The sequence below is a fragment of the Girardinichthys multiradiatus genome, chromosome 21 (assembly GCF_021462225.1).
Source record: "Girardinichthys multiradiatus isolate DD_20200921_A chromosome 21, DD_fGirMul_XY1, whole genome shotgun sequence".
Classification (NCBI taxonomy): Eukaryota; Metazoa; Chordata; class Actinopteri; order Cyprinodontiformes; family Goodeidae; genus Girardinichthys; species Girardinichthys multiradiatus.
In genome coordinates, this window is record NC_061813.1 from 27,884,860 (window position 1) to 27,995,978 (window position 111,119).

At 39.2% G+C, this 111,119-nt stretch overlaps 4 protein-coding genes across 5 annotated transcripts; 2 read left to right on the forward strand and 2 right to left on the reverse strand.

Annotated features, from left to right (window-relative positions):
* Positions 1–13,507: 13,507 nt before the first annotated feature.
* rnf32 (ring finger protein 32) lies at positions 13,508–27,068 on the forward strand. The gene is given in 6 exon segments (XM_047350589.1): positions 13,508–13,532; positions 14,148–14,290; positions 15,512–15,669; positions 19,206–19,305; positions 24,942–25,109; positions 26,838–27,068. Coding segments are annotated over 6 exon segments (825 nt in total).
* A 3,106-nt stretch (positions 27,069–30,174) lies between these two features.
* Positions 30,175–81,258, reverse strand: lmbr1 (limb development membrane protein 1). 2 transcript variants are annotated; one of them, XM_047349776.1, is made up of 17 exons: positions 81,043–81,257; positions 74,384–74,456; positions 72,926–72,965; positions 72,067–72,206; positions 71,134–71,237; positions 57,067–57,193; positions 55,962–56,030; positions 55,777–55,841; positions 55,456–55,528; positions 49,125–49,214; positions 46,287–46,363; positions 45,741–45,818; positions 40,365–40,438; positions 40,037–40,127; positions 39,388–39,454; positions 34,825–34,986; positions 30,175–32,739 (listed from the first exon to the last, which is right to left on the reverse strand). In XM_047349776.1, the coding sequence occupies exons 1-17, from the start codon at positions 81,103–81,105 to the stop codon at positions 32,654–32,656; spliced, it is 1,479 nt and encodes a 492-aa protein (XP_047205732.1). In that variant the 5' UTR covers positions 81,106–81,257; the 3' UTR covers positions 30,175–32,653. The 2 variants fall into 2 exon arrangements, with proteins under 2 accessions (XP_047205732.1, XP_047205733.1); XM_047349777.1 differs by lacking the exons at positions 40,037–40,127; positions 40,365–40,438 and having other exon boundaries at positions 81,043–81,258.
* Positions 81,259–84,737: 3,479 nt separating this feature from the next.
* nom1 (nucleolar protein with MIF4G domain 1) lies at positions 84,738–97,255 on the forward strand. The gene is made up of 11 exons (XM_047348931.1): positions 84,738–85,830; positions 85,916–86,028; positions 87,660–87,855; positions 89,576–89,899; positions 90,051–90,161; positions 90,669–90,839; positions 92,461–92,582; positions 92,729–92,861; positions 95,061–95,192; positions 95,280–95,389; positions 96,243–97,255. Exons 1-11 carry the CDS (start codon positions 84,928–84,930, stop codon positions 96,418–96,420), a joined length of 2,493 nt encoding a protein of 830 aa, XP_047204887.1. The 5' UTR covers positions 84,738–84,927; the 3' UTR covers positions 96,421–97,255.
* Positions 97,256–99,862: 2,607 nt separating this feature from the next.
* On the reverse strand, positions 99,863–106,583 carry mnx1 (motor neuron and pancreas homeobox 1). The gene is made up of 3 exons (XM_047350291.1): positions 105,986–106,583; positions 105,052–105,212; positions 99,863–100,632 (listed from the first exon to the last, which is right to left on the reverse strand). The coding sequence occupies exons 1-3, from the start codon at positions 106,488–106,490 to the stop codon at positions 100,342–100,344; spliced, it is 957 nt and encodes a 318-aa protein (XP_047206247.1). The 5' UTR covers positions 106,491–106,583; the 3' UTR covers positions 99,863–100,341.
* Positions 106,584–111,119: the final 4,536 nt, after the last annotated feature.

The window sequence follows — 111,119 nt, forward strand, 5'->3', positions numbered from 1 at the left end:
CACAGGCTTTTGCTGCCAAGAAGTTCATATCCTCTTTATGCAGAGAATACAATTTGTCCTCTTCTTCTGCGTTTAACCCAGTTTCTCTCCTAGACAAAACAACTGAAGGAGCTATTGCTGAGAATGCAGGTATTGTTTTTCATCCTATAGATTTTACAACTGGCTCAGAGTTTATAAGTTTAGCTATTTTGCTCTCCAAGATAAAGCCACTGAAGGAGCTGCTGTGTTTTTTGTGTGTTGTCTCTGTCTTCTTGGACCCCCAATCAGTCGAAGGAGATGGTCGTTTATACTGAGACATGTTTTGCGGGTGTTTTCTTCCTGTTAAAGGGGAGATTTCCTTTCCACTGTCACTACATGCATACTCAGTATGAGGGATTGCTGCAAGGTTAACGACTCAGTGCAACCAATGGTCCACTGGAACTATGTGTTCATTCAAGAGGAGTGATTGCTGCAAGTCAGTGGATGATTTTTATTTTTTTGCAAAGTGCCTCAAATGACATTTGTTGTGAACAAACCGGACTTAATTTAAATGAATTGCAACAATTCAAGGGGCTATGAACACTGTTACACTGCACTGTTTGATGAGCAACACACTACATTATACATCGGCTTGTTAAAATATTCATACCTCTTGAACTTTTACACATATTGTCACAATACAACCACAAACATAAACATATTTTATTGGAATTGGTTTACAATTCTGAAGTGGAAAGAAAATTATACACGATTTCTTTTTTTTTTTTTTACAAATAAAAAACTGAAAAGGACATTGTGCAAAAGTATTCAGGCCCCCTGAATCAATACTTCGTGGAACCACTTTTTGCAGCAATTACAGCTTCAAGTCTTTCAGGGTATGTCTCTACCAGCTTTGCACATTTAGTGACTGAAATGTTTGCCCATTCTTTTTTGCAAGCTCAAGCTCAGTCAGATTAGATGGAGGGCATTTGTGTACAGCAGTTTTCAGATCTTGCTACATATTCTCGATTGGGTTAAGGTCTGGACTTTGACTGGGCCATTCTAACACATGAATATGTTTTGTTTTAAACCATTCCATTGTAACCCTGGCTTTATGTTTAGGGTCGTTGTCCTACTGTAAGGTGAACCTTCACCCCAGTCTTAAGTCTTTTGCAGACTCCAACTGGTTTTCTTCCAGGATTGCCCTGTGTTTGGCTCCGTCCATCTTCTCATCAACTCTGACCATCTTCCCTGTCCCTGCTGAAAAAAAGCATACCAAGAGCATGATGCTGCTGCCACCATAGGTGACGGTGGGGATGGTGTGTTCAGAGTGATGTGCAGTGTTAGTTCTCCGCCGCACGTAGCCTTTTGCATTTTGGCCAAAAAGTTCAATTTTGGTCTCGTCTGACCAAAGCACCTTCTTCCACACGTTTGCTGTGTTCCAATATGGCTTCAGGCAAACTGCAAACAGGACTCCTTATGGTTTTCTTTTAACAATGGCTTTCTTCTTGCCACTCTTCCAAAAAGGCCACATTTGTGCAGTGCACGACTAATAGTTGTGCTGCGAACAGATTCCCCCACCTGAGCTGTGGATCTTTGAAGTTCATCCAGAGTCACCATGGCCCTCTTAGCTGCATCTCTGATCAGTGCTCTCCTTGTTCGTCCTGTAAGTGTAGGTGGACGACCTTGTCTTGGTAGGTTTACAGTTGTGTCATACTCTTTCCATTTCCAGATAAAGGATTGAACAGTGCTCTGTGAGATGTTCAAAACTTCTCCACAACTTTATCCCTGACCTGTCTGGTTTGTTCCTTGGACTTTATGATGCTGTTTGCTCCCCAATATTCTCTTAACCAACATCTGAGGCCGTCACAGTGCAACTGTATTTATATTGAGATTAGATTAAACACAGGTGGACTTGATTTAGTTATTAGCAATCATCAGGCAACTTCTGAAGGCAATTGGTTGCACTCAGCTAAAGGGGGATGAATACTTTTCAGTTTTTTATTTGTAAAAAAGGTTTTAAATCATGTATAATTTTCTTTTCACTTCACAATTGTAAACCACTTTGTGTTGGTGTTTCACATAGAATTCAAATAAAATATATTTATATTTGTGGTTGTAATGTGACAATATGTGTAAAAGTTCAAGGAATACTTGATACTTTTACAAGCCACTGTATGTTACAATTAAACACTCCTTTAAAGAAGCATTAGAAAATTTAGACAAGTCATTCTGTCACCAAATGTTGTATTATGCTGAAGATGTTTAAATTAAAGACAGCCATAGCTGTCCTTCTTTCTGATGTTCTTCCAGAGTTACAAAACTGATAACTGTGAACAAGTGGAGGAAAAAAGAAGAGTAAGGTCTAAAAACACGCTTTAGCAGGTGAACTGTACCTGAATGTCATGTCTTTAAAAAAAATATAGGGAAAACATGGCAAAGATCTGACACAGGACATGGGACATTTTGAATGCTACGTTTTCAGTGTAGAGTAGTTTGGGAATCACTTTTTTAGTGCTAAAAGACATAACATAACCAGAAGGGATTAAATACAGTGCTCATGTATATATATATATCTTGATATGAATCCATTTTGGTGCGTATAAAGTAGCCGGGAGGAGACAGTGGGGAAAGTCCCCAATTATGTGGTAAATCTAGAGAGAGGTTGTGATATTTATTCTTATTGCTCAAAAGAGCTTGGCATTTACGAGACTCACCACAAACACATTCCCCACAGCAGCACAGGCAAACTTCCAAGCTCTGTGCACCAGCTCAGTCAGATGAAATAGCTGCTGCTTGTGATTTATGGTGTAGTTTTTGAAAAAAATAATTAACAAAAGTCTCCAGTGGCCCTCCTTATTTAATTCAGGTGCTCCTTTAAAAAAAGAAAATGAAATAATTTAAGTATGTTTACAGTTGCTACCCTTTGACAAAGAGGTTGATGAATGGGTCTCAAATGTTCCACAGCTGGGAGCTGCTAAGAACACTGCTCTGTGTTTCCAGTTCATTGAGTACACACTTTAATGTGTAGATGTTAGGAATATTATCAAAAAACTATTAATGGACCATAACATTATATTGGGCAACTGCTGAGTTTTCCACTTATAACCTTCTTTCCTCCAGAATTACAGGCATGCGTTGCACCATTAAGGATCCATAAAAGTCAGGTGATTGTCTTGTGAGCTTCAAGGGTATGATTTGACTCAACTGTGTGTGCATTGTATGTAATCAGCATGGTGTCAAATGTAAGGACAAAAAAGGAATGGACAGATGCAATGCCTCACAGGCACAACGGGGGTGATTGGATTCTCAGTACCCTCACAGGCCACAATTTATGGCCATTATGGTGGTCTATTTCCAGCTATAGTGATGGATTCTGCTCAATTATTGTCCATTATGGAGAAAGATGGCCGCACAGCCATGCCAGAAATAACTGATTCCTGCAGCAGCACATTACGTTAAAATCATCTCTGTTTGTTGAGCTCAGCCAAAACTAAAGCAAAATTATACTATTTTGTTTTTGGGGTCATTAAGTAAGTAATTCTCAACTCTCTCTTTGCCAGCAATCTCTGATAATTATAGGGATACTTTTAACTTCCATTGTATCAATTTAGGTTGTGTGTACATAAGTGTGTGTAATGTTTGGCTTTTAAAGTATTTTCAATGGCATTGCCCTTAAGAAAATGGTAAAAAGTTTGACCTACTACCAAAATACAGTGTTGTAAAAAGTATTTGCCCCTTAAAGATTTATTCTGTTCCTGCTTTGTTTGTTTATTTGTTTATAAAAGAAATTTTAATATTAGACAAAGATATCCTCAGTACATAAAAAAGCAGTTTTTGTGATTTAATTTATTAAAAATTAATTCAAACCAAGCTGTTTCTATGTGAAATGTTGTTGCCGAACCTTGAAGTAACTGTGATAAATTTTATTTTTTGTGAGAATTTTTACTTGCCAAACCCAGGCCTGATTAGTCCCATATCAATAGAATCAATAAATAACTTAAATAGAACCTGTCTGATGACATGAAGTAGGCTGAACAATTTCAAAAAGTAACACATCCTGTCCTGATCTAAAGAAATTTAATGACAGAACCTTCCCTGGTATTGTCGGACTACCAACATTACCCCAAGCACGCATTAACAACTCACCCAGGAGGTCAGAAAACAACAACAACAACAACACTGCAGGCATCCCTTGCATCAGTTAGGTAAGTGAAACCGGGGAAAAAAACAGCATCCACGCAATGTTGCCAAGCACACTTTTTATAAGCAACTTTGGGCTTGTTTTTCTCTAAAGTCGCTTGCAAATCTTGTGACTCGGGGGTTGTGGGCTTGGCTTTCTTTTCGAGTGACAACCCTTGATTATCTCCCAGCTCCCCACAATAAAGCAAAATATGAGTGGTAGGTAGTTTGTCCTTTGTCCTTATCACACCCGCCTGAGTTGACTCTGCACACCCCAAACACACTCACGCCAGAGCCCAGAGTGACAGAGAAATAAGTGGCGAGACAGCGTGAGAATGAGTTGCAGTATGTGGGGAAAATATTGGAAAAATGTAAAATGTATTTCTTTTCTTTTAAACATAGTTTAAAGAAAGTTTTTTGTTGACTGTGTTTACTGTAATTTTGCTGTTATGTATGCAAAATGCACTTTTCTTTTTCATCAGCGTTTAAAAGTATTCAAGTTAGTCAAAGGATTTAAGTTATTAAAAAATTGTAACAATTACTTTAGCAATGCTTATGTATAATGCCATAATAAATGTATACATTTATACAACACTGCATCCATGTTAGAGGACCAGGGTCAAAACTTTTGCCTTCCAAAAAGAACACAAAGGCGGCCACAAAATTGCTAAAAGAAAAAATCTTAATGATCCCCAAAACGTTTGGAAAAATATTCTGTGGACTGATGAGACAAAAGTGGAAATTTTTGGAAGGTGTTTGTCCCATTACATTTTGTAAAGGTTAGGAGCTGTTTTGCTGCGTCAGGACCCTGACACCTTGATCTAACTGAAGGAACCATTACTTCTGCTTTCTAGGAGAAAATCCCAAATGGGCCAAAACTCGTCCTCAGTGCTGTAAAAGACTGAATGACACTTATCACAAACACCTGATGGCAGTTGACACTGCCAAGGGTGGCACAGTCACTTATAAGGTTTAGAAGCAGGTACTATTTCACACTTTGGATAAATATTTGTTGGATAAATATTAGTTGGATGATCTGAAACATTTAAGTATTACAAAAAAGGTAAAACATAAGAACTATTTAAAGCAACAAATACATTTTTACCAGTATACAGTCTCTTTTAAATAGTAATAAATGACTTCCTGTGTCTCTGGAGTATAAATCTGACATAATACAGATTTCCCTTTTCTCTTAGCTGCTTAACTTCAAATAGGAAAGACAAGAAAACATGTTCATGTAAGGTGTGCAAGAAAATAGCTACTCTTCTAAAACTGCTCATATCTACAGTCAGGGCAATAAATAAAACATTCAAAGCAATTGTGTGACAAAGAGATCTGAACAAGGACCAAAGTTTATCTTTCCAAACACATATAGTGACGGTAATGTCTAGGTGGGTTAATGAAATCTCCTAAGCTCACTTTTAGAGAATTGCAGCAAAGAGGGGCATCTTGAGGTCAACAAGTCTCTATAACAACCATTAGATGTCATCTACATATAAACCAGTTGTTTGTGCAGTTTGCCAGGAGAAGGATTTTCTGTCCAGCATCACAAACATAAACACGCAGAGTTTGCTAAACACTACTGGGACTTTCACTGGAATGTTGTGCTAACATGGGATGAGAGTCAGCTTTTCCGCAACAATATCTCCATATTGTTCTAACAATTAACTATGGATGAGTGGTGGAAAGGCTCATCATGGCCACTCTTAATTATTGTGAAGGATCTGTGATGCTGTGAGTCTGTTTCTCATCCAAACGCCCTGGGAATCTTTTTAGAGGTATGGCATCAAACACTCCACTAGGACATTTATATAAAATATCTATTAGTTTCTTCTACCGCTAAACTGAAAATTATTGGCATTATTTGGGACAGTTGCCCAAAACATGCTGTATAGCCAGATCAACACAGAAATTGTTTGCCGCCAGACACTAAAAGAACTTTTATCCATGGCCATCTCAGCCTCCAGGCCTGAGTCAAACCGCAGTGATACTTCTTAGGGGTGCCAGATTGTCCAACTTTGCTGCAGTAATCTAACTCTACTGGTTGGTTTCCTTTTACTTACTCTGTGTCTCCTTGTGTATGGGTCACAGAATCTACCACCATGACACAGAAAAGGCAGATCAGCTCAAAGACCTGCTCAGAAAACTTTCTGGATGTTAATCTGATTTAAATTTTATGGCAAAATAAAAATAAAAATAACTAGGTAAATGACAAGATTCCATTTTTGCAAAGCTGACCTGTCAGCTATAAAGCAAGAATGCTGGAACCTGTTGCTCAAGATGAACCTTTGTTGTTTATTAGTGAAGTCTGTACTTCAAAGAATTCAAGGTGTCATAAAAGTTTGAGGATTGGCAAAAAATACTAATTGTGATTCTCTTTGGTTCAAGATCCAGAATTATTTCTTCAGTTTCGAGTGATTCCGTGATGTTTCCTCTACATGATAAATGAAAAAAATGACAACAATGTCATTTATTTGTTTGGTACATTTTATCAAGCCAGATGGTTTAGCTATTAAATAAAATGTAGTGATTCCATACTTTTTGCCAGGGGTTGTACTATTTCAAGTAAATTTGCCAACTTATAAACCTACAATTATCCAACATATTTCCTTCTTGGTCCTGAGCCACACCGTAAACATTTTTCTTAATTCCTTCACTTCTCTGCTTTAGACATATTTATGCCTAAATAATACACAAGAGTCTAGAAATGGGAAGAGTTGCTGTTTTTCCGGGCATCAGGGCACTGCAGTGCTGTAGCATTGCCAGAGCCCAGGCTGGCAGTCAGCATAAACTGCAGGTAATTGAGCAGCCAGTTGAACAGGGGGAGCCTCAATGGGCCTCTGAATGCCACAAGTGGACAGTAATCAAAATCTTCGATCAATAACTTCTCAAGTGCTAATAAGCACTGGCACATCTAGTGATATGTGAGCCCCTTTATCATTTCAACCACCTGGAGATTTATAGGAAATCCATTGTTAGGTCCAAAGTATGAGGTAATGTAGCACTTAGTAAATGAAGTAAAACCAAAAGCCTGGGGTGATTTGTATTTCATTTACAAAGGACATGTCTAATCATTAGAAGTTCCATCTCCCCAAGAAGCAACCATATGGCTATAATGATGGCTGTGTTCTTTTATAGCTTACTTACTCAGCAATGATGCAGGACATGACAGCAAGATAGTAAAGCCTTGCTGTCCCCCTCTAACTGGTCCGCTCCCAGATGGCCATGGGGGACTCCTGTGCACCACAGAGTGATTAAAGTCATGTTAGGGAAGCATTACGGGTCAAGCCATAAAATAATTTGATTTCCGTTCCCCTCTACTGTCTTCTATCAAAGTGATTGGTCTCCTGGTCATCTCACTGGCTGACATAATTGTTAATTAAGCATTGTGGGCTGCCCTTTCTCATCTATATCTCACGGCAATCATTCATTTGACAACAATGCAATGTATAGAAAATGTACAATATAAGGACACAGAGCAGTTTTCTGCAGTGTGATTTGACTTGATACAGTAAATTTGTGATCAGTAATTGAATTTTAAAGACTTGCAGTGGCCACCTCAACCCGTTGAACTATTTATTTTATTTGGTATTTTCTCATTTTAAAGTGAAACGAGAGACACTTTTTCTTTGACAAAAATCATAAACATGTCGTGCATTTGCATACTTTTAATACTTTGTAGGAAGCACATTTTGTTTTTTGTGGGTCTCTATCAGCTGTTCATATCTAGAGCCTTGTTGGGATCCACAGCCATGGATTTCAACATTAAACTCCAGTACGAACTCTTCTGGAACTTTTCAAAATAAACTGCATTAACCTACTTCCGGCACAACTTAGGAATCGGGGGTAACAGCGGACTTCCCATGATGCCTCTGTCTGAATAAGAGCACCCCTCTCCAACAAGCCGACCTCTTTCCACACCCGGAAATTTGTGTGGAAAGTCCCTCTAGTGGGACCGGTCAGGGGAGGCCTAGCGCGCTGATGTCTCTTTGCTGGCAAACAGACATAAACTCTTCTAACTGGATCCAAGAGTATCATCGATCATATGCAAAGATAAGTACGAATGAAATACTGTCTGTGTATCTGGTATTTTCATTCATGAACAGGGGTAATTAAGGTACAAGCATTGCTTGACTTTCTCTCCGAGCCCTGTAGGAGCGGACAGGATGGGCCGCTCAGCTACAGCTCCAGAGCTAACCCTTTTGTTCAGTGCGAAGCTACCGAGCTAACCGCTTGTTGACTGTGGATAATTTCTTCAAACTTCGCCCTTGGACAATGTTTCCTCACCACGGTTCATGAGGTTAAGTGTTTTGGGCAGAGACAGATTTAAGATGAAATGATCTGAACGTTTGTCATTTTATGAAGTTTGGTTTGTTTGTGTGAAACTTGGCTATCTTGGTGCTAGCAGGCTATCTGCAGCACACGTGTTCAGGTTGTGTTCTTTGTGTGTTTTTAAAGTTAAGACAAACTTTACTTGAAGGGTGATTTTAAACAGAAGATTGATCATAACGCGCCGTCCGCGCTTATGCATTTTAACCCTTTTATTAATGGTATTTTAAAGGTATGTGTTGATTCTGGTGCTAAGCTATTAGCTTCTTTTGTTAGCTCAACTGCTAACCGGTAAGAACACGTGCTTGCTACTAAAGAATATTTAACAGAAAGGTTGTTAGTTTTCAAGCTAGTGAATAATAGTCCCTGAACATCATTTACTAGATTTGATAACTAAGTAAACACCATTAAGCCCCATTTTTCCCTTAAAGATATGTCTCTTTTCCAAAATATTCCCTTAATAATATTTCTTAAAATATTATTTCAATAAATAAAGGCAGCTAATTAGACACTTTTGAGAAATGGTCATCCAGAAGGTTGGTTTTATTCAGCAGATCATTATTTAAAACATAATTTTATTAAAATAATACTTTATCTGATCTTGCATTGTGAATGGTTGTCTAAACGTTTGCTGATTATTGCCTAAGTTAGTTCCAAGACTAACTTAACTTCATTTCCAGATCCTTCAAGATAATCCTTGGTTCTCAAACATAAACATTGCATGGTAATGTTGCATCACTCTTTTGGTCATAATTTCCAATCATCTTTAATCAACTTGTTAATATTGTACATAGCCTATTAGTCTTCCCTATTCTTTAATTCTGCTTGGTAGTTTAGTTGGATTGTTTTAGCATAGTAAAGAGTTTGTTGATTGAAATATGTTTGACTTGAGTTGACTTATTTTTGTTAATAAATTCTTGTATTTTAAGAAATTGTGTGAATTCATTCCATGTGTGTGCAGAGTTTATGCTGTTCAATAATGTCAGAGCTCGTCTCACACCTTTCTATTTTGTCCTAATACCATCGCCTTACTGGGCTGGTATTCACAGGACAACCCTTAACAGACTGAAATAGTATTTGATAAAATATTAAAATATTAATATTAAATAATATCCTTAGATTCATAATTCCAACAGCCTGAATGATTAGAGCATTTTCTTTGCAAAATAGCTGAAATAGTTCAATAGGTAGGTGAACTTTTACTCTTCTCTTTTGCAGTTTTAAACAGGTTGTCTTCCAGGACGGCCCTACATTTAACTTAATCCATTTTACACTAAAATGTTGGCTATTTCCACCACAGGGCTTGTGGCAAACTGCAAATAGGACTTATGATGCCTGTCATTCAACAGTGGCTTCTTTCATTAAGGTCAGATTTTTGAAATGCTAATAGTGGCTAAATGTTGTAATCTTAACAGATTCTCCCACCTTAGACCTAGACCTAACCCTGCTTAGACTTAAACCTAACACTGCTTTATACTTCCCCATAACTTTATCCCCGACCTGTCTGGTGTGTTCCTTGATGCTGTTTGATCTCTAATACTGTCTAAAAAATCTCCAACCATTCACAGAAAAGCTCTATTTCTACTGAGATTACATTTACACATACAGGGATTGGACAATGAAACTGAAACACCTGTCATTTTAGTGTGGGAAGTTTCATGGCTAAATTGGACCAGCCTGGTAGCCAGTCTTCATTGATTGCATATTGCACCAGTAAGAGCAGAGTGTGAAGGTTCAGTTAGCAGGATAAGAGCACAGTTTTGCTGAAAATATTGAAATGCAAACATTATGGGTGACATACCAGAGTTCAAAAGAGGACAATTTGTTGGTGCACGTCTTGCTAAAGACAGCAAGTCTTTGTGATGTATCAAGAGCCACGGTATCCAAGGTAATGTCAGCATACCACCAAGAAGGACGAACCACATCCAACAGGATTAACTGTGGACGCAAGAGGAAGCTGCCTGAAAGGGATGTTCGGGTGCTAACCCGGATTGTATCCAAAAAACATACAACCACGGCTGCCCAAATCACGGCAGAATTAAATGTGCACCTCAACTCTCCTGTTTCCACCAGAACTGTCTGTCGGGAGCTCCACAGGGTCAATATACACGGCCGGGCTGCTATAGCCAAACCTTTGGTCACTCATGCCAATGCCAAACGTCGGTTTCAATGGTGCAAGGAGCGCAAATCTTGGGCTGTGGACAATGTGAAACATGTATTGTTCTCTGATGAGTCCACCTTTACTGTTTTCCCCACATCCGGTAGAGTTACGGTGTGGAGAAGCCCAAAAGAAGCGTACCACCAAGACTGTTGCATGCCCAGAGTGAAGCATGGGGGTAGCAACATTTATGCTAGATGGGCGCGTCACTGCCAAGGACTACCGAACCATTCTTGAGGACCATGTGCATCCAATGGTTCAAACATTGTATCCTGAAGGCGGTGCACCAATACACACAGCAAGACTGGTGAAAGATTGGTTTGATGAACATGAAAGTGAAGTTGAACATCTCCCATGGCCTGCACAGTCACCAGATCTAAATATTATTGAGCCACTTTGGGGTGTTTTGGAGGAGCGAGTCAGGAAACATTTTCCTCCACCAGTATCACATGGTTACCTGGCCACTATCCTGCAACAAGAATGGATTAAAATCCCTGGGACCACTGTGCAGGACTTGTATATGTCATTCCCAAGACGAATTGATGCTGTATTGGCAGCAAAAGGAGGCCCTACACCATACTAATAAATTAATGTGGTCTAAAACCAGGTGTTTCAGTTTCATTGTCCAACCCCTGTAGGTGCCCTATGTACTGATTAGGTGACTTCTGACTTCGGAGTTTCAGATTTTGTTTCTGAAGAAACATGAAAAAACATGTATCCTTTTCATTCCACTTCATGGTTATGCAGTACTTGCTCTTCGTCTATCAAATAAAATCCCTATAAGATATAGTGAAGTTTAAGGTGTTTACATGCATGCTCAGTATGAGGGATTGCTGCTAAGTCAATGCAAGCGACTGTCTGCTGTCTCTACATGCTCATCCAGGAGGAGTGAATGCTGCAAGTCACTGACTCAATGCAATCTGCTTGGTTTCCTTAGATAGAAAACCTTTTAACCACTTTGAATAATAAACTAAATTCGACGGCACTGTTTGATAGTTAGGATTTATTGGAATGTATGTATATTGACTTGAAATCTGAATGATTCGATTGAATTGACGACATGTGTTGTGAATTGGCGCTATATAAATTAAACTGAATTGAATTGAATTATACAATGTGAAGAAGTTCAAGGCAGTGACCTCTGTGCATATTTGGCAGGTAACTTCCCCTTACACATTTAACTTGAAATCCTGGCTCAGCTCACCAGTTTTTTGCATGTTAAAGTTAGTTGTCATTTCAAAAATACCACTGAAAGGGTAAAGAGGTGTGGGGGGAAGAAAGTTAAATAAAAAGCTCTTTAAAACATTACTCCCAGACAAAAAGACAAACAATGTCCCTAAAATCCATTCTGATGACAGTTGAAAGAATGTGGGCTTTCTGGTGGACTTGAGCCCCATCTTTGCCATATCTTTTAAGCGTGATTATTTACTTTAAAACAACAAACCAAAGCTCCAGGTCTGGTAATGTGGATCACGGACCTTTGATTGAGCCCTGAGCTTGAATTCTTAGCTAATAAATTGCTCCAATCTTTTGTTTGGGGCTTTAACGGCAGTGGTCTGCATTTTTCTAGCCCTAATCTCAAGAATGCCGCAGCCTCTTGAGAAGCTCAGGAGTTTCCTACTCTCCCAGAGCTTGGTCTTCCCTTTGTTTTCTTAGAAGACTCAACAGATTGACAGGCCTCACTGTTAGCCCTCTCCTTGGCTATCTGTTTACGCAGATTCTGACTGATCCCATCAAAGTCAATCATGGCTGCAGAACATTTAAAAAGTCATTCACACAACCAAACTAAATGTGAGAAACAAAGTTAACTTTCATCAGGTACACAAATTTTGTATTGTATTCTTATCTGTGTGGCTTTTTGTCTAAGGGCAACCTGGGAGGGATCCCTTAGCTCACTGCACAGGTATGAGCAGCTTCGCTTTGTTCAGTGCCTGCTCTGACGACAGCTCAGTGAGTCATCTGGGCACACAGACTATAGCAGCTTGCAAAAGTATTCATCCCCTTGGCTTTTTACCTATTTTTCTCCATTCCAACTTGTCATTTGAATGTTGTTAATGTTATTTTATGTGTTGGATCTGCACAAAATAGTCTAATTTGGTGAAGTGAAATGAAAATTAATAAAAAGAAGAAACTGATATTGACGTGTGAATATGTATCCACCCCCTTTGCTATGAAGCCCCTTAAAAGTTCTTGTACGACCAATTACCTTCAAAAGTTTCATAATTAGTGAAATGAAGTCCACCTGTGTGCAATCTAAATGTCACGTGATTTGTCAGTATAAACACCATGTCTGAAAGGCACCAGAGGCTGCAACACCACTAAGCTGGTGGCATCACACCACGAAGACCAAGGAGCTCTTCAAACAAGTCAGGCAGGAGTTGTAAAAAAATATCCAAATCCCAAAAGTAAGTTAGAAGAAGTAGAAAGAGCAATGTCTTTAAAATTATGAATTGAACAAGCATAAAAATAGAAAAAAATAAATATTATTGTTTGCTATTGTTTCTGTTTATTATAAGACTAAAGATTATGGTTGAAATTATATAATTCTTAGGCCTATTACTACTGTTTTGTTTTTATACTATGAAATTATATTACTTTTAAAAACAACACCCCGACCTTTCACCTCAGCTAATCAGAAGCAGTTACGTCAGATCTAGGTGACGGCGATTTTGTATCGTCTTATACTATGGAGAAACAGAACTCACGAATAATTTGTGATATATTTGCTGGCTCCTAAAACACCTGGCATGCATATGATAAAGGACGATATATGGTTTAATAACGTTTTATGGAAACCACTAAATATATATTATTCGACGTTTTTATGTTGAAACGCGACAACCTCACGTCTCAGCTCAGCCAATCAGAAGCAGTGCCACCATGTCTACTGGCGGTGACGCAGTAGGTAACCTAGTAACCACCGAAATATTTAATATGGAGATACAAGAGGTTTGGAACTAATTTTGTCTACATTTTGTTAATTAACTCTCTGAGTAAGCAGGTTTGATATAATTAACTGTTAATAATGTGTTTGGTGTTAATTTGAGTTCTTTGTCAGATGCTTCTAACCATGGACGTAACTGTCCTATCTCTGTGTTATTTAATTGGTTAGATAGAAAACACCCGTTAACTCTACAGTTTTCCGGAAAAAACATATAGAAATGTTAATAGTAAGACAATATATATGTATCAATATACCTTAACTGTGTAAAATGAGTTTAGGTTTGCCAACATTATTGAAAGACATGACTGCTCTTAATGTCAGTACTGAAAAAGGACGTATTTGACACAGTACATGCGTTCTTTACATCACAACCACACACTTCAGTGTATTTCATTGGGGGTTTATCTGATAGAGCAGTGCAAAGTTGCACATAACATGACACAATGTGGAAAACTTGAAGGGGTGGGAATACTTTTGCAAGGTGCTAAATGTACTGAAATGTTAAAATATATTTATAATGTCTCATCTTTATGTGATTAATGAATGCATAATCAGAAATTTTCTAATTGTTTATAGCTCAGAAGTTGGGTTTGGTGGCCTCACCTGCAGAAAGATTGACAGAGGATGAATGGACCCAGGTTAAGATGAGGTCTATACTGCAGGAGGAATCAGCTAAGCCATGTGCAATATGCAGGGAGGACTTTCGCCTTCAGGCTCAGGTATTCTCCAACACAGTAGCTTCTGATAAATCTTTTATTTTACCCCTTTATTTTCTGCGTCTGTTTTCAGGGAAAGCTGTGTTTCTTTGCGCACAAACAGCAACACACACAAGAGTTTTCCTTAGTCACCCTCTCCCCCACTGTTCTTGTATGTTCTAATCTGTGTGGACAACTGTACAAATTTACCCATATTGCCTTGGAACTCAACTGTGACACAATGATGTTGCAATCAGTGTGTTACTGTCAGGGTCATTCTGTCTTTTACACCTTTCTGATCCCCTTTTAAAGATGCCAATCTCCTCAAGAATGTGGGACGAGAATAGCCAGCCTCACAAAGCACAGTTGCCATAGATGCACATGTAAATATTAGTTTGACTCAGGGCAAAAAAGAAGTAAATTAGAGCCTGCTAACAAGGGAAAGTGACAAGAGAGAATCTTGAGTTGGCATTTTCCTGCAAGCCTTTAAACTGTGACAATGCAATTGTGTTACAGTCTTACACTTCACTGATGTGATTGTTAAAACTGCTTACAATAGCAGTTGTTATGAATCAGGGTCACAGGCTAGGATATTCACCAAGTTATCAACTTTCTTTGTTTCAACACATAATAAAAAAAAACATAGTTTTTGCAATAAAGATATTGGATTAAAATTAGAGGGTATTTTTTCATTACTTATTTTTATATGCTTAATATCTAAGTGAAACTCCTTTTTACAGCAAGAGAGACTCAACATTTCTCCATAATTTAATGGCTTGTCGAAGGGTCTTGGAAATTGTGCACAACGGGGAGCCCTTTCACTGGTGATAGAGTGTGTTGGTCAGGCCAAAAACAATGGGAAATCAATATGCCTCCCCTTTGCACTCAAGAGGTCTGAGTAAACTGGTTTGTGTACCAAGCTCCATGGCTTTGGCCGTCTCCTTTCAGGCGATTAAAAGGCTCTCTCTCAAAGGTATGAGGAGGCGATAGTCTGGGTCCTATGTGGCCCACAGGGGGTCATACTGACTCCTTCAGTCTTATTGGCCTGTAGCACTGAAGGCTAGAGACAGACATCATATCGGTACAAGCATTTATGTGTGTGTGCTGTGCTGAGGGTTTTCCTTGCACAAAATCTTTACAACTAAACAAGCCTCCTCTTGTCAGTTGAATAATTGTAAAATTTGGGAGCCGTTGCACTGTTTCTTCTTAATTTTTACTGCACATGTCTTTTCTGTCCTCGACCAGGTGTTGCTGTCTTGCTCCCATGTTTTCCACAGAAAATGTCTGCAGGCCTTTGAGAGGTACTCTGGAAGGAAGAGTTGTCCGATGTGCAGAAGGGAGCATTATGAAACGTGTTTAATTCATGATGCTGCTCAACTTTTCAGACATCAATGTGCTTCCAGGTAAACACGATACATACCAATATAATTATTGATACCATATCAGCGACCGCAGGGACAGGACTTTATCTAGTGCTCAGTACTAATACCTGTTAAACTCGTCCACATTTTTCACATTACAGTTGTATTTTATTGGAATCTTATATGATCCACAAATTAGAAAGTAGCACATAATTGTGAAATGTAAGGTAGATTATACTTCAACTAGGATAATCCTGGAAGAAAACCAATAAGAGTTAATAAAAGACTTGACACTGAGGTAGAGGTTAACCTACAGCTGTTGCCCAACTCCAGTCTTTGAGAGCAACTATCCTGGAATGTTTAGGCGATCACTTCTCCAAAACACCTGAATCAAATGAATGACCTACCAGCCCTCTGCAGAGCCGAATAACATGCTGAGGATTTAATTCAGCCATTTGATTCAGGTGTGTTTGAGAAGGAATGCTGAAGGAAAGTTGAAGAACGGGAGTCCTCTGGACATGGGCATCTCCGACCTACAGTCAGAGCTACAACGGAATGATTTTGATTTAAGCATATCCATGTGTATGAATAGCCCAGTCAAATCCAACCTAATCGGTCTACTCGTTTTCTGTCTGGTCTTTGTATCCTGCATTGATCCATACATGGAACAAAAACAAATGTTTTTGCCTCGTTGAAAAAGAAGGTAATCATTCATATGAGGGAGGCTCCTTGGTTTAATTTAGATCTGCATACTTTAAAGCACAATGTTAGTAAATTGGAGAGAAAATGGCGCTCTACACACCTAGAGGATTCCTACTTAATCTGGAAAAATAGCCTACTGTTGTATAAAAAGACACTTCGCCAAGCTAGAACAGCTTATTTCTCATCATTAATAGAAGAGAACAAGAATAATCATAGGTTTCTCTTTAGTACAGCTACTAAACTTACACATAGTCATAGCTCTGTTGAGCCATCCATTCCCTTAGCTCTTAGCAGTCATGACTTTATGGGATTCTTCTTAAATAAAATGTATTCTATTAAAAATAAAATCTTTGACATACTCCCGAAGATGATTACTTCATCCTCAGCAAGTGAGACAACATCGGAAATAACTGCAGAACCTGATTTGTGTTTGGATTGTTTTGATCCTGTGGAGTTTCCTGAGTTATCAGAAATATTAGCTTCATCTAAACCTTCAACTCGTATGTTAGACCCAATCCCAACCAAATTATTTAAGGAAGTGTTCCCTCTGATTACCAGCCCCATTTTAGATATGATTAATCTATCTTTAGTAAATGAATATGTACCACAGGCTTTTAAGTTAGCTGTTATTAAACCTTTACTTAAGAAACCTTCGCTTGATTGAGATGACTTAAAAAATTACAGATCTATATCCAATCTTCCTCGTACTCGTCATCTTCCGCTTTATCCGGGACCGGGTCGCGGAGACAGCAGACTCAGCAGAGACGCCCAGATGTCCCTCTTCTCAGACACCTCCTCCAGCTCCTCCGGGGGGAGCCCAAGGCGTTCCCAGGCCAGCCGGGAGACATAGTCCCTCCAGCGTGTCCTGGGCCGTCCCCTGGACCTCCTCCCCGTGGGATGTGCCTGGAACACCTCCCGAGGAAGGCGTCCAGGAAGCATCCGGTATAGATGCCCGAGCCACCTCAATTGGCTCCAACTGGCTATCCAATCTTCCATTCTTATCTCAAATTCTTGAGAAAATAGTTGCTAATCAAATGTGTGAGCATTTACACAGCAATGACCTGTTTGAAGAGTTTCAGTCAGGCTTCAGAGTTCATCATAGCACTGAAACAGCTCTGCTGAAAGTCACTAATGATATTCTTACGGCCTCAGATAATGGACTTGTGTCTGTACTTGTCCTCTTAGATCTCAGTGCTGCATTTGATACAGTCGACCATAATATTCTCTTAAAAAGGCTGGAATATGCTGTAGGGATCAGGGGAACAGCGATAGGCTGGTTTAAATTTTATCTGACAGATTCCAGTTTGTTCATGTAAATGATAAATCATCTTTAAACTCCAGGGTTAATTGTGGAGTACCACAGGGTTCAGTACTTGGGCCAATTCTCTTTACTATATATATGCTTCCAATAGGTCAAATTATCAGGCAGCATGGGATACATTTTCACTGTTACGCTGATGATACTCAGCTTTACTTATCCATAAATCCTGATGAACCCAACCAGTTAGATAGACTACAAGCATGTCTTGAAGACGTAAAAACTTGGATGACTTTAAATTTTTTGCTTCTAAATTCAGACAAGACAGAGGTTGTCGTCTTTGGACCGGAGTCTTTTAAAAAAGAAACTGCTTAGTCAATCACTTAACCTGGATGGCATTAAATTGACCTCCGATAATAAAGTAAAAAACCTTGGTGTTATTTTTGACCAGGACTTGTCATTTAAATCCCATATTAAACTGGTTTCTAGGATTTCCTTCTTTCATCTCCGGAACATTGCCAAAATTAGAAATATCCTGTCCAGGAGTGACGCTGAAAAAACTAATCCATGCATTTGTTACTTCAATTCTTTTCTCTTCCTAGAAGCTACACCTGGCCTGACTCTGTGTCTACCTGTGACACCTTTCTGGAGAGGGGCATAGTCCGAGCTTCTGCTGGCAACAACTTAATGATCACCCTCTACCGATGATCCACATAGCCCTGTCTTTCAGTATTTAACCCTTTCTCTCTCCTAGATATGGCAATTGACTGAGCTTTTACTGTGACTAACTCTATGTGCTTTCTTTCAGACTCTAACCTTGAAAACTGGCTCAGAGTTTATCTGTTCTTTCTCTCTAGGTGAAACGACTAAAGGAGCTACATCCATTAACATTTACTTTTCCTTCCCCTAGAAAGGACTCCTGGATCAGTGCTTCTTTGTTCTCTTTGTGTCTCTGCTCTGTTCTCTCAAACCCCAGTCAGTTGTGGCAGATGGCCGCTCATACTGAGCCTGGTTCTGCTGGAGGTTTCTTCCTGTTAAAAGGGAGTTTTTCCTTTCCACTGTCGCTACATGCATGCTCAGTATGAGGGATTGCTGCAAAGTCAACACCAGGGACTGTCCACTGTCTCTACATGCTCATCCAGGAGGAGGGAATGCTGCAAGTCACTGACTGGATGCAATCTGCTGGGTTTCCTTAGACAGAAAAACATTTTATCCAATTTGAATAAATAACTAACTCTGCACTGTTCAATGGTTAGGATTAATTGGAATGTATGTACCTGACTATTGTGAAGTGCCTTGAGACAACATGTGTTGTGAATTGGTGCTATATAAATAAAACTGAACTGAATTGAAGTGAAATGTGGATATAAAAAGGATATAAAAAGAGTACATCTCAGTAAATGGGAATATAGCAGAAATACAATTCATAATTAACAGAAATAAAGGCTTGAAAACATCAGTCTGTTTAACTAAAATAAATGAACTTTTCAATAATATTCTAGTTTATTGATAAGCACCTGTATTCCAACATTTGTAGGAGGGGACATTAAGCATACATTTTTAAATATGTTAACTGTTGATGTGCTTATTTTTTGATTGTTTTCTTTTTTCTGCTAAGGATTCAAGCATAGGGGCAGGGCTATGTTGCTCGTAAAAATGTTCAGAATATCAAGTTCACCAAAGACAAAAAGCTGAGACGCAAGTTCTTTGAGGAAAGGGTACGTTTGGTACTAAACTGCAGCAACCATCATTTTAAAGCATACAGTATTGGTAATGTTTACAGTGTTCAAGGACTATTCCAGAAGCCTGATTTTTGTCTTCCAAACACAGTTTTGATGCCTTTGTTCTGTCGCAAAACCGAATACTAATAATGCTTCAACCATCTAAATAAAATTATCAACTACAGATAGAAAGAAATTTGTCAAGCTGTTTCAGAACAACCTAGGAATTAATAAAGCTAAGCTCTGTCATAAAACAGAAACTGCAGGAACAGAAGTGTCCCTGTCCAAAGTGGGTTGAAACATTAACATGGACGGAAAGGGTGCCAGAAAGATGCCCCTTCTCCAAAATCAACAAATTTAAGACCCTTTAAAGATCGCACCTGCCCACATGAAACGGCCAAATCCATTGTAGGGGAAATTGTTATTTCCAACAAGACAAAGTTTGAACAATTTAGCCTAAAAAAAAAATAAGCATGTTTAGAGGCATTGGCAGTTTTTGATGTGGGCCATATGGGCAATTGCCCTGGGGGGCATTAGAACGGAAGGTGCACAAGGACCAGATAAAAATGTCTTTTCTGTTAGTTGCTTCTTGAACATGTTTTCTGTTGCTTTTTTGCATGACCAGTCAATGAAGAGTTGATGGCCCCTGTCAGCTAATAATAGGGGCAGTCATTTACGTTTGATTGGTTGGGAGGGCAGAAAGACAGGCTCCCCATGAGTAGCATTTTTGCGAGAACAACCACTGTCAGCTTTAAACAATCAGCGCCAGGAAACCAACATGCTTAAGTTAGCTGCAAAATTTCTGAAAGCAAAACTTCCAAACTTCCAAAACGTTCAACCAGAAACATTCCAGGAGGTTGTTGATAGCAACAAAAGTGTGTTTCTCAGCAACATGTTTAGGGACATTTGAGCAAATATTTGTAGAGTATATATTATTGTCAGTATGTTAAACTTAAGCCACAGAAAATCCACAATAAAACATTCCAGCCTGACAAAGAACTGTTTAAATTCATAATTAATGTAGCATTCACCCGCATAGTGAGCGGATGTAAACTTGTCAACGACACTGGATATCAGCTCACATTGCAAGACTTTCACCTTTAATATCTATACTTTTTATTATGATGGCCAATAACATTATTAGTTATTTAAGTAGTAACTGTGACAGATTTTGAATCTCTGAAGCAGAAGTGTGGGGTTTAGGAACTCACTGACCTCAGTGCTAACCTTTGAATGCACACACTCTCATCTGTTCTGACCGCTAACGCACCTTTGATGCTATGTAAATCATATACTTTGTTCACCAATGTGGACCGAGTTCTGTGTTTTAGTTTAAACAGCCTGGACATTCCGGTCAACACAACAGGATCCTTTCTGCTGTGCATGTTTGGGGCTGATTTTTACCTTAATTCACCAAAGCATGTCAAGTGTGTGCACAGGCTGAGGGTGAAAGACAGTGAAGGGGTGAAGAAAAAGACTCAAAGGTTTGGATGCTTTATGCATTTTACGTTTCTCATACACAAAAGAATGGATATGATGGAGTAATGCAGACAACTCTTTGACCCCTGGCTTTAGAGTCTTAAGCTTCATGATAGCCCATATGAAAAGGGAACATTGCCACCTAGTGAACCTGTCCAAACTAAGACCTTTAATGAACGACTACAGCGGTCAACGTTGCTCTCAATCATTTATCTACTTTCAATGGAGGGGAAATTATTTCTTCTGAAAATACACCCACTCACACCTCTTTATGATGGACAAAGCTCCAACAGATGGATGTTCAATGTCAAGTGAAGAGCAGGAGCTAGTTCATTCTGTGTGGAGTGTTGTAATCACACAGAGTGCTTTGCTTCAAAGAGGCTGATTGGGGAAATCGACATATGCATGAGGTCCACACTTCCAATATGTGGCAAGGGTCAGAGTGTCCTACCCACAGTCCCCTGACAGTTTCCAACATCTCATCCATAAACCGTTCCCTCATGTGCCTCATAAACAAAGACGCAGCATTTACTGAGCCAATTAACTCCAACCTAACACATACGGCTCTGTACAAGTTCACATCCTGATAAAGGAGTCATTCACTGTTGTCTGCTTCTTTATACTCGAGTAGAGATGCACCAAACATGCTTTTCCAGGCCTATACCAAATTCCACGTGTTCTTTTAGGTCGACAAAAATTTTGACCAATTTTTATGTTTTTTTTTTTTTCTAGGGACAATAGTACAGCTAAAAAAATAGAATATCTTTTTTGGAAAGTGAAACTCATGTATAGATGCAATACACTTGGATTGAAATATTTTAGCTTTTATTTCTAGTAATTTTGATTATAATTTACAGATAATGAAAACCCAAAATTCTGTGTTTCAGAAAAATTGAATACTGTGAAAAAGTAAAATATTGGAAACTCATGGTGTCACATCCTAATCAGTTAATTAACTCAAAACACCAGCAAAGGTTTCCGGAGCCCCTAAATGGTTTCAGTCTGAGTCAGTACGCGACACAATCATAGGGATGACTCCTGATTCTACAGATGTCCAGAAGGCAGTAACTGTCACCCTCCACCAGGACCGTAAGCCACTAAAAGGTCATTGCAAGAGAAGCTGAAAGTTCACAGAGTGCTGTATCGAAGCATGTTCATGGAAAGTTGAGTGGAAGGAAAAAGTGTGGTGGGAAAAGGTGCACCAGCAGCAAGAATAACTTTAGCTTTGAGAGGATTGTCAAGCAAAAACCCATTCAAGTTTTTGAAAGAGCTTTACAAGGAGTGGATTCAGTTTGGAGTCAATCCATCAAAAGCTACTACGCACAGACCGATCCTAAACATGGGCTACAAATGTTACATACCTCGTGACAGCCCACTCCTGAACCAGAGACAATGCCAGAAGCGTCTTACCTGGGAGAAAAAAAGCTGGACTGTAACTCAGTGGTCCAAAGTCTTCTTATGATGGGAGTAAAGTGTGGCTTTCATTTTGAAATCAAGGTCCAAAGGTCTGGAGGAAGAGTGGAGAGGCACAGAATCCTCATTGCTTGAAGTCCAGTGTGAGGTTTCCACAGCCAGTTGTGATGTGGGGTGCCATGTCATCTGCTGGTGTTGGTCCACTGTGTTTTCTAAAGTCCACAGTTAACTCCGCATCTACCAGGGAATTTTAAAGCATTTCTGCTGATGAGCTTTATTGAGATGCTGATTTCATTTTCCAGCAGGACTTTGCACCTGCCCACACTGCCAAAGACACCAACAGCTGCTTCAGTGACTTTAGTGTTACTGTGCTTGATTGGCCAGCAAATTGGCCTGACCTGAACCCCAAAGAGAACCTTTGAAATAGTCATGCAAAAGGAGCCCCAACCAAGTATTCCCTGCTGCACTAAGAGTTAAGACAAAGTTTTCCAGCTGGTCAGCTAAAGTGGACAGGAAAGCCAAAACATCTGAAGATGAAAAGTGAAAATTAAAGGTTGATGCATACTGCAGGTGAATTTCTACTGTTTTTGTGTGATTCAGCTGTTGTCGAGTAGTGGGTGGTCATTAGATCGTTTCATATCTTTTGTCACACGGAGGATGATCTTCAAGAGCAGCGCAACACAGTGCCGACAGGTGTGATTGACGTGATTTTTCAGGGGAAAGACTTATTTGCTTAGCTGACTGTAATGCAAACAGACATGTCAGTGCTAAGCCGGGACCTGTGTATGACGGGGACACCTATTCTTTCAGCTTTCCTTGTGATAGCAGAGGGCAATAAAACATCTTTGTATCATAAAGACGCAGGTGTTCCCTGGGAGAAGAGTGGAAAAAACACCAAAATATAAGGCCAGCGTCAGTATTCTTATCAGATTATTCCAACACAGAGCTTTCAATTTTTGCTCAGCTACAGAGGTCCGACCCTAAGTCAACACATTAAGTGAGACAGTACCGACATATAGATGGATTGCAGTGAGATAACGCCTCTGGATCCACCCCCGGTTTCCCATTTCTGTGCCCTCTCATCCACATCTAATGTGGAACAAGACAAAGTTCACCTCAGGTTGAGCTGTTTGCCCTGACTGTCAAAAAGTCAGCCAGCGACATAAAACCCTCCATTCGAATGGTTAAAAGTTGTTTAATTAGTGATAAAAGCCTAGCTGTAAAGCAATTCCGATGTGTCTGTGATTTAAGGCTTAAGAGTGAATATTTGCGTGTGTGTCACAGGGAAACAAGTTCAGCTCGTGCAAGCGTGCTCTGAGTTGTGCAGTTGCAAATGACAATTAATATTATTATTATCCCAGGATAATAATAAATGTGATGTTCCTGTGTGCAAACACGGACACCCTAATCATTTTTGTTGTTTCTGATTGTTTTTGATGTAATCTGATAACAGTTACTGTAAATAAGAGAAGGCAGTATCTTTTTTTTCATTTGTAAAACAAAAAGTGCCTCGCACATGTAATATTACGAATGTTCCCATGTTTTGTGACGTTACAACCACAAACCTTTTAGTATTTTAGTGTGATTTTATGTGAGAGCCAAACACCAAGTAGAGCATTACTGTGAAAAGGAAGGAATGCGATAAGTGTTGTTCGAAATGTTTAAAAAATTTAAAACGGAAGATTGTGGAGTAGAATAGTATTCAGCCTGCCTGAGTCAGTACAGAACAACTTCTGGCTGCCATTACAGTATTTTTTGGAACGTCTCTTCCTTTGCACATGTAAAGATTAAAATGTTAACACATTCTTCTGTGCAAAATAAAACTGATGGCTCCATCAGAGTGGATGGAGAGTGTCACAGCGAACGGTAGTTTCAATGTTAGGTCAGGACTTTGACTGGGCCATTCTAACACATGAATATGCTTTGATCTAAACCGTCCCATTGTAGCTCTGGCTGTATGTTTAAGGTTATTGTCCTGCTGGAAGGTAAACCTCCATCTTAATTTCAAGTTCTTTGCAGCCTCTAACAGGTCCCTGTATTTAGCTCCACTGATCTTCCCATTGACTCTAACCAGGTACTTTGCTCCCTTTTTTTTTTGCATGAAAGCCTAAAAGTTTACTTTTGGTCTCGTCTGACCAAAGCACCTTCTTCCTCCACATGTTTCTCAAACCTATTAGGCCTTCACAAAACAGCTTTATTTATACTAGGTTTAAATTACACTTGGGGGGGCTATTTACTCGTGAGTTGACTTCTGAAAATGACTTGTTGCATGATCCAAGTAAAGGAACCTCAATACAAATTTTTCCAATTTTTCTTTGTATAAATTATGTGCTTCCTGGTGCTGATCGATCACATGAAAGACATGGAAATTTGTGTTTGGAATGGGACAAAATGTGGAAAGTTTAAAGCGCTGCATGTATGTTATTTTGGAGCAGTTAGGTCTGCACAACGCAGACAAAAAAACAATGTTTGTGTTTGTGATTAAACAGGAAAAACCCTCAGCGAGCTCTGTTTAAATGTTTAATAGCACTATATCTTTTTTGTTTTACTGGTTTCCATTAATTCTCCACGTTAGTCGGAGACATGACAGTATTGATCTGGCTGTTTAACAACTAGAACCTGTCAGCGTGCCTTAGCAATTACAATAAACTCACAATTACCCATCGCTGAAAACCGCTCCATTGTGTATCTGAATGAAACATTCACATCCTTTGTGCCATTAAAATGGTTTTTCTAATTAGTTGCCGGAACTGAATGACAGCTTTGTCCGATACTGTCACACCGACATGGAAGCTTTTCTGAGTGATATCGACCGTTCGCTGTCATCAAGCAGACGAGTCTTCGAACAGCTGGAGAGAAAAGGCATCTCGGAACCTCAGGAGAACGAGTGGGAGCGACTGAAGAGCCAGGTCGGAAACAAGGCACAGTTGGTCATCAAACAAGACCCATAAAAAGGTCTAATCCTGGTTTGATTCTCCTTCCAGCCTTGCCTTCCTCCTGACATGTTAAAGCTTGTAATGGGACGAGAGCATCAAAGCTGCTATACAGAGACTACGGATCTCTACAGATGTGATCATTCACTTTACAATGTGAATGTGGATATGTGGGAGTAGTAATCTTTTGTTTACTAAAAACATAAGCAGGTCTGATAATGCACAGCAGACTTTTATTCATAGCCTGGACTGCCACTGGAGAGCTGAAAAGACGTTAAGATTTGTTGTTGCTCCTTAAGGCTTCATTGTGGGCTTTCTTTACCAACAGTGCCGTTTTTCCATTCAGTGGACCTGGGTGTGTGCAAAAAAAAAAAGATGTCTTTATTTTTCTTTATCTAGTGTGAAAAGGTTGAGGCAGCATGAGGCAGGAGTGGCTCAACCTTGACATGAAGCCTCAAACGCTAAATGTGCTTTCAACTTAGCTTGCACCTTTCTATTAACTGGAGTGCAGCTTGCTATGAAACATTTAACAGCAGGACACATTGGCCTCTAAATACAGGAAGCTGTCGCTGGTTAATCATTGGTGGGGCTGTGCTGGTTTATAGGCACAACTCTGCTTGCAAAAGTGTTTATCCCCCTTGAACCTTTCTAGAGTTTGTCATTTCACAAACTCCTGTGTGTTTCCTTAGGATTTGTTTGTGATGGACTAAGACATAGAGCTTGATTATGAAGTGGAAAGAAAATGAGGTCTGACGTGCATTTATATTCACCCCCCTTTACTCTGATACCCCTAAATAAAATCCACTGCAACGGATGACTTTCAGAAGGCACCTATTGAGTAAATAGCGTACATCTGTGTGCAATTTAATCTTAGTAGTATAAATACCAAGCCGTTTTCTGAAGACCAGAGGTTTTGTTTTTAGACTTTGTGACCTGCATGCAAAACCACTGCACATCAACCTGATAACACTGGATAACATGGTTGTGGCAAGATCATGTTGTGGGGCTGCTTTTCTTCAGCGCGGATAGGAAACCTGGTCGGAGTAGATAGGGAGATGAAGCTCAGTTCAAGGCGATCTTAGAAGAAGGTCTTTTGGAGGCTGCAAAGCACCCGAGACCGGACGGGAGATTTATCCTCCAGCAAGACAACGACCCTAATTACACAACCAGAGATTTAATGGGATGGTTTAAATCAAAGCATGTTCATATGTTAGAATGTCCCACTCAATGTCTTGACCTAGATCCAGTTGGGAATCTGTTGTAAGACTTGAAAATAAATGTTGGCAGATGCTCTCCATGCAGTCCTGAGTTAGCTAGAGATTTTTTTTTGCAAAGAAATAAGGGAAACATGGTCTGCATCTAGATGCACAAAGCAGTGAAAGATATAGCTGATAAGACTTGCTGGTTTTACAGAAAATTTACACAGTGGGGCTGAATACAAATGCTTGTATTGGTAAACGATGTATCCCATTCCTTTTGACTTGAATTATAAGCTATTTAGTGTTGATCTATCACATAAAATCCTAACAAAATACGTTGGTGGTTGTAACAGAATATGGAATATGCATTTTGCAAGGCGCTGTATTACACTGTATATCACTATTTTCTCAAAATATGAGTCTGTAAAAGTCAAAGACCCGTCTACTAGCTAATAAATCAAAAGGAAGCTTAAAATGTAACTGACTTCTCCTTTAATTTAAACAGGTTATCCACAGAGGTACCTGGGACTGCCCCATCTGTCTGACTGCAGTGTGTGAGACTGAACTGGCATCTGAACCTGCCAGATCTAGCAATCAACAAGTTAGACGCACCGTGCTGTTGTCATGTTCCCACCTGTTCCACCAACCTTGTTTAGAGGCCTTCGAGGCCTTTACAGAAGATAGCAGACCTACATGTCCTCTCTGCAGATCTGCATACCACAAGAAAGTCATCTAGCCAGGTAGTGTTTTTGGATCATCAGGCATTTTAAATACTGCAAGATTGAAAATGCAAACATCCTGTCTGGGTGTTTGTATCTTTTGTATTTACATAAAAACAAGTGTGAAAAGTTGTATTATTTTCTGCTGATGCTGTAAGAGTTAGGGACCAGCGGTTGATCTTGAGGGGGCCGGTTATTTCATTACTTCATTATTTCATGCATTTGCAGTTTAAGCTGTTATGTACACAACTTTTTCAGGTACAAACCTTTGAGATGTTTTGTAACCACTTTGACAACTGAGTAAAGAATTTTCTATAATATACTGCAGAGATAGACAATATGTTGAATAGAAATCTGCAATGGATTCTGCATTTGGTAGGCTGTTATCTAAGGTGCCAACGATTCCAACTCAGCTATAGATTTGGCCATTTGGATGGACTTTTAGTCTTTTGTGTCCCAACCTCATACAGATCTTAGGTACAAAGATGCTAAAACACCAGTGACATAATGATGAAGCAGAGTCTAGAAAATTTTGCTTAATAGGAATCAATGTCGTAATCACAATATTCAACAACACTGCAGTTTCATGTTTTCCTCATCTCGTGGAGCCCTAACCCACTTGTAGCTTAGCATAAGGGAATGTGGATATGTGATAGTAAAAAAACATCTACCAGAACATCTCTCTGGTTGGAGAAGCAGCAAATTGACCTAGAGCAGGGGATCCGCAACCATTTTAGTGCAAAGACACGTTTTTGCCCTTGCTCCTGGTAAATAAATTTCTCTAGAGCCGTAAAACCCTTCAACAAAATTATCACCTTCGTCCTTGACGCAGCTGTCGCAGGTTCAACTCCCAGGCGACCTTTGCTGCATGTCCCCGCCCTCTCTTCACCCCTTTCCTGTCAGCTTACTGTCAAACATTTAAGAAAAATAAAGGCCACTAGTACCGCAAAAAAAAAAAAAAACATAAAAAAGATCATGCTAAATACACTGCTCAAAAAAATAAAAGGGAACACTTAAACAACACAATATAACTCCAAGTAAATCAAACTTCTGTGAAATCAAACTGTCTACTTAGGAAGCAACACTGATTGACAATCAATTTCACATCCTGTTGTGCAAATGGAAGAGACAACAGGGGGAAATCTCTGGCGATTAGCAAGACACACTCAATAAAGGAGTGGTTCTGCAGGTGGGGACCACAGACCACTTCTCAGTACCTATGCTTTCTGGCTGATGTTTTGGTCACTTTTGAATGTTGGTGGTGCTTTCACACTCGTGGTAACATGAGACGGACTCTACAACCCACACAAGTGGCTCAGGTAGTGCAGCTCATCCAGGATGGTACATCAATGTGAGCTGTGGCAAGGTTTGCTGTGTCTGTCAGCGTAGAGTCCAGAGCCTGGAGGCGCTACCAGGAGACAGGCTAGTACACCAGGAGACATGGAGGTGGCCGTAGGAGGGCAACAACCCAGCAGCAGGACCGCTACCTCCACCTTTGTGCATGGAGGAACAGGAGGAGCACTGCCAGAGCCCTGCAAAATGACCTCCAGCAGGCCACAAATGTGCATGTGTCTGCACAAACGGTTAGAAACCGACTCCATGAGGATGGTATGAGGGCCCGACGTCCACAAATGGGGGTTGTGCAGCTCAACACCGTGCAGGACGCTTGGCATTTGCCAGAGAACACCAGGATTGGCAGATTCGCCACTGGCGCCCTGTGCTCTTCACAGATGAAAGCAGGTTCACACTGAGCACATGTGACAGACGTGACAGTCTGGAGACACCGTGGAGAGCGATCTGCTGCCTGCAACATCCTTCAGCATGACCGGTTTGGCAGTGGGTCAGTAATGGTGTGGGGTGGCATTTCTTTGGAGGGTCGCATGGACCTCCATGTGCTCACCAGAGGTAGCCTGACTGCCATTAGGTACCGAGATGAGATCCTCAGACCCCTTGTGAGACCATATGCTGGTGCGGTTGGCCATGGGTTCCTCCTAATGCAGGACAATGCTAGACCTCATGTGGCTGGAGTGTGTCAGTAGTTCCTGCAAGATGAAGACATTGAAGCTATGGACTGGCCCGCCCGTTCCCCAGACCTGAATCCGATTGATCACATCTGGGACATCATGTCTCGCTCCATCCACCAACGTCACGTTGCACCACAGACTGTCCAGGAGTTGGAGGTGCTTTAGTCCAGGTCTGGGAGGAGATCCCTCAGGAGACCATCCACCGTCTCATCAGGAGCATGCCCAGGTGTTGTAGGGAGGTCATACAGACACATGGAGGCCACACACAATACTGAGCCTCATTTTGACTTGTTTTAAGGACATTATATCAAAGTTGGATCAGCCTGTAGTGTGTTTTTCCACTTTAATTTTGTGTGTGACTCCAAATCCAGGCCTCCATTGGTTAATAAATTTGATTTCCATTGATGATTTTTGTGTGATTTTATTGTCAGCACATTCAACTTTGTACAGAACAAAATATTCAATGAGAATATTTCATTCATTCAGATCTAGGATGTGTTGAGTGTTCCCTTTATTTTTTTGAGTAGTGTATATAATTACTATATAAAATGTATGTGTTTTATACCTAAATTAAAGAAGCAGTTATTTCTATTTTGGGTTTTAGAACAATAAAAATGTAACTTTTACAATAAGCAGATTCACCAGACAACAATGCACCTGCCCCAAGCTGTTAAAGGACTGAAGTGCTGCTAAGACCTTGATCTTATTATGTTGACTTGTTTTATTTTTATCTTATTATCTTTTGTGTTTAGATTCACTTTAATTCAAAATAAAACTATTTTTTTCTGGAGTTTCAATGCATCTATTGAACCAAACCTCATAGAAAATCTGTTATAGTTCTACTTTTATTAAAATTTATATTAAAAAAACAAAAAACAAAACATGCTCAGTTCCACACAATGTTTGACCAAAAGAGCCACTGTGAATCACTCTGGATCCCCTCACCTAGAACTTAAGCTTTAAGCTTATATTACCAATAATATTTACATTTAGAGCAGAAAGTGGGGACTTAACATCAAAAAACAGCTAGATAATGTGAAAATGCGATTTCCACCTTAGGCCACGTAGAAGTCGCTACATCAAATACCCAGAGAATGAAAACTGTTAAACGTTTTACTTTTATTTGCAAACACACAACAAAAATACAATTTATCAGACTGAGAAATCGTAAAAAAACACATTCACAAAACATGTACCAAAATTACATGGAGAGATTGACAGACTGAAATCAAAGCCACACCTGCAGCTCACACTCCATCCATGTACACAGAAGACCTGTACTGTAAAACCAGAATAAAGCCTTGAAAATGAAAAATGGTCCAATATTTAGATGTGATGTCTTATTTTCCCTACCAGTTATTGCAAAGTCCAATTTATGTAGCTGATGCAATTTAACATAACTGTTATTTTCACTTTAATGCTCCATTAAACCGGCTTCCAAATACAAAAGAATAAAATCTTGACTTTGACTTATTCAACTGCCTCCCTGTCAAAGAAAAAAAAACATTTTTCCGAGTAGTATCCATGTTTTAGTGTTATCCCAAAGCCAATAAAATACAAATTATAGCCATATATCTGGTGGTGTAGAAAGGGATTTGTTTGAACTATTTAGAAATATTACTAGATGCCCTTTATGCAATATTCTCATGTCTAATGCATAATGTTACCAGTGATTAATAGATGAGAATTGCACATTTTCTTTTGTTCCAGTCTTGAATGCATATATAACTTCAGATTTCTATTTGTCACCGCAAAAAAAAAACAAAAAAAAAACTGTCATCAATAGATTCATTCCGAACTAAGCAAGAAAGTGCTGAAAAAGGAAGCTGCTTTCTGAACCTTAGTCGTGAAAAGAAACGTAACGTATAGCTGGCTTTGAAGCAGAAACTCTGTGGCTGATGGGATCACAGTGCAGCTGTGCAAAGGGACCAATTACCATCACATTAAGCCTACAAGATGTTTGTCATAAGGCATTTGAGGTGATTGTGAAGACAAAAAAAATCACAGTTTAGAAGATTATGCAGCAATGCAATAAAATGTAGAGGGACGCCTGAGTTACCAAGTCTTTCTCTTGGCTACAAAGCTGGCTGGCTTGTGGAGCTCTGTGAATTCATAGCACAAAGTGTTTGTGGTCTACTGATGTTGGTCCTCTAGCAAAGACTCCTTTACTTTCACTTCATGTTGTATTTAAATCATGTTTCACTAAAAACAAGTGGTTGATAGCCCTCTTAATTACTGTTAGATAAAGTGGACAAGCTGCAAGTCCAGCCATGTTTGTACCTACTATCCTCACCTGTGCAGAGTGTGAGATCAATGCAGATGGATGCCTCTGTGCAGCAACATCCCAAGCCTTCAGTGTCTGAATTTTATAGGGACACATTTAATTAAAAATACTCTAAAAAATGGTAATTCTGTCAGACCTTCATTGCGCTCAGTGAAAACAGATTATTTACATCCAAACAATGGAATAAAAGTAAAAAATATTATGTACATGTAAATACAACCTTTACAAACAGACACTTTTCTGTGCCTGTCTTTTTGTTTTTTTAAAGAGGAAAATCGTAATGATTTAAAATGTGCACCAATAGAAAAAAAAAATGAAGACAGATCTACAGATTCCCTTCAGATCCACAAAGGTTTTCTGATCAGTGAGATTTGGCTTAGAAACAACTGTTTCCCAATTCCTGATTAGCTGAAATCAAATCTGGAGCACCTTTTTAAAAAAAAAAAAAAAAAAAATGTATCCTGCTTTATACAAACCAACATCAAAAAATGAAATCCCACTTGCATAAAGCCAAATAAAAACAAATAGGACAGCAGAATTACCACAACATTAGACGGTCAGACCTGACAGCTGCAATGCATATAATGCAACCCACAGCCCACTGTGCAGCATTCTGCACTGGCTCTGCTGAGTGGGAATAAAACACAACTTGACATGTTTCATAAAGCATTTATGGTTATTTTTTCTTATTTTTAAGCTCCAGGAAAAATAACAAATTGACACCCTCTCATGCTTGCATCACTTCTCAAAACAATACAAAAACATTTATTCTGAGTTTCTCATCTACATCAATAAAAGACAAAAATGCATTTAAATAAATTTCAAATTGAGCTGTTGGGTTCTAATTCAACAACTGAATGCGAGACTGATTTAAGACTTTGATAGAGCGGAACCAAGCAGAAGGCGCATCTGCTTTTATCTAGTGCAAAGGTAGAAGTTGCCGAAAGAAATAAGGTAACAATGCTGGGTGCAAGAATGCCCCAGAAGCAAAAGATGGGTAGTTTAAAGTCACAGTCGAGGTTAGCATCAAGGTCAGTACACTGATGCCAGTCTTTTTCACTCCTCTGTGTCCACCCTGGCTCTGTCCCAGCTTCCATCAGAGACGCAGAGGATGGAATGTCACGAAGCTAAATTGCTCTCAGCCTCCATTTGCAGCAACAGTCAGACACTACCTAGGTCTATTAAGTTCCTTACCATCCTTTTCACCTTTCAGCACCCAGGCAGTACTGTCGAAATCTCCCTGTGGCTCAGTTAGCGCGTGTGTGTGTGTCCACGAGCTGATCCATCGTCCCTTTCACAGAGTTTTCTGATGCCCATTGGCCGAGAGCTTCCCAGATTCAGGGTCTGCAGGGCTGTTTGACAGTTGCAATTTATCCAGACCTGGGCAGAGGGAGATAAGGCAGAGAAATCTCATTAAAAAGCCTCAGACTTCATTTAGGCAGAGGTATTGATGTTCTTTTCTCCCCTCAGAGCCTCTATCTGACATTTTCTAACCCTATTTCATCCTGTGTATCAAACATTCAGAGTTAGTCACACCAACTCTTTAAAACCAGCCAATGTTTGTTCCTGGATGCTATTTGTTTTTTTTTTTTTATCTCTCTATAGGCCATAAAATCTGAAAAAGTGCATCAATTGCATCTAAGTAAATTAGAATATCACTGAAAAGTTTAATTATTTAATCAATTTCATTCAGAAGGTGAAATTTTTAGCTTACAGCAAATGAGATACAAAATTCAGATTCTCAGAAAATAAGAAAATACATAAGGCTAGTAAACAAATTTCTGTATTTTTTTAATACAGAAATGTAAGCCTACTGAAAAGTATGTCTATGTACTGTACATACTATACATTTCATAATTGGTTGTCACCCTTTTTACATTATTCACTGCATCAATGCAGCGTGGCATTGTTGCTCACTCAATCCTCCATGATTTCCTGCATGTTTTGAGGTTTCCTGGCTTCACAATCCTCAGAGACTCTGGCTAGAAGACTGTTGCTTGAGCACCTTTTTCTACCACATTTTCTTTCTTCCACTTAACCTTCTGTTATTATGCTTGGATACAGCACTGAACAGCCAGCTTCTTTAGCAGTGACTTTTTGTGTCATCATGGTGTTTTTGTTAAAAAGAAAAACAGGTGGGGAAGAGGGTCTGCCATACCACGCAGACGGGGAGGGAAGTACTGTGGGGCAAAATGCCCTCCCAGTGAGCCAGCTCCCCGGCTCACCCAATAGGCCAATAGGTTCGTCGAGTTCCAATAAAGGAGGGAGTCACAGGCATATCCACCGAGCCCAAGGCTAGGAACAGGCACCAGGCCCCGAGAACCAAACGCAAACCAGGACCAACACCCCTAACCCCCCCAGAAATGCCCAAACCCTCAAACCCTGATCCCCAGCCCTGACACCCAGTCCCCAGCCTGAAGAAGCCACCGACCCCCAACGAAGAGGAACCAGCCGGAAGCACGCAGTGACAACCAAGAGAGTGGCTTAAATAAAAAAAAAACAAAAACAGATCAGCCAGCCCAGTGCAACAAGAATATGCCACACAAATGGAGGGCATACAACCAACATGCCCAACCACCCTCGAACCCACAGGGCAGAGCCAACAGCAACAAAACATGCCCCACACCAACACCGAGGCGGCCAATAAGCCACACCCGACCCAAAACGGGAGGCCCACCCAAATGCAAACCCCGAGCCAGCATAGGCACATCTAACCCCCATAGACAAATGAACTAAAACCACCAGCGCTAGCCAGGCAGTCAAGCACACCCTGCGACGGCCCACCCGGCCCACCACCATGCCCAAGGGAAAGACACCGACCCAGCAAGCTGAAGGGTGCTGCAGAAAGGCCACAGCCCGCACCGCAAAGAGGCTGCATCCCCCCAAACACCAGACAGACGTTGCCCTGCCAGAAAACCCACACCGAAGTCCACAAAAGGCAGAGATCCCACCGAGAAGCCGAGACCACTCCTACCTGAGAACAACTCCGGCCAGCCCGCCCGCCCAAACCATACAGACCCCTCCTCCAGACAGAATCGGAACCGAGAACTGTCAGAAACTGGAGCTAAGACAAGAAACTAGAATCTAAACCGGAACCACCCAGATCCAAACGATGCCTATCCCCACCCACCCCCACCCCAGAAGAAAACCTGCAACCCCAACATTCAAACAACTCCCAGAACTCATAAGACGTTAGACACCCAGGTTGACTTTGCCCCACCCACTCCCACAGACCCTCCGCCCCACCAGCAGAATCCACTCCTTGAAGGAGAAAGCACCTGCGATAAGATGCTACCTTGCCACCAGTTAAAAATTTGAGCTTTCAATTTTTGAATTGAATTGCTGAAATAACTTTTCTGTGACATTCTCATTTATCAATATGAACCTGTAAGTTATGAATGCTTCAGACAAGACTTTTGTGGAAACGATAAGATTAGGTTAGAATTGGGCTTTAAAGACATTTACCTAAAGCCTTTAGGAGTTCTTCCCGCACTGCTGACGTGAATTTTCTCACAAGACAAAGAGTTGTCACAACAGCAAAAAGCATGTTGTATGAGAGGACGATGTAGAAGTTTCCCAGCCAATTAAATCTCCCAAAGTCTCCCAAGAGATCAAACCTGGTGATACCTGCGAAGCACAAACAGAACTGTCAAATAGTTTTTCTGTAGTGTTAAAAAGACAAAATCCACAAAAAGAATGCACGTTTTTTTTTGTCAATGCCAACTTTGAAAAGTTGAGTTCTGTATTCATAAGCAGGATTGTTTCTGCTACTGGAGGCTACTGGAAAATGCAGCAATGTCTTCCCTGCATGCAGTTCAACAGATCTTTCTGCAGGAGCTTATCTCAGCTCTAAGAAAAGGAAGCTAAACATTTCAAAGACATTTAGAGTATAAAACATATTTTCAGAAGTCATTGGTCTTTTAATCATATCAAATGTTTTCAGAAGTGCAACACATGTTCACCGTACTGTTCCAACAGTTTAAAGTTTGTTTGATGAGATGCCAGAAAAAGTACCTGAGTGATGGCAGTTTTCCACCGATTGAAAGAATGCTAAATAATGTAGCCCACCAAATATCGGCTTCAGGTTGTTCTCTGAAATTAGTGTTTTTTACATTTAGATATAGCAAGGACAGCTATAATTGTAATCATTTTTAATATTATTAACTTGCGTGCATCGGGCCTAAGCCAAAATAACATTTTGGTGTAGCTCTGCACTGTGCAGTTTAGTTTTGCTGTAAAGCAAGTACACAATAATGGTTTTTAACTCAGCACAGGTATTTATCATAGATTTAGCTCAAGCCATCAGAATCAAAATAAATAGGACACTTTTGGCAGCAGTTGTGAAGTTAGATTATTTTACAAATTTTGCACTGTGTTAAACCTATTTTTCAGTCTTTCCAAATGTATTCATGCTCTGATGTTTTAGCATCTAAATATTGGCACCATTAAAATATAGATGAGCGACTGCTTTACATCGGCCTTAGCAGACATTTCTGCAGGTAGGACATACCGTGCTTTTCATAAAGGTGTTTTGCAGATTAAGTTCTCTACAAACAAAGGTACAGTTTAGTCTTGTAGGTCCCTCTTAGCTCCACACTAATGTTAGAACTTCTGTCTTCCCTGATCATGTTTGGATCAAAGTCAAATTCCTACTGCATCCATGTTTCTTTTCCCAGCCTGTTAATCGTTATGTCACTGACTCATGTTATTGTATATTTGAATTAGGATTTACATATCTTAAAAGATACTTAAGCTGTCAATACGATGATAAAACACAGTTTTATTTAATGTGATAAACTGCAAGCAAACCACCATTTTAAGCCTGTGTCTCATAACGATTTCATATCTGATCTCTCCCATAATTTGTATGCAGGAGTCATATTCTGATGTGTCCGACTGAAGAAGCCCCAGTCTCTGGGCACTACTTCTCCTGAAACATATTCACAATCTCTGCCGTCAATTAGATTGAGCTATCGATCCGATGTCTGCAGAGATGTATTTGAAGCTGCAGTAAGCAGTTCGGCAGCCATCACAGACCTTTAACAAAATTGCCCGTGAAGAGGCAGGGAGAAGAATTACGGAGACCTCAGTCGATACAGCTAGCGACTGTGGTCTGGCCAAATTTGTTTCTAATACCAAAGGTTCTGATCCTGGTTTGGTCATTTGAGAAAATCTAATTAGAGTAAAAAAAAAAAAAAAAAAGACTTTAAAATTTCTGGAGCATATTAGTGGTAGAGAGTTGCAGACATCTGCATGCTGCTGGTTATACAGCCAAGAGGAATGAATCTGTTTGATTGGGATCATAACAGATTAAGATTCAGGTTTCAGATTAAAGTTTCAGATTGAATAAATCTTTACTGAGACACTTTAGGTATAATCAGATGCCTGTGTATGTTTACCAAACAAGCAGCTGATTTTTTTTTTTATATTTCTTCATCTCAAATCTAATATTGTTAGTCCGAAACAACACAGGCTTTCTGCACACTCTTACTTTCAAAGTTCCAAAACCAAATTTCCAGATTTCTTTGTCAATTTTTGGCCCATTTCACACATTAATTAAAACATTCACTAGAAACATTTACTAGAAACTTAAAATTTAAAAAAATATGCACACATTTTGACAATACACAAGTACATAAAAAAGACCGCAGGGATTGATGCATCTTACAAGTGTTACCCATTTTGAGTTCGATGACACAGTTAGATCTGGTCCTCTCCCATGTTTAAAATACACCAGATTTTCCATACAAGGTCTTAAATTATGTTTAGGTTTGTCTCAAATGTGTTTATCTATTGCTTGCTGTGTCCATTGGCTTGTTTTCTGAGAAATTAGCAGGTGGGGAGGCATTGCATGTTGTAGCGGTAGAGTTGGCGCCTCATATACAGAGGTAATAGTCCTAGACTCAGCCGTCCTGGGTTCGATTCCCGACCTTGGGACCTGTGCTCCACGTCTTCCCCCTCCTTCTCTCTCTGCCCATTTCCTGTGTCAATAATGCCACTAGAACCAAAAAACATCTTAAAAAATGAGCTGGTGGCATTCATTTGATCTATAATCAGCAGGTCTGTCATTATAGTTAGTAACACAAAAACCTGGGTGGTAGATTATATTATAACTAAATGCAGAGTAGAAACATGCTTACAATAGAGTACCTTGTTTTAAGAAACTCACATTTTCTTTTTCTTAAAAATGAGCAAAGTCTGGTTCTCCATTCACATGAGTTTCTTTTTTCACACTCATGACATTCTAGAATCAAACTCTAGACTTTTCAAGTCTGCATAACAACCCTGACTACAGAGAAATCGACAGTCTCTGAACCCTAAAGTTCAATAAGGTTCATAACCCTACCACTCTGCACCCTGGGAACTATAATATGTGTTATAATATGCATCTGATGTAACACATCTGTCACCTCCCTGTTAAGATGACGTATATTCCGCACAGCTTTGTGCTGTGGTACTCTTGTTTCCCCCCACTGGAAAGTACACAAAAAAACACAAAACGTTTTTCTTCTCTCTTAACATCTCACTTCGTCACACTCAGCTGTCAATGTGTTTTTTTATCTTTCAGTGGGAGGCCTTTTTCCCCTTCAGTTCTGTCTCATGCATCTATTCCTTTCATTTATTCAGTGTCACAAAGCAGAACCTGTTGATATTTTGTAAAGCTCCCAATGACTCACTGTATGCATGCTCCATCCCATTCTCCAGCCGGTTGGTCTCTCTCTCTCACACACACACACACAGAATAGGACTATTTAAACAGCTGGGCTCCGCATGTTTATTACTGCCATTATGATGGCGCCACTCCTGGCATTTTTACCCTTTCTATTTGCACTCTGTTTTAATGTCACTATAGAAATTTTCAGTACGTTCAACCTAAAATGACCTCATGTTGATAGTGAACGTGAAAAGATCTGTATAGAAGCCATGTTTACCCGTACTTAAACTGCCTTGAAAAAATGGTCATAACCCTTGAACCTTTTCACATTTCATAATGTCACAAAAACAGACTTCAATGTATTTTATATGAAAAATTAAGGAAAAACGGGCGCGGCGCTGGTGGTGTAGGGGTTAGCGTGCGACCACATATAGAGGCTATAGTCCTCGAAGCGGCCGTCCCGGGTTCGAATCCCGGACCCGGTGACCTTTGCCGAATGTCTCCCCCTCTCTTTGCCCCTCCTTCCTGTCTGCCTACTATCAAAAATAAAGGCCTCTAGCGCTGAAAAAAATTATTTAAAAAAAAAATGAAGGAAAAACTATAGTGGCAGTAAGATGCTGTGGGGAGGTTCTCTTTCAGTAGTTGACAGGGAGATTGATGGGTAAGTACAGGGCAGTCCTACTAGCATACGTGTTAGAGGCTGCAGTGGGGAACTACCTTTGAAGGAGAACAATGAGATGAAACATACAACCAGAGATGTGATGGAAGGGTTTACATTGAAGAATATTTTTGAGTTAAAACAGTCCAGTCAATGTCCAGAACTAAATCCAACTAAGAATCTGTGACAGAACAAACATACTGACTCAAATTGTGAACACACACCATTCTTTTCATTCCACTACCCAATTATTTGCTACTTTGTGTTGCTTTATCACATAAAATCCTAATAAAATACCTTTCAGTTTGTGAGTGCAACATGACAAAATGTGAAGAGGGTTGAGGAGGACAAATCCTTTTTGTAAGGCACGTTATTGTTTGGAGCTAGACACAAGGAACCCTCTGAAAACTCACATTCGGAAACAGAACAGTGGAAAGACTCACTTTTCTTTATAGAAAAAGATTAATATTTGATGTATAGAGTTCTTCTCAGAGTGGCACACAAATGTTTAATTTTCATGTTGCTTGGTTAAATCGCATAAAAGTAAGAGAAATACAGCCAACATGTTTAGATACTTCTTGTTAGTCAGACTGGCTGTCTGTTTTGTGTAATTTCATCTCTTTATGTTCAGATTGAAAATTCAATGCAGCTTCTGATTTACAAAATGTTCCTAATGCAAGCAGTCAATAACAGGCTCACACACTAACAAACTCACCAAGAGTTCTGGACATCACTGGTAGAGCTGAGCTCAGAACCAAGATGGACACACAGCAGCCGATGATCTAAAAATAAGATGAAATGGTCCCATTTTAGTTCTCAGGTTGCTTAAGCACATAATGTACACTTTATTTGTGGAGGGAAATAAAGAATCTGACGGTTCCAGTGCTGATGTGCCCACACACATACACACCACTTGATGTTAAATTGGTTCCACAATTAGTACCTCTGAAGTTGCTCATTACCAGGTTCCCTCAATTGTCCTTTCAAGCCCTTTCACTAAAGCGTCATGGCTAGTTAACAAGCTGCACCACTCCCAAACTCATTACCAAGTGAAAAGGTGCCACTATAGGCTGAACAGAGCACACATCCTCAACCCCCTAAAAACCCATTCTCCCTCTGATGTATAAGAAAGGAGCTTGCACTTTGTCCATGTTTACGCAACCCACAAACAAATATTGGACAGATCGACTAAAGCCGTTGTGAAGCCTTAAGGAAAACACCGGGGAGCCGCAGGGATTCAGGGAAAAAGGAAGACGAAAAGAAGAAAAAAAAGAAGGAATTGATGAAACTCCAGGAACTCTAAAACACATCAACATCTCTCGAGGAATTTCAGCGCCTTTGCACCCACTTCAGCCCATCTTTACCGTTGTCATGGTTGTGTCATCCTTCCTGGGAGTGAATCCCTCAAAGACACGCAGGCTGTAGAAACCAACGACGGAGGACACCATCAAGTAGCTGTTCAGCAAATCAATCAAGGACCGAAAACACTTTGCTGCAAAGAAGCTTTATTGAGTCTTTTATATGTGTGCCTGGGTTGCTCCTTTTCAACTATGATAAAAGGTGATGAAACAACACAATGTTCCCGGAAGGTGTTTGGCTGAGCTATGCCCTACATAAACAAAGCTGCCGTGGCAGTCTTGCTCTTGGTCATGGAGCGTACAACAGACAAAGGGGAGGTCACTTGAAGGATACAACATGAGAATGATCTCCAGTACTGCCCGAACCACGCCAAAAGTGGACAAGGAAGTGTTCCCAATGGCTCTTTCCTGGACGATAGGGAGACAAAGAAAAAATGACAAAAGGTTAATGGCAACACTAGTTATTGGGAGCATTAACCACAATTGGAAATGTTGCCAAGAAGGTATGCATTGCACAAAGACTTCGCCTACCTGCAAATAACAATTAAAACTCAGTAAATAATGAATAGAAGAAGATAATAGAGACTCTTTCCAAATCGCTGTCTATCGTACAATATGTGAACAGGTGTTCAAACAAAAACACCATATTGCTTACAGTAAGAAGCACAGACAGGCTGAAAGGAAGCCAAACATTCTTAACCCCCGACCTCAGAGATCTTTTAAACCTACATACTCTGAGCAATCAAAGCAACTGTTTTATGGTTAATATTTGCTTTCGTTAGACTTGGCACATATGGAGCACCTCAATTACTTTATTAAACTAAGTTGTTTAAAACTCAGAATAAGCCAATCTAATCATTTAATACTGAAACACCTACAATACAAAAGCAAACCTGTATTTACCTTAAATGATCCAGAAAAACATGAAACTCTTCATAGATTTTGTACAGATCCTGAGTAATATTGTTACTAATGCAATTTATTCCTACTGAGTCATGTCTTTCACTAATGATATATCTCTGCATAGTAACCTCTCCGTTTAAGTTTTTTTAATCTGACCTGTTTTCTAAAAAGCCCAAGCAAAAAAAAAAAAAAAAACCCAGTCTGGCACGTTGTTTCATGCCTCGTAATGCAACTGTCATCTTTGGGAGCTTACTGCAAAGCCATGCTGCACAGTTCTTACTCTATTACACGGATAATTTAGTGCACCTGATGTAATTTATTATTGCAGGAATGGTGGGCATTTGGGAAATTCAAGCTCGCCGGGCCACCCTATAAACGTAGCACTTCTGACAGATTGTATCCCATTAAACTAGTGGCACATGTAGTGTTACAAAATATCTACTTGTGAACATGTTCCCTTTGTTTTTGGATGCATAAAAAAGGAGATAAATGTATACAATAGCTTGTATTGCTAATAGAGGTTAGCACCATGCAGCAAAGGTCAATGGGTCGGGACTCGAACCCGTCATGGCTGCGTCAAGGACTGTAGCCTTAACACTTTAACCCTGCGTCACCGCCGCACCCAAATCCCACAGCTTGAACACTCAGCTAGTGTGTGACGTCATTCCCAGATTTGACCATCGACTTCCGAGACGAATTCAAACAAATTGAATCCTGGTTTCAAGGGTAGGAGCAGCACAAGGCTGAGGGAATGTACAGTAGGCCTATGATAAACAGCAATTTTATGGCCTGTATTATAATCCACATGCTGTGTGCAGGCCGATTATGCCTTGAAGCCGCACATTCAGTTATTAATGAATTTATACATTAATATTCAGAAAATGTACTGCAAAAAGCCAACTTTTATAGCAGGTATTGGAGAACCTATGGCTCGCGAGACAGATGCGGCTCTTTTGATGGCTGCATCTGGCTCGCAGACAAATCTTTAATAAAAAACTAACGTTAAAAATATAAAACATTCTCATGTATTTCAATCCATTCATTTCCTACTGTTCATGTTCATGGTTGCGGGCAGCTGGAGCCAATCACAGCTGTCCTCTGGGACAACACCAAATTTTTATTGGATAATGCATAACATGCACGGGTCGTTGTGAGGTCAGGAAGTAAACTTCCCTCCTTTTAATCAAGTAGTCAGCTAGATTATCATACTTTTCAGCAGGAATGGACATAGGAATTCGCCTTTGTGGAGAAAGCAGGTTCTGCAGTGTGTGTAATATGCAATAATAAAATTGCATCAATGAGACGGTCAAATGTGAAGCGACACTTCAACACACAGCATTCTACATCTGAAATATTCATCGGGGGACAGCAGGAAGAAAGCATATCAAGAGATACTGTGCAGAGTGCAAGCTAGTCAGCAGCAACTCCGTGTTTGGACCCAACAAGGTGACTGGAAGTCGGCTAGCTTTGCTGGGGCTTTAGCAACTGTGAGAAACGGAAAGCCATTCACAGATGGGGAGTATGCCAAAACATTCATGCTTGATGTTGCCAATGAACTTTTTGACGACTTTTTGGGATAAAAGACAAGATAATCAAACGAATAAAAGACATGCCTCTGTCGGCAAGAACCGTTCACGATTGTACCAGCATGATGGCAAATCAAATTGAGGCAACACAAGTGAAGAACATAAATGCAGCACCATTCTTTTCTTTCGCTTTGGATGAGTCAACAGACGTAAGTCATTTATCCCAGTTCAGCGTAATTTAAAGGTATGCTGTCGGTGACACACTACGTGAGGAAAGTCTTGCTGTTTTGCCTATGAAAGTAACAACAAGAGGGGAGCATTTATTCAAGTCTTTCACTGAGTTCGCTAAAGAAAAATAATCTACCGATGGACAAACTTATTTCGATGTGTACTGATGGTGCTCAGTGAATGGTGGGGAAGAACAGACGATTCGTAGCGCTTCTTCGTGAATATGAAAAGAGACCCATCCTAAATTGTCACTGCATCTTATATCAGAAGGCACTTTGTCCTGAGATGTGTGATGAGCAGCTTGGTGAGGTGATGTTGCTGGTCATTCGGGTGGTCAACTTATTGTTTGCTTTGTGAGCTTTAAATTATCGCCAGTTTAAAATACTGCTGGATGAAGTTGGGAATAATTATTCTGGCCTGCTTTTGCACAGCAATGTGCGTTGGTTGTCAAGAGGGAAGGTGCTCAGCCGTTTCATGGCTTGTCTGAGCGAAATCCGGACTATTCCTGAAATGAAAAATGTCAAGTCCTGAGTCCATCCTGAGTTAGCTAATACTGAGTGGCTCCTGAAGTTCTACCATCTTGTGGACATGACTGAACATCTGAACCAGCTCAATGTGAAAATGCAAGGCATTGGTAATACAGTCTTATCACTTCAACAAGCAGTGTTTGCATTTGAAAACACACAGGAACTCATCATCACTGACATTAAAACAGGTCGTTTACTACACTGTTAAAGATGCATGTACAGCAAGTGAGCCAGCTCAACATTTTGATCTCCTGCAGCTAGAGGGCTTCACATCTAATCTCCTGCAGTCATTCAAAACGCGCGTTGGAGAATTTTGTAAGCGCACTCGTCTTTTTAAGTTCATCACCCATCCACACGAGTGTGCAGTGGACATTGCCGACCTGAGTTATATCCCCGGTGTCTCCGTCAGAGATTTTTAGATACAAGCTGCTGACTTGAAGGCCTCAGACATGTGGGTAAATAAGTTCAAGTCACTGAATGAAGATTTGGAAAGACTTGCACGACAGCAAGCAGAGTTGGCGAGCAAAAACAAGTAGGGAAAAATTAAAAAACTTACTAAAACCCACGGACCAGCTGATCGTCAAAACTTGGAATGCGCTTCCTGTTACATACCATACACCGCAGCGTGTGAGTACAATGTTTGGCTCTACATATGCATGTGTGCAGTCTTTCTCACATCTAAAGAACATTAAGACCAACTTACGATCACGTTTAACAGATGGATGTCTCAATACCTGCATGAAGCTTAACCTCAATATGTGTCAACCAGACTACAAAGCCATCAGAAAAACCATACAGCACCAGAAGTTGCATTAATGGTAAAAATTACTTTATTTATCATTGGTTAGCAACAGTATAACAACGTTATTAGAAAATAATTCAGAGACTTATTGTACTTTAAAAGTGTTGGTCTTACATAAAATGCACACATTTACTTGTATTTATTGTTAAACATATTGTACGGCTCTCACGGAATTACATTTGAAAATATGTGGCGTTCATGGCTCTCTCAGCCAAAAAGGTTCCCAACCCCTGTTTTAAAGCAAAGTGGACAGGTCTGGGATTATGTTTGGTTTTTTGATTGTGTCCTAATAAGTACAACCTGAGAAATGTGTTGAGTATCTAATTATTAATCATATTTTACAATGAGAGTAAAAATTTCTTTTTTTTTTAAATAAAGGCTAAATCTAGTTGGATGGTAATTGCCCTAAACTTGCAGTTTAATTGTCCATTTTACTAAAACACAATGTTAGTGCAATAGCTACCAAAGGAAAGGACCTGCGGTAACATCTTTATTAGTCTCTCCCAGCGTTTGTTCATAAAGCCATAAAATACTGCTTCCTTTAATAGACGTAGCAGCAGCTTCTCTCTTTTTACTCTCCTGCTCTGTAAAGCTGAGCGAGAGACTACTCAGTATGCCGAAGACTGCAGCAGGATGCTCGGTTAGAAAGGAAGACAAACGTTGACAGGGCACTTTCATTGTGTGCTCTTCGTATAACAATTAGCATATCAGGGGTTCATTTGACTTTCCCACAGTCTGAGTCTCTGCTCAGGTCGTGGCGTGTCCAGATGTCAAACCAGATGTTTTGCAACTTTCGTTCCGCTATTCTACTTTTTTTTTTTTTTTTTTTTCAAAACTATCAAGCTTTGGGCAGAGGGAATTTTTGTGCCAGAGGGGCAGACTGAATTATTGTGCAGATTACACAGGTAAACAGATTGATTTCATATCATTATTGATCATTTAAGAGGACAAGACACCCCCTTCTTCTGGTCCTGTGAGATTAGATCAGAGTTGTGGCATCCATCCAGTTCAACAGACGCAAAACCTATTTTCATTGGGCCAAACCATCAGGGAGGACAGTTACAGCTACATGACGAGCATAATTTGGGGGGATTTTCAGAGATGCGTCAAACTAAAGCAACCGTCTTCTCAATAAAATAATTGCAATGTCGATGGCAGCTCTGTCAGTTGCCTGCCAGACGCAAAAACTGATGTGGGAGAAATAGGATCCATAATGTTGCCCCTTTCCAGACAAGAATGAAACCGCAAACACACGCACATACACGTAAGGACACACATGCATGCACCTCTGCGAGTGCCGATGAGATGATACAGAAAGCTTAAAACAGGTTGCATGTTAGGTGAAGATGAAAATCTCAGTCATTCCACACTCTCAGCCTCACACCAAGAGCCCTACACATGGCCTTCGCAGCAACGAGGAAAAGCAGCTTATTTATTCGCTGTGGACATGAGATACGTAACAAGCTCATTGACTCTGCAGGCTGCAGTGAAATGACTCTGAATGAACTTCCAAAACAAAACTAGTAACACATTGTTTGAGCCAGATTACCATCTTGTTGAGCTCTTTCTTCCAAGGTGCACCTGAGCATATCCGGAATTTGATTTATGTCTCCGCCAGGGATGTGACAGGTCTGATAGGCAAGCGCCTCTGCCGTTTACATTCTGGGTGTGTGACTGTGTGTGAGAGAGAAAGAATCTGCACTGCAGTCAGACAGAGAGCTTACCGTAGATCCTTTGGGCATGGCCGTCTCATCCACTAGAAGGTAGAGGATGTTCAGCGCCACCATAATAACAGAGATTGTCTGCAAACACAGAGGAAGACATAGATTTGTTTACATATAGTGTAAATAAGAGGTAATTGGTGTATTTCTCTCAGAATTTGCTATCATGATACATCTAACTTGCTGACTTGCAGTAATGGTAAGGTATAACTACTCTGTGATTGTAAGTAGCTCCAACAGTAAGCTTTAAAAAAGGTGAACAATTGGAAGGAGGCAGGAGTGTGAAGCACATAGCCCCTTCTCCTTTTCTAGTGGTATAATGTAGCATAAATAGTATTTTTCACACTATAATTTATTGAAAATCCCAGTTATTGCAGCTGGCTAATCAGCGATGTTTAAAACACCTATTAGATAAAAGTAGGATCCACACCCAGAGTCTGTGGGAAAAGATGAGTTTGAAGGTGACGGCGTTAGTCCCAGTGGCCACCAGCCAGGCTGCAGATGCTGTGAGCAAACAGAGCTTAATGACAGGTCAGCCTCAGCACTTACCGTTCCAGCAAGCAGGATCAGCATCACTATGGGATACAACAGGTTCTTCTCCCACCCTGATGCTTTCTTTCTTCTCTCTATGAAACAGCAAAGTTAGCTGTCATAAAAACTCAGGCCCATATTTATCAAATGTGCACACGATGCAAAATAGGTATGCAGTCATTTTAACGCTCATTTCAGTATGTATTAATTTGGACGTGACCTTAGGACACATAAAATCCCATGACAGGTCAGTGTGGACCTGCGGCACAGCAGAGGAAATCCGTTCATACTGGTGAAAAAATAATATCTCCCAATCATTTCAGGTGATATGAGTATTGTGAGTTCTATTTGATCAATGATTTTTATTCACTGATGTACTTTAAAGATTAGATAGGTGGATTGCACAAACATGTCAAGAGTTATGCAAAGTTGCCTCGCTGCAGCAACCTAAATATTATGGAAGGTTTGCCTGCTTATTTGATAGAAGGAGGGAAAATGATAAAAACTTTTAGCTTCTGAAACAGGAAATCTTTTTAGACAGCTGGGACTGAGCTCAGGATTTCTCAGAAAGCTGGCTGTTGTACTTAAAAATGTGTTCCCGTATGAATCTGGACCGAGGTTGCACAGAGCATGAGATGCGACAAGACCATGAGCACAGTGCTCTTGTCAAATTATAGGTCTGCAGCTGCTAATATCATGTAATTATGCACAGGAGGATCAAATAGATTTGTTTTTATAAAGAGTGATGTGAACAGATGACCTCAAATCTGCCCTTTCAAAACACATTTAACTGCTTTCACCAAGGCCCTTTGAAACAACCTCGATGGACCCTTTAGGCTGACTAAAACAACCTCTTATTCTATGCCAGTGGTGTCGTGAATCTTTTCAACATCATTAATATTTTTGTGTTTATTCTGACGGATGAGAAGAAAATCCTAAATCTGAGAAATAAACGGAATCTTTTTTGCTTCTTTAAATGTGTGATAAAGTTCGCTCGCTGGCAGACTGAATAGTTTGACGTAGCACATCAGTTGCTACACTCTAAAATAGGGCTGAAACAATCATTATTGAAATAATCGTCAACTAATTTAATAATTGAAGAATAATCATTAAATGACGGATAAACTGTAAAACATGCCATTTGGTAAAAGAACAACCCACTCAGAGCAGTAATTAGGCCAAAACTGTACAAAAAATATACACATTTTGCATTTAAGATGAAAAACTTTCTTGTCTATAAATATGCTCTATCTAGAACCTCTCAAGTGGCCTAGTTTTAGCTTCACCAGGTTCATATTCTGTAAAAACAAATCTCTTATTAAGCACCTTTTACAATTTGATTATTAACTGAAAAAATAGTCGACAGATTAATCGATTACCAAAATAATAGTTAGTTGTATTAGTTATACTGTATTTGGACACAGGCTACTGTGGAGCCGTGGACTAGGTTACTAAAGTAGATGCCTTAGATCAACAGGAGGAACTCTGCTCTACATGGCAGAGAAACAGTCTGTGGAGATTTGCCAATGATTGCGCTGGACATTCAGGTTTAATTTTGTACTCTGTAGTGTGATGAACATTTAAATACTGTTTAAAAATGTTTCAGGCTTTGTATATGTCCTTTATGCTGTCAATCATTGGGCGTGACACTGTTATTTTAAAACCTGACAGAAAGACTAATGCATGTTTTTCTTTTCTTTCATTCACCTATGTTGTATATATGCTGTGGGGGAGGTCATCAAAACACTGATTAAAAAGGGATGTGGAATTGTTTTAAATCGCTTCTGTTACCAGCCGCTAGATTTATCAACACCTGACGTACAATGGGATTGGCTGATAGACGCATATTTCAAGAATCATATGTGGAAGTTGTTCTACAATCATTTCTGTGCCCAAATCTACAGTTTTTACTGAATGAGGCCCTCAGTAAGGAGTTAAACTTCTCCATCACTTCAACATCAGAAACCACACGATTTCTGACTTTATTTCGAGGGTTTGTACTGTGATAAATCATATTGTAAGTATGTGAACCAAATACATCTTACCTGCGACTGAAACCACAGCACCTCCAGGTAATACACATTTCATAACCATCAAAAACAACGCTCTTCCTCTTTAATCAGCCACACTCATCACTGCCTTAATTAGCGGAAACAGTAATAAATCTCAGATAAAATGAAACGCAGCAAAATTAATTTTGTGATTTATATTTTAGGTTTCAACATCTAAAAGTGTGGTGGGCAACCGACACGACTTTCCTCCAAGCCAGATGAAACATTTCAATTTTATACCTACGTCGTATTTCAGCAGCTGATCAGTCATGTTTGCAGACACGACTGACAGCTTGTAAACCTCATGCACTCTGTCGCTGTAAGATCCACCGCTCTCTTGCATTGTGTATGTGACTGCCCTTATATCTCTGACATATTGATTGTCTTTGTCTATTCCCAACCAACAGTCAGTCCTCTGTATTCTCAAAGTGTATTCAGTCTGCTTGCCCGAGAAGTTTGCCAAGTGCATTTTATATGCACCATCCTTCTAAATTAATGACATCACTAAAAGGCTGGCTACAATATAAAGTTCGCATCTTGTCCAATATCCTAAGTGCCTTTGTGCTCTCCTTTCCCCGCCACGCTGCTCCCCAAAAGGCTCTGGCTTCATTTATAATATCCTAAAATGGATGGAAAATGATCCGGCAGTTCTGATCCAAGTCCAAATTAAGAAATTAAGGGAGATGAAGACGGAGCAGCTGCCTGTCAGCAATATGTAAAAAGCTAACGTCTTTGGCGTACATTATTGTAATTCAAGGTTTTAAAAGAAAACACATCAGACTTGTCGTAGAAAACATACACTTACCCAGTTTGTTCTTCTGATTTCTAATATTGTCCAGTTCTTTGGTGAGTTGGTAAGTAAAGCTCCCCCGGATGTAGGTGTGTGAAGATGATCCTATGGAAGAACAAATAATAAAACTTGATCTCATAATCCGCAGGGCTGCAAGAGTTGTTCTCATCACTGATATACCTTGTTTTTTCTTTACTAAATGCTGCTACAGAGAAAAACCTTAAACTTAATGTTTTTATTATTGTAATAAACTTCCTCAAAGTCAAATTGCATGTGCATTTGTCTTTAGTTTGACTAGTTAAAATATTTCTGTCATCTAATATCAAAATCATATCTGGTAAATTACATTAGTTAATTGGAAGGAAGAATATGCCAAACATTCCCCTGAACATTGAGGTAAAAAGGTAGGCAAACCTTTTTCAATTCTAACTTATTCTAATTTATCTGGAGATGATGGGGAAAAAAATCCTCTGCCTCTCTTCTTAAAACTGAATGATTAAGACATAAGATAAACAACAGCACTTGCCAGATCACATCATGGCATTACTTTTTTAACAAATCCAAACCAAAACACAGAAGCACAATATAAAAAAAACAACATGTATCCTTATAGTTCTCCTGGTAATTAAAAGATTAAGTAGCTTCCAGGTGTTTCCAAGCTAATGCAGTTGAATAAGTGATCCTCAGCAAGTGTGAAAACCTCTATAAAACACAAGTGACAACCTCTCAATCCTCTAACAAATTGAACATGTGGCTTGGCCAGCTAACAGTCAGGGGAAAAGAAAATATTCAAAGTACACAGCCTTGTGATGTTCCCAAATCTACTCGCATGATGTAAATGATAAAACCATAGTGGAGATTTTGGTACACAATCGCGAGCTGAAAAGAGCTCATGTCATAACTTTGGAAAGTGTCAAAATCCCAGTCATCTACAATTCAATTCAATTCAGTTTTATATATATAGCACCAATTCACAACACATCATCTCAAGGCACTTCACAAAAGTCAGGTACATACATTCCAATTAATCGTAACCATTGAACAGTGCAGTCAGAGTTAGTTATATATTCAAATTGGATAAAAAGATCCAGTCAGTGACTTGCAGCATTCACTCCTCCTGGATGAGCATGTAGAGACAGTGGACAGTCACTGGGCGTTGACTTTGCAGCAATCCCTCATACGGAGCATGCATGTAGCGACAGTGGAGAGAAAAACTCCCTTTTATCAGGAAGACACCTCCAGCAGAACCAGACCAGCTCAGTATGAGCGGCCATCTGCCACGACCGCGGGGGGTTTGAGATAACAGAGCAGAGACACAAAAGAACAAGAAGCACTGATCCAGGAGTCCTTCTATGGAAGGAAAAGTAAATGTTAATGGATGTAGCTCCTGTTAGTCGTTCACCTAGAAAGAAGAACAGATAAACTCTGAGCCAGTTTCAGGTTAGAGTCTGAAAGAGAGCACATATAATTAGTTACAGTAAAAGCTCAATCAATTGCCATGTCTAGGAGAGAGAAAGGGTTAAACACCGAAAGACAGGGCCATGTGGATCATCGGTAGTGGGTGAGCAATAAGTGTGCAACGCATGGACAAGGTTTATGCATAATTCCCTTAGTCATATTTTGGCAAATATGACTAAGGGAATTATGCTATGAAACTAATGATATGCAGATGCCAATTTTCTTTTGTTTTTATATTCATGTTTTATTCTTGTTTTTCTTAATTTACTTCACCAACTTAATTTTGTGCAGATCCATCGCATAAAATTAGATTTAAAAGGTTAGAATTTGACAAAATAGGTAAAAAGCCAAGGGGCTGAATACTTTTGCAAAAAACTGTAGCTAATTCTCAGACTTCTTAAATATTCCATTTTTTTATGTCTTGCCACCAAATTATGTTATTTAACTTTTCTGTACAAATAAATTCCACCCAAGCATGTAATCCTGCATAGCGCACAACAGTGTTTTTAAATTTCAACAATGTGATTTCAAACTAAAAATAATCTTGTGTCAGGAGCCGTCTAGTGCATGCCACAACTGGTTGAGTGGGCTTAGTAAGACAGCAAGGGATTCTCCAGGAAAACCACAAGGCCAGCTCATTTAAGGCTAATTTATCTATTTTACTCTGTTTTCCTTCCAGCTTGACATACTAGCGTCGAAGGCCGGTGAAGCCAAAGTGGAAAAGTATCCTTTTGCATCCCCCGGGGTGACTGGCAGATCGAGACCAATTAGTTCAGTGTTACACCGTTACTACCGTGCAATAAAAATACCATCTTTCATCTTTGTTACAGAAGTGAAGGACTGATCACTTTGATCAGACCTTCTCCTTTCCACTGTCATTATGACACGCCCTGTCTGGATGAGTTTAAGTAGGTTACAAAGGTGAGATAGGAGGAAGTCAGGGTAAAAGTCTATGTCTTGGCCTTAGAGATAACAGTACCTGTCCTGGGATCTGAAAAGGGGAAAGTTTGAACCCTCAGAGCAAAACCAAAGAGAAAAAAGTAGAACCACCACAGGAAATGTTATTGACAGTTCAGTTAGGCTTTTCACCCTCAAAGTATAAACTAAAATGAGCCTCAGGGTACCTCAGTCAATTCAACTGCTTTATCACTTTTTCACACAATGTATCCAAACATAACTTTAGACGTCAGAAGTAGAGATAAATCACTGCTGAAATAAATTCTTTACAGGTACTAAACTACTACATTACATTTAAAAAACAATAGACATATCAGTTGTTCAAGCAAAAAAGGGGAAATGGTAAGGAACTCAGCTGCAGTATCTTCAATGACATCATGCTATAGTGAAGTTACATATATCCTTCTTCTCCCTCTGCTGGCACCGTCAAGTAACAGACTGAGTTACAGCGAGGCAGAGATGCTGAGTGAGTGCTCTGGCAGCCAGGAGGGCTCAGAGTAAATTCAACATATCCTCTCCAACCTTCTCCAATGCTCAAAGAAAAATTACGTCATCCCCAAATATGCTAAACATCATGCTGGGAAAAGAGAGGCAGCGGCAAGGTCATTGTGTCGCATAGCATCTGGAAGAGCACCATGTTGCTTTGTTTTCAGAACACCAGCACCTAAAAACATGTGCATCACTTTGACTTTGCAGTATAATATTTATATATCCAAAACACTAGATAATACACACATAAATCTGTCTTGTCTTTACAACTTGAATATCAGCTACTGTAGCCATCCTAAAAATCATGTTTTAGAGTAAGTTCTGCAAGTCATCAAATGCCATAAATTTAATTATATTAACTTCAGGCTTTAAAAAGTGTTAGATATGCCCTTAAATTATATTCACTTGAGTCTTAAATTTGTACCATTTGTTCATCCATTTCTTCTTCATTAATTAAATAGGTTTTTCATGGACGGGCAGTTTTTATTTATTCGGTGATTTGTACTTCTGACCGGTGAATCCAGGTGTCATCACAGCGTGACAAAATCACAAGCCCTATGATGTAGGGATGAAAGCTCACAGCATACTGTAGGCGTTGAAGTTCGGTGTAAAAAGCACACGAGTCACATGGCAAACAACAACAATTTAAGTTGACGTTAAATTCACCTTGCTCAAGTTATCAGATGAGTTAAGTCTGACTATGTAAGTGCGCTTAAATTCAAACCATACTGGTCTTCATTTTTATTTACCACTTTTTTTAACACTTTATGTGGTTTGAGTAAAACTCCCCCATCATGATGTCTGATTCCTGCTTAAAAACATAACTTTTGTACAGGAATCTAATTTTTGACATAACAGCAATAAAGGTATAATACATTACATATACTAACTTTAAATTTAACTACAATAATAATTTAAAGGTTGGTACAGAGAATGTGAAACTGCACTTTCTCTTTCATTATAGTCAATGACTTCTCTTGCTTGTTAACCATCATTTCAGTTTATTTATGTAGCCAAAATTAGCAAATGTCCTTTACAAGCAGGTTCATATCATATGCAGTTTTACTGAATCCAAATTTGTTGGAATTTAATTATACAGCCAGAATAAGATCCATCTTAATTATTACATTACCCGGTAATTTGATTGTTTAATCCATAAAAGGTTATCTAAGAAAGCCCAGCTAAATGCACTGAATCGCTGATTCTGCAGTAGGCATACATCCTGAGCAAGCATGTGGCGACAGCGGAAAGCAAAGACTCCACTTTAACAGAAAGAAACCTCCAGCAGAACCAGGGTCAGAATGAGGACTTGTCTGAAGCGACTGGCTACGAACGGAGTTTACATTTATGAATCTGATGTATACTGAATTTAATGTATTCTTTTTCTTTCAACGCTCTTGGACAATATGATATTAATTTTATATTTAATTGCGATGGTCATGTTATTTTTGATTAAGAGCACATTTGGCTCACTTATTCCATCATTAGGGCGTTCCATTTTACTCTTAGTAAAGCTTTAGCATCATCACTATAATCATTTCTATATGGTGTTGGGTATCAAGAGCAGTAAGAGTCCATCCAACTTGTGAAATATATTATTAGCCTATATATTGTGAATACATGGTATGTAAAATACAACAGCCTATTGAAAAATAACACATTGAATCTAATTAATGCTTAGAAATGTCTACTTTGATGTTGCAATATCTGGACATATTGTGCAGCCCTAAACTACCTATATATTAATATAAAAAGTGAGCATGAAATTTGCTACGGAATCCCGGTTAATTTATAATTTGAATTCTTTTAACAACTTCTATATTTGTTTTATGTCAAAGGGATGAAATATTTGGAACAACTACTTAGTTTCTACTTCTAACCCCATGAAATCAAAAGAAGTTTCTTAATGTTTTATAAAGATAAACCTCATCTAACTTATATGGTGACAGTTGCTAAATTTCTGTCATTTGAATTTAAAGAAACAAATTCAGTGAGCAACATTGTAAATGAACTGCAAAAACTGTTTATCATTACATCGTATTTTCATGTTTGGTGAACTTTCTTGCTTTTCACTTCAAAGAAAGCACACACACCTGACTAATAAGACAGGGCCATGATGTACTGATCCACACAATTTAAACAACCGAGATGCCCTTTTAAAATGGGCAATTACACATGGAGGGACCAAAACAAAGAGCCTGACACATAAACAAACATGAACGCATCGACTGATGAGGCTCAACAGTTTGCATCTAGAAAACACAAACTGAAGACGGGGATAATCCATCAGAAAGCAGACACAGGTGAAGCAAAAACACATTGACGTCTCTGGAGTGTGTCCTGTGAACTGTTCCTGAACCGATTTCTTTTTAATTCTCTCAGATCAAAGAAACACCACCCGAGCCTTCAGTTTCACCTACGTACGAGCATGAAAAACAAGTATTTGCATGTGCAAAAAAAAAAAAAAAAAAACACTCCTGTCTGATAAGGAAAGGTTTATCCTCCACTGAACAAAATTCTCCCTCACCTCTAACACCCACCTCTTTAACAAGCAGAATGAACTGCAGTCTGGCCTCGGTCCACCCTCACAGACATGTGTTGACCACAGTTTTTTTTCCCCTCACAGGGACTTGAAAAGATCAAACAGTTCAGGAGAACAGATTACAATTATTCTATCAGTTAGTTCAAAGAAGGCCAGTGTGGAATGAGCCCCGAAGAAACCGTACGCATTGGTGGCAGTCTATGGAGGAGGCAGGCGGTGCATTCAAAAACACGTGCTATCAGGGACTGATCTCTCTTACCTTCCTGGTTTGAAAGGACGCTTGTCCTCTTCATTTACTCACATCTGTACACTTGGTTGCGTGCTTGAGTTAATACTAAAGTAGGTTTTGGAACTTAACTTCCTGCTTTGGAGATAATTTAACGTCAAACAAGGATTTGGGAGGGAAATGCAGGCGAGAAAAATAACATTTTTACTATGTTTGAACTCTGTAAACTTTCCCTTTGTGTACAATTCTTAAGAAAAGCTGAAGACTTGGGGTTCTCTTTCAGACATCAATAAAAAGCAGGTCTTTAATGTCCACAGCAGTAAGCCGCAAACTCCTCAAAAGATTTAATTTCCTCCCTATTAACCAGGATACCGTTCTAGTCCCGACATTAAATGAGGCAATCACCTTACCAGTGGTGACAGAAGCTCTGCAGAAAAACTTCCCAACCATAAAATATAGTCCACGGTTAAGGTGGCTACTTTGACCTTTCGCAGAAAGTTAGAAGAGATAAGCAGTGTGTGGAAAAACCTGTGTCAAGTGTTTGTGAATTTCTTTTCCCCAGCTGAATTTTCAATGCTAATTGATTCCAGTGAGGCCAGCTTTTATCACACCCAATAGTGCAGTCAACCTCTACCCCTGCCTATAACGTGCCAACACGTCTCCCACAGACATACCGTTTAATCTCCTCTGAAGGGCTTCCTCCTGCAAATGGATGCAGTAAATCTGCTCATCCAGGTCCTCCAGGATCTAAAGGGGAGGGGAGCAGAGAAGGGAAAGATGAAATGGGTTATAATTAGGTCCAAAGTGGGACTGGAGCGATGGCAGATGGGAGGATGAGTAGGTGATGTATTTGTAGTTGTGTCATGCTTTTAATGGCTCAATATGAGAGCTTTAGCAGAGCATACCACCTCAGGTCTGACACTGATTCTGCTAAAAAACATAATAAAGCATTTCTACCTTAACCATACAAATATTTAATTTGAACAGAGACTTACCGTGGGTTTCACTAATAACTGTCCCATGACTGTGAACATCCTTGACATTCCTACAGGAGTACACACTGCATAGAAGACAGAAAACACACTTATTATGAGTTTTGCTTTGGTGCAATAGGGAACACCAAATAAGAGCCATTTATATGTTGGTTTCAGTGTGTAAAGATTTAAATTGGACAACTTACTTAGCAAAAGCAGTCCTCCCATCAGGGATATACAAGAATAGAGGTATGGCAGGTAGAATTCCCAAAGATCTAGAAGAAATCACTGCAGTTTTTTTAGTTGACCATAAATAGGTTTATTTTTTAGCAATGCATAATACACAGTTTCTATGCATTTTTCAGTTCAAAACTCAACTTTTTGATTTACATTTTAACATTTAGGACATTTGAATAAAACATGTATCTTAACGGGTTTTAATATCTGTATGTTCTGTATGAGTGATAAATGACCATTTCACAGTTTTTTTCTGACAATCCTGACAATGTTTGGAATACATCAAAGATAAAGGAAGTTAATTCAAATATAAATCAATGAAGAAACATTTGAAATTGTATTTTATTTCTAGATAACGCAATAGAACAAAAATCACATCTGGTAAGTCAAACATTATTTCTAAACTAAATTTTCTTTTTTTCAGACCAGATAATAAAATTGTATAGTTTATAGAGGTGCAAAATAATGTTTCTATTTTTTACTTTTTATGGAGTGATCATTACTGGGTCATAAAGTAGATATTTATGAGCTTTCGCTTTTTAATAAGGATATTTCTGAGTCACAGCTGAGAACCGTGCCCCTCTCTGACCCTCTTACAGGTTAGGTTTTATAGTTAAAACATGGACAGGGGTGAGGAGCTTCACAAATGGTGAATGATTCACTCTTGTAGGACAACTTCAAAGTACCCTACACTAACTGTGTTTGTAGGGTGAACATATTTTGATGACTGTTTTAGATTATCCAGTCATGTTCCTTATTTAGGCTAGAAAAATATGTGGAAAAACTGACTTTTTTTTTTGTATAAATGTAGCCTGAACAAAGACGACAAAGGTCATGTTTGGTTTGATCACTCAGATCACACCGTACTAACAACATTTAGACACCAATAGACATTATGTGGACTGCTTTTAACATTCACTTTTCAGCCACTTTTACATGTTGTTGAAATGAAAGAATATATCTTTGTTTCTATGTCTTATATCAAGAAAATCTGCATGTGACTTATTACGAAATTAATTTGGAAATGCATTGCATTAACAGTTAAAATGAAGGAAAAGCTCTTAAGCCACATACCATAGAGTGACTCCATACTGGCTGCATCATTGTCAATCAGGGCTGATGCCACCCACACAATGCCAAGGATGAGCAAAGCCAGCAGGAAGAGCATCACAAACGTCTCCAGAATGCGTGCCTTTATGCCCTGACACAAGAAAAATGATAGGTTGTGGTTCAGGAGTATTCCAAAATGTCAGTCAACAGTCATTTTCTACCGCTTCTTCCATAATGGGTCGCGGGGAAGTTGGTGCATATCTCCAGCAGTCTATCTGCGAGAGGCGGGATACACCCAGGACAGGTCGCCAGTCCATCGCAGGGCAACACAGACACACACAGGACATACAACCATGCACACACTCGTTCACACCTAAGGACAATTTAGAGACGTCAATTAACCTAACAGTCATGTTTTTGGACTGTGGCAGGAAGCCGGAGTACCCGGAGAGAACCTACGCATGCACGGGGAGAACATGCAAACTCCATGCAGAAAGACCCCTGGCCGGGAGTCAAACCCAGGACCTTCTTGCTGCAAGGCAACAGTGCTACCAACTGCGCCACCGTGCAGCCCTAATAATCCTTTCACCTGAAATGTATTTATTACCCGTGTAGAACTGTTTCACCGCAACTCCACGCCAAAATGTCTCCTGTAAAAATGCATTTTGCTGGTGCTCAGTAGATGTACCAGTTATGCAGTAGGACAGGACAGCACTAACTTTCCTACTCATTATCCAACTATAGAAAATAGCCAAAGTGCTTCAGGCTCCGCCCTTTACACGCAGCAAAATCCGTCACACCACCAGGTAAGACGTTTTAACAGATATATATATACAGGTCCTTCTCAGAATATTAGCATATTGTGATAAAGTTCATTATTTTCCATAATGTCATGATGAAAATTTAACATTCATATATTTTAGATTCATTGCACACTAACTGAAATATTTCAGGTCTTTTATTGTCTTAATACGGATGATTGTGGCATACAGCTCATGAAAACCCAAAATTCCTATCTCACAAAATTAGCATATCATTAAAAGGGTCTCTAACGAGCTATGAACCTAATCATCTGAATCAACGAGTTAACTCTAAACACCTGCAAAAGATTCCTGAGGCCTTTAAAACTCCCAGCCTGGTTCATCACTCAAAACCCCAATCATGGGTAAGACTACTGACCTGACTGCTGTCCAGAAGGCCACTATTGACACCCTCAAGCAAGAGGGTAAGACACAGAAAGAAATTTCTGAACAAATAGGCTGTTCCCAGAGTGCTGTATCAAGGCACCTCAGTGGGAAGTCTGTGGGAAGGAAAAAGTGTGGCAGAAAACGCTGCACAATGAGAAGAGGTGACCGGACCCTGAGGAAGATTGTGGAGAATGGCCGATTCCAGACCTTGGGGGACCTGCGGAAGCAGTGGACTGAGTCTGGAGTAGAAACATCCAGAGCCACCGTGCACAGGCGTGTTCAGGAAATGGGCTACAGGTTCCGCATTCCCCAGGTCAAGCCACTTTTGAACCAGAAACAGCGGCAGAAGCGCCTGACCTGGGCTACAGAGAAGCAGCACTGGACTGTTGCTCAGTGGTCCAAAGTACTTTTTTCAGATGAAAGCAAATTCTGCATGTCATTCGGAAATCAAGGTGCCAGAGTCTGGAGGAAGACTGGGAGAAGGAAATGCCAAAATGCCAGAAGTCCAGTGTCAAGTACCCACAGTCAGTGATGGTCTGGGGTGCCGTGTCAGCTGCTGGTGTTGGTCCACTGTGTTTTATCAAGGGCAGGGTCAATGCAGCTAGCTATCAGGAGATTTTGGAGCACTTCATGCTTCCATCTGCTGAAAAGCTTTATGGAGATGAAGATTTCATTTTTCAGCACGACCTGGCTACTTTCAGCCTGTCAATACTCCCAAACCTGGCACACTGTCCTGTCCTACTGCATAACTGGTACATCTACTGAGCACCAGCAAAATGCATTTTTACAGGAGACATTTTGGCGTGGAGTTGCGGTGAAACAGTTCTACACGGGTAATAAATACATTTCAGGTGAAAGGATTATTAGGGCTGCACGGTGGCGCAGTTGGTAGCACTGTTGCCTAGCAGCAAGAAGGTCCTGGGTTCAATTCCTGGTCTGGGGTCTTTCTGCATGGAGTTTGCATGTTCTCCCCGTGCATGCGTGGGTTCTCACCGGGTACTCCGGCTTCCTCCCACAGTCCAAAGACATGCCTGTTAGGTTAATTGGTAACTCTAAATTGCCCTTAGGTGTATGAATGAGTGTGTTCATGGTTGTTTGTGTGTTGCCCTGCGATGGACTGGCGACCTGTCCAGGGTGTACCCTGCCTCTCGCCCATAGACTGCTGGAGATAGGCACCAGCTCCCCCGCGACCCACTATGGAATAAGCGGTAGAAAATGACTGACTGACTATATGAATGTTAAATTTTCATCATTACATTATGGAAAATAATGAACTTTATCACAATATGCTAATATTTTGAGAAGGACCAGTATATATATATATATATAGACTGAGAGATGGAGAGAAATGGATAGATAAAGAAAACAAAGCTGCGCACTTTAGAGATAACTGATAGGAAACACTGGAAGTTGATAAAAGTTGACTAGAAACTAGTCAGAACCCCTGCCTACCCTGCTGACTGTCACTCAAAGCCATAGGAAATGTGATGCAAAATGACCAGAAACACTGGAAATGAACAGGGCTGCAGCTGAATAAACTGAATGGACAAGATCCTTCTGTAAAACTACCTGTTTTCCAAATACTGTTTCAGCTAAAACCAGTGCACATATTTCCATCAAAGTTATTAACAATTCTATTAAGAGCTATTTGAAATACAGGAAAGCCACAATTTTATTTTTTTATCTAGATGGCTGCTGTCTTGCCTAATATCTGCTGGTTTTGTACTAATGAAGACAAAAATACTTCCCCACACCCACTGATTCTAATCATCGGCTCTTTATCAGAAAGTAGCCTGTGCCTTTAAAACATCTGTCCTGCAATATGGAAATGGCATCAAGTACTGTTTTTATTTTTACTATCTCAACAACCCTAGCTGCCATTTAAAACTTTAGCCCTGGAGTACACTTGGACTGTTTTGCCAAACAAAGAAGTAAATCCCAACTTAAAAGGTAAACAACAACAAGAACAGTGAGGTAAAGTGATGAAGGTAAAGCAAAAGGATAAAAAATAAAACAAATGAGTTTGTGCCAGAGCCCGGAGCAGCATTAGACATAATATGATACCAAAATTTCTCTGCTTTAGCCGATTATCAGCACTTTCTAGTATCATCATATTGTTCACCACTAAGTAAGCAAACTCAAAATATTGTTTCGATTTCACGGTCCTCTAGTATTTGCCTTTATTTTTGTCCGATAGGTTCATTTTCTATAAGCCTGTTGATCACCATTGTTTAGAACAGGATCTGTCTAGCAGTCCCAATAGACCATGGCTCAGCAACCTTTACACCCCATAGAGCCGTTTTTTCCATCAGTCCAGCTAAATGAAACTCGATTAGAGCCTCAAATGTTACATGACCTTCTGAAAAAAGACAACTTGGAATTTTTGACAAATATCTATTAAATTTATTATTCTATTTGTGGTTATTTAAAAAAAAAAAAAAGCATAATTTTCTTTTTCTTTTATTTCTTTTAGGTTTTAAAAATAAAGAAAAAGAGGATGAATACATTTTCTTCTATGGGATGTTGATAATTGTGGAAAACTATGTATATAAAAAAAGAACTGTTTTTAACCTAATGACAAAAACATTGACTTAAAAAATTACTAGAACTTTTATTGATATTCTGCTGTTAAAACCTGCATTTGTTATTATATCTATATTTAAAACCTTTGTGTTTAGCTAAAGGTTTAAGGAGCCATTGTAGAAGGTCCAAAGAGCCCCTTGTGGCTCTGGAGCCGCAGGTTGCATGCCCCTGCCCCTAAACAAATCAACAAGACAGATCCAAAAAATACTGAACCATGCATGCACCAACTTGGGTCAATTCAGAACCACACACACACAAAAACAAGCACCTGGAGAAGAAAACATTCAAACCCCATACAGAAAGACTTGCACCGCTTATATTTAATGAAGTGACCCACTTCCTGTGAGGCAACATTGCCAACCACCACAACACAAACTGGCTTAACATTTATTTTCCTTTAAACTATCCTCACATAATAATCACTAAATGCCATTTCCAACATCTGACATTAACATTTTCATCAGGAAACAAAATTTCCCCCAACACCAAATCACTCCTTTCTAAACTGCCTCACTTAATAACAGCAGGACTTCCACTAACACTACACAAACATCACATAAAGGCCCCACGGATCTCTGTGTAAAACAGCTCTTTTATACACGCTTATTGTAGTCTATAAAATGGCCCTAACAGAGGCTGACAGTGGCAGAGCAAAATTAAAAAAAGGAGGGGAGCTGGGGTGCCTTGAGGGGTACAGCTACTGTCTGCGATCAAGAGCAGACCTCCCATATGGGGCCGATTAGCAACGCCCTGAGCACCATGGCCAAGTCCCATGTTGTGCAGACGAGAGAGTTTTGGGGTAATTTGGGTTTTCCGGGTCACAAACTGCTGAGTGGTTAATAAAGCCCCTTCATATCTGTTTTCACAGTTTCTAAAACCTTCCTCCTCTGGAGGAGATACGAGCTGTCTAGTGCAGAAGGATAGATAGGTGCTCCCATACATATGTCTGGTACGCAACTAGACATGGGATAACAAGCGCTCCCCGCCTTTTTGGGGAGAGCCGTTTAAATTAAGGACATGTGAGCAATTTGTTACCAACTAGCATAATGGCTGTGTGGTTGCTGTTCAGTATTTGCCAACAAGTACATTAAGGAGGAGCCTCTTTGAATGCTTCCCCTCTTAATCATGAGGCCACTTTACAGAGTGGAACCGGCTGTAGTTTGTGGAAGTAAATCATACAGTGTTCTTCATTCTTCCACACCCTTCCAAGTACACCTGTCCTCTGGGGGTCTGCTTTGTTATATAGTTTGACCACTGTATAAATGCTATTTTCTCTCCATAACAGAACTCATTTAAAGTAACTTCCTTTCAAATTGCTAAATGTATACTCATGCAACACAAACCTACAGTGGGTTGCAAAAGCAGTTCTAATTTTGTCACATTGCAACCACACACACCTGCGTATTTTATTGAGATGTTATAAGATAGAGCAAAGTAGTGCATAATTGTGAACTGAAAGGTAAATGATACATGGTTTTCAAAGAATTCTTTCTGAAAATTGTGGCATGGATTTGTTCTCAACCCCCTCTGAGCCAATACTTTATAGAACCACCTTACATCCGCAGGTCTTTTGGAATACATCAGTAGTAGCTTTGCTATAGAGTGAAATCTTTGCTCATTCTTCTTTGATATTATTCAGTCCGATTACGCAGGAAGCATCAAACGGGAATATTAAAGTTGCAGAACAAATTTAATTTATGGAATTTGACTGAACATATGAATACATGAATATCCTTTGACTTAAACCCTTCTATTGCACCTGTGGTTGTACAGTTAGGGTGGTGGTCCTGCTGGAAGGTGAACATCCACCCTACTCTCAAGTTTTAGCAGTCATTAACGGACTTTCTTCCAGGATTGCTCTTTATTTTGCTCCAATCAACCTTCCTATGAACTCTGAGCAGCTTTCCTTTACCCGCTGAAATAAAGCATTCCCACACTATGATGCTGTCATCACTATTTGAGTGGTCAGAGTAAAAAGCAGTCTTAATTTTTTTTTTTTTTGGAAGTTCATGACTTAGTCGTCTCGACGACTGATATTTCTCAAACATTTCTCGTTGAGAAATGTTCCCATCTCTGTAGCTCCTCCAAAGTTACCTAGAGCCTTTCGACTGCTGCTCTGATTCGTGCTCTCCGCAAACTGTCGGCTTAAATGAATGGCCATATCTTGGCAGGTTACGAGTTGTGACATCATCTCTCCATTTTAAGATGATGGATCTGATGGATCTAACAATGCTCTGTGAAGTGTTGAAAGCTTGGGATGTTGCTTTACATCCCAACTCTTCCTTAGACTTCTCCACAAATTCATCCTTGACCTCTCTGCTGTGTTCCTTGGTCGACATGATGCAGTTTGCTCACTAATGTTTTCCAAAAAACCTCTTAGGCCTTCACAGAATAGCTGGATTACAATATAGGTGACTTCTGAAGGAAACTGGTAGCACTAGATTTTATTTAGGGGTATGAGGGTGAAGGGGTCTAAATACAGATCAAAGCTACACTTTATATTTTTACTCTAAATAATTGTTGGAACCTTTGTATGATTTTCCTTCAACCTTCTAATTCTGTTGCACTTTGTGTTGGTCTATCACATAAAATCCCAGTGAAACACATTGAAGTTGGTGGTTGTAATAAAGCCAAGTTTAAAAAGGTCAAGGGATATGCATACGTTTGCAAATGACTATATCTGATCAAATGTCTACACATGTACCGAGTCTCTATTAACGACCATAATAGTAAGATAAGAATGAAGACTTTTTCACATTGGTGTAAATCCCCTGCAGCATCCCTTTGCTATTATTGAGCAATTACATGCCAATCACCTCCCCTTATTTCTGGAAAAGCCTCAGTCAGGGTAGAATTTTCTAGCACAACCACGAAGATAATGGGCAGAGACCAGAGTGCCACAGTGTGGCTAACACGAACACTGCGGCTGTTTTACAGGTAACTGGGGAGGCACATAGGAGAACCTTTAAAACACATCAACACTGTTTGCATATTTTTATTGTGCAAATAAACAACCCGAAATCCGTGAATTTATGCAGATGAACAATGTAGCTACAGAATTTAACTAACATTAACTTTACTCACCGTCTTGTTCAACAAACTCTTGCATCCTTTGCTAATGTAGCATCTCAAAGCCACATTCACAGACACTCATTATTAGAGGAGAAGGGGGAAAAAAGAAGAATGATGAGAAATAACAAGGGAACAACATAGGAAGACTGGGTAAGGAGAGGAGTCAACATCTGAGCAAATCTCATTCCCCAGAGTTATAAGAGGTGAGAGAGAGGAATGCTTTCAGGGACCTTAACCACGTCCCACACGTGCACTCTTAAGGATGCATCAGAACACGCAGAACCCACAGGCAGGACATGTGTCCAGTCAAGCACACCAGTCCACCTTAAAAAGCTGCCCATGCCACACTGAAGGTATATTCCCCTCAGATAGGTCTCTCAATCATTTATAAGGCTCAAATCATTCCACATTCACATCATTTAGGGCAAAAGCAGAACTCATCACCTCCTTTACTGTCATCTACAATCTACTGTATCAGACATAATTTCACTCAACACTCATCATTGGAGAAGAAAAATGGCCTTTGTTTCCAATCCCAAAAGACATAAGGATGAAAGTATGGTTTATAAAAAGAAGATGTCCAAAAAAGTCGACATCAATGATCTAAGATTTCATCTTGAAATGTTGAAGGCTGGGTAAAAAGAAAAAACACCCACGCCTTGGTATCCAGAGTGCCCGCTGAAAGTTTCTATTCTTGCTATTCTAAATGTGTAACTACCTCTAAATATAGCCGTTCTAAAATATTCAGCATTCCCTGATCCTCACACCGACATCCAGTGAGGGGCTGGATGACTGCAGATTTGCTTATAAAAGACTGGAGAAATTTCCAAGAAATTTGTGTGTGGTGGCCAGAGCGAAAACTCAAAGCATCGTTAAAAGAGATCTGACATAAAATTTTCCACATTTTGTCACATTGCAACCACAAACCTAAATGCATTTATTTTATGTTATAGTTTGTGTCACAGATCAACACAAAGTAGCATGCATTTGCAAAGTGTTGGAAAAGCTCCCTACGTTTTTAGAAAATCCTCTGCAAAACACAACAAAAAATAAACAATAAAACTTAAAACATGTGACATGCTTTTGCATTCAGCCCTCTTTATCTGATGCTCCTAAATACAATGCAGAGCAACTAACTGTCTTCAGAAGTTACCTAATTAGTAAATGGAAATTTAGTCCTGGAGGTTTGTTGGAGAACATTTGTGGACAAACAGCATCATAAAGTCTATACAAAAGTGACAAGAGTGTGCCACAACCGCAATCCTACAGAGACATGGCTGTCCACCTCAACGTTCAAGGCAGCTAATGAGAGTTTTAATTAAAGAAGCAAGGAGGTCCATGGTAACTCTGGAAGAGCTGCGAGATCCATGGCTCATGTGGAGTGCTTAACTGTTAGTAGTGCACTCCACAAATCTGAACCTTATGTAATAGAGCCAAGACGAAGGCCATTCCCAAAAGAAAGCCATAATAAGACCTATTTGTGGCTGCCATGACAGAGCAAACATTTGGAAGATGGTGCTCTAAAGGCCGACATGCCAAACACTATGTGTGGCGGAAAACTAACCCTTGGACAATGACCCTAAACGCAGACAGAGCAAGAGGCCAGGCCTAAATCCTACTGAGAAGCTGTGCCAAGACTTCAAAATCAATGTTGTTAGGAGCTCTTCATCCAATCTGACTGAAGCTGAACTGTTCTGCAATGAAGAATGTGGAAAACTCTCCGTCTTCAGATGTGCAAAGCTGGTTGAGACACACCCCAAAAAGACTTGAAGCTCTAATCGCAGAGAAAGCTGGCCTGAAAGCTCATGTGCGCCGCTGTCTGCATTTATATTGCAACACGATCTGAAAACCACGCATCTTTTCTTTCTCCTTCTCATCATGAACTTCTTTGTGTGTCTCTGTCACATAAAACCTTAAAAGATTTTATTATGGCAAAATATGAAGAGGTTAAAGAGGTATGCAATTAGGAAGCCCCTGTACGTGAATTTTATCCAATTTCTGTGAAATACCACTAGACATAAAAAGATGTAAATCATTCTCCAAATGCATAGACTTAATTGAAGCCAAGAGCCATAGACTTAATTGAACTGGAAACTGTTCACAAGGTTTCAATGTAGCCTGTGCACCAGACATCCACAGTACTTAATGCTTATAGCAAGTGCCTCTAAAAGCTAAATGCAGACAAGTATACGAGATGTTTGCCAAGTTGCGTAGCTGCACTAAAGCTGCAGAAGTGTGAAAAAGGAAGAGGGTTCAACAGGAGCTTCCTCACTGCTGCAATCAATCTTTAGCAGGTCAGCAGGTGGTGGCAGAGATCATCCAGTGCACCATCTCTCTGCTGACTGTCAGGTAGGCGTGCAACAAGGGCCAAGAGTGTAAAAAGTGCAGTAGGGGGCAGGGCCCTTTTCACGTCATGCCAGATGCTCGGGGACCTTATTAGCGTATCCTTCAACCAGTCAGCAGCAGTGCAATGACCGTGTCAAAGACAGAAAGCAGAAAAGAAAGACATTCCCCTGTAAACCTGCTCTGTACACTTCTAAAGACTGTTTAGGCTTCTTAATGAAGCACCAATGACATCTGAGACTGGAAATTGGACAATATTGAAGCCAAATCTTACAAATCAAAACGTATAGGGGCAACACCCTGAAAATAACTGGTTGGATTCCAACACAGATGATTGAATTCATTTGAATTTAGTCTAAAAACTAAAGCATTTACATGAAAGAAGAAGCAACAATTCTTTCTCATGTTCATAAAGTCTGTTTCTCAGTCATAAATGAACAAATGCTTCCTCAATTATTTTTTATACCCAGCAGCTAAAGCCATAAACTACTTTTCCATCTCTGCCCAAATGATTGATATCTTTCTCTGAGCAAAAACAGCCTGGAATTTGGTCAAGAATAAGTTAAGTTCCAGTCACAACATTTCACTTCAGTTTGAAAAAAATCAGTCATGAAAGGACAGGAAAATCTTGTTTGTCCTTTTTAAAATTCCCCCGCTCAGGCTAATATGTTGCTGTGGTAACCAACATTGTAATGGGCAGCTTTAGGGAGACACCGTGACCTTAAAGGAAGGTATGTAAACACCACTATATTCTCTGGCTGGGCCTGTCTAGAAAGAAGGCCTGGGAAAAATGTCTCCATGCGCAGGAGATTTGAAATAAATATCCAGGCCCCCATTGTGGAACTCCAACAAAGAGGAGTATCTTAGTAACACCAAACAGGGTTTGCTCAGCGAGACGACACATACGCCCCTCCACCCCCTCTCCACAATAAACACACTTCTCATCATCGGCGGGTTAGGGCTTAGGATGAGATTGATGAGGAGTTTCTTTAACTACCAGATGAAACCTGTTGGCCCTTTGCTGGGTCAGTCGTGAGGTCAGACTCGTTCCAACTCGTTTCAGGATCAAAAAGATTTGAATACAGGTCGGGACTAAAAGACCATACAACACATAGCATGATTGCAGTTGTTTCTATCAATCTGGACTTAAAATGATAATAATTAGTAGCTAAAACTGAGGCAAAAAATAGAAACTCTTTTTGCTTCAGTACTAAAAATTGATTAAGGTTGTCTTTATCAAAACGTTTTTTTAACATAAAAATAGCTTCAAACTACCACAGGTTCCCTTTAGTTGATTGAAGTCGCTTAGACGGCTGAAGAAGACATCTTCACAGTCTTTAGGAGGACATGCAGATTAATTCACTAAGTTGTTTTTACAATGGCACCTAATAATAATAATAATTAAGAAGAAGAAGAAGGAGAAGAAGAAGTAGAAGAAGAAGAAGAGGATAACTATTATAAATAGAACCGTAAGTTGAGGTTTATAAACTCTAATAAGTAATACTAACAGCTAACACCACAACAACCCTTGGCGCCAAAAGTAATACAGGTCTTAAGCAAAAATCTGAGAACACGGCCGTAAAGTGGGAGACATTTTACAGCAGCAACTAAAGTTAGATCATAACTTCTGACATCACAACCCTTAGTCCCCCCTGATTCATCCACAATTTGGACAATTTGTTTAACTGTTAATCATTCGGGGTGACAGACATTAAAAAAGAAAAAAACATTGACATTTCCATCCTTATTCCGTTGGCGTCTTTTAGTACATCGTCAAAGGTAAACACAGCCACATGAAAAGGCTGACTTATAGCGTTAGCGGTAAGGTTCATCATTCACTTCATTTCCGCAGTCAAAGAGACCTTGCGGGGCTACAACATAAGCCCAGGAGGTTAAAATGCCACATAAAACCTTATTACATCTTGGTCTAATGCTATTATTGGATGAAAGGATAATATCACATTATAAAAACGTAGATCTGTGTTTTACGTCCTTCTTGCTGTCGGAGACATTATTTCCTTTACAGGCGGCTCAGTTTTTGGGGGAAGCTCGGGTGTCGCCGCCGCCCCCCCACCAAACACAATATATATCTAAAAGTGAAGCTCAACATTGAACAGTGCTTCCTCTGAACAGATTTATGGAAGCTATGCTGCAAGACATTGTTGGTTAAAAGTGAATACAGTGACTTGTGCCTCAAACTGTTTCCACACCACAAATTTCAATATAGTTTATCAGGATTTCTTTTACATAAGCCCAATACAAAGGAGCCATAACTGTGATGTGGATGGAAAATTATGCATGGTTTTCAAGATTTTTTTTTAAATCAATAAAAATGTGTTTACCCCTCCTGAGTCAATACTTGCAGTTACAATTACCGCTACAAGTCTTTTGGAGTAATCCTCTACCAGGCCTTGCACATTTAGAGACTAAACATTTTACCCGTTATCCTTTCCAAAATAGCTTAAGCTCACTAAGATTGGATGCATAGCTTCTGCAAACAGCATTTTTTATCCTTTTCTAGATTCTCAATTGAGTTTAGCTTTGGACTTTGACTAGGGCATTTTAGCATATAGGGTAATATTCCTGCTGATAGGTGAGCTCTACCCAGCTTCCCTGTCATTGCTGAAAAAAGGTATCCCCCCAGCTTGATTCTGCCACCACGTTTCAGGTATCGCATGATGTGTTCTGGGTATTATTTTTCTAACCCATATAACATTTTGAATGTTTTGGTCTCATTTGGCCAGAGTACTTTCTTCCACATTTTTCCCCTACACGGTTAGTGGCAAACTGCAGAAAATGACTTCCTATTGTTGCTTTTGTGCAACAGCTTTCTTTACGCCACTTTTCCATAGAGGCCGGATTTGTGTGGTGCATGACTAATAGTTGTCCCACAGGAGCTGTGGATCTCTGCAGCTCCTCCAGAGTTACCATGAGCCTATTGGCTGTTTCTCCAAATAATCCTCTTCCTGCTCAGTCTGTCAGTTCATATGGACAGCCGTGTCTTAGCGGGTTTGCAGTTGTGCCATACTTCCCAGTTTCAGATGATGGATTGAGATGTTTTGAATATTGTTTTATGACCTAATCATACTCTGAACTTCTCCACAACTTTTTCCCTGACCTGTCGCTGTGTGACTCGCTCTTCATTACAATGTTTGCTTGTAAAAGGGTTTAAAACCCACACATCATTTTCCTTCCACTTGAGCCTCACAATTATGCAATAGAATACCTATAAAGTACATTAAGGGTTGTGGCTGTTCTGTGATGGTAAAAAGTAAAAGTGTTCAAGGTGTATTATTACATCTTAAAAGGCACTATATTGCTATGTTAGACCAATCTGCCAGATGCCATACCTCACCATGCAATTTATTTGAGCCTAGTGTTTTTCTTTTGCTCTAGATTACTTAAATTCTGGAGTAATTTCTTTTTATCTAAGATCTTAGGGTCTTGGATATAATTAGAGCCCTTCGTTGCTATATTAATTGTTTCCCTCAAGAAATCTTCCATGAAGTAGGAAATACTTTCTCTTGAAACCCTGTCGACTAGACATCACATCCCACTCCTGTGAAAGTCACCCAACCCAAACAGGCTAAAACAACTGTTTGGGATGTAACTCTGATGGTCTAGGGATGCCATGTTGTTGCTAGATGTGAAAAAGAAATCTTGACAGTTAAAGGTTGTCCTGCCAAGTTCTCGTTCAAATGGAATTTCTTGGAATACTTAGCCTTTACCAACAAGGTGTATGGATTAAACAGCTATAGATAAATTAATATTAATTCCATTATTCGTGTGCCTTTTTCATGTTATATTTCATTTCCTTAACCTGCTCTTTTCTACACGTTATGATTTTATTATGATCTTCCACTTGTTTACTTATTTATTTACTTGTTGGAAAACACTACATATTAGTGTGAAATACGTATGAACTTGTTCCCTCTCAAAACCAAAAAGAAATTAACTTAAAATTAAAAAGAACAAAAATAAGAATATCCTGCTTCCTATGCATCAGGACCTGCTGTCCACATAAGAAATCCAACCAAAACAATTAGTGGCCTGCCTACACACTACTGTATGGACTGGTTTTTATGTGCTTTGGTTAGAAGGGACATAAACCAGAGAGGTTTCAAACTGTGACACAGGATAGAGGTGTATTAAATGTAAATCTTTCCCTTTCCTTTCTGCAAGGCTCTATTGTCCTGTCATGTTGCTGCCACTTTATGGACTTCTGGGACACGAGCACCCAGCCTTCTCCTAGGGGTACGGTTTGGGGGTGGGTGGGGGGTGTTGGTGGGAGGGGGGGAGGGGGGGGGGAGGGGTTGTAATCAATTAAATGAGGAAGTTCGCTGAGCCTTACAACTCGATTATTAGCCTGTGCTTTTGAAGTTTTATTTCCAGGGGGGGCTGGGGAGGGGGTGACAAGGAATCAGGCTTTAAATCAGTGGGGCCGATGCAGCAGTGTTGAAGCGTTTGCAGCCTATGGCCTTATTGAAAGGGTTTGTCAGGATGTGGCACTGAGCGAAGACCAGATTCAGACTTTCATGGTTAATGAGCTTTCTGCTGTGGCAGTTACAGTGGCCTGTCTGAGTCAAGCAGAGGGCACGGGCTACGCACCTGCTGCTGCTGGCTGTTGTAAGAAAATCTCCTGCATGGGGAGTTCTGTGTTCTCATAATTCAATATCAATTAAGAGAAAACCCTTTCCAGGACAGATGCCTTATAAATACACTCATGTTCAATAAAAAACGTAAGACTGTACAGTGTTCTGATTATGTAAGAATATTTAAGGATGTTTAAATTTGCTTCCAATGGTAAGGTTCACAGATGTTCTAAAAAATATTGTGTGTCATCTGTTTTCTAGAACAAGGTTAGGGGAAAAGAAATATAGAATGGAGACCTTGGAATGACTTGTACCTTTTTTGATCCAGCAAATCCCTCAGATTCCAAAAAGAAGTAGGCAAAAGGCATCAGGACAAAGAGACAAAGGTTGGAGAACAGCGACACCAGGTTCCACAGACCTACAGGAACCACACATTCCATTAGCAGCACATACAAAGGAACAATTCCCAGTTTACTACTTGAGCTTTTAGAGATACCATGTGGTGGTTTCCCTCGTTCTTGCTAAAGGAGTGTGCCAGTTAATAAAAACAGGTTTTATCAAACAGCGTCAGCTTTTAAATTATGGACTTTACTGCCACCCAGTGGTTTTTATGTAACCCAGCTGCCCTTAAAAACAACCCTGGAGTGTGGTGAATCTGCCTAAGATTATTGGAGCTTTCCAGAGTTCCTACACATGTTTAATTTCAAAGCTCAATACGTTTCCAGGCTCCAGATTTCTTGGTAAATTTTCAGTACATTTTTAAAACGAAATATGAGTGAAATTTAAATGTACACCAACTGTTTCTACAGTAGTCATCTTTTAAAAAAGTGAAGTATAATAAAAAAACGACTTTAAGTAGTAAAGACAAGAATAAAATTCTTCTCTGCCGATTTTCTAATGAATTTATGGTCTAAGAAACTAGTATTGTTTTCACAAAAAATAAAATAACTAAAAGATATAACACATTATTTTTACTATAATTTTATATAGAAAACAATTTCGATAAATTAGTAATAAATAGAAATCATAAAATTGTGAATGCTCGTTCAATGAGGGCGATCGAGTCAAGTTTATTTATATAGCGCTTTTCAGTAACAAGGCACTCAAAGCCTGGTATAAAAACAGAAAACAATCACGTATTATTTAAGATTTTATTCTCAACTCACATGATCATATAAAGGGCAGGAACTGGGCCAAAAATAAATTCAGAGAAAGAAACAGATCCATGAACAATGTGAAGTACTGACCATGGATGAGGGAGCCATTGAGCCACTGAATATAGTAGTTTCTGGGGAAGGAGAGGAGGATCTCGTTGCTAATAATGGAGAAAGGCAGCAGGAAGACGGCACCACCGGACACCGCCAGTGTGAAGGTGCACAAGTATAATCTATAAATTAAACCAAGACACACACACACACACACACACACACACACACACACACACACACACAGATACACACAAAAACCATTTCAGGTAAAAACAAACACATTCTCAATCCAAACAAGAATCATTTACACCTTTTCAATGAGCTACAACAACATTTAATTTCCCTTTGGGATTAATAAAGTATTTTTGAAATTGAATTTGAATTCAAACAAGATAAAAATGGACATTTTTGCTTGGTGGTATGACAGAAAGTCAATTTAATGGGAAAAATGTAATATAACTGATAAAAGAACAACTAGCTTATAGCCTGTAAAATCAGACGTGATTATGAAGATTCAGAGTCAGTAGCTGTGCAGATGGGGTCATGGGGCAAAACCCCTCGGTACCGTTTCCTACAGCTGAACTGAGAAGAGATGAATTATGGTTACAGACGTTCTCCTACCTGTGGGATGTATAACTCTAAACAGTTATACATAAGTCTTCTGAATTCTGTACTTTTGGTATTTGTAATAATATATATAAATATCTGATGTTAATCTTTTATACCCACATTCTAACATCAGCAAACTAATATTCTTTTCATTTCATTTCTTATAAGTGAATTCTGTGAACTTAGTTTCTCTTTCTGACAAGTAGTTGGCCAGTGAAATGAAGAAGTTGTAAAAGTTCTTGGTGAAAACTAATAAACCTCAAAGACGAGTGAGATCAGCAACACCTACGATATCCTGTTGACAACAGCATCTTCATCCTCATGATCGTCTGGAAAGTAAACAAAAACACTTCAGTCATAGCGTCTGACATTATAGGCCAGAATGTTTTTTTAAAAGAAATAATTTATTTTAAAAGCAAACCCAACACCAGAATAAATTGCTGAGTTTTAAACCAAACAAAGGTTGAGATCAAATTTAGGGTGTTTCAAGGCAGATTACAGAAACGGTATCATACTGTAGCATCTGCTTTAAATATGCCCCTGTCTGTGAACAAACAGCTGAATAGCAGTTATTTCTATAAGCCAAAAATATAGTGGAGACAAACTGTGAACAAACCTTTGTTAAAACATCAGTTTTTATTAAAAAAATAAATAAAACCATAAGCAAGCTTCATCTTGGCTTGGTAATATTTGACCGTTATGCCTTCCAAAACTCTCTTGTCCTCAGCCCTCTTCAGGTGACCTTACAGACTTTCCACCAACTTTGGTTTTAAAAGACAATAATCCTTTTTAATCTTTCTAGCAGACAAATTAACATTTTGGGTCAGAACTGGCTGGTATTAGGCATCAAAATTCCATCCGTCTTGAAATAAATCTCTAATATTTTCCTCCACATTTTGATAACCGCCTCCTCTGGCTGCCATGATATTTTTTAATGCTGTAAAAACATTGGACTCTCCTCCTGATGCACACTTTTTAATAATAATAAAATATTTCTGCCATCTCTGGCTCTAGCTAAAGAATTCGAACGAGCATAAAAGCGAAGAAGATCCTACATTACATCAGATAAGCTTCATTATACTTGATGGCAGATGTGAACTTAGGGAGTCCGAATGCTGAAATTAATTTACATGTTGCTTGAAAAAGGCTTATTTAGTCTTATTTGTTAAATCACAGAAACCTAGCATTAAATATGCACTTTAGTGTTAAATTACAATAAACTTGCACACTTTGGGAGTAGAAAGATAAAATATATATTTTCTATCTAAAAGAGAGAAAGCCTAAGAGACCTAGACACTTTGTCCTGGGAAAGAGAGGTTCACTTCATAATGCGTTAACCAACAATGTCAAAGAACTTGCTAAAACTTAAGACTTTTCTTCACTGGTCACTAATCAATACAGCGAAGGGATTATCAGCATTTAGAAAGAATTTTAATTGTGAACAAATGTCTTTACGTTACAAGCAGCCAAAGCCCTAAACAATTAAGGGTGGATAGAGTTCATGTTGACAAAGAGCTAAGGCTGACAGATGACACTGTAAAAATGGGTGTAGTCTGTTCTACATACTCCTGAAGGTTTTATATTAATGACTATTTTAATCTGAATCTGGGTTGTGCCTCAGAGTAAACAAGGCTCTCCCCAAATCTTCATGATCCTCGGTGTTCCTGTAGTTGATGCACAAAGAAAACTTTTCCAAAAGGTACAGTCTGATGTGTTGCGGCAGAGAACATGCTTTAAATAGACTTACCACTTTTCCTTTTGTATCTGGTTATAATGCAGTAGGACACAATGTAGAGGACGGCAAACAGCAGGAAGCATATCTGAAAGTAACAAAGAAAGAACCCTTAAAGATGCAGAAAATGAAATGTAATGCAGAACAATAAAATTTTGAAACATTGCAGAGATAAAAAAGCTTTGCAAATTTGCAAAGCTTAAATGTATAACTTGTTATTTTTGCGTCTCGGAAGAAGAACGGATGTGACATTCTGACTTTTATGAATTGTGCTGCTGCTCCAGGTGGTTAAAATTAATTTTTCCAAGCAATTTATCCAAAATATCCATACATCCAAGCATCCATCCATCCATTCTCTACACCCACTTCTTCTTGTAGGGTCGCGGTGCGGGTTACTGGTACCTATCACCCATGGGGTACACCCTGGGCATGCCACTAGTCCATCACAGGGACAAACAGGACAAATAACCAGATACCCCGGAGAGAACCCATGTAAGAACCAGGTCTCGGAATAATAATAAATAAAACATTACAAAGTTATAAAGTTATTATACATTTCACAGTTAGCAAGACCAGAAAAACTACAACATAAAACAAATGTTAGACTTGATAATGTGCACCAATTTAATGGCACCACAGCTTCATTTTGACAAGAGAAGACAACTAATTCACTTTAAAATGCTTATCAGAGTTAAAGATTATTACCTATTTGGCTTTTAGAAGAGTGAGTTTACACTATTTAATCACCAATAAAAATGCTTTACTGTTGAATTACTCAATATGACCCATTTATAGTATATTCATCATAAGCGATTTCAAACTACGTTATGTTTTTCCTGGTCTAATAGAACAAATCAAATAACGTCAGGCTGAAAACTAGCTGCATAGTTTTACAGAAAGATCATATAGCGCATTCCTTTATCCGACTGGGACACCAATCAGGATGTAACTAATATTAGAAGCTCTCATTTCAGCACTTTGCGCACTGTCAACACTGCCCAAATCATTCTGGTTAAACGATTATTCAGCCATACATTTCAGAAAATGTGTTATATGAAAGCTTTGGAAAAACTGTTTATCCGTCACATGCTGTCACCTTGCCATTGGAAAAGCATTTATGTATTTAAAGCTAGGGGCTTTTTGCTAACACTGGCTGACGTCAAGAGATGTCTACTACAGGTCAAGCCCAGAAAAAAAAAAACAGAATCAGGTGCAGAGTGCTGATAAACCAGCTCACAAGAGAAACAGAAAGACACAGACTGACAAAAGATAAGAGCAAGTTCTAAGCATACCAGCCAACACTCACATCTAGTTCACACCCTGTTTCCTCCTCAGTAAATTACACACTAAGCTAAAGAAAATGGCATGCAGTATCTTCCTTGTTGCAAGCAGCACAAACGTCTCTAACTCTATTATTGATAGTACTTCATGCTTTTATAATACAGAAGGTTAAACTGGAAAGGAAGGACAGGAGTGTTTCTGCCTTCTAAAGGCTTGAGTAAAATGATAAGTCAATTAAACATGCACTGAAGATTAAGAATAAAAATAAGCAACATTGGGTCATTCTGAGAAGAGCTGCATGGTGTTTTCCTGTCCTCGACGTGTACATTTCAAAAACTAAGATGCTCAGGGTTTGGGGAAGAAAATGTCGGTCAGTTGCAATCATTATCGTTATTGCAGTACTCCACAATATTAGAGATGCACCGATATGGATGTCCAATATTATTATTGCCGATAACTGATATTCTCTATATTTTCCTACCGTGAACAAATTGACCACAGCGCTGACATTGCTTCAGTTAAACATCCCACAATGAAATACCACATGGCTACACATCAATTAGTTGCTCACCCTCTGGTCACAGTCTTGTTAATTTTATTTTTAACCTAACCAAGAGTAGCCCAGACTGCAAAATTAGCACAGGCGACATCAAACATCCTTGTGCAAATCCATCCATCAGCTGACTCACAGAAACACTCCTGCTAAACGATACACTTACTTCACAGCGTGGTGTAAGGTTAGACATGTGGGATATTAAGAAGCAAAGACGCTTGGGACAACATGTACAAGCCAAAGTTGAAATGTTGAGCCTGCTTGTTGCTGAGACATTTAATAGGTAGAAAAATTATGAACTTACCCAGAGTTCTCTTAATTAGTGTTACTGACTCTGTAACAACATTAAACTGCCTAAAAACAACAGTGCAGGAAGAGGTACATCTCCATGGCAATTGGAAATCGCGTAATAATATTACTGATAATCACTACGCGGATATTAATTGCACTGTATTAACCGACATTTACCACACAGATGCATTTTTATTTCCAGCATCACTACGTCGTCTCTGCTTTCTCTTAAGTATATTATCTTGGTGAGTAAGATCAATCAGGTGTGGCATTAAGGACGGTGAACGACTCTTCCAAATGACTGAATACATCATTGGCATGCAGAACATGAACGCATGGCAATTATTGCATCTAAGCAATTGTGATATTGCAGACACTGAAATTTTGATTATGAGTCTGAGTCAATATAAAGTGTAGCTCTAGAAAGAGACATTATAAAGAGAAAAACAATTAGCATGATCAGCTATCCCCATCCACATGCAATATCAAGTACAGTCATCATCCAAAGCTAAACAAATGAGTCATATAAATATAATATCTCGGTATTTCTCAAAGTTTGTGCCGAGATGGCGCCGCAGATGGTCGCCTCGGCGTGTTGGTGCGCATTGTTTTGTTTTGTTTTTTGCTTTAAAACGGTCTTCTGTGATGGTACCCGGAGCTCTCTCACCAGAGAAGAACTCATGAACATCAGGGCTACTACACCAGAGGAGTTATTTCCAACATTTCTACCTACTGCTCTGGAATGTTTGGACATTCTGGTCAAAGGTGCGCTCACCTTTGTTCACGCGGTGAAACGCCGGAAGAGAGGGAAACGGGCTGGGCTGCTGGTACGTCTTCGCCAGCGTGGACTACGAACACCGTTACCTGGAATATTTCTCTCTAACGTGCGCTCACTTCCCAACAAAATGGAGGAACTACAACTGTTGTTGGGGAAAAACAGGGACTTTTATTCATCGGCAGTTTTGTGCTTCACGGAGACGTGGCTGTGTGGATTAATACCGGACTCTGCGCTGCAGCTGGCAGGATTCCAGCTCTACAGAGCGGACAGAGACACGGAACTCTCCGGCAAAGCGAAAGGTGGAGGAATCTGTTTTTACCTCAACAGTGGTTGGTGCAACGACGTGACAGTGATTCAACAGCACTGTTCTCCAGACCTGGAAGCCTTCATCATAAACTGTAAGCCTTTCTATTCCCCCCGTGAGTTCGCTTCGTTCATCCTGGTCGGTGTTTACATCCCACCGCAAGCTAACGTGCAGGTCGCACAGCGCATGCTCGCCGACCAGATACTGAGTGTGGAGCGGACCAACCCGGACTCCTTAGTAATCGTCGCTGGTGACTTTAACAAAGGTAATCTGACCCACGAACTTCCCAAATACAGACAGTTTATAAAATGTCCGACCAGAGAGGACAACATTCTGGATCACTGTTACACCACCATCAGAGACGCTTATCACGCCGTCCCACGTGCTGCACTGGGCCAATCCGACCACATCATGGTCCACCTGATTCCTGCATACAGGCAGAAACTAAAGCTCTGCAAACCTGTTGTGAGGACGACAAGGAAGTGGAGCAGTGAGGCTGTGGAGAATCTCCAGGCGTGTTTAGGCTGTACAGACTGGGATGTGTTCAGGACTACTACCAACAGTCTGGACGAGTACACAGAGGCTGTGACTTCCTACATCAGCTTCTGTGAGGACAGCTGTGTACCATCATGCACCAGGGTGAGTTACAACAACGACAAACCCTGGTTCACAGCTAAACTCAGAAGGTTAAGACTGGATAAGGAAGAGGCCTTCAGGAGTGGGGACAAAGACATATACAGAGAGGCTAAGTACAAGTTTGGCAAGGCAGTGAAAGAGGCCAAACGACTGTACTCTGAGAAGCTCCAAATCCAGTTCTCAGCCAACGACTCTGCGTCTGTCTGGAAAGGGCTCAAGCAAATCACCAACTACAAGCCGAAAGCCCCCCACTCCATCAACGACCGACGCCTCGCCAACGACCTGAACGAGTTCTACTGCCGCTTTGAAAGACAAAGGGACAGTCCTGCAACCATCTCCCACGACGCCCCCCAACAGCTGCAGCCACAATCCACCACCCCCACCTCCCCAACCTCAAGAGGGGCCTTGGCACCTCCAACCCCCACCAGCCCCCTACCCACGCCGAGGACGGCTCTTTCCATCCAGGAGAGGGACGTCAACAAACTCTTCAGGAGACAGAACCCCCGGAAAGCTGCTGGTCCGGATTCTGTCTCACCAGCCAGCCTGAAGCACTGCGCTGATCAGCTGTCTCCAGTCTTCACAGACATTTTTAACACCTCACTGGAGACATGTCATGTGCCAGCCTGCTTCAAGTCCTCCACCATCGTCCCTGTTCCCAAGAAGCCAAGGACCACAGGGCTTAATGACTTCAGACCCGTCGCCCTGACCTCTGTGGTGATGAAGTCCTTTGAGCGCCTTGTGCTCTCACACCTAAAAGACATCACCGACCCCCTCCTGGACCCCCTGCAGTTTGCCTACAGAGCCAACAGGTCTGTAGATGATGCAGTCAACCTAGCCCTTCACTTCATCCTCCGGCACCTGGACTCCACAGGAACCTATGCCAGGATCCTGTTTGTGGATTTCAGCTCTGCCTTCAACACCATCGTCCCAGCTCTGCTCCAGGAGAAGCTCTCCCAGCTGAGTGTGCCCGACTCCACCTGCAGGTGGATCACTGACTTCCTGTCTGACAGGAAGCAGCGCGTGAGGCTGGGGAAGCACGTCTCTGACTCCCTGACCATCAGCACCGGTTCCCCCCAAGGCTGTGTTCTCTCTCCTCTGCTCTTCTCCCTGTACACCAACAGCTGCACCTCCAGTCACCAGTCTGTCAAGCTTCTGAAGTTTGCGGACGACACCACCCTGATCGGACTCATCTCTGATGGTGACGAGTCCGCGTACAGATGGGAAGTGGACCATCTGTTGGACTGGTGCAGCCAGAACAGCCTTGAGCTCAACGCTCTAAAGACAGTGGAGATGGTTGTGAACTTCAGGCAGAACCCAGCCCCACCTGCCCCCATCACCCTCTGTGACTCCACAATTGACACTGTGGAATCTTTCCGCTTCCTGGGAACCATCATCTCCCAGGATCTCAAGTGGGAGCCAAACATCAGCTCCCTCATCAAGAAAGCCCAGCAGAGGATGTTCTTCCTGCAGCAGCTGAAGAAATTCAACCTGCCAAAGACTATGATGGTGCACTTCTACACAGCCATCATTGAGTCCATCCTCACCTCCTCCATCACCATCTGGTACGCCGCTGCTACAGCCAAGGATAAGGGCAGGCTGCAGCGTGTCATTCGGTCTGCTGAGAAGGTGATTGGCTGCAGTCTACTGTCGCTCCAGGAACTGTACACCTCCAGGACCCTGAAGCGGGCAGGGAAGATTCTGGCTGATCCCTCCCACCCCGGTCACAGACTCTTTGAGACTCTCCCCTCTGGCAGGAGGCTGCGGTCCATCCGGACCAAAACCTCACGCCACAAGAACAGTTTTTTCCCATCTGCCACCAGCCTGGTTAACAAAGCCCGGAAACCACCCTGACATTCCCCCTTTCCCCCACACCCCCCCTTTTTTTGCTGACAGGACACCTGTAACCTGTAACTCTATGTGTTACATTAACGCTCAGCTTGGACTCCTGCTTACTTGCACTGCTTTACTTGCACAATGATCACCTGCACTGTTGTATTGCTCTTGCATCTTATACTGCTCTATATTTACTCTCACTCACTTAAAACTGTGCACTTATATTTATATTATATTGTAGATATGTTTGTACTGTTTAATTTGTACTGTATTGCACCGACTACACCAAAACAAATTCCTTGTATGTCCAAAAACGTACTTGGCAATAAAGCTTTTCTGATTCTGATTCTGATTCTATATGTTTGAAAAACGATGGACAAATTATGGAAACAATATATCATCGTTTGGAACAAACATAGTCTGTGTCAATAATGAGTTAAATTTCAACATATACCGATAGATGACACAGCTGCAGCATGAGAATATACAGAATAATGTATAACAAAAAACACTAAATCATTTGTGGAAAAATTAACTTAAGTTTATCAATTTGTAAGTTTAAATTAATTCTTGTGAGATTTACAATTATCTCTTTAGGGTTTTCTTATCTCAATTTTTGTTTATTTCCTTTTAGATTCATGGTGAATGGTGTTTTATTTTGTGCGAATAAATAACTACCAAAATCTAAAATAAGTATATATAGCATAAAAATCTAAAAAGCTATGAGAATAGTTCTCAGAAGTAACTTGCTTCGATGCGCTACCTAGCTAGCAACGGCTAACGTCAACTGAAGCTGTTTATCGCCTTCACCATGCGGTTAAAATTCAAACTAATTTAGAAAGTATTTATTTTTAAACTTGTAACATTAGAGAGAACACGTAAACGCGGTATCACCTTTTATAAATCCCCTTAAATCAATCTGACAGACTGGTAAAGCTATTGCTAGCCTCCACTGATGTGCTGTTAGAGGACGTTAGCCAACTAGCTCCGTCACTTACGATGTACTCTCGAACTTGGCTGTGAAAATTCTGCTCTCTGATGGTAACATCGTCTTCTTCCATTCTTCATATTGCAAATACAAAGATGCTACAGGTTCACTACATTCTAGCTTGCACAATTGGCAACAACAGCCACACAACTCCAGCTCATTCTCCACTGGGCGCAAACTGTTTTGACTGCTTGTCAAGCTGCTCCTTGGTAAGAAAAAAACGCCCCAAAATAAAGGACGTCATCTCCAAGCGACGAGCTTTTAAACGGCAAGTATTTTGGAACGTCATTACCGCCGCCTTATTGGAGAGGGAAACTTTTTAGAATCAGAATCAGAAAAGCTTTATTGCCAAGTACGTTTTTGGACATACAAGGAATTTGTTTTGGCGTAGTCGGTGCAATACAGTACAAATTAAACAGTATAAACATATCTACAATATAATATAAATATATGTGCACAGTTTTAAGTGAGTGAGAGTTAAATGTAGAGCAGTATTTGGTGCGAGAGTAGTACAACAGTGAAGGTGATCATTGTGCAAGTAAAGCAGTGCAAGTAAAGCAGGAGTCCATGCTGAGCGTTAATGTAACGCATAGAGTTGCGAGTTACAAGTGTCCTGTCAGCCAAAAACAAAAGGGGGAGGGAGAGTGTCAAGGTGGTTTCCGGGCTTTGTTAACCAGGCTGGTGGCAGATGGGAAAAAACTGTTCTTGTGGCGTGAGGTTTTGGTCCGGATGGACCGCAGCCTTCTGCCAGAGGGGAGAGTCCCAAAGAGTCTGTGACCGGGGTGGGAGGGATCAGCCAGAATCTTCCCTGCCCGCTTCAGGGTCCTGGAGGTGTACAGTTCCTGGAGCGACAGTAGACTGCAGCCAATCACCTTCTCAGCAGACCGAATGACACGCTGCAGCCTGCCCTTATCCTTGGCTGTAGCAGCGGCGTACCAGATGGTGATGGAGGAGGTGAGGATGGACTCAATGATGGCTGTGTAGAAGTGCACCATCATAGTCTTTGGCAGGTTTAATTTCTTCAGCTGCCGCAGGAAGAACATCCTCTGCTGGGCTTTCTTGATCAGGGAGCTGATGTTTGGCTCCCACTTGAGATCCTGGGAGTTGATGGTTCCCAGGAAGCGAAAAGATTCCACAGTGTCAATTGTGGAGTCACAGAGGGTGATGGGGCAGGTGGGGCTGAAGTCCATAACCATCTCCACTGTCTTTAGAGCATTGAGCTCAAGGTTGTTCTGGCTGCACCAGTCCAACAGATGGTTGGATTTTATTTATTTATTATTCTTTATTCATCAATTTTGACAGAAAATACAATTAAGAATATAACATAAGAAAACATATTGAAGATTTACAAAGATTAGAACATTTACAATGTAAAATAATACAATAAAAACATGAAAATGAAATAGTGAAACATGCAGTAGGTGCATTTCAGATATTTCCAACAAAATCTTTAACTGTAATGTCTTTATAGCTTTAAAATGTATTAAACCTTTCAAAGGTACATGGTGGATTTTTCAGTTCAGCTTTGAACTGAGGTTGGATTTCGTATTAGACCTCTTATATTTATAAATATGAGATTTTTAAAAATAGAATCAAAACGTTTAAAATAAAAGAATGAATTTTTGTTGAGACTTAATGAGGGAACTGTTCAGCATTTCAGCAAAGTGTCCTGGAGCTGTCCAGCCCTTTTCCCACTTTCATTGAAATATATTGTTTCTGACATAAAAGTTGTTTCAAATAAACAGCAATTAATGCAGCTATCCAGTGATAAGTGATACTGCAATTATTTATTTATTTTCAAAGGCCTTTAAAGAGTGGTGTAACAATAGCCAGTTAGAAATTAATGTACATGAAACAAATTAGCAGGGTTTTTATTTGTTATTTTTGTAAAAAGCAGGATTTAAAGATAGAGCCAGACACGACAGCCAGAAAGTGCAGGCCATTTACCAGTGCATACTGGTGCATCATTTGTTCTGGGAGTTCTGGGATTTTCCAAGTTTCAAGTGGAAAACACAACAATGACTTCCCTGAAGTCAGAGTTCCAACTGGGAAAGTTGGAGTAGATTAGCCTCAAGTGCTTGTCGTTCCTTCAACACTTTTTGTGTTTAAGGAGTCTGTGAATTAGTCACAAACTTCAGCATCATAAGCTGTCATGTAGAGCAGTGTAATACATACACTGCGCACATCAAAAGAAGGCACTCGTTCCCAGGTATTGGACATGAGTGAAGGTAGCCCCTCACTTTCCTCAAATAAAAAAAACGGGTGCTAATGTTTGTGCTACATTTGTGATAGTTTGTGCAGCAATATCTTCAAAATAAATGTGGCACAAAGGAAAATTTTTGCTGCACAAACCAGCACAAACATTTCACACCAACTTTGTTTGATTTGAAGAGGGTAGGATGGATTTAGAAACAACAATAAAAAACAAGATGTTTACAGAGGAAGAAATACATATATCATTAACATAGTAAAATAATGCATCAGAATGTGAATTTAACAGTTCCCAGGCTAAATTTACTCTTTTCTGTGACTTCATCCAGAATGGAAATGTTGTGCAGTTTTTTTTTGTTTTTTTTTTTTGAATAAATATAGTTAAAATTTGCAGAATTATATTTATCTTTAAAAAATGCTACAACTGCCATTTCAGTTCTTCAAATTAGCTCAAAATGACTGAATTAGGCAAAAACGTCTAAACTAATCGATTCTTTTCTGCTAAGATTTCATTTTGGACTAGCAGTCAATTATTAATCTTTGTTTGTCCACCAGATGGTGCACCTAGCTAGCTAGGCTGGTGCAATTTTTTGCAAGGCTGCATTGCAACTGAAATAAATGTGTAGCTATGGATGTTGGTAAATGATGCGTGTAAAAATAGGAAATGTATTATTTTTGTATTTTAATTCTCTTTTGTTTTTTTCTTTTCTTTTTGATTAAAATAATTTCCATGTAAACATACTGGCCTTTAAGGGGTCAAAAATTCTCAAAACATTCATTATTTAAACTAGACAATATATTATTTTATATATTAATAATAATATTGTAAATATTATTGTATAAGTAGTTCTAAAAGACAGACATGTATGAAGAGGAAAATATCAGACTGTAGGAAGCAAAAATTGTTTGGAACTTGAGTTTTCTGACAATGCAGATAAATAAATAAATGACTAAAAAATAGTAATGATGCATCAAACTCAATGTCTCTGCCAATCACTGACTCATCTCTGAACATAATAATTATAATGCGCAAATGAAACAGAAATGTATTTTATGGGAACAATTTTAATATTTTAATGCTTTTTTATTTTCTAAAAACTTTGGATTTAAGTAAATGTGCTGGAAATTATTCAGAAAAACATCATAACCATGTGCTATAAATATTTCAGGCATATGCAGTTTCAAAAGATCAGCATGTTTAAAGTAGTCAAAAATTATATCATATAATATTTGGATTTTAAAGTACCCGAAGGGTTAACTAGTTTTCTTACAAACCCCACCGCACTGTGACAGATGCTGTTTTTGTGGATTTGTGAGGAATTTACCTCTCCCTCAAGCAAGCTTTTAATTCATCGGAGACAAAAAATGTTTAAACACCACCTAGTTAATCTAACCCTTCTTTCCGTTCACTTGACTGGTTTACTGGCCAGCGTCTCCCCTCCCAATATGGCGGACTCATTGACGTATCTCTTTAGCGTATTTTTTAACCTGGAAGTAAATAGTCACGTGTTATATCAACAACCCTTTCCTCATGGAGATCCATGTGCAGTTTCAGGTATTTATTTGACCAAAATAGTAAACATTTTAATCATTTCTGTAGCTATTTGTGCTTCACATTTTAGTGTCGCCGGTTTGAGTTAACTTCGTTAAGCTAACTGTATCCAGTTAAAGGCTGTTTGTAGAAATGAAAGGGGGGAAATGGAGGCAGAAGAACAAGAAAAAGAAAGGGAATGCGGTCTTGCAGAAGTACAGGAGTGCGGTGGATGAGTTTGTTCAAAGTAAAAGTGGTCAGGAAGAAGCAGACGGGGACCAGAGGCTGCGATCCGTGAAAGCCAAAAGCAGAAAGGAGCTACGCAAAGAAAAGAGAAGGCTCAAAAAGGCCAAGATGAAAAGTCATTATGAAGGGAAAAAGAGCGCCGGATTTAACTCCGATGTTGCTGAAAAGATAGAAGTCAGTTCTGGGAACCAGCAGCAGGTTCAGAAGAAGAAAACGGATAAATCAAAAAAGGAATTGACAAAAACCCGTTTAAAGAAGCCTGCGGATGTCCCTACAGAGAAATCAGACTCATCTAGATCTAAATCCACCTCCAAGAAAGGCAAGAACATGAACAAGCTTCAAGAATCCAGAAAAATGGCTCTGCTGGAGGCAAATGAGCAAGAGGACAGGGAGATAAAGAAGCTGGAGCGATGCCTTGGATTAAACAAAAGGAAAAACAAGAAAAGTCTCCCTCAGTCCTTTGTGAGTGATGGACTAGATTACATCCTGGGAGTGCTCGACTCCGGCTCATCGGGAGCAGGGATGTACGATGAGGAATATGATGAAGATGAGGACATGGACACTGCTAAAGAGAACTTTGAAAGGCTGGATGAGGATGACTCTCCTGTGTCAGGTGAAGACGAGGAAGTTGAGGACGAGATGGTGAGTGAGGGAAGTGATGGTGCTGAAGAGGCAGAGATAGGGAGTGAGGAAGATGAAGAGGAAGAAGTAGAGGAGGAGGAGATGGATGAGGATAATGATATGAACGAAAGCGATGGTGGTGCTGAAACCGAGGAAGAATCTTTCCATCCTGTCACAACATCAGAAGCTGTGAGTTCAGATTCTTAACATGGTTGTTTATAGTTTTCCAATATTGGCATCTTCTTTATGGTGTCTGTTCAATCACTTTTCAAAGGGCACTTCAAACACCGGCAAGTATGTCCCCCCTCAGCTGCGAAATACCGGAGATGACAAACGCAAAGCTGAGCTGGAAAAGCTGAAAAGGAAGGTGAAAGGTCTGCTGAACAGGTAACGCTCCTGCAGCATTCAGACAATAAAATATGGTCAAGTAGCTTCGAATACTTAACCTTTCAGGGTCTCCTCGTTTTGTGCACCACCTTTCACCTTTTGACACAAAAATGCTCTGTTAAAGATTGCTATGGATATATTACATGTGGATATATCTTGTTAAATTTATTTTAAATGAATGGCATTATTAACTTCAGTCATTGCCATACAATACAAATAATAATAGCTTTTCTGATTTCTAACACCTTAAATGCCAGTTTTCAGGTAAATTACAAGAAGTTGTGTTTTATCCCACCACACATGCGAGTTGGGGGTGTAGAGTGGGAGCATTGTCCGAGTCTGGGAATGTCCAAAAATCTGCAGCAACTCTATTTGTAATAAATCTTTATTTTTGGGCTCATGGTTGTAAATAAGATGCTCCATTTGAAAACCAAAACATATCATTTGCAGAATGCCATGTATTACAATATTTTATTCATTTTTTTATTAATGCCGTCATTAACTGCAGCCCTCACCATACTATACTATACCCAATTAATTTCAGACTTCCTAATCCCTTAAATGCTTTTGAAGTTGATTTAAGTCTCTTTCTATTTTTTGAAAAAAAAAATTTAAATAGTTCAAATTTATTCCATTTCATATATTGGGAAATTGGGTTTTTTGAAAAGATATCATCCAGTCGTAGGAGTGTCAGGAATCGGAAGCACCATCAATTCTGATAAATAACTTGCTCAGTGTTGGACAATAACAAATCTTTTATATATTACCATGTATTAAGATATTTTTTTTCCAGTTTTATTTTATGAAACCAATCATTAACTTCAGTCCTTAACATATACATATCAAATATTCATGAATCCTCTGACTTTAATCAATTACATGCCAGTTTTAGCAATGTTCTGATATATCAATTTTAAAGATAGACCAAATCAATCAAGAATGTAGTAAAAAAAAATCACAAAAAGTGAAAAATCCCTTTATTTTTATTTTTTAACTTTGCTTTAATTAATATTCTTAAAGATTTATCTGAAATATAGTCACTGCATTTTGTGCCATACAGTAATTATCGGCATGAATGTCACGCTAAAACGATGGCTTTTAATTATGCATTTGAACATTTCTTTTTTTTAAGGGGTTGACTTGGACCATCCACGTTGTGCAATGCAGCCGCACCATTGGCAGCAAAAACAGACCCTTAGCAGTAAATTCGCTGTAGAGAGTAACATGTTTTTCTTAACCAGTTTTTCTTCATATGATTATGAGTTACTTTCACATGGTTGACATTTGGACAATGATTCCAAATATCCATCTAAACTGGCTTAGAATGGCCCTGACCTCAACACTATTTTAATGCCAGTAAACCATATACAAGGTAAACTTTCCATAATGTTCGAGGAGAAATGGTACACTTCAAAACTCGTCTTACTTCTGGTTTGCAATAAACACAGCTGGTACTTATAAGTGAGACAGTTTTATAGATTTTCCTTCATCTTTTAAATGACCAAAAACCGATAGTAGGTACAACGTCCTACAGTCTTTATGCTGGCATCCCATTCCTCATCCCAGGTTTCCTATACTAAAATCTTCAGTCTCAGGAATGTACTTTATTCTCATCAATGTAACATTTTCAGGCTGAGTGAGCCCAACATGGCTTTTATCTGCGGTCAGCTGGAGGAGCTGTACATGAGCTGCAGCAGGAAGGACATGAACGACACCCTGACGGACGTGTTGCTTGCAGCCTGTGTCACTCCAACCCTGATGCCCGACAGACTGCTGATGGAGCATGTGCTTCTTGTCAGCGTCCTTCATCATGCCGTGGGGCTGGAGGTAAGGGCCTTCAGTTCTTTGCTTCAAGTTCTTTGGATTTGAAATGAGAGCGAGGAGCTCTGAGAGCAGGACTGTAGGTTTTCCAGATGTTATATCTGTGTTTATTTATACCTTTGCTGCATTAATAGGACATGAGCAGTTTCTCCACACCTTTTAGTGTGTGGAGAAGTAGACACTTATTTTCTTCAAATTAAATTTGGTTATTCATTATTGGTTTTGGGCCATTTTTCAAAAATATCTGCTTCCTTTAAATGATTTAACATCTGAGTTAAAGCTCTTTGCAATATGTAGAAAGCACTGACTGGTTCCTCCAGTTAATGGTTATGTTCATACAGATTTGATTTTAATTTGGTGTTTTTTGTCAATCATCAGGATAACATTTATACACTCACCGTTCACTTTATTAGGTACACCTTGCTAGTACCGGGTTGGACCCCCTTTTGTCTTCAGAACTCCCTTAATACTTCGTGGCATAGATTCAACAAGGTACTGGAAACATTCCTCAGAGAGTTTGGTCCATACTGTGGTCATAAAGGGATGGACATGGTCAGCAACAATACTCAGGTAGGCTGTGGTGTTGACATGATGCTCGATTGGTACTAAGGGGCCCAAAGTGTGCCAAGAAAATATCCCCCACACCATTACACTACCACCACCAGCCTGAACCGTTGATACAAGGCAGGATGGATCCATGCTTTCATGTTGCTGACGTCAGATTCTGACCCTACCATCCGAATGTCGTAGCAGAAATCGAGACTCATCAGACCAGGCAACGTTTTTGCAATCTTCTATTGTCCAGTTTTGATGAGCCTGTGCACATTGTTGCCTCCGTTTCCTGTTCTTATAGCTGACAGGAGTGGCACCTGGTGTGGTCCTCTGCTGCTGTAGCCCATCCGCCTCAGGGATCGACGTGTTGTGCGTTCAGAGATGCTCTTCTGCATGCCTTGGTTGTAACGAGTGGTTATTTGAGTTACTGTTGCCTTTCTATCAGCTGGAACCAGTCTGGCCATTCTCCTCTGACCTCTGGCATCAACAAGGCATTTGCGCCCACAGAACTGCCGCTCACTGGATATTTTCTCTTTTTCGGACCATTCTCTGTAAACCCTAGAGATGGTGGTGCATGAAAATCCCAGTAGATCAGCAGTTTCTGAAATACTCAGACCAGCCCGTCTGGCACCAACAACCATGCCACGTTCAGAGTCACTTAAATCACCTTTCTTCCCCATTCTGATGCTCGGTTTGAACTGCAGCAGATCGTCTTGACCATGTCTACATGCCTAAATGCATTGAGTTGCTGCCATGTGATTGGCTGATTAGAAATTTGTGTTAACAAGCAGTTGGATAGGTGTACCTAATAAAGTGGATGGTAAGTTTAATTTTCCTTTGGGATTATTGTACAGGGTTCCTGCTTAGTCTTTAATAGTCTAAAAATATGCAAAAATTTGCACATAGGAGCGATCTTGTCATTTGTCAGTTTGTTCCGTCCGTCAAGCCATCCATTATTCTTCCATCCATTTATACATTCATCATTTCTTCCTTTGTCCCTCCAGTTGTCCGTACGGCCTGCTGGTTCCATAATTAAAACCTCAGCTCTGAAAGGGATTGAATTCTGACTGTGGGATATTTTTTACTTGTGTAGGAACCCTGAATGTACTATTTAACTTAAGTCACTAGTGTGTTACATGTCGGTTTAAGCTAATCACATTGTGTCCCATTCCAGGTAGGAGCCCATTTTCTCGAGACAGTTGTGCGCAGGTTTGATGAGGTCTACAACATCTCCACCGAGAGCAAAGAGTGCGACAACCTCATCGCCATCGTCGCTCACCTCTATAACTTCCAGGTGGTGCATTCTGTCCTCATATTTGACATTCTGAAACTACTAGTGGGAACGTTCATGGAGAAGGACATCGAGTTAGTTCTGTTTGTACTGAGAAACGTCGGCTTTGCCCTGAGGAAGGACGATGCTCTCGGTCTCAAGGAGCTCATCTCTGAAGCTCAGCGTAAGGCCAATGACATGGGAACAAAGTTCAAGGATCAAACCAGGGTGGGCCACTCAAAATTATTCTTTACTTTTCACTTAAAGCTCACTTTCACAACATCAGTATATCTTAAGCTGATCATTGCATTGTGAACTTTGCTTGATTTTGACGTGTAAACCTAAGAGGCTGCTAAAAGATTTGTCAACTTATCTCCAGGTGCGATTCATGCTGGAAACCATGTTGGCTTTAAAGAACAACGATATGAGGAAGATCCCGGGCTATGATCCAGAGCCCGTGGAGAGACTGAGGAAGCTGCAGAGGACTCTGGTGGGTGATAATGAGACCAGGTTGACCTATATTTACTGGTTCCTCTACATGTTCATTGTGATTCGTAATTCCATAGTTTAAAGTCATTTTAGCCAGTTTTTAAATAACAAAAGACTAAAGTTCGCTATGCATAAACATAGAGGCTGTTAGTAAGAGATGGACGAAAGGATGACCACAGCTTTCAGAGAATGGCAAGTGGGAAAAAGTCTGGAATTCCAAATATTTTCCTATATTCTATTTTTCATACTTAGCCAGATCTTTAAAATATTTAAATCTAATTCCATATTTTGTCTGACCACTAAGGGATCCTTCTCTTTTTTGCTACCGTTTGTAGTATTTTATGTTACCAACAGGTGGCACCAGAGTCTCACTTTCATAACCTTAAAGTCGACAGTGTTGCATTCAAGTTGACTTTTTATAACTCTAACCACATTTGTTTTTATTTTTATTTTAAGCCTTTTACATGAATTCAATGTTACTAATTGCTGGTGGATGTTTGACTCTCAGATCCACAGCATTGCTGGAGGCAGTGATCTGAAACTGAGGGTGTCTCTGGAAAACATCCTGAAAGCAGAGCAGGTGGGCCGCTGGTGGATCGTCGGCTCGTCGTGGAGCGGAGCGCCCATGATCAGCAAACAAGATGAGACAACCGCTAAGCAGAGCGATGCCCAAGGGCAGGTAGAGTAATAGAGTTGTGTAATATTAAGTGTATGACAGGAATGATTCAGTCAAAGTGTATTCTGATGCTTTTAAAAAATTACGACTGAAGAGTGTTTCTTATTATCTCTACTTACTCTCTGCATCTTGTCCCACATTTCTTGTAGCTCCTTGCCGTTTAATGATTCAGTCAATACCACCAAACCAAACCAGTCTTTTACAAATTATTAATCCCGTGCCAAGAAGAATGTACACCATTTGGACTTTTTCACTTTATGTGTTGTTATAACCAAAACATCTGTGTATTTTGGGGGGTCTTTTGTTTCCGATAGACCAACTGAAAGTGGTGCATAATCGTGTAGTGGAAGGATAATGATAGACTTTACAAGTCTTTTGCAGCCTATAACTGCTTCTCTGCCAGGTCCGCCCTGTATTTAGCTCCATCCATCTTTTTGTCATCTCCAACCAGCTGCCTCGTTCCTTGCTGAACAGAGCAGCCCCACAGCATGATGCTGCCTTCACCATACCTTACTGTAGGGATGGTGTGTTTTTTCCGCCACACATGATGAGTTGGCAAGTAGGCCATAATGTTCAATAACAGTCGGTCCTAACGAGAGCACCTTCTTCCATGCATGGCTTGTGGCAAACTTTAAACAGCACCACTTACATTTACAGCTTTGGATATCGTTTATGAATGCAGTTCGGCTTTAAACATCTCCCCAGCTTTATCCCTGACTTGTATGATGTGTTCTTTGGTCTTCATAATGCTTTTACAAACTTCTGAGACCTTTCCATAACATTGAGATTAAATTACTCACAGGTTCACAAAGTAAACTCTGAAGGCAGTTGGTTTCACTGGACTTTATTTAGGGGCATCAGATTTAAGAGGGTTGAATAAAGATATCCTGAAAATGAACCCAAAACCTGATACAGCTAAGACGCTCTAAATTAGTATTGAATGTTAATTATAAAGCCCTGTTCTATTTATTTTTTATTCATGATGTTAAACAGCTAATTGTACCAAATTGAATGTAGTTAATGTGTCATATCTCATTTGGTTTGTTTTTAATATTTTTTAAAGATATAGTTATTGAAATTGATTATTTTAATACAGAATAACAAAAACCCAGAGAAGAGAATAGAACAAAAGGAAAACGACAAAAAAGAATGAAAATCAGGGGAAGGTGTCGGTAAATGTACATAAACTGGTTTATAGTTAAAGAATAGATATATTTGTTTGTATTTTATGATTTTCAATAAGGCTTTAGGTTGGGAGGTTTAGGAGATGTGCCACTTTCTTTTTAATTTATTGTATGTAATTATTGTTATAATATTGAAAGTTTAGTTAACTACGTACAGCGATATACCCATCCGCTCCTGCAAATATAAAAAAAAGAAGCTGGAGGAGGTGGAAATTATAACTAAATATATTCTTTGACAGACTTATACATACATCACAGATTTTTCAATACAATTTTACATTAGCTTTTAAGAAATTTCAAACATTTAACTTGTGGCTGGTGCCAAACACCGTTGAGCTGAACGTCACGTTATGATCCTCTGCTGAAGACATACGGATAAGCAAACCCAAACATACAATGCTGATTGTTTTTTCCCGTTTACTGTCTTTTATTTCCCTCAGTTCAGCCATAAAGTGTTGGAGCTGGCCAGGAAACAGAGGATGAACACTGAAGTCAGGAGAAACATTTTCTGTGTCCTCATGACCAGTGAGGACTACCTGGATGCTTTTGAGAAACTGCTGAGGTTTGTTTCGGCTCACATGGTTGCCCTTTTATAGAGTTCATTTCTCCAAAAGGATTAAGGTTAGCTATTTTCCAGTAGTCCGGTCCACTTTAAGCTAGATCTTTTTTTGTGAAGCTCTTTGTTTGTTTGTTTTTTTCTTGGTGAAGGATGGGTCTGAAGGACAAGCAGGAGAGAGAGATTGTCCATGTTCTGGTGGACTGCTGTCTGCAGGAGAAATCGTTCAACGCATTTTACGCAGTTCTCGGAGAAAAATTCTGCTCCCAAGATCGACGCTTCCAGGTACGGATAATGCGAAGCATGGAATATATCATAGATTACATGCATAATTACACATTATATTAGTTTAAAAAATAATTTCTGAAGTTTAAACTGTAATCAGTGTCAGATGAGTTAGTCTAGACAATAGAAAAATTAGTGGATAGCTATTAATTAACTGTAATTACCTGATATACTTTATATAAAATTAGGGAAGCTTACTCATTCGTATTAAAATAGTATTTTATTGTATTAGTAAAATCATAGTCTTGTTTTCCTATTTATATTATTAAAATTATTTTGTTACATTTTGTAAGATTTTGAACTTATACATTGTTTCATGTAACTATAGTTACATGAAACAATGTATAACACTGTTTATTGTTCTATTATTTGAATTACTGGATGTCCATGACCCTTTCAGCTACATTTTGAATTTATGAAGCATGCTATATAAATCATCACTTACACATTTAAATGACCCCCCAGTCTGTGTTTGTGTGCGATCTGATTGTGGCCTCCAGTTCACCTCTGCAGTGTGGGAGACACCAACACCTCTCGCTCCTGATTTGAGTGCAAACAGTGGAGCTGTGAGACCACACTTCCTGCATTACTGCCACGTTAGCCAGCAGCTCATATCAGACCAGCGCCATTGTCCCTCATCAAAGACCTTTAAATGGAGCTGCCGGGAATGTTTGCTCTTCACATGTCCACCTGATGGAGATGTAGTCAATTACCGTTTTCTGAAAGTCAACCTTTTACCTCAAACGATGTCCAGATTTAACTCGTAGTTCTGAGGGAACTGTCTGAAGTCTGGCCCACACAAAAATCATTGATAAATTATTGAAGATATTTTCTTAGATGCAAGATAAAGATTCAATGCGTTTTTCTTAGCATTTATGAAGACATTTAATTAGAAGAGAAACGAACACCAGAGGACAAAAATAAAAACACATTAAAATTTCAAGGATTTCAGAAAGACAATTGAACTCGTTTTTTTTTTTTTTTCATGTCTTGCATTTTCCAAAATGTTTTCCTCATTTGATTTTGTAACCTTAAACCATTTCATACTCATGTACTTGTTCATTGAGTATCAGTTTATTTAATCTTGGTAGGCAAGTATTTTGATGAAATTTGAAGATGAATAATGATGAAAACTCTCAGATCTCGTGTATAACTTCATTTTATTGTGTATTATTTTCTAAGGTTTTTAAATTCCACCCTATACTAGTTCCTTGTGTTTCTGAACACTGTTTGAGATTACCAGAACCCTGACCAAAGTTTTATCATAGCAAACTTTGCTTTGTGTTTTTTGATACCCTAGAGCCAGCATACTTTACAGTGTTCACCTACAGAACATTGTGGAAAAATATTTTTAATAATACCAATTGTCTAATAATAATAATAAAAATAATTATATAAATTTTAAAAGGCATTCGCTAAAGCAGCTGGCTGGCCACAGATGAATTATTCCAAGCATGGAAGGTTGAGGGGAGGGAAAAAGTGTTGTACAAAAAGGTACACAAGAAACAGGAAGTTGAAGCCTTTTTTAGTTAGTCTTATTTAATATTCTAAGAAACTGAATTTTGGGTTCTCATAATCTGTAATCCATGATGATTAACAGAATAAACATTTGAGGCTAGATTTTCTTAAATTGACTTACTAAAATAAATGTATTTTTCACTGATATTTCAACATATTGAGATGCATCTCTTAATGTGTACAACTGGTGCTTTTGTCATCAAGTCCTTTGAGAGTTTAAATCTGTTTTTGTAGTCCTCAGGTGGAAAAGAGGCCCAAAGTAGTCTAAAAGTTTGCTTATACTTCAAGCTGCCCCAGTTTAGTGGTTTTACTTGCAAACCACAGTCGTCTAAAAAAAGTCTGGACAGAAAATGACTGAAAGAGCATCCAGATTTTGACTCTAAAGTATTGAGGAACTCTGGCTCTTAACAAGTAAATTAAAAAGTAATAAAGGTATGACTCAAAATCTTTGCACAGTACTTAAAGTGCAGACTGCAGTCTGCAGCCCCACTTTATTAATAGTGGATTCTTGTACAAAACAACTTTGGAGCACCTTTTAATAATTTATTTGTATGCATGGATGTGTGCACAAATATGTGCTGAAACCATCACCTGTATAAGTCAATTGCATATTTATGCTAAATGATGAAATGTAAAATAATGTACTTTTTAATATACCAAATAACAGTTTTTGGTTCCTAGATGACGTTCCAGTTCTGCTTATGGGACAAATTCAAAGAGCTGTCTAACCTTCCCAGCGGTGCATTTACCAATCTGGTCCAATTGCTGACTCGCTTTCTTCAGAGGAAATGCCTCTCACTCTCCATCCTTAAAGTGAGTAATTTATTCTGTCCCACCGTGTTCTGCCATAAATCGTTTAAAACATACATTTTACGTTGTTATTTTTCTTTCGTTGTGTAGGTGATAGAGTTTGGGGAGTTAGATAAGCCCACGGTGCGCTTGTTACGTCAGGTGCTGACGAAACTGCTCAAAGAAACTGAGCCGGAGGAGATAGCCAGCATATTTGGGAGGTGAGCTTTTTTTTTTTTTTTATCTGTATCAGATAAACAGTAAACATTTATGTTGTTACAGGTTAAACATACAGAATTACTAGGGTTCTCCAGGCTCTTGCTGTTGGTCATGATTAAAATCTACACATACACTTCCTTTCAAAAGTATTCACAAACCTTGAACTTAAATTTGTCACATTACAACCAAAAACATTCATGTATTTAATTAGGATTTTATGTGTTAGATCAACACGCAGGGAAATAACAAAAAGCACCACAGAAAGTGTGGCTTGCATTTGTGTTCAGCCCCTTCATGATTCATGATTCTGATGTCATTATAAATGCATCTGCTCCCTGAAGACCTCAGAGGTTTCTTAGAAAACATTAATGAACCAGCGGTATCAGGAAAACCAAGCAACACAGCAGACAGTAAAGTTGTGGAGAACTTTAAAGCAGGGTACGGTCATAAATAAATATCAGAAGCTGTGAACATCTCACTGAGCACTGTATGGCACAACTACAGACCTACTAGGACATGAACGTCCGGCTAAACTCACAGGCTGGGGAAGGAGAGCACTTATCTGAGAAGCAGCCAAGAGACATTCTTTAAAGACATTTTGGAAACCATGGATAATTTTCCTTACCGTTTAACACTACATTATTTTGTGTTGGTCTATCACAAAAAGCCCAATATAATTTATTTAAAGTTTGGAGTTGTAACATGATAAAATGTTGAAAGGTTCCCAGTATTGTAAAATGTTATTTTTAAATGATAAACTGAAATGACCCTACCTGAAACTTTATGTAAAATGTTTCTTCTTTACACTTTGTGAAAGTCTGATAACAAATATAACTCAGTTCTCCACCTTACCAGGATTTCAGGAATTCCTAAGCTAGGGATGCTTCGGGAGGGCTTGAAGCTCTTCATCAGCCACTTCCTCCTGAAGAACTCCCAGCCTCACGGACCCACCGAGCATGCCACATTACTGCAGGAGCGTGCTCAGGTCGCCACCAAAGCCATGGAGACCAAAGACGCCAAGCTCAAACTGTAAATCAGACCCGTGTATGCTGTGATTGTGATCGCAAGCTTGTTAGCCAGAGATAAATCCTCAAGGAAAGACCTAAAAACACAGTAAAATCTTAGTGTGGTTTTGAAGTGTAGGGCTGAGATCCTCGTCTGGAGTTCTGCTGCAACAAACTAAAACATATTGCATACTTTGATAAGAACAAAAAATGTTAGGTTTTTACCTGTAACATAAATGATCAGTTTATCTTTGTATATTTGTTCATAAAATGGAAAATCTTGTTTAATTTAATTCTGTCTTGTCTTCATATTTACCCTTTTGTAGACTTTTCCACTTTGCTGTGCTTTTTAACTTCCACAATGAGGGGTTTCGGCGCTACTCATTTGGTGTTTACACGCCCTGACAATATGACCCGGGGACGATGAATATGGCCTGTCCTGTTTGCCTGCTGACACATGGTTTGCATAGCAGAGTCATTCTGTTACATTTGATACTTGCTCCTATAAATTAGCTTTGTCAATGCCAGTATTATTCTAAAGCCGGAGGGCGGGCAGTCAGTGGGGTCAGGAACTGGCCACCAGGGTCAACCAGATCAAATGTTTGTCTGTAGTTCATAAAATGGGCTGCTGCTGATGGGAAGTCAGAGTTTTTCCCAATTAAAGCCACACATGATGATGATGGCTATGAGGTTAAAAAAATATTAACAGCAAAAGTATTCACATCCCTTGAACCTCTTCACAATTTGTCATATTACAACCACAGCCATCAAAAGTTTTTATTGTGATTTTGCATTATGTTGGAAGGAAAATATTTGATGACTTTGAAAATTCTTCACAAATAAAGTTCTAAAAAGTGAACCGTGCTTATGTTTTCAGACCCTATTTATTACTATATTGCTAAATAAAATAAATTGCCTTCAGAAGTCATGTGTATTGCATAAAACTATGACTGTAAATCATCCTGAACACACCCTCCCTACTGTGAAACACAGTTGTGGCACCATCATGCTGTGGGATGTTTTCTTACAGCGTGGAATGCACAGTCAGTGTTGACAGAAAGATTGATGGAACTGAATACAGGGAAAACCTACAGAAAACTTGGAACATGAGAAGGTGGCTGGTCTTTCAGCCAGACAATGTACCTAAACATACAGCCACAATATAAAGGTTTGGATTGTGCCAAGGCTGTTTGCAAATATTCTGTGGGGGTGCCTGGTGCAGTAGCCTTCTGGGGGGTGAGTGTACCTGCCCTCTCTTGGGCACTGAGTGTTACGAGGTTTCTACCCTATCACCATTCTGACAACTTTGCACCTCCAGGTGACAAATGTGCACACACCTACCCACACAACCACGTATACAATCTAAATGAATAAAGGTCATATAAATTCATACATGTGAGCTGTAACTTTGATGCCCCATGAATTCTTGATTTCATAATATCAGTCATGCAATTAGGATACCATTTTTATAAAGCCCTTCTCTAGACGAAGGAGCCCTGCAATATGTAGGCAATTAGCTTTCCATGTGGAATAAATGAAATGCCAAGGAAGCAAACGGAAAAACAAAAAGATGGTTTAGATCACGGGTGTCCAAAGTGCAGCGCAGGGGCCATTTGCGGCTCCTGGACTAATTTTGTGCGGGCCCCCCTACCACAATTCAAGTATGATACAAATTAGGCCCACCTACAGTTGGTTTATGTAGATGGAGACTTTTTGTTTTTAATTAGAGCAAAGTTATTATCAATAAATTTAAAATCTTCTTACAATGGAAAATGCTTTAAGCACAAAGTATTTTTCTTTTAATAGCCAGGCGTTTTGAATTCTCTTCAACTTCATAGAAAACAGGACCACATCTATCCAGTGATCCACATGACAACAAGCTTGGACACCCCTGATTTAGATCAAACGATATTTGTATGTGGTCCATACATAAACCCGAATCATCCCCAACTTTGTGTCTGTCTATCACATGAAATCCCAATAAAATATATTAAAGTATGTTTTTGTATAGTGACAAAATTCAGGTTTAGGGTGTATGAATACTTTTAAAATGTAGTGTATGTGTCGATTTTAGGTATGATTACTTTTTTTCAGTGCACTGTATTAGGGCGGAAACATAGAAGAAAGATTTTTGGAGAGAGATCTCTTAGCTCACTAAAGCTTGATTTTTACCCACTGACCTTTGAACTTTAGATTACATGCTAAAGCAAACAGCTGAAGATAACCAATAGATTACTCAGTAAACCTGGTATAAATGGTGTGAAGATCTATCTGCCGTTGCTGTAGATTGACAGACTAAAATACCAGGGGTTCCCTCTAAAACCATGTTAGAAGATAAAGTTAAAAATCAGACCTTTCAGACAATAACATGACAAAAAACAGAAGTGTCAAGAAACTTTATTAAACCTACTAGTCAGATTTTTCTGTAAAGTCAATCCATCTCACTTTAATTTACCTATAAAGCAACATGTTATGGTGAGTTTTTCTATTTTGTTTAGATGTTTTGTTGTAAGTAATCATTAAATCAAGATAAAATCCACCCTTTCCAAAAATCAAACCTCCATGCCTCTGGTAACATCACAAAAGGTAACTGATCAGAGCTGTTATTAATGTTTCCTTTTTTGTTCTTCTGGTTTTTCCCCAAAAAGTTCAGAATGAAACCTCCTTCACATGTGTGTACTTGTTTTCTGCATTCACTGTCATTGTTAGCATTAGCTTCATGTTTTCTATCCAAGGGAAGCCTCCATCATTGCTTGGCTGTCATAGAAGTCAAACTCTAGGTCAAACATGTGAGGTGTTAGAATCTATTGCGAAATCTGTTAAAAGTCGCTCCTCCATTATAGGTATTGCTGATTTTGGCTGATTAGCTCGATTTCTGCGCCTCCTGTGATGTCATCGACTAAAATGTCTACACGCCTAACCAACAGTTCTCACTTTTCAGTTAACTTTTTACAAAAATCTTTTTATTTCATGAAATGATGTGGCCAAAATTCATACCTCGTTACTCAACTGGGTTTTTAATGTCAGTGTACATACAAAAGTGACACCACTGGATAATACCTTTTAAATTGAACAAGCTGAGGTTCTTTTTATTCAATCTGATCGGCTGCGAAATAACTTTGAAATAGATCTTACATTATTAATAGCTGATAATCTTACCTTAAAGCCACTCCAGTCTAGGAAAACAAACTGCAGCATCCATGTTTTCCTGGCTGTAACATGCCTTTTAAAGGGTGTATCAATGCGAGCCTATTGCCGGTGTGGTGTGAAATGTTTCCTCTGTCTGACTGCCTGCTCGCTGTTTGCTCTCACTGCCCGTTTGCACAGATCCGACAGCGCTATTAACAGTGATTCCCATGACCCGAGCTGTCAGAGCAAAGAGAGGGAACACAAGGCTCAAACACCCCCCTGTAAATCATGAATGACCCACTGTGTTTCTTAAAAAAAAAAAAAAAAAAAAAAAAAGATAAATGCGCCAAAACATAAACTGATTTTAATTTTAAAATAAAAATAACATTCTATTTTACATCATCTGCAGGAAGATAAAGCCTAAAAGATTATTTCTGCATGCATTTTCTATTAGCAGTTTATTGTATAAATACAGTATAGAAAAATACTTTTTTTTCGCGTCATTTGTCAAATTGCTGTGAATAATTTTGTTTTATGGCCTCTAACAATGTTTTTTTTTTTTTTTTTTGCTGACAAACCAAACATACAGTAACAGCAGAATCTCACCACTTCTGATCCTCTTTACGGCTTCATTCAGTGGTTGCGGAATGAGTATAACCTAAAGAAAATGCAGACCTTGTTATTTATTACTTCTTTTTTAACATCGCAGTTAGATTTTTTGCATATTTTTATAGGAAAGATCTTGGATAGCATGCAACTGCATTGCAGCATATATTTTTTTTACAGTGAAACTTCAGTCAGTAAGTTGAAGATCAGCTCAGTTAAGGCTGCGGACTGGCGTCGCTGTTATGATTTCGCTCCTCGTCTGAAGAGCAGTCCGACGAGTTGTACAAGAAACTGTCACCTTCGTCGTCGTCGCTGTCCCTGAAGTCTCTTATTCTACCGTTTTTTGAGTCCGTCTTGCTGTGATAATCCGACTGTTCGAGTCCTTCTGATTTCTCCTGGCCGCTCTTGTTGGTGCCTTTCTGCTTCTCGGCCTCCTGGGCGGCCTGCTCTTTGGCCTTCTTGCTCCTCTTCCACTTCATGCGTCTGTTCTGGAACCAAATCTTCACCTGATGAGGAGAGAAGTCAATAATTCATCTAACAGAGGCATTCAAGCGGCTACTGGACATCACTTTTCTCGGATCTTTTCAGACAGTTTTCCATTTACACCTTATTTCATTTCACGTCTCTTTTTGGCAGCAGAAGAAAACAGAAAAATAAAAGCACTTTCTTTCCCACTCGCCATTCTAGATTGAACACAACACATACAAAAAATGCATAAAAATGCATCTTAAGATAGAGTTTTACGTTTATCCCCTTCTACAATAATAAATAGAAAATTAAATTAATTAAATGCCACTCCACTGACTGCCAAAAAATGTTTCACAAATTAACTAAAAGGGTGCGTAAAAGGTGTGTAAAATCAGCCATCTGCGTAGCAATTAGGTTTTTAATGCTGAAAGAAAAGTCATTGTCAAACATCTTGTTTATTAAATGTAAAATATTACGCAACAGTCAGCAATTATTAAGTAATGCCATCCTATCTTGAGCAAATCCAGCTTGTCTTTTTTAGTAGCCGCTGTAAAATGATATAACAGAAAAGTTGTGAATTTGTCATACTCCCCAAGGCTAAAAAGACAACTACTACTCTAAAAATGGTTGAATTGTGGTTTACTAAGTGGGACTATCAAGCCTGACTTTAATAAAATGGTTAGGCTAAAACTGACCAGAGTCCGATTTATTTATTTTTCTGGGCTAAATAAAGACAAGGATTGGCTAACCCTACGTAGCCAAAAGTGTTCATGGACGCCCAGCGTTTGCAGAATAAACATTTAGGTGTTATTCATTTGATATAGTTTGACATTTTAAAAGATAAATAGATGTATTTTCCTGGCTTTTTTCACTACGCATTTTCCGTTTACCCATGTTGCCATGTCACTTCTGTGCGGCCTGTTTAAATGCTCGGAATAAACAACGTTAAAATGTGCTAACAGTGCGTAAAATGTGCGTAAAAGTCACCATTCCATAGTGTTGAACTTACTGAGGTCTTATGACAGTGGATTGTCAGAAGAAATGTAAAAAAAATATTGAGTGTATTTTTTACATACATAATTTAAATTAAGTAAAGTCGTGATAATAATGAACTTATCCAATTGGCCAGTTTCACTTTTTGGGTTTATATTAAATCTATATGGGGTTCTAAAAAATAATCATTAAACAATCGGTAATCTAAGGTGCAACCAATGTGGTGGTGTTGGGGTCGCTTTTCTGAAGCCAAAGTCATCTTACAAATATTTTAAAACATATTGATTCAAATGTACGCCAAAAATGCATGAATGGGGCTTTATTGGTTTTAATTAAATTAAAACATTTTGTTTTATTAATATTCCCAAAAAAAAAGCCAAAATCAAATTAACTGTATTTTGATTTTTTATATTATAATATAATAATTAGCAATCAAGTAAAGCCATCATACTAATGAGTTGGGCTTTTCTTAGTATACACTCCTGTAAAATGATAAAATTGTAAACGTTATCAAAACACAGAGCAAAATTTGTTGAACTGGCATAGAAAAGATGTTATTGCCTTATATATAAACACACTGGAAGTGTGGTTGGAAGCTAAAAAGACATTGATATAAAGTCATCTATCATATCTGTTGTGGTTAAAAGGTTGGCTTTAATCAAATAGACTAACTAAGCATAACTTTAACGTCTTTGTTTAGACTGGCTTTAATTGTGGACCTACACTGCAAAAAGCATTTTAAAAGGGTAAAAAATCTTAGCTATTAAAATTATGTAAATTTAAATTGAGCAAGTTGGTTTGTAAATATAATGTTCAATACTTGTAACATTTAAAAGTTTAAATTGAATTGAATAAAAAATTTGCCATTTTTTGGTAACAAATGCATTTTAAACCTTTTCATTAGAATTTAACTGAACTGAACTGATTCAGTTAGCCATAACATTAGAATTTAACCGGACTGAACTGAATCAGTTAGCTGTAACATTAGAATTTAACTGAACTGAACTGATTCAGTTAGCCGTAACATTAGAATTTAACCGAACTGAACTGGTTCAGTTAGCCATTAGAATTTAACCGGACTGAACTGAATCAGTTAGCTGTAACATTAGAATTTAACCGAACTGAACTGATTCAGTTAGATGTAACATTAGAAATTAACCGAACTGAACTGATTCAGTTAGCCGTAACAATAGAATTTAACCGAACTGAACTGATTCAGTTAGCTGCAACATTAGAAATTAACCGAACTGAACTGATTCAGTTAGCTGTAACATTAGAAATTAACCGAACTGAACTGATTCAGTTAGCCGTAACAATAGAATTTAACCGAACTGAACTGATTCAGTTAGCCGTAACAATAGAATTTAACCGAACTGAACTGATTCAGTTAGCCGTAACATTAGAATTTAACCGAACTGAACTGATTCAGTTAGCCATTAGAATTTAACCGGACTGAACTGAATCAGTTAGCTGTAACAATAGAATTTAACCGAACTGAACTGATTCAGTTAGCTGTAACATTAGAAATTAATCGAACTGAACTGATTCAGTTAGCCGTAACAATAGAATTTAACCGAACTGAACTGATTCAGTTAGCCGTAACATTAGAATTTAACCGGACTGAACTGAATCAGTTAGCTGTAACATTAGAATTTAACCGAACTAAACTGATTCAGTTAGCCGTAAGATTAGAATATAACCGAACTGAACTGACTCTGTTAGCAGTAACATTAGAATTTAACCGGACTGAACTGATTCAGTTAGCCGTAACATTAAAATTTAACCGAACTGATTCAGTTAGCCGTAACAATAGAATTTAACCGAACTGAACTGATTCAGTTAGCCGTAACATTAGAATTTAACCGGACTGAACTGAATCAGTTAGCTGTAACATTAGAAATTAACCAAACTAAACTGATTCAGTTAGCCGTAAGATTAGAATATAACCGAACTGAACTGACTCAGTTAGCAGTAACATTAGAATTTAACCGAACTGAACTGATTCAGTTAGCTGTAACATTAGAATTTTACCGAACTGAACTGATTCAGTTAGCCGTAACATTAGAATTTAACCAAACTGAACCGATTCAGTTAGCCATAATTTTCATTTGTGGTGTGTCCTGCCGAGAATGGCACGGCTAATATGTTTAAGAATTTAGGTAGCTTAGCAACAGCGCCAATGCTGATGTCAAATTTCCACATAAGCTAAATTCCTTTACTTTTAGGCAGTCTTTGCAAATGAATACCACTTCTTAGCTGTGGTTGTTAAGGAAACGTTTAACACGTCAACTTGTTAAAATATATTTTTAAAAGTTTATATCCACCTCAAAGCACTATCCCAGCGCTAATGCTAAAATAAAACTTAACGGCAAGCTGAACTTTGTAACTTTGTGTAAGTCTTTGCTAATGCATAGGATGTCTTAGCTGTGATTGTCAGGGAAAAACTTTAACATACCACCTTGTTTGAAATAGATTTTTGAAGTCTCTGTTAAGCTTTAACTATTTTAGCAGCAGTTACGGCTAACTGAATCAACAGCTTATGCTGAAATTAAACTTGCTGGCAAGCTAAACATACTTATGTTACAGAAACCCTAGCAAGGAACATGGCCTCTTAGCTGTGGTTGTCATGGAAATTGTTCATACGCAACCTTGTTCGAGTAGGTTTTTGAACTTTTTTTTTACCAATTTAGCTTTTCATGCCTTATCAGACATCTAGTCTTATTTCTTGTTTATTTATACACATGGAAGACGTAGGACACAGTGAAGGTGTTGATAGTCCTGATAAAAACGTTGTGTGAGCTAATGACTGTAGCCGTGAAAATGTGGCTAATCCAGCGTGTTTGGTACCAATCTAAGCTAGCTGTTATCTTAAGGAAGACAATTATGGATTGAGAAATTTGACATAAATGCTTTTATCCTGGGTTTTATAAACAGTTGATGTTTTAGCTTTATCTTTCTCTATTTGATTATTGAAATAAAACTGACAAATAATATCTATTATTCTAATTCAATTTAAAAACCAATTAGAGCCTAACTAATTTGTTTGATAAATCAAATGAGTTAATTTGAATAAAATGATCTTGATAATTAGAATTTAACTAATTTTGTTGAATTCTGTTAGAAATTGTAATTGAATGTATTTATTAAAGTTACTATTACTATTACTGTTAAACTTGCATATTTCTACTGAGAAATATTGTTTAAAAATTGTTTTAGTAATGTATAGGGTAGAAAAAAAACCAACTCTGCTTTCAGTGTATATTTCTTGACTTAATAAAGAGACGGAATGCTCTAACTAATAAAGAAACATGTCCATTAACCTCCAGTTGTTGTAATTAAGGTTTTTAAGTGTTGTTGCACGTACTATTTTATTTTTTGCAAACACAGCCGGTCCTCAACTCCTTGTTGTTTTCCTTTGTCATGCATCATGCAATCACTTTTAAAAAATGTGCAGATTATATTACCTGAGTTTCTGTAAGCATGAGCGACGTGGCCACCTCGAAGCGCTTTGGTCGCGACAGATACTTGTTCAGCTTGAACTGATGCTCCAGTTCCAGCAGCTGCTGGCTGGTGAATGCAGTCCTCGGTCTTCTGCACTTCCCAAGCAGGTTTGACTGCGTCTGAGCTGCAAGACAAAATGATGAGATTTGCACAAAAAGGTTTATTTTTGTGCAAGACCCTTTTAATGGTTAAAAAGAAATATATTTTTGATATATGTCCATGCTGTAGCTGTAATGACTCTCTTGCATAGGTTCTTTAAATTAATTTCCATGCAGGCATAAATCATATAGAGAAACTTTCTGCCCCCCTCATTTTGAACAAATCTGCTAAAGAGAGCAGACACAAAAAGGCAGTATCTGCTGAGCAAATCACATGTCGGCTGTGGCTTTCACACTCCTCTGCCACTTTCCCCACTGTCCATTATCTGTCCATTTTAGTTCCTCTGCAGAAAATCCAACGCTGCATGACAGCCTTTGCATCGAGGCGATACAATGTAGTGGGAAACGTGTGCCCTTACACACACATATATATATATATATATATATAACTGGAACTTTTAGTTCCTCCAGGGACTTCTACCTCTGCACTGCTTATTTCCACCACTGATGATATTCACTACAACAATTTGCAGATTCTTTTAAATCTTATTTTGTATTTTGACATTTTTATTTTGTTTTTGCTATGTATTTTCATTTGTTTTTACTTGTTTTATGTTATTGATGTCCTAAGTAAATATTTTATATATCATATTTTCTTGAATATTAACTTTTTCTTTATTTAGTTGTTAAACCTGAACATTTAAATAACAAACATTACCCTAGTCCAAAATAAAAACGTATTAATGAATTTAACTAGAGAGAAATGATCAGGATATTCTATAAAAATGCTGCAACTTACCATTAAAATCGGACATTTTTGGGAGCATCATCCCAGCTGTGGACACCCGGAGCCAGTGATCCAGCTGGAAGGTGCTGGCCGTCAGCTTAATGGGATCACTGGTGTGGTGGTGATGCGAGCTGTGCGGATAGGAGTAGGACAGTGCGGGGTGTTGGCCCGTGAGCGCAGCGGCGGAGTATGTGTACATGGGATGGCCGTAGAGAGCCTGCGCCGGGATCCCCGCGCTGCTCTGCGGGTGTAGTCCGACCATGCCGTGCGCGCTGTTCAGGAACCCCGGTTTAGGAATGAGCCCGCAGGTGGAAATCCTCGGCGGAGACGGCGGCGTCTCGGCGCGTAAAGACTCGGCGGCTGCTATGAGCTCCGGGGCCGATCCGCTTCTAGACGACGGGATGGAGGAGGAGGAAGCGGAGGACAGGGAAGTCACAAGTGCCAGCGGAGAGGTCTGCGCCTTGGGTGTATCGACTGCCAGAAGCGCGTCGATTCGAAAGTTTTTGGATTTCTCCATTGGTTCGGCCTTGTGCGCGTCCTGGTCGCCTCTGCGGCCGCTAAACTGGAGACGAAATCAGCCCTGTTTTCCTCAACTTTCAGAAGTTGATGATGTGCGCCGGAGTGTGAGAGAAGAACTCTGTTTGACACTTAATCCCGGTCAGATAAAGGCGATTGGTGCAGCATGAGTCAGGGGGGCTGTCCCAACGCACGCACCCAGCGGACTCAACAACGCCTCCTGCCCTAATGACCGCGCAGCAAGAGGCTGACAGAAATATTTTCTCCACAATTGTTTTAATTGCAGCAGAAATGATGCAAACATTTCAGATGAACTAATTCATGTCTTTTTTCTATTGAATTGATGTTTTATATATATATATATATATATATATATATATATATATATATATAATTAAATCCCTTTTGTTTCATCTAATTTTTCATTTTGTTTCATTACTTCAGCAAACAATGGTAGCTTTTTTTATGACAGTTCAAGCAAGCAGGCGCAAATTCAAATACTTTTGGTAAATAATAACAAATTAGATCTTGATGTGATATTATTTTTCTTCAAATTTAAACAGATTTACTTGTGGTAATTGGAGTTCAGGGGCCTTCAAGGGAATAGGTTGATAAAAAAATAGGTCGGATATTCTACTTTAAAATGAAAATAGTAACCTTTTTTACAGCGTAAAGTATAAGTTCTATGCCATACGACCTGCGGGCTCATTTACCTTTACCCTTATATTATTGAAGTTACTAACTCAGTCTTTTTGTGAAAAAAGTTAAGCATACTTAAAAATGATCAAAGTAACATGTGATGTGGAAATCACTGACGTCGACTCAATATTTTCTAATAAAGTATAAAAAAAAATGGATGGTGTTTTTTTTAAAGTGAAAGGCCTGTCACGACTGTAACTTTTTTGTTAAGATTTGTTTTTCACTTCAGTTTTATCAGATGGAGGTCAAGGAAGGAGACGTAGCCTTATATTTTTGCCACGGTGGGGAAGTTATCAATCATAAATGACAAAATATTCAGGCGATATTGTTATTTGACTTGAAATTTGAATAGATTTTTTTGTCAAATCTTTCTTTGAACTTTTCTTCAAAGGGCATGATTTAGTAAAAAAAAAAAGTCAAACATTTAGTTTTAACTTTCACTTAAAAACGGTTTTGTAGTGGTGGAAGGCTGATGTTAAACTCCTGTCTTTCCAAAGTCTTGAAACTATTTGTTGTTCTAACCAGAATTTGGGGGTCCTCTTTTTGGGGGCATATTCTTCAGGTCTTTACCTTATACACTCGCACTGGGATTTGGTACGTTTTGTCTGTGCTTGGTGGTCCCCTTCATCATGGTGACACATCCAGCACAACAGTGACTGGCGCCGGCCAGAGGAAATGCATCAAAAAGACCAGAGAGCACTGTCTTAGTAAGTCATTTTATTCATTTTTTTTTTTTACCCTATGTGTGTTTCAGTGTGTGTGTTTTATTTTGATTATTCGTGTGTTCTTGATCTTCAGTACTCTCGTTTATTTTTTTAGCTTTTATTAAAAGTGTATTTTCATGGAATTTGATGCAATTAGACTAATTCTTAACAATACCTAAATTTTAGGTCAACATGATGTTTAAGGTGTCAGTCCTACTTCTTTAATTTCTATAATGTGAAAAATGTCAACATGAGAGGAAAGGGAACGACGCGCCACAATGAGAGGCCAGCAGGGAAATTTAAGTGAAAGCCCTCCTTCTGTCACTCCCAGAATAAAGAGCTGGCAGACATACATACGGATCTGCATTAAAACCAATCATTATCAGCAAACCACTTTATATTGGGAAGCTTTTACTTGTGCATTTTTAAATATTATAAACGATATGTCTCACCCTAAAATAAAATAAAAAATTAGATTTCTTTAGAATAATTTGATTACCCATACAGAAGAAAAAAACGGAACAAACTGAATAAATAAAAATAAAACAATGAAGAGTCCAAAACGTTCAAATCATGATGAGCAGACGGACGGATTCGGTCTGAATAAGCCAATTAAACCTAATGGAAGAGGAGGTCGAAAACGAGAATTATTGACACCCCGTTGCCCTTAACCTGTCTCCCAATAAAGCTGATTGGTTTTAGTCGATTCATCAACAAAGCGCGCTCCTCGGGACGTTTATTTGCTCGGGGGAAATCAACAAGTCAGCGAGGAGTTCTCTAGTAAAGGATCGCCGTTTAATTGCAGACCCTGATGATCATGACCAATTACAGAATAATAACTGGGAGATTGATGCGGGTGGTCGGACGTCATCATGCGGGCCTGCAAGACAAACTGGAGAGAAACTGATGCTGAAAGCGGGGGTGGAAGATTTAACTTTTCCTCATCATTTATTCAAAATGTTAGCAACATTGCATTTTTATTAGTTGCATTTAAATTTAGCTTTCAAATACATCCGCTTTGGGGACGTTGGGAGCCTTAAAACAAACTTTTTGTGTAGATTTGTGTTATTCTAAAAGTAAATCGGCAGCTTTTGGCGTTTCATTCCAAAGGAACCAAACTGAAATTAAGTTAAACGCATTTTATCAGCCTCATTTAACAGCCCAAGTCCTCATCGGCACACAGGTTTAATTTCATTAAGGGGTCCACACATGAATATTTCTATTAAGGCGGCGGTGAAATATGGGGCCATTTACTATTGGCCCCGGCCGATCACCTAGATTTATCGCCCCTTTTCATCACATCTTTAAGAGAGAGAGAAATTAATAAGGCGGCCCAAGATGGAGGCGGACCCGCAGAAGCCCTTTTCTTTCCTGAAAGCTGTTAATTTGCCCCGTAATTACGTCCACAATTAACTAAAATACAAATCAACGTGACAAATCAAAGGAGTTTATATATTAATTACACAGGGTGGATTAAGTGGGGGCTGCTCTGTCTCTTTTAATGCAATAAATATGTTCCCCCCAACTGGCCCAAATGGATGCATTTATGAAATGTCGGAAAATGCTTTTGGAAACATTAACTGCTCATAATCATTCTCATTTTATCTCTATCTCTCTCTCTCTTGCGCAAGATTTCTTTGGCTGATATTTTTCCGGTTTCAGGAGAAAATCTATGTTGTCAGTTCGACTGATAACCAATAACCAATAGGTTTAATTTCACATATATAATCTGGACATCCAATTAGTTTATGACAAGACCACAACTACCAGCAACAACAACAATATAAAAAACAAATAAACAAATAACCCAAGGCCAAAGACTTTGCGTGGTGAAGCCTTCCGGGGAAACAAGATAATCACATAAGTCCGTTTTCAATTTGATACATTAATATATTTATTTGTTTATTTACGGTTTACTATTTTATTTCTATTTAAACTATAGTGTACTAACTGTCCACAAGTGTCAGAGTCATTTTTTAACGAAAAGAAGCATTGCATTAAAGTTTTTCATTCATTGCACTGAAATAATTGTCAAAAAAATCAACCATTCAAGTTTTGTTGTCAAAGAGGCATTGGGTTGGATGAACATTGTATCAGGCATTAAACTTCTGCATCACTTAATTATTTGTTTTTGTTTGGCCTCTAGTTTTTAATTGGAGCATTAGATTTCTTTAAAACTTCTTAAAATCGGATTATTCCTATATTGTTTTATTCTTTGAAAACTCATTTTGTATACTTTTTATTAACCTGTATATTTGAGTCAACTGCAAAGTACACTGAACTTCAGTTCTTTCTACATGTGCAGATGAATTTGACAACAGGTGTTTAAGGAAACATCTTTATACAGTTTTAAAATCCCATTTCTCTGTCGTCTTTCACCTGTAAAGGCCACTATAGTACAACAAAATGTTCTAAAAATATAATTACGATAATAACAGTTAAGTGACATAATCACATTGGACAGAAATCAAGAGATTAATCAGTTAATTAGATAAAAATGTTTGTAATGATTGAAAAAACAGAGTTAAGTAGTTATTCTGCACCTCAAAACTCTTTTTGTCTTTTATTTTTTATGCCAATATTTAGTGATGCAGTCCTGTGCAAAAGTATAATTCCTCACTTTTTTATATTTTGTTCCCAGAGAAACTGGACTGAAAATGTGGAGAAAAGCAGCCAAAATCAAGAGAAAGTCTTTGTCTCGGCCTCTCTGTTTTAAGTACACACTCCATATCAATATGCAGTACCTTGCAAAAGTATTTATACTTCTTGAACTATTTTGTGATTTTGTTACTTTACAACCATGAACTTCCATGTACTTTGTGAGGTTTTATGTTATAGACTAGTAGAAGGCTTAGATCTTCAACATTGGCTCTTAATAACTTTGTCTGAAATTGCTAAAGAACCAACAAATGTTTTTAAATATATAACAACTGCAGGTTTAGGAGTTTTTTCATTTTTTTCATGAAATAATAGCACTGATTTTTCACAACAGAGTAACTAAAAGTACCAGTAATATATTTTTAGATGTATTTTTCTTGTCATTAGGTTGGAAACTACATGCTTTTTTGTTTCACAAAAAAACAAATGTCCTCATTTTGCTATGTTTTTCTTCATTTTAAAACCTAAAAGTAGAAATTAAATGGAGGTTCTTTAACAATGGCAACACATTTCCTATTGTAGATTTTCATTATTAAAAATGGTGAGTTTTCTTTTTTCAAAAGGTCATG

What these genes read in the sequence shown, in the direction of transcription:
- lmbr1 (XM_047349776.1), bottom strand. Translation starts at nt 81,105, where the DNA reads ATGGAAGAAGACGATGTTACCATCAGAGAGCAGAATTTTCACAGCCAA. An exon ending in CAGTATGGAGTCACTCTATG is followed by an intron (nt 56,031 to 57,066) that starts GTATGTGGCTTA and finishes GATTTCTTCTAG; the next exon opens with ATCTTTGGGAATTCTACCTG. An exon ending in AAATCAGAAGAACAAACTGG is followed by an intron (nt 46,364 to 49,124) that starts GTAAGTGTATGT and finishes GCTGTTTCATAG; the next exon opens with AGAGAAGAAAGAAAGCATCA.
- mnx1 (XM_047350291.1), bottom strand. Translation starts at nt 106,490, where the DNA reads ATGGAGAAATCCAAAAACTTTCGAATCGACGCGCTTCTGGCAGTCGAT. An exon ending in AAAAATGTCCGATTTTAATG is followed by an intron (nt 105,213 to 105,985) that starts GTAAGTTGCAGC and finishes TTTGTCTTGCAG; the next exon opens with CTCAGACGCAGTCAAACCTG. An exon ending in TCATGCTTACAGAAACTCAG is followed by an intron (nt 100,633 to 105,051) that starts GTAATATAATCT and finishes TCTCCTCATCAG; the next exon opens with GTGAAGATTTGGTTCCAGAA.
- nom1 (XM_047348931.1), top strand. Translation starts at nt 84,928, where the DNA reads ATGAAAGGGGGGAAATGGAGGCAGAAGAACAAGAAAAAGAAAGGGAAT. An exon ending in GTGAAAGGTCTGCTGAACAG is followed by an intron (nt 86,029 to 87,659) that starts GTAACGCTCCTG and finishes TAACATTTTCAG; the next exon opens with GCTGAGTGAGCCCAACATGG. An exon ending in AGTTCAAGGATCAAACCAGG is followed by an intron (nt 89,900 to 90,050) that starts GTGGGCCACTCA and finishes ACTTATCTCCAG; the next exon opens with GTGCGATTCATGCTGGAAAC.